The sequence below is a fragment of the Somniosus microcephalus genome, chromosome 16 (assembly GCF_052327205.1).
Source record: "Somniosus microcephalus isolate GS21.2 chromosome 16, FLI_Smic_1.0, whole genome shotgun sequence".
NCBI classification, from domain to species: Eukaryota; Metazoa; Chordata; class Chondrichthyes; order Squaliformes; family Somniosidae; genus Somniosus; species Somniosus microcephalus.
In genome coordinates, this window is record NC_141002.1 from 52,448,970 (window position 1) to 52,581,098 (window position 132,129).

A 132,129-nucleotide genomic window follows, 5' to 3' on the forward strand; every position below is an offset into this window, starting at 1 on the left:
AATGATGCTTGACAGGGGGGTTGCAAGTTTCCAATTTAATTTTGACTCATGGTTAGAATAATCTCTTTAAGTCTCATGCACTTTGTCTTAGCCCATTCCCACTTCCACATGGCCACAATATGCAATAATGTGAGCGTCATGAAATTGATTGCAGTTGAAACACCAATATTATAATGTAATGAAAAAATCAGGTATTGATTCTCTAATCATGCAGAATCTTAAATAGGAGTAATCACTAATCTGATTAGACAAACAAATCAAAACTCATTAAATGCATCGCAAAATAGAATGAACTGGGACAAGAGGAAGGAGTAAATTAGGGAGAGAAGAGTGCAAACCATCCAATTAAAGGCATGAAATTTCTACTTTTTCATTCACTCACTCAATGATCAACATATTACATGGTAATCTATCATGAATACAAGATTACTGCAGCATCTCTCGGAAAGGTGATTAACGATAAAAAGGTAAGATCTTATAGTTTGGCATTTATAGTAATAGTTTTATGAAATAGGAAAGACTTATGGTAGCAGCTGTGTGAACAGTATAAAAACACCATTGATTAGTGTTGTGTACATCAATTTAGGGTTAGCTTTGTTTTGGAAAATGTTGTACTCAAAACTGATATCACACTGATGAATGAAGACTTTCTACCGGATCCACTGTCAACATCGAGCACTCCTGGCTCAGGTATAGCGTGGGTTAACTGTACAGTAAGGCTCTTTCTATACTATTACAACACACACTTTTAGGTCAGGCATAGCATAGGTTAGATCTAGAGAAAACATTTCCGTCAGTAGGTTTTAAACTCCAACCTCAGAATACAACTAAATACATATTTTGGTTCTGTCTTCACAAAGGAGGACACAAATAATCTCCCAGAGATGCCGAGGAACATAGGGTCTGATGAAAGGGTGGAACTGAAAGAAATCAGTATTTGTAGGGAAATGGTGTTAGGAAAATTGATGGGACTGAAGGCCGATAAATCCCCAGGGCCTGATAATCTACATCCTAGGGTACTTAAGGAAGTGGCCCTAGAAATAGTAGATGCATTGCTGGTCATCTTCCAGAACTCGATAGACTCTGGAACAGTACCTATGGATTGGAAGGTAGCTAATGTTACCCCACTATTCAAAAAAGGTGATAGAGAAAAAGCGGGGAATTATAGACCGGTAAGCCTGACATCGGTAGTGGGGAAAATGCTAGAGTCCATTATAAAAGGTGTAATAGCAGAGCACTTGGAAAGCAGTGATGGGATCGGACAAAGTCAACATGGATTTACAAAAGGTAAATCATGCTTGACTAACCTACTGGAATTTTTTGAGGATGTAACTGGTAAAATAGATAAGGGAGAACCAGTGGATGTGGTATATTTGGACTTTCAGAAGGCTTTCGATAAGGTCCCGCATAAGAGATTAGCGTGCAAAATTAAGGCACATGGGATTGGGGGCAAGGTATTGACTTGGGTAGAGAACTGGTTGGCGGACAGAAAGCAAAGAGTTGGAATAAACGGGTCGTTCTCCGAGTGGCAGGCAGTGACTAGTGGGGTACCGCAAGGATCGGTCCTAGGACCCCAGCTGTTCACAATATATATTAATGATCTGGACGAGGGAATTGGATGTAATATCTTCAAATTTGCAGACGACACAAAGCTGGGTGGGAGGGTGTGCTGTGAGGAGGATGTCGTGAAACTCCAGTACGATTTGGACAGGTTGGGTGATTGGGCAGAAACATGGCAAATGCACTATAATGTGGGTAAATGTGAGGTTATCCACTTTGGTGGCAAAAACAGGAAGGCAGACTATTATTTGAATGGCAATAGATTGGGAGAAGGGGAAGTGCAAAGAGACCTGGGTGTTCTTGTGCACCAGTCGTTGAAGGTAAGCATGCAGGTGCAGCAGGCGGTTAAGAAGGCAAATGGTATGTTGGCCTTCGTAGCAAGAGGGTTCGAGTACAGGAACAAGGATGTCTTGCTGCAGTTGTACAGGGCCTTGGTGAGACCGCACCTTGAGTATTGTGTGCAGTTTTGGTCGCCTTATCTGAGGAAGGACATTCTTGCCATGGAGGGAGTGCAGCGAAGATTCGCCAGGCTGATACCTGGGATGGCAGGAATGACGTATGAGGAGAGATTGCGTCGATTGGGCTTATACTCACTGGAGTTTAGAAGATTGAGAGGGGATCTCATCGAAACCTATAAAATTCTGTCAGGCCTGGACAGACTAGATGCAGGAAGGATGTTTCTGATGGCTGGGGTGTCCAGAACCAGGGGTCATAGTCTAAGGATAAGGGGTAAGCCATTTAGGACTGAAATGAGGAGGAATTTCTTCCCCCAGAGAGTGGTGAACCTGTGGAATTCTCTGCCACAGAGGGCGGTGGAGGCCAGTTCATTAAATATATTCAAGAAGGAGTTGGATATATTTCTTAAGGCTAAAGGGATCAAGGGATATGGGGAGAAGGCAGGGACAGGGTACTAAATTTGGATGATCAGCCATGATCTCATTGAATGGCGGAGCAGGCTCAAGGGGCCAAATGGCCTACTCCTGCTCCTATCTTCTATGTTTCGATGTTTCTATGTTAAGAGAAGCCATATCAGCCATCCTTATGATCTTTCCGATTGACACTGTGATGTGATTATTTATCGCTAGGATTCTTACTGCTGGTGTTGAACTTTTGTTACTATGTTTGGATTTAATTCCTTGCTAGTTTCTAACGTCAATAATTTAACAGTTATTGTCAGTAATGTATGCTATCTTTACAATCTGGGCTTTTCCCCAATATTTGATCTGACGTTGGTAGCTAGATGACAGTTTTGTTAAGCAACCTGAGTCCTTTAGTAACTGAAACTTGCATCCTTATTCATGCTGTGTATGGTTAGCTCTTCCAGGTTTAACAATTAAACTCCAATCACAGTATATCATTCACTTGGGAATATATGGGATACCTACCACATTCTTGTATCACTTTTGAAGATGGAAAATAACATTTTGTCAAACTTAAACTACAGGCTAAAACTAATTACTGAAATTTATTTGCAGGTTAATTACTACACAGAAGCCTAAAGATACAGTAAGACACTGAAATAGCACAATACTGTACTTAAAAACCATTGATTCAGTTCACAAGGTAGTTCTGATTGTCTCTTCTCAGATAACACGCTAAAATAATCTTGAATGGTGAGTTATGTGGGAATAATTCCTCATGCGGCTCCTATTAGTCCTATCAGTTACTAGAGGTGAGATGAGACTCTGAGGTAGCCCTTGGATTTCATGGGGTCCTCTCTTTGATGTAAAAGCATACCCTTTGAATATGGTCTGTAACAAACACACATCACAGCAAACCGGGGAATGAGGCACATCTAGGTGCCGTTTGCACCTTCCCAGTTATGCTGGTTCTCAACATCCAGTAGAAGGAGGAATTACAATATGTATCTGCCCCATCACCCTGGGAGGGATACAAGTGACACTTACTTTGAGATCAGAAGGAATTCTCTAGCTGTGAGTTACAAACATACGGACATGCAAACAATGATGGACAGGAAGAAACCCTCTGGTCCATCCAGCCTGTCCCACACTATTGTGATGCCTTGTGTATCACAACATATAGGCCTAGAAATTCGGTTGGTAGCGCCGGCGCTGAGCGCCTAAAGAGACCTAGAATTGGGGCGATACCCTATGTTGGGGCATTCGCTATGAAGATAGCGACAACTCAGATATTGACTATACATTTTGCGCCTGCGCTAAGTGTTTGCGCGTGCCCGCGAGCGCAAGCAGATCATGACGTCATTTCAGTGTGCAACGCCTTTTAGGAGCGCCTGAGCGCATATTGGGTGGCGCCCTGAGCCTTAGCGCCCAGCGCTATTAGTGACAGTTCGAGGGAGGGCTAACAGGCCCTTCTCGGAGTAGGGGGGCGCTATTTAAAGGGGACAGCTCTAGTGCAGAATCTTCTGCCACTTGGCCTGCTCATTGCGATTGTTGCTAGAGAGAGTTGGCGAGCTAATGTGGAGCGGAGTTCTGGGAATTTAGCTTTACAGTACTTGGGACCTTCAAACCTGTCCGAAGCACTTGCAGCACTACACCTAAAAGCCTTTTGACCAACTGGCATCGGAATGAGAGCTTGTTTGGAGGGCGACGGCCTCATCGCCCAACACTGTGAAGGGGCAGAGAGACGGCGGGAGAGAGGGCCGGGATTGGCCAGAAGGAGGAGGGGCAATGGAGGTCAGCCAATCCGACGGGAAGCTGCGAGGGTCTTTAGGCAGCAGGTGACAAGCCTTGACATGTCGGAGGAGCAGTGTTTGGGAAGGCTCCGATTCTGGAGGGACATTGTTACTGATCTGTGCCACCTGCTTGGTCAGGATCTGCAGCCGCGTGAACGCTGCAGAACCTCTCTGTCCGTGATGGCTAAACTGACTGATGGCCTCCATTTTTATGCCAACGGATCCTTTCAGTCAGCCATTGGGGACATTGCGACTGTCGCTCAGGTTGCAGTCCACTGTTGCATCCAGCAAGTTACAGATGCCCTTTATAGGCGAAGGCGTCAATTCATTACCTTCCCTCGGACCCTGCACAAGTAGGCGGAGGGCGCGCAGGGTGTCGCTTCTATTGCGGACTTCCCCATGGTGCAGGGGGCGAGTGACAGCACACACGTGGCTTTGAGGGCGCCATGCCATCATCCTTAGGACTTCCGCAACCGCAAGGGGTTCCACTCCCTCAACATGCAGCTGGTCTGTGACCACCGCCAAATCATCATGGCAGTCACCGCGCATTTCCCAGGGTGCAGCCACGATGCCTTTATCCTGCGGTTGACCTCAGTTTGTTACCTTTTTGAGGGGCTGCCTCGAAGACGAGGCTGGCTTACTGGGGACAAGGGCTATCCTCTCTGGCCATGGCTGATGACAACACTCCGTGTGGCCGACACCCCAGCAGAAGAGCTGATTAGCAGCGGCCATCAGGCGACCAGGCACAGTAAACAGCACACTATTGGTGTTATCAAAAAGCGTTTCCAATGTCTGGAAGATTCGGGGGGATCCCTGCAGTACTCGCCGCAGCAAGTGGCACACATCGTCGTCGTCTGCTGCATGCTCCACAACTTGGCGAATTGACGCACCCAGCCAATTCCAGCTGTCCCTCAACGACCAGCAGAGCAGGCGGAGGAGGAGGAGTATGAGAAGGAGGAGGAGGAGGAGGAGGAAGAGCAGGTGGAGGAGGAGGAGGAGGAGGAGGAGGAGGAAGAGCAGGCGGAGGAGGAGGAGGAGGAGGAGGAGGAGGAGGAGGAAGAGCAGGCAGAGGAGGAGGAGGAGGAGGAGGAGGAAGAGCAGGCGGAGGAGGAGGAGGCGGAGGAGGAGGAGGAGGAGGAGGAGGAGGAAGAGCAGGCGGAGGAGGAGGAGTCGGAGGAGGATGAGGAGGAGGAGGAGGAGGAAGAGCAGGCGGAGGAGGAGGAGGAGGAGGAAGAGCAGGCGGAGGAGGAGGAGGAGGAAGATGGAAGGGCTGCTGAAAGTGGAAGGGCCATACGTCAGAGGCTCATCTGGACTCGTGTCGAGACCCCTGTGGCGGAATGATGAGAGTCTTAACTCATGCGCACTTTGGATGTTTGAGGGCCTCTGAATGCCAGCATCACTGAAACTAGTCACATGCACCATGCCACATTGAAACTTCTGTTTATTGGCACAAAAGTCTTTCATTACAGCTAAACAACGTAATGTCAACAGAAACCATAACTTTCAAAATAACTGTGAACTGTTCGGCAAAGCCGCAAAACTCAACAAACCTTCCACAAATATAACAACAGGTGAGGGTGTCCTTGAATTTGGACAAACAAACGTCTCAGCACCTCCCTCTACAACTGGCCCCTTGAGGGAGAACGACTTCTCTGACGCGCCCGGCCCCTTCCCTCCCTGCTGCTCCTACGTAATTGGACCCCAGTGGCGGCCTCAAGGCTGGGGGACGCATGCTGACTGTCTGGAAGCGCAGAAGCCCCTGAGGGACGGCCTGGCTGACCTCTGGGCTTGGAGGGTGCGGACGCAAGATGCTTGATGTGACCATGGCTGGAAGCAGTGTGGCCTGCAGGTGGTGGCAGCTGCAATGCAGGCATCCCAGCGCTGGCATGTGCAATGGTCTCCTGCCAAGAGAGGACACCTGCACCATGGTCGGACGACACACTGGCTATCTGAGGGGAGCGGCTCGGCTCATCCGCCACAATCACATGCTCCACTAATTCCTGGCCTTGTATGGGACTGGAAGGGCCCGGGGTGATCCTAACTGATGCAGAGAGGGTGGCTACAGTGAGAGATCGCGTTGCGTCAATCTGGCTGTGGAGGAGCCCAGCAAGTGACTGCGTGGCAACAGTGAGGACCTGTGTGCCAGGTGCCAGTGCTTCGGAGAAGGCCTGGACAGTTCTTCCCATTGCTTCGGACAAGGCAGGTGCCGACCGCTCCACTGCCTCGGACAAGCCCTGCACAGACCTTTCCAGGGATTGTCCGAAGCCCTGAACAGTCCTTTCCATAGCCGACTCAAAGCCGTGGACAGTCCTCTCCATTGTTGGGCCGAAGCCCTGGATAGTCCTGTCCATTGTGGCCCCGAAGCCCTGGATAGACCTGTCCATTGTTGCCCCGAACACCTGGAGAGTCCTGTCCATTGTTGCCCCAAAGCCCTGGAGAGTCCTCTCCACTGTTGCCCCGAAGTCCAACATACTCTTAGCCAATGAATCTATTGACTCAGGCATCTTCTCGACTGCAGCCATCAGCTCCGTGTGTCTGACCCGGGCCTGTTTGCTCATCTCAGCCAGGCGACGCACCTCATCTGCACTCTGTGCAGCAGTCATCACGACCTGCCTTGCCCTCCGGGGAGACGGTGGCCGAACTTGCCTATCCCCCGTGCGTTGCTGCATGCCGCTTGGTCCGGCAACTGGTTCATCCTCAGAGACCCCCCCTCCCCTCCAGGGGACTACTATCACCAGTCTGTAGATGTGGCAGCTCCCGGATTCTGCAACGGCTGGTCCGGATTCCTCCTGGCCCTCGCCTCCGGTGGCACTGGCACTGACAGCTTCAGCGCATTGAGCCCGAGTTGGTGCTGCTTCATCTGAAAGTGGGAGGTGGAAGAGTGGCTTTAGCAAAAGGACAGCTTTGCTGAAAGGCATGCCAGATTGCAGCAAGGCTCTGACATGGCTGCAGACTGAGGATGCATGCTGGCGGGGGGACCAAGTGGAAGGCAACAGGTGAAAAAGGTGAGAGTCTTACCCTCGCTGTCGGTAATGGGGTCGGCAGATGCAGTGGTCACAGGACCAGACAGACGTCCTCCAAGTATCTGGTGCACTCTCTCCTCCAGATCCGTGAGAGTGACCACTTGTGGAGGTCCGCCACCGGTTTGACGCTGCTCCTTTCGGATCATCGCCAGCTTGGACTGCAGGGGAAAGAAGGGGAAGTTCTGTAACATGATGCCTTGAGAGATCATTGCATGCCCCCCATGGTGCAAGAGCCCTTACATGAGGCCTTGAGAGACCATCGCATGCCCCCCATGGTGCAAGAGCCCTTACATGAGGCCTTGAGACATCATCGCATGCCCCCCATAGTGCAAGAGCCCTTACATGAGGCCTTGAGACATCATCGCATGCCCCCCATGGTGCAAGAGCCCTTACATGAGGCCTTGAGATATCTGTCCACGTGTGTGCCCAGAAAGGGCCATGGGTGCATGCTGACAGATGGCCATTGGGGCATCATTGCAGCAGGGTGCCCGAAGTCAGCTGCAGATGGAGGGAATCAGAAGTTTGCTAAACCATCACTCACCCTAACGATCCGTGTGAGGTCGTTGAATTTCTTCCTGCACTGAACAGGGGTCCTGGTCGCCATGCTGCTGGAGTTGACCCTCACAGCAACCTCCCTCCAAGATCGTCGGTAAGCCTTCTGATTCGGCCTCTTGCCATTATCCGGATACAGGACATCTCGATGGCGTTCAACTGCAGCCACCAAGTGGTCCAGAGCCTCAGTGCTGAAGCGCTTTGCTCTCTGTCTAACCTTCTCCATGCTGAACAAGTTTGTAACGCCAGACAAGGGCGAGCGCTGATTCTGAGGCCTACAGGGCGTTGGGTGTTGAAGCTCAGGCTGACTGACCCACCCCTTTAAGAGCCGGCCAGCGCCTGGAGGTCTCGTGGTTTCCCGTAATTGAGATCACCTGCGCTGCGCCCGTCCGCGTCGATATTGAGTAGCGCCTGAACTTTTGCGCCTTAAGAGCACCGTGCAATGGCTGAATTAGCGCCTCAATCCCCTTTGGGGGCGATGCAACCCAATATCTCGCCAGGCAGCGATAACTTTCGTCTGGCTATAAACTTAGCGCTCCGCCAGTTCTAACGCCTCAAGCGGGGCTATACCCAATTTCTAGGCCATAGACTTTCCACCCCACCCAAAACCATGCGATCTCCTTGGAGAGGCAAAAAACCCCAGATAAACGCCCAAGCCAATTTGGGGGGAAAAACAGCTGGGAAATTTCTCTCCGACATCCCAGGCGATCAAAGCTGGCCCTGATAATTCTATGCAGTATTTATCTTTTGTACAAGGTGATATCCGCCAGAAACAGGCCCAGCTCTCACTTGAAGGAATTTAGCGAAACGACGTCCATCGCATGAGCCAGTAACCTGTTCCACAGGGCCACTATTCCCTGGTTAGATGCCATGTACTGGCAATATAGCGATAAAACAAGGACATTCTCAAGCCATTATAGGAATGCCACCATATATTAAGGAACTGTGCTATGAGAATCTATTTTAAAATCAGGAATTATGATTAATGTCTAGTTTCTTTTTTTTTGTCTGTTTCTGCTTTTTTTACTCAGTGCTGAAGACATTGGGAGATAATAGCTGGAAGCTGAGGTAAGCAGGTTTGGGATTGGGGAGAAGTTAATAATGTGCAGATCATGGCTCAAAGGAGGACTTGGTTGAAATACTGAACTGGACAGGTTGTAAGGCCATTTCTTATGTCAGTGCTTTTATGCTCTAAACTGGCTGGAAGGACTTACTTACACTGACTGAATGAGGACACAACTGAAGCCACTAGGTTGATGCTGCGTCTGTTACAGATGTATATCCAGCTTCCTCATACTGTTAGTCTCAGTAACTCCATGGGTTAATAACTGTATTTGTTACTGAAGCTAATCCAGCTGCCTCATACTATCAATACTGTCTCTACTACTGTTAGGGTTGTCAAGTTAAACTAAAACCTGCCATAGCATGGCAGTGAAGAAGTCCCTGTGCTGTTGAATTTTCTGATGTGTTGCATCAGGTTTGAAATCTCTTCATGTCAGTTTGACTCCAGCCCAATTGTTTTTTGACATTTCCTTTGAAGGAAAGTATTTGTTAGAGCCCAGCAGGATTGAGTTTCACCCGTCCTCCTGTGGGGCTGAGATGTTAAAAATATACCTGGGCTTATTTGAGAAAATGTTTCTTCCTGCACCCCCACCCCTCCCCAAATGTAAATAAAACAGAAATTACACTTGTACTTATGATTTTTTTCTTTTCTTATTGCACTTTCAGTGAGAAGTGAAACGTTAAGGGCAAAGCATTCGATTCCAAAAAAGAACTGTGAGTTATTTGTGCTGCGAGTCTTCAACCTTTCTACGTGAAGTGGTTGAAAGTGCCTCGTGATGGGGGAGATGGAACAAGCTTCGCTGGAGATCAGTTTTCCCCAAGGCTTGAGGCAGGCACGACCAGAGGAAATGGCACAGCCTCCAGACAGCCAGGCTGGTAAAGGTGAACCCTTACCAGACAGAGGGAACTGGAAAGGAAAATTTGACTTCCTATTTTCCTGTGTGGGATATGCCATTGGACTTGGGAATGTCTGGAGATTCCCTTATCTCTGTGGCAAAAATGGTGGAGGTAGGACACACTACTGAACTCTACTGCAGAATTAACCCTTTAGTTTACATTGCCTCTCCTTGTTCTTCCTACCAAAATGTATTCCTACCAAAATTTACAGACAGGACTCCATTGTCATCCAATACAGATGAAATTGTGATCATACATCAGAGTTGCAATGTTTTTGTGACAGCACATTCACAAAGAATGTGAGTGTGACTGCTAGAGGGCCACTCTTCTGATACTCCACCCAGCTGATGCTGCAGCCTACACCCCTCCCACCCAGTTGAAGCTGGCATTGTTCACCCCCTCCCACTTGTTGGATCCTGGTATTTCCATTTTCCCCACCCAGTTACTGCTGGTACTGTTCATTTCATTCTCCCACATTGGCACTTTTCTCCATCATTGACCTCACAGTTCAAGCTGGCCCTTTCTCTATCAATTCAAATTGGCATTCTTCTCCTCCCCCAATTCAAGTTGCCACTCCTCTCTCTCCCCCCACCCCTCCCCCCAGTTCATTCATAGAATCATAGAATCATAGAATGGTTACAGCACAGAAGGAGGCCATTCGGCCTGTCGAGCCCATGCCGGCTCTCTGCAAGAGCAAAGCAGCTAGTCCCACTCCCCGCCCTTTCCCCGTAGCCCTGCAATTTGTTTTCCTTCCGGTACTTATCCAATTCCTTTTTGAAGGTCACTATTGAATCTGACTCCACTACCCTTTCAGGCAGTGAATTCCAGATTCTAACCACGCGCTGCGTAAAAACGTTTTTCCTCATGTCGCCTTTGGTTCTTCTGCCAATCACCTTAAATCTGTGTCCTCTGGTTCTCGACCCTTCTGCCAATGGGAACAGTTTCTCTCTATCTACTCTGTCTAGACCCCTCATGATTTTGAACACCTCTATCAAATCTCCTCTCAACCTTCTCTGCTTTAAGAACAACCCCAGCTTCTCCAGTCTATCCACATAACTGAAGTCCCTCATCCCTGGAACAATTCTTGTAAATCTTTTCTGTACCCTCGCTAAGGTCTTCACATCCTTCCTAAAGTGCAGTGCCCAGAATTGGACACAATACTCCAGTTGAGGCCGAACCAGTGTTTTATAAAGGTTCATCATAACTTCCTTGCTTTTGTACTCTATGCCTCTATTTATGAAGCCCAGGATCCCGTATGTTTTTTTAACCGCTTTCTCAACCTGCCCTGCCACCTTCAACGATTTGTGCACATATACTCCCAGGTCTCTCTGTTCATGCATTCCCTTTAGAATTGAACCCTTTAGTTTATATTGTCTCTCCTTGTTCTTCCTACCAGAATGTATCACTTCGCACTCTTCTGCACTCTCGCCATTCAGCACTCTCTTTCACCCCTCTCCTCACACAGGCACTTTATCTGCTCATAAATAACAACAGAAAATGCTGGAAAAACTCAGCAGGCCAGGCAACATCCGTGGAGAGAGAAATAGAGTCAACGTTTCAGGTCGAAACCCTTCGTCAGGACTGAAAAAACACAGGAAATGAAACAGATTAAAAGGCCAGTTTGGGGGCTGGGAAATGGGGATGAAAGAACAAAAGAGAAGTGAAGAGACACTAAGAGGTATTTAAAACGAGACGAGATGGTGATAGGACTAGTGGAGAGACAAAAGACGACTTTAGATTAGGTGTGAAATGCGCTGGCAGAATGACAGACAGCTGCCATGTGGGAGAGAAAAAAAGGGGGAAGGGCACAAAACAAAGGTGTGGATAAAAAATATATGTAAAAATGTAATAGGGGCCGAGGTTATGATCTGAAATTGTTGAACTCGATATCGAGTCCGGAAGGCTGTAAAGTGCCTAATCGGAAGATGAGGTGCTGTTCCTCGAGCTTACGCTGGGTTTCCGTGGAACAATGCAAGAGCCCGAGTACAGTGAGGTCTGAGTGGGAATGGGGCGGTGAATTAAAAAGAAAGGCGACCGGAAGCTCGGGGTCACCCTTACGGACTGAACGGAGGTGTTCCGCAAAGCGGTCGCCCAATCTGCGTTTGGTCTCCCCAATGTAGAGGAGACCACATCGTGAGCAGCGAATACAGTATACTAGATTGCAAGAATTACAAGTAAATCGCTGTTTCACTTGGAAGGGGTGTTTGGGGCCCTGGACAGTGGGAATGGAGGAGGTATAAGGGCAGGTGTTGCATCTCCTGCGCTTGCACGGGAAGGTGCCGGGCGAAGGGGAAGGGGTGCTGGGGGTGATAGAGGAGTGGACTAGGGTGTCTCGGAGGGAGCAGTCCCTACGGAATGCTGAAAGGGGAGGGGAGGGGAAGATGCGTTTGGTGGTGGGATCACGTTGGAGGTGGCGGAAATGGCGGAGGATGACCCGTCAAATGTGAAGGCTGGTGGGGTGAAAGGTGAGGACAAGGGGAACCCTATCGTGGTTCTGGGAGGGAGGGGCAAGGGTGAGGGCAGAAGTGCGGGAGATAGAATGGACATGGTCGAGGGCCGTGTCAATCACGGTAGAGGGGAATCTACTTTATCTGCTCCTTCAGTTCATGCTAACACTCTCACCCTCAGGTCACATTGGCACTATTCTCCTCCCCCCCCACCCCTTGGGTAATACCAGCACTCATTTACAAGACCCTCCCCACTCCTACCCCATTCTCACTGGCATTCATCTGCCTCTTCAATTTGTGCATGTTCTCTTCTCCTTTCTTCCCTCAATTAAAATGAGCACTCCTCCTTTCTCTCCCTGGGATCATGTTGGCACTCACCTCCCCCATTAGTTTATTTTGGCAGTATCCTCCCGCAGCTCACATTGGCACATTTCTTCCCCTCCTCCCTCAGTTCATGCTGCCACTCTTCACTCTTCTTCCAGTTCACACTTGCATTTTTGTTACCCTACCCCCGCTGCCCAGTTCATGCTAGCATGCTTCTTTCCTCTCTCCCATCAACTCGAACTGGCATTCTTCTCCCCATCTACTCTGTACATGCTGGCACTCTCCCCCCTCTCCTCCCTCTCCCATATTGGCACTCTCTGTTTCACACTGTAATTGTGGAGTGCCTATGGGCCACGTGACTTACCTAGTGGGGGTTGACCAGGGGAGGGGCAGGAAATTTGGTCCCTATATGTTCATCTGGGTTAAATGGTCGATGGAACTACTTTGAAAAAAAAATCACAGATGAGATTGATTGAAAGTAGAGAGGCTGCTTTTCTGTGGTTTTCTCCAGGATCATTACTAATCTATTATTCAATGAATCAGTATGGTTAACCTGTTTATTTGAACCAATGCAAAAAGCATGACATCTAATATCTGCAGTAGAAAAATTTAATGTGACATCTTACAGATTTATGCTGTGATAGATCCATTCAAGGCTTTTACTTGTAGATAAACATACACTAGACAATCTCCTGTGGCGTTACATACAAATAAAATGTTTTAAAAAATGTTGGCATCAAGTAGGCCTCAGCAGCAGATGGGTCTGACTGGGGTGCTTATAAATCTGGCTTGTTGCGGGGCGCACCTTTGAATTTAGTTAAAAGTTTGGTTGGAACTTGAATTTTCAATGGTTACAATTACTTCAACTTTCTGTTAGTGTGGAAGTGTAATTGCTGTCCTCTGTGTTTGTTGTTGTATGTGATCTGCAGATTTAATTGGTGCCTGCTAAACATGTGACCAATAATACACACATGCAGACCAAATGGAAAGCAACAATCTTAAATCATACAGATACAAAGCATTTTATTATATAGATAGATATGTTTTTCCAAATTTCAGTTCCTGTTTTATTGGAATAACATCCAACATATTATATTTCAGGTGCCTTCCTGATCCCATACTTTCTGACGCTGATACTTGCTGGGATCCCTTTGTTCCTCCTGGAAACAGCTCTTGGGCAGTACACATCTATTGGAGGCCTCGGCGTGTGGAAGCTAGCTCCTATGTTTAAGGGTTTGTATATTTGGGTGTGCAATTTGGAACTTGCTTTGAAAATCTATCAAATTTTATCACCTGGATTGTAGTTTTTTTCAAAATCTTTGGAATCATTGGTTTAAAGTTTGTTATTCTGGCACAGAATCAGTAATATTAGTAACATAGTGAAATAAGGGCTAAATATACAACATTGTAGCTGTGCTTTGAAAGAAAGGCTGGAGGACTGGTTTGTGCAATGGGTGAGATGCTGCTCTTTCACGTCGAACATACAAGTGCACTTTGCAAAATTGCAGGCTCACTACATTTGCAGTGTGCGAGGTACTTCACCACATACAAGGGTTCACAAAATCTACCCTATTATGTAAAATGTCCTTGGGGCAGGTCCAGCCCAGAATGAAGTGAATGTGAGTCAGTGTCACAAAACAGCCCATAGTTTGGTACAAATTCTCACTCTCAGGCCACATAGACACGCTGAGTGTGGGAAATGGAAATTTAACATTGGAGCAATAGAGGAGTTCTTTGGAGATTGGGGTTAACGTACATGGCTGGGCCATGGTGAAGGACATTTACTATGTGTCTAACCAGTGCAACATCTGTCTTAGAAGTGCTTTAGGGACTGTATGGAGAGCTTTACTCTTTGTCTAACTTGTATTACACTTGGAATAAAAGGTGTCTGACAGCCTGCACTGATTCCATGCTGGATACGGAAGCAGTGAAGCACAGTGAGAGGAAGAGATCTCAATTTTGCATCACTTCTGAGGGATAATTTCAAGATCCTGCATTTCTATTGGGGAATTACACTTGCAGGGAGGGCGAGTGAGAGAATCAGGGCTGTAGCGTTGTACCCCAATATCTGTCTTGTCTTCCCTTTGCATGGGAAGAAGTTGACCATGATTGTTTAGGGCCATGCAATGCTAGAATGTATTCTGCAACAATGTTGAACATCAAAAACATATATAAAAGTTAATAAAAAATTAGGTACCAGGGTTGCCTGTGACAATAGTATTTTTGCATAGCATTAAGTCTACATTGGACCACATTCAAGTCATTTTGCATTTCTGAAGGTGAAGAGATTCTCTCTGTATTAAACTGAGGGAGTGCTGTATTGTTGGAGGTGCTGTCTTTTGGATGAAATGTTAGATTAAGGACCAGTCTTCCCTCTCAGGTAAAAGATCCCATGGCACTATTTTAAGAAGAGCAGAGGAGTTCTCCTGGAATGCTGGCCAACATTTATCACTAACCAAACACCACCAAAAACACATTATCTGGTCATTTATCTAATTTCTGTTTGTGGGACCTTATTGTACGCAAAAGAAAAACTCAAGCTTTTGAGTGACCCGTGCATCAGAAGGGCCCACTGCTTTTTGTGTCAATATTGCCCAACATGGCAGTCCTAAAGTATGGCTCTCCAGACTGGTCGGCTCCACTTTTACAAAGCCCCCCAAGCCCCTCCCCTCCCCCTACCCCACCTCCGCCTCACCTTACTTTACAGCTGTAAGAAATCACACAACACCAGGTTATAGTCCAACAGCTTTATTTGAAATCACAAGCTTTCGGAGCGCTGCTCCTTCGTCAGGTGAAGTGGAGAGATGCATAAAAACACAGCTTATATAGTCAGAGAATAATGTCAGATGTTTACAGGTAATCTTTCTAACTGCCATTTATCACACCTCGGCAGGGAGATAATCACAGGTGTAAATGGTGTCCAAACAGGTCAGTCAGGAAAACATTACATCAGAGAACAGGACAGGAACTCCAACCAACGCTATACACCAGATACATCAACGACATTTTCTTCCTATGGACCCACGGCGAAGAATCACTGAAAAGACTGCACGATAACATCAACAAGTTCCATCCCACCATCAAACTCACCATGGACTACTCCTCAGAATCGGTTTCATTCTTGGACACACGAATCTCCATCAAAGACGGACACCTCAGCACTTCACTCTACCGCAAGCCCACGGACAACCTCAGGATGCTCCACTTCTCCAGCTTCCACCCTAACCACATTAAAGAAGCCATCCCCTATGGACAAGCCCTGCGAATACACAGGATCTGCTCAGACGAGGAGGAACGCGATGGACACCTACAGACACTGAAAGACGCCCTCGTAAGAACGGGATATGATGCTCGACTCGTCGATCGACAGTTCCGACGGGCCACAGCGAAAAATCGCATAGACCTCCTCAGAAGACAAACACGGGACACAACCAACAGAGTACCCTTCGTCGTCCAGTACTTCCCCGGAGCGGAGAAACTACGCCATGTTCTTCGCAGCTTTCAACATGTCATCGATGACGACGAACACCTCGCTAAGGCCATCCCCATGCCTCCACTACTCGCCTTCAAACAGCCGCCTAACCTCAAACAGACCATCGTTCGCAGCAAATTACCCAGCTTTCAGGAGAACAGCGACCACGACACCACACAACCCTGCCACAGCAACCTCTGCAAGACATGCCAGATCATCAACACAGATACCATCATCACGCGTGAGGACACCACCCACCAGGTACATGGTACATACTCATGTGACTCGGCCAACGTTGTCTACCTCATACGTTGCAGGAAAGGATGCCCCGGAGCATGGTACATCGGCGAGACCATGCAAACACTGCGACAACGGATGAACGGACACCGCGCAACAATCGCCAGGCAGGAGTGTTCCCTCCCAGTTGGGGAACACTTCAGCAGTCAAGGACATTCAGCCTCCGATCTTCGGGTAAGCATTCTCCAAGGCGGCCTTCGAGACACACGACAACGCAAAATCGTCGAGCAGAAACTGATAGCCAAGTTCCGCACCCATGAGGACGGCCTCAACCGAGATCTTGGGTTCATGTCACGCTACATGTAACCCCACCTGACGTAGGGTCATCCAGACTCGAGTCGTTGTTGGCTTGTTCTCTCCACACAGATGCGGCCGGACCTGCTGTGATTTCCAGCAAAAAAAATGTTTTTTGTCTGTTTTTTTGTTTTTCATACAGATCCCAGCATCTGCAACGTTTGACCCCTTGTGACCCCACCTCATTGTTCTCTGATGTAATGTTTTCCTGACTGACCTGTTTGGACACCATTTACACCTTTGATTGCTGTGATTATCTCTCTGCCGAGGTGTGATAAATGGCAGTTAGAAAGATTACCTGTAAACATCTGACATTATTCTCTGACTATATAAGCTGTGTTTTTATGCATCTCTCCACTTCACCTGACGAAGGAGCAGCGCTCCGAAAGCTTATGATTTCAAATAAAGCTGTTGGACTATAACCTGGTATTGTGTGATTTCTTACAGCTGTCCACCCCAGTCCAACACCGGCATCTCCACACCATGGTTACTTTACAGCCTTACTTTTAACAAAAGGATCCACACAAATATGACGGTTTTCACCTGTTTATGACTCACTAAGTGCTTCTTCCCTTGGACCTGAGCCAGGGTTAAATGACTTAATGACTTAGTTGCTTAAAAGCATGTATTCAATGTTTGGAAGCCTGCATTAACTATTCTCTTCCCAGTGTTTGGTTCAACAGCTGAACTTAATATTGTATGGGTATCCTCAGGCAGGTTACAGGGTATTCCCTTTATGAATCTCGAAGGCAACATTTCGGGCAACTTTACAAGGCACTGTTCCCACAGTGTTTATAAAGACAGCAGTGTAATTCCATATAATGCAAAATGTGTTATTCTGCTGCAAAGTGGAACAGTGTGCATTGAAAGCCATGAGGCCCATTCGTTGCTACATAAAAAACACCTTTAGGTCAACCAGAATTCAGTTGTTGTTTGGAGAGGAGACTGTAGATGGGAAAGTCCTTGTAAATTGCAGGCTCCAGATCTATGATTTGCTTTCTTTCTATTTCTTTGAAGATTGTGTTGTAGCCATAATGAATCGTGATGGTCTAGTTTGTGTTCTGACATATCATTTTTAATAAACTGATGGAGATATATGTCAATAGATTATAGATAGCATGTATTTTCCATAATAAACTGCACTCTGTTTCTTGACAGGGGTTGGGCTGGCTGCTGTCATCTTGTCCTTTTGGCTCAACAGTTACTATATTGTGGTCATAGCCTGGACTCTCTACTACCTCTTCAACTCTTTCACATCGGTGAGTCTCAGTACTTGGGTATCATCACCAGTAATTTCCGCCAGGGTTCTCCTGATCTCCTCTGTAACTTCGGTAGAAGATCCGTGGAAGCCTTGGAGAAACAGGGGTACCATTGCTGACCATTCCATACATTAACCTATACTGTGCCTGACCTAGGAGTGTTTTTAATAGTGCAGTTTACAGGAAACTTTGCTCTGTTTTCAACACGTGCTATTCTTGACCTGACTGTGGTTGATAAGATAGTGTAGAAGAAAGTTTACTCTTTGTAAAAACCTGTAATATATTTGATTCGAGAGTATTTGATGGAATATGTGGAGGAAGTTTTATTCTGTATCTGCCTTGTACTATACCTGCAGTAGGTGCAGTTAACTATTATAATGAGGCAGGAGGGGGTTATGCTGGACTTTCACCTCATTTTTTGTGGACTGCAACCATTCAGTAAGGCCCAGGCTAGTGGCAGACCTGCAGTTGGACTTCCCCTGAGCCCTTTGCATAGCCTAGAGGAGGGAAAATCCACCCTGGGTAGCCAGTGGAGTTGGGGGTGTTGGGAATGCTGAACATTTGCACAGGTGAGGATGCAGGATGCAATGTTGTAAATAAGGTTTAATTTGTCATGAATAGAGATAGATAAGTTGACTAGGAAGGTTTAAGAGAAGCTGAACTTCAAGATGCTAAAGGGGAAAAATTCGGTTGGTTAGCACCGCCCGTTAGCGCTTCTGGGGGCACTAACGGGGTGCTATTGACTTATTGCCCGAGCACGGCGATTTTAGCGCTGCCTGCGAAATTGAACTGGCAGTTTGCGGTGGCGCTAAACACTACCATCACGATCTCCTGCGCCTGGAGATCGTGACATCATTCAAGCGCGTAGTGCCCCGAACCGAAAATTGATTCTCGCATCGTGCCTCACCACCTGCCACTAGGAACGACAGGTAGAGGGGGACGATTTTCAGTCGGCTGGGAGCTGGGGGAACGCTATTTAAAGGCGTGCGCTTCCTGTTTTTTCCTGTTGGCAATCAATTCTGCATACGGAGGTTGAGAGAGGGAGAGAGGCGTTTGGAGAGATTTGACGGTTTCCTACTTGAAGGAGTTTTGGTCATCAGAAAGACTTATCAGGTTCCCATTTCTGTACCCTTTAGTACTACCACATTTAAAAGAGTTAATGGGGGCTGTATTGGCACGGGGCCGCGCCCTCCAGATTCACCGTCAGAGGCAGCGGAGGTGGAGAGAGAGAGTGGCAAACGTGGCCAGAGGGGGGAGTGCCAACAGGGCTCTGCACAGGAGACCTTACCTTCTCAAGGTATTCCGGGGGCAGTTCTCCTACATTCATCTGTCCAAGGAGCAGTGTTTCTGCAGGCTCCGATTCAGCAAGGAGGTGGTGACAGAGCTCAGCAATCTCCTGCAACCAGAGTTCCAGCCTCAGCGCAGGACCAGGACGTCTCTGTCGGTGGCAGTGAAGGTGACATTTGCTCTCAATTTGTACGCCAGCGGCTCCTTCCAGGCTTCAACGGTGGATATTGTTGTGTATGTACCTTTAAGAGAATAACTGGTCTCAGACTGCAGTACCGGCAGTGACCACCCCTGTATAAAAGGAGCTAGTGAGCCTCTGTTGTTTTCAGTGCCCGATTGACTTCAATCAGTAAAGACTTGTTATGTTCAACTCCTGCTGTCCGTGTCTCAATCATTCACGGACATAATACTGGCGACGAGCAGATACGAACTTACCTACAGTCTGCACCACCTCCTGGGATCCATTCCTACAGCGAAGTGAGCAGAGGTCGAGGCCAGAAAAAAAAGTAAGAAGCAGTAGAAATGGGCGTCGACCGTGGGCATCCGCCCCTGTGTTAGCGGAGTTGAAGATTGCTGGAGAAGCTGTCGAAAGTGGGGCCTGGTTCCTGTCGACGGTGCTTCAGCTAATCGGGCTGGTGGCAGGTAGTACACTGATCCTTCCTGGGCTGCGGCGGTCGCGAACTCGAGCGGGTGGCTTGCAACGGGGCCGAGCAGTGTTGTCGGGAAGAAGAGAGAGAGAGGGTGGAGCACACAGGGCGCAGCCGGTGCTATGAAGCCGGGATGCGTATAGACCCGAGAAGAGGGAGGCAAGAGTCCCACAGGGTTGTTCCACGACGGGAAAATAATTTAAAAAAAAGAAATATGAAACGCGCAAGAAACCGCGAGGAGCTGCAGGTTGCAATGGAAACCGCGGAAAGCAGTGCTAGCAACAGCGGGGAAGAAGGCAAAGCGCGGGAGGCGCCATCTTATTCAGGGGGAAGAAGGCAAAGCGCGGGAGGCGCCATTTTGTTAAATCGGGGAAGAAGGCAAAGCGCGGGAGGCGGCATTTTAGATTTGCAAGATGCCGAAGACTGGCTGTATCACTGCCTTTGATAATACAATAGAAGACTGGACCACGTATGTGGAAAGAGTCGAGGTATATTGCGAGGCAAACGAAATAGCTGATGAGAAAAAGGCATCGGTATTGTTAAACTTAATGGGTGCTAGAACGTACGGTCTATTGCGGGACCTGATTACTCCAGCCAAACCGAAGGCGAAGAGTTTTAACGAAATTGTTGCTGTCCTACAGGAACACCTAAACCCTGCACCGCTGTTGATAGCAGAAAGATTTAAATTCCACAGGAGAACTCAGCATAAAGATGAGAGCAATGCTGAGTACCTTACGGAACTACGCAAGCTATCAAAGCACTGCCAGTTCGGAGCAGGACTGGCAGATACCCTACGGGACAAATTTGTCTGTGGACTCCTGAGTGAAGGAACACAGAAGAAGTTACTCTCAGAGAAAGAGCTGACGCTAGATAAGGCTTTCAGCGTGGCAGTATCGTACGAAGCAGCAGCCAGGGGAGCTGCAGAAATTCAACAAAAGCCGCAGGAATACGACACCCACGAAATGACATGGGGATTTGCAAAATGTTATCGCTGCGGCAGAACTAACCATGACCAGAGGAACTGCTGGTCCAAAGACAAAATATGCAGGCAATGTGGAAAGATGGGACACATTGCACGAGTTTGCAGGTCTGGGAAGAAGACCAGCGACAACAAAAAGGCTACTAAGGAACCGTACAAGAAAGTACAAAAGATGACGGACAGTAGTTCCGAAGACCAGATGAGCGATAGTGAATCCGGGAACAGGAGACTAAGCTGTCTCAAACTTCACAATGTAATCGCAAAAGAGGATCACCGAACCATTTGGGTCACCCTCACGATAGCAGGGTCCCAAGTTAAAATGGAATTGGATACAGGATCAGCGCTAACCGTCATGAATCGACGAGACTACGAGCGGCTATTCTCACACATACCCTTGAGAGAGACATCCATCGTCTTGACGACGTATACGGGGCAAAAAGTATACCCCAGAGGAAAAATAAGGGTGCCTGTCGAATACAACGGCAAGAAAATACGGAAATTGTATCTCTACATACTGCAAAATGGTGGACCACCGTTACTGGGACGTGAATGGATCAGGAAGATAAGCTTAGATTGGCACTCCTTTCATGCAATGAGGGCGGACGGTAAAAAAGATGAAGACGTCACTCCTGGACGATTGTCAACAATCTTAGCTAACGCCAAAAAGGTATTTCAACAAGAACTGGGCACTCTTAAAGGTGTAACCGCCTCGATAAAAATAGCAGAGAATGCAAGTCCCAAGTTTTTCAAAGCAAGACCGGTACCATATGCAATTCGCCCAGCCGTCGAGGCAGAGCTGGAGAATCTGGAGAAGGCAGGCGTGTTGTCTAAGGTCGACTGGAGCGAGTGGGTGACTCCCATCGTTCCTGTCATGAAGAAAACGTTAAGCAATAAGTCTGAGGAGCCAAGGAAGGTTTGCATCTGTGGGGATTTCAAGGTGATGGTGAACCCAGTCCTTCACACAGTACAATATCCTCTTCCAAGGATAGAAGACATCTTCGCCTCACTGTCTGGAGGGAAGCGTTTTACAAAAATTGACCTAGCACAAGCATGTTTGCAGATGGAGGTTGAAGAATCCTTTAGGAAGTATCTCACGATTAACACTCACAAAGGTCTTTACCAGTATCATCGATTGGTATTCGGAGTAGGATCGGCTCCGGCGATATGGCAAAGAGCGATGGAACAAGTCCTGCAAGGGATTCCGGGGACTCAGTGTTACTTGGACGACATCCTTGTGACAGGTGAAGATGACAGTGAACACCTTAACAACCTAGAACAGGTGCTCACTAGACTACGGGAACATGGGCTACGAGCCAACCGCCCCAAGTGCGAGTTTTTTAAGAAACAGATATCGTATTGTGGCCACGTGATTGATGAAGAGGGGTTACATAAGTCCCCTGACAAAATTGAAGCGGTTGTTAAGGCCCCAGTGCCTGAAAATGTGTCGCAACTGAGGTCATTCCTCGGATTAGTGAATTACTACCATAAGATTTTCCCGAATTTGTCGACAATTCTGCACCCACTGAACGCCCTGCTACGAACGGGAGTAGCATGGAAATGGAGCAATGACTAAGCGAGCCTTTCAGAAGAGTAAGGACTTAATCACTTCAAGAGAAGTATTGGCTCACTACAACCCAGCACTGCCGATCAGACTGGCGTGTGATGCGTCTCCCTACGGCATTGGGGCGGTACTGTCACATAAATTCCTTGATGGTTTAGAGAGGCCGATAGCTTTTGCGTCACGCTCGTTAACTTCTGCCGAGCATAACTACGCCCAGATTGACAGAGAGGCCCTCAGCCTAGTGTGGGGGGTGAAGAAGTTCAATCACTACCTGCACGGTCAAAAATTTACTCTACTAACCGATCATCAACCTCTTGTCTCCATTTTCAACCCTCAGAAGGGCGTACTGATAATGACAGCGCAACGGCTGCAGAGGTGGTCCCTTTTCCTAGGGGCACACCAATATGACATCGAGTACAAAGGAAGTAAACAGCATGGGAATGCTGATGGATTGTCACGCCTACCGTTGCCGACGGTGGAAGAAGAAGACCTTGCAGTGGATCCAATGGAGTTATTCCACTCGACCATAGTCGAATGTCTCCCTGTGACGAATGCAAACATAGAAAAGGAAACACGGAATGACCCGACACTATCGCGGGTCTATGATTTAACGGTGAAGGGATGGCCAGCACATGGCGAACCACTGCTGCCAGCACTCTCGCCGAGAAGAGAACAGCTGTCAGTGTGCAGAGGAACCTTGATGTGTGGATCCAGAGTAGTAATTCCACCTAAGTTGACGGATAGAGTGCTCAATGAGCTTCATGAGGGTCATCTGGGTGGGGTAAAAATGAAGAACTTAGCCAGAGCGTTTGTGTGGTGGCCGGGAATCGATAGAGAAATCGAAGAGATGACTAAGAGCTGTGCAGGATGCCAGAAGGTCCAAAACGCCCCACCACAAGCTCCTCTACACCCATGGGAGTGGCCCCCATCTCCATGGCAAAGGGTGCACATTGATTTTGCTGGTCCCTTCATGGACTCGATGTTTTTAATTGCGATGGATGCACATTCAAAGTGGCCAGAGGTAATAAAAATGTCCTCAACCACCACGGAAAAAACTATCACAGTTTTACGAACCATATTCGCCAGGAATGGGCTGCCTGAACAGATTTGCTCTAACAATGGACCACAGTTTGTGTCTGAAGAGTTCCAGAGGTTCTTAAAGAACAATGGTGTTAAGCATTACACATCTGCCCCATATCATCCAGCCACTAATGGATTGGCCGAGAGGTTTGTCCAAACATTCAAGAAGGCTATCAAGGCAATGTGTAATGAAGATATACCCCTACAACACAAGGTGGACAACTTCTTGTTTGCCTACCGGAATGCGACACATGCGGTTACCAACCAAACTCCAGCCATGATGTTCTTCAATCGAAGACTACGATGCCGCTTGGATTTGGTTAAGCCAAACGTCCGAAGAGATGTGGAGAACAGGCAGTTTCAGAATATGAATGAAAGGCCGACCAGGAGTTTTAAGATAGGTCAACCAGTTTTGGCCCGGGACTACCGCACTGAGAAATGGCAGCCAGGAACGATTTGTACACGGCAAGGACCTCTCATGTATACCGTGGACGTTGGAGAGAGCATTGTAAGACGCCATGCTGACCAGATCCTAGAGTCACTGGAAAACGTCAACTCCACACCACGATCTGATACACCTGGCAATGAAATTGATGTACCAATTGCAGCTACCGCAGAACCGGTGATATTGGAAGCAGATGAACCAAACAACGACATTGATCCCGACTCAACATTGCCAGAAGAACCTGATACCCCAAAGAGGCGTTATCCAGACAGAATCAGGAAGCCTCCTCAAAGACTGAACTTATAATTGCTTAAACTTAACCAATGTATCTAGCAACCGTAATTGTGATTGTAATTAGTTATCATTTAGTTGTTAAATGAATGTTATGTACTGTTTATCTAAAAGGGGAGGAATTGTTGTGTATGTACCTTTAAGAGAATAACTGGTCTCAGACTGCAGTACCGGCAGTGACCACCCCTGTATAAAAGGCGCTAGTGAGCCTCTGTTGTTTTCAGTGCCCGATTGACTTCAATCACTAAAGACTTGTTTTGTTCAACCCCTGCTGTCCGTGTCTCAATCATTCATGGACATAATAGATATTGCGAATATCTCCCAGTTCGCTGTTCATTGCTGCATCTGGGAGGTCACAAATGCTCTCTGCAAAAGGAGAAGGGAGTACATCTCATTCCCCATGACCCGAGACAAACAGCGTGAACGCGCATGTGGCTTCGCTAGGATGGTGGGCTTCCCCATGGTTCAGGGCGCCATTGACTACACGCACGTGGCATTGCAGGCACCTAATGAAAATGCAGAGATTTTCCGCAACTGCAAAGGCTATCACTCTCTGAACGTGCAATTGGTGTGCGACCACAGGCAGCGCATCCTCACTGCCAATGCCCGCTATCCTGGCAGCATTCACAATGCATTCATCCTGAGCCAGACTGGTGTCCCAGAACTGGGGCAGCATGGTGGCATAGTGGTTAGCACTGTTGCCTCACAGCGCCAGAGACCCGGGTTCGAATCCGGCCTCGGGCGACTGTCTGTGTGGAGTTTGCACATTCTCCCCGTGTTTGCGTGGGTTTTCTGCGGGTGCTCCGGTTTCCTCCCACAGTCCAAAGATGTGCGGGTTAGGTTGATTGGCTATGATAAATTGACCCTTAGTGTTAGGGGGATTAAATACATGGGGTTACAGGGATAGGGTGGGATATGTGTTGGTGTAGGGGTTACGGGGATCGGGTGGGATATGTGTCGGTGCAGGCTCGATGGGCCGAAATGGCCTCTATCTGCACTGTGGGGTTTCTGTGATTCTGTGAACTGTTCCAACCACTGCATCAACCTCGTGGCTGGCTCTTCGGGGACAAGGGTTATCCACTCCCCACCTGGCTGATGACACCCCTCCGTAACCCCAACACTCCTGTTGAGCTCACATACAATGAGAGCCATAGCACCACCAGGAACATCATTGAGCAGATGATCGGCGTGCTGAAGCAATGGTTCCGGTGTCTTGACCACTCTGGAGGAGCCCTGCTGTACCCCCCCGATCATATATTGGTTTTCATTGTTGTGTGCTGCATGCTGCACAACCTGGCCATTCTGAGGACCCAGCCTTTGCCACCAGGGATTGGTGGACCACCTCAGGAGGAGGAAGAGGGAGAGGAGGATGAGGCGGAGGAGGAGGATGAAGAGGAGGAGCAGCAACAACAACGTGGGAGGGAGGCGCTTAATGTTGCTTTTGCAAGGGCTGTCCATGAACGCCTCATAACACAGCGCTTCCGATGAATGACAGAGAAGATGGCATTTGGGATCAACAACCACATCATTACAGCCATCCCGCAGCCCCTATTACCAGCCAAAGTTCCAATGAGAAACATGAGCAAATTTGTAACGTTTAAATAAATATTTTTATTCTTCTGAACAACTTTGTCTTATTAAGCACAACCAATGACAAACAGACACAATAATTTATTAACAAACACAACTGGTTCTTAGCACATTGAAATAATTCTTAACAGAGTGAACAATATATTTACAAACATATCCATCTTTGGTACAAACACTCCCCCCCCATTTGGTCGAAAAATTTTAGTTATTCGGTCTTCTTCAATGATCTCCCTCCCCTTCGCAATTCCCCCCTTCCCACCCTACTGCTTCTTCATAATGTGGCCCCAGTGGCTACAGCAATGCTGGTGGAAGGCTGCTGAATCTCAGATCCAGAGATTGCAGATGGCCTTGCAGGATGCCCTCGACCAGCCCTGGGCCTGCAGGGCCCGGCTGCGGACTGCACCAACTCTGCATGGGCAGCAGCAGTCTGGGCTGGCTGTGTTGCAGGCTGTGGCAAGTGCAATGGGGAAGTGGCAGTGGTGGGAGCAGGAATGCTGTCATCCTGAGAGAGGACAGCACCTTCCTGCTCGACCGACACACTGCCACTCCCCTGGGGAAGAACCTCAGCATCCGGAGCAATCTGCTCGAGCACAGGTTGCTGGCCTGCTGCGGCACCATCAGATCCCTGGTGAACAGTGGGCAACCCAGCTACGATGGCAGCAGTCAGCGCTTGCGTGGCATCAACCTGAGACTGCATCAGAGCAGTCTGACATTGGATGGCACCAACCAATGACTCGATTCCAGAACTAAGCCGTTGCGTTGCGTCGGCCTGTGCTGCAATAGATTCTGCCACCTCACCCATTACACGCGGCATGGGGTCTGGGTCCCCGCGGTCTCTCTGTAAGTCAACCATCCTCTGCAATGAGGCAAGGATGGGATCGAGGGTTTGTGCACAGATAACAGCTGTGCTGGCGGTGGACTCTTCCACTCTCCTAGCCAGTGCATTCATGCTCTCGGGCACCCTTACCATTGCAGCCATGAGCTCAGTATGCATGCTCATCACCTGAGTGTTCATCGCCGCGATATCGAGGTCCTCATCTGAGTCCTGTGCAGCAGAACTCGTGTACGCACTCACCCTCTGGGGAGATGGCCCCCGAGCTTCCCTTTCCCCATGGCATTGCTGCAGCCCACTGGGTCCCGGAGCTTCACCCACATCAGAGGCAATTCCTCTGCTCCCCTCCAGCGACCGCGTGGCTCCAGTATCCGATGTGTCGCCCTCGGGAGACGCAGGCAGTGAGTCTCCGGCTTGGTGTTCCTGATCCTCTCCGACGTCGCTACCACTGGGAGGCTGATGGACAGGCTGTTCAGATGGTGGCTCACTATCTGAAAGTGGGAAGGCACAAGAGTTGCTTTAACCTAAGCAGAGGGGGGCAGGAAGAGAACAAGGAATAGAGGCAGTATTCTTAGATGGAAAATAGGAAGGGCTCGTGTTGTGAGGGGGAAGTGGTATGAGAGAGGAGGGAGAGATGATGAACATACCGTTGCTGTCCCCAAGGGGGCCGACCTCTCCGACTGCCACAGCGCCCATGACATGGCTCGCGATTAGTCTGTGCACTCGTTCTTCCAGCTGTGTGAGGGGGTGCTGCTCTGCCTGACCTCCTCCCATGCGTTGTTGCTCCCTCCTGTTATGAGAAAGCTTGGCCTGCAAGAAAAAGGACAGCGTGTGAGTGATATGTTTGGCAGATGTGCCTACCATAGTTGAATAGCCGTTAATGTCTACAAGGTATGAGATGTGGAAGTGACTTTTAGTAGATGGACATAGTTGTTGGGTGAGTGTTGGCGATTTGGCAGTTTATACCATCTGTGCACAGAGTGAGGTTGAGATGGTGGGATGTAGAGGTATTTCAAGCATCTACTCACACTGACCACCCAAGTGAGGTTGTTGAACTTCTTGCGGCACTGTGTGTGAGTCCTTTGGACCAGGCTCCTGGACGATATGTAACGGGCCACCTCCCTCCACACCCTTGTGAACTCCCGGGGCAATGGCCTCCTGCCAGTGTCTGGGAACAGCACTGCCCATCGGCGTTCCACCGCCACAACCAGAGCCTCCAATGCCTGGTCGCTAAACTGGCGAATCTCTCCCTGGGCCTCTGAGCAGCCATGAAATTCGTGGTTCAAGATTTGCACCTCCTTGTAGGCCCAGGTCAAAAGCAGCAATGATCAGGATGTGGCTGTGTAGCATGATTGACCCTCCCCTTTAAAACTGGAAGGCGCCAGTCGGTCTGAGGACTAGGTATGAGCTTGAGTAGCGCACTGAGGTAGCACCTCGTTCCCCGTCATTAGCGCCCTAAGAGAAGTGTGTAGTGCTTGATTTAGTGCTCCAACCACCTCCAAGGGCGCAGGATGCGAATTTAGTGTTCGTCGACGCTAAATTTTGTGCCCGGCCAATGTTAGCGCACCAAAATGGTCGATTACCGAATTATTCCCCCTAAAGGTTTATGGCTTCAAAGCAGTAGGGAGAGTGGGCAATTGTGTGGAGATGGACAAAAGTGGTCTTGGTAAAGGAATGGATGTTGGAGAAAAAGCTCAGTTTGACATATAGCAGTACTCCAACTTTCCGCACCTCCAAACTTAGCCCAGGGTCTTAGCCTAGTGTGTTAGCCTGGGGTGTTAGTCTGGGGTGTTAGTCTGGGGTGTTATTCTGGGGTGTTAGTCTGGGGTGTTAGTTTGGGGTGTTAGTCTGGGGTGTTAGTCTGGGGTGTTAGTCTGGGGTGTTAGACTGGGGTGTTAGCCTGGGGTGTTAGCCTGATGTGTTAGTCTGGGGTTTTAGTCTGGGGTGTTAGTCTGGGGTGTTAATCTGGGGTGTTATTCTAGGGTGTTAGTCTGGGGTGTTAGTTTGGGGTGTTAGTCTGGGGTGTTAGTCTGGGGTGTTAGACTGGGGTGTTAGCCTGGGGTGTTAGCCTGGTGTGTTAGTCTGGGGTTTTAGTCTGGGGTGTTAGTCTGGGGTGTTACTCCGGGTTGTTAGTCTGGGGTTTTAGTCTGGGGTGTTAGTCTGGGGTGTTAGTCAGGGGTGTTACTCTGTTGTTAGTCTGGGGTTTTAGTCTGGGCTGTTAGTCTGGGGTGTTAGTCTGGGGTGTTAGCCTAGGGTGTTAGTCTGGGCTGTTAGTCTGGGGTGTTAGTCTGGGGTGTTAACCTAGGGTGTTAGTCTGGGGTGTTAGTCTGGGGTGTTAGTCTGGGGTGTTATTCTGGGGTGTTAGTCTGGGGTGTTAGTTTGGGGTGTTAGTCTGGGGTGTTAGTCTGGGGTGTTAGACTGGGGTGTTAGCCTGGGGTGTTAGCCTGGTGTGTTAGTCTGGGGTTTTAGTCTGGGGTGTTAGTCTGGGGTGTTAGTCTGGGGTGTTATTCTAGGGTGTTAGTCTGGGGTGTTAGTTTGGGGTGTTAGACTGGGGTGTTAGCCTGGGGTGTTAGCCTGGTGTGTTAGTCTGGGGTTTTAGTCTGGGGTGTTAGTCTGGGGTGTTACTCCGGGTTGTTAGTCTGGGGTTTTGGTCTGGGGTGTTAGTCTGGGGTGTTAGTCAGGGGTGTTACTCTGTTGTTAGTCTGGGGTTTTAGTCTGGGCTGTTAGTCTGGGGTGTTAGTCTGGGGTGTTAGCCTAGGGTGTTAGTCTGGGCTGTTAGTCTGGGGTGTTAGTCTGGGGTGTTAACCTAGGGTGTTAGTCTGGGGTGTTGGTCTGGGGTGTTCATCTGGGGTGTTAGTCTGCGGTGCTAGCCTGGGGTGTTAGCCTGGGGTGTTAGCCTGGGGTGTTAGTCTGGGGTGTTAGCCTAGGGTGTTAGTCTGGGGTGTTGGTCTGGGGTGTTGGTCTGGGGTGTTAGTCTGGGGTGTTAGGTTGGGGTGTTAGCCTAGGGTGTTAGTCTGGGGTGTTGGTCTGGGGTGTTAGGCTGGGGTGTTAGTCTGGGGTGTTAGTCTGGGGTGTTAGTCTGGGGTGTTTGTCTGATTTGTTAGCCTGGTGTGTTAGTCTGGGGTTTTAGTCTGAGGTGTTATTCTGCGGTGTTAGGCTAGGGTGTTAGCCTGAGGTGTTCGTCTGGGGTGTTAGTCTGGTGTGTTAGCCTGGGGTGTTAGTCTGGGGTGTTAGCCTGGGGTGTTAGCCTGGGGTGTTAGTCTGGTGTGTTAGTCTGAGGTGTTAGTCTGGGGTGTTAGACTGGGGTGTTCCTGGGGTGTTAGTCTGGGGTGTTAGGCTGGGGTGTTAGTCTGGGGTGTTAGTCTGGGGTGTTAGTCTGGGGTGTTAGCCTGCGGTGTTAGTCTGGGGAGTTTGTCTGATTTGTTAGCCTGGTGTGTTAGTCTGGGGTTTTGGTCTGAGGTGTTATTCTGCGGTGTTAGGCTAGGGTGTTAGCCTGAGGTGTTCGTCTGGGGTGTTAGTCTGATGTGTTAGCCTGGGGTGTTAGTCTGGGGTGTTAGCCTGGGGTGTTAGTCTGGTGTGTTAGCCTGGGGTGTTAGTCTGGGGTGTTAGCCTGGGGTGTTAGTCTGGTGTGTTAGTCTGAGGTGTTAGTCTGGGGTGTTAGACTGGGGTGTTAGCCTGGGGTGTTAGTCTGGGGTGTTAGTCTGGGGTGTTAGTCTCGGGTGTTAGTCTGGGGTATTAGCCTGGGATGTTAGTCTGGGGTGTTAGTCTCGGGTGTTAGCCTGAGGTGTTAGCCTGCGGTGTTAGTCTGGTGTGTTACTCTGGGATGTTAGTCTGAGGTTTTAATCTGGGGTGTTAACCTGGGAGGATATTCTGGGGTGTTAGTCTGGGGTGTTAGTCTGGGGTGTTAGCCTGAGGTGTTAGTCTGGGGTGTTAGTCTAGGGTGTTAGTCTAGGGTGTTAGCCTGAGGTGTTAGTCTGGGGAGTTTGTCTGGTTTGTTAGCCTGGTGTGTTAGTCTGGGGTTTTAGTCTGAGGTGTTACTCTGGGGTGTTAGTCTGGGGTGTTAGTCTGGGGTGTTAGCCTGAGGTGTTCGTCTGTGGTGTTAGCCTGGTGTGTTAGTCTGGGGTGTTAGTGTGAGGTATTAGTCTGTGGTGTTAGCCTGGGGTGTTAGTCTGGCGTGTTAGTCTGGTGTGTTAGCCTGGGGTGTTAGTCTGGGGTGTTAGCCTGGGGTGTTAGTCTGGTGTGTTAGCCTGGGGTGTTAGTTTGGGGTGTTAGCCTGGTGTGTTAGCCTGGGGTGTTCCTGGGGTGTTAGTCTGGGGTGTTAGTCTGGGGTGCTAGTCTGAGGTTTTAATCTGGCATGTTTGTCTGGGTGTTAGTCTGGGGTGTAAGTCTTGGGTGTTAGTCTGAGGTATTAACCTGGTGTGTTAGCCTGGGGTGTTAGTCTGGGGAGTTAGTCTGAGGTGTTATTCTGGGGTGTTAGTCTGGGGTGTTAGCCTGGGGTGTTAGTGTGAGGTGTTAGTCTGGGGTGTTAACCTGGGGTGTTAGTGTGAGGTGTTAGCCTGGTGTGTTAGTCTGGGATGTTAGCCTGGGGTGTTAGTCTGGGGTATTTGCCTGTGGTGTTAGCCTGGTGTGTTAGTCTGGGGTGTTCGTCTGGGGTGTTAGTCTGGGTGTTGGTCTGGGGTATTGGTCTGGGGTGTTGGTCTGGGGTGTTGGTCTGGGGTGTTGGTCTGGGGTGTTTGCCTGTGGTGTTAGCCTGGGGTGTTGGTCTGGGGTGTTAGTCTGGGGTGTTAGCCTGGGGTATTAGTCTGGGGTGTTAGCCTGGGGTGTTTGTCTGGGGTGTTAGCCTGGAATGTTAGTCTGGGGCGTTAGTCTGGTGTGTTATCCTGAGGTGTTAGTCTGGGGTGTTAGTCTGGGGTGTTAGTCTGGGGTGTTAGTTTGGGGTGTTAGCCTGGTGTGTTAGTCTGGTGTGTTAGTCTGGTGTGTTAGCCTGGGGTGTTAGTCTGGGGTGTTTGTCTGGGGTGTTCATCTGGGGTGTTAGTCTGGTGTGTTAGCCTGAGGTGTTAGCCTGAGGTGTAGTCTGGGGTGTTAGTCTGGGGTGTTAGCCTGGGGTGTCAGTCTGAGGTGTTAGTCTGTGGTGTTACTCCGGGATGTTAGTCTGGGGTTTTAGTATGAGGTGTTATTCTGGGGTGTTAGTCTGGCGTGTTAGCCTGGGGTGTTAGTCTGGGGTGTTACTCTGGCGTGTTAGCCTGGGGTGTTAGTCTGGGGTGTTAGCCTGAGGTGTTAGTCTTGGGTGTTAGTCTGGGGTGTTATTCTGGGGTGTTAGTCTGGGGTGTTAGTCTGGGGTGTTAGCCTGGGGTGTTAGTCTGGGGTGTTAGTCTGGGGTGTTAGCCTGGGGTGTTAGTCTGGGGTGTTAGTCTGGGGTGTTAGTCTGGGGTGTTAGTCTGAGGTTTTAATCTGGGGTGTTAGTCTGGTGTGTTAGTCTGGTGTGTTAGTCTGGGGTGTTATTCTGAGGTGTTTACCTGGTGTGTTAGCCTGGGGTGTTAGTCTGGGGTGTTCACCTGGGGTTTTAGCCTGGGCTGTAAGTCTCGGGTGTTAGCCTGGGGTGTTAGTCTGGGGTGTTAGTCTGAGGTGTTAGTTTGATATGTTAACCTGGGGTGTTAGTCTGTGGTGTTAGTCTGGGGTGTTAACCTGGGGGTGTTAGTCTGGGGTGTTATTCTGGGGTGTTAGCCTGGGGTGTTAGCCTGGGGTTTTAGTCTGCGGTTTTAGTCTGGGTGTTAGTCTGGGGTGTTAGTCTGGGGCGTTAGTCTGGGGTGTTAGCCTGAGGTGTTAGTCTGGGGTGTTAGTTTGCTGTGTTAGTCTGGGGTGTTAGTCTGGGGTGTTAGTCTCTGGGTGTTAGTCTGGGGTGTAACCCTGGGGTGTTAGTTTGGGGTGTTAGTCTGTGGTGCTAGCCTGGGATGTTAGCCTGAGGTGTTAGTCTGGGGTGTTAGTCTGGGGTGTTAGCCTGGGTTGTTTTTTTAAAATTCATTGATGGGATGTGGGCGTTGCTGGCTAGGCCTGCATTTTGTGCCCATCCCTAATTGCCCTTGAGAAGATGGTGGTAGCCGCCTTCTTGAACCACTGCAGTCCATATGGTGTAGGTACACCCACAATGCTGTTAGGAAGGGTGTTCCAGGATTTTGGCCCAGCGACAGTGAAGGAACGGCGATACAGGTCCAAGTCAGGATGGTGTATGGCTTGGAGTGGAACTTGTAGGTGGTGATGTTCCCATGCGTCTGCTGCCCTTGTCCTTCTAAGTGGTAGAGGTCGCGGGTTTGGAAGGTGCTGTTGAAGGAGCTTTGGCGAGTTGCTGCAGTGCATCTTGTAGATGGTACACACTGCAGCCACAGTGCGCCGGTGGTGGAGGGAGTGAATGTTGAAGGTGGTGGATGGAGTGCCAATCAAGCGGGCTGCTTTATCCTGAATGGTGTCGAGCTTCTTGTGTGTTGTTGGAGCTGCACTCATCCAGGCAAGTGGCGAGTATTCCATCACACTCCTGACTTGTGCCTTGTAGATAGTGGAAAGGCTTTGGGGAGTCAGGAGGTGAGACACTCGCCACAGAATTCCCAGCCTCTGGCCTGCTTTTGTAGCCACAGTATTTATATGGCTGGTCCAGTTCAGTTTCTGATCAATGGTAACCCCCAGGATGTTGATAGTGGGGGATTCAGCATTGGTAATGCCATTGAATGTCAAGGGGAGATGGTTAGAGTCTCGCTTGTTGGAGATGGTCATTGCCTGGGGTGTTAGTTTGGGGTGTTAGCCTGGGATGTTAGCCTGATGTGTTAGTCTCGGGTGTTAGTCTCGGGTGTTAGTCTGGGGTGTTAGTCTGGGGTGTTAGTCTGGGATGTTAGCCTGAGTTGTTAGTCTGAGGTGTTAGCCTGGGGTGTTAGCCTGAGTTGTTAGTCTGAGGTGTTAGTCTGAGGTGTTAGCCTGAGGTGTTAGCCTGAGGCGTTAGTCTGAGGTGTTAGCCTGAGGTGTTAGTCTGAGGCGTTAGTCTGAGGCGTTAGCCTGAGGTGTTAGCCTGGGGTGTTAGCCTGAGTTGTTAGTCTGAGGTGTTAGCCTGAGGTGTTAGTCTGAGGCGTTAGTCTGAGGTGTTAGCCTGAGGTGTTAGCCTGGGGTGTTAGCCTGAGTTGTTAGTCTGAGGTGTTAGTCTGAGATGTTAGCCTGGGGTGTTAGCCTGAGGTGCAGCCAGGGAGGTTGATGGTGTCAAGGCTGGAGCCACATAGGTACTGTCCCATTCAAGGAGAAATCTTTTGTTTTGCCGATGTTAAGTTGGTGGAAGTTTTGTCTCACCCATATCTTCATGTCAGATATGCAGTTCGAGAATGCAGCTACAGCTGTACGGTTGGTATAGGAGACGGAGTGGTAAAACTGGTGTTCACTGTACATGTAGAAGTTGACCTGTTGCTTCTGGAAAGATATTGTTGAGGGCATCATATAAATGATGAGGGTATCCAGGATGGAGCTCTGAAGTTACACTGGAGATGAATGCACTGATGCAGGGAACTGATAAATAGCAAACAAGAGAAGTTGGATTTTTTTGCTTCTTTTAAGTATATTGATTGAAGGATATATATTTTTTACTTCAGGAGCTTCCTTGGCAAAGCTGTGACAATGAATGGAACACGAACGCTTGTTTCTCTAACTACTCTCTGATCGTTACCACTAACATGACCAGCGCAGTGACAGAATTCTGGGAGTAAGTGATGCTCATTCTGTCTGTTGAATTGGAGTATATTAGGAACTATGATTTTCGAAGACAATTACTAGTGATAGACTTTGTTTAATTGTAATTATGTAAAATGTAAGACTTGCCAAATACATAAAGGATATTCACTGAATGCATGCTGGACACACTGCCCAAGATCTTCCAACCTCCATTGATTGGGACATATCTTGAAGGGGTGAGGTGTGGGACTTCTGTTTGTCATGGAGATCTGCCCTTGATCCTGGTCAACCTTCCAGCCTTGGATCATTAACATTTTGGAGGCAGGCTTTGGAGGGCTGCTGCAGCATGAGGATGCATGTAGGTGGCCTGCAAAAACAAAATAAATTAAAAAAATCTGTGGTTTCCTCTTTGACTGATGCTAGGCAAGGTTTTGCGAAAGCTCACACAAATCCAGGCACAAAAAAATGTCTGGGTCTCACTGCCACCAACACAACGCTAGATGCCTGCGCCTAAGAGGTATCCTTTGTGTCTAGCAGTTAAACCAAGCAAGTTGTGGGAAATATGTCAGAAGACACAGTTCCCTGACCTGGATTTAATTGTACCCTCTACTGCCAGGCCCGGGTAGTGGGAATTGAGAAAAGGCATGGATGTGGCAGAGCATGTTCTCGAGACAAATTTAGGCACCAATCTGCCCCAGATCCACCAAAAGATTGGTGGGGGCACAGCAGGAAATCTAGGCCAGTGTTTGTCCAACTCCTGAACCTGACCACGTGACAGGTGGAATTTAAATAGTTTGCCTCTCAACTTTACTTGTGGCTATAGTTCAATCAGCAAATACTCCGGCCTCGTACCAGCTCATTGCTCTCTTTCAGCCTGTAAATTTCTCCTTAAACCCAAAGGTGGTGTTTTGTTTTCAGAGCAAAGTGGGGATGGAACAAAAAGGTGACTGGTGGTTCAGTGGGCTGGAACACTGCTGTTTTTCATCTCCTGGTTCTGGATTCAAATTCAACCAAGACTAATAAAGGGGCCATCGTAAAACATGTCTGGGACAGGCTCAAATAGTTCCTACTGGGCTCAAGTTTACATCACAAATCTGTTCTCACATCAGTTCAAGTAGGCACTGAAGTGGTACCATTACTTAGTGATGCCCAAAGGAAGGCTGATGTGGAAAATGGAAAGTCACTATGGTGCAGGAGAGGATGCTATTTGGAGCTTTGGATAAAGCTACATTTTTGGGACAGTTTAGAGGTCCTGTTATTCTGCATCTGACTCATGTTTCACCTAACCTGGGAGTGCTTGATGCTGACACTCGTCATTTCATTTCACTGAAAAGAGCCTGATAAGAGTAGGAAATATCTGATACAAACCTACCAAAGGAGCCCTAGGCAGCAGCAGGCAGTGCCTGGAGTATTCCTGCTCCTCTGAGCCCCACAACAATTATTCCAAACTTGCTGGATCATCACCTGAATGTGGAATGGAATAGCGGGTCTGTGCCAATGCTGCCTCTACACACTCAGGTGTGGATCACAGGTACATCACAATGGGATGATGTGAGTGGACATAAATGCTTCCTGTGAGGAAGAGAACCTGGTGAGATGGTTACCCCTGGGCTGCTTCCATGTAACTCCTAGTGACTGTTTCAAAAACCGTATTGCCAGAGAACTTGGAGCAGTTGTTTGTCTGGCTGGAGATGGAGAGTTAGAGTAAGTCTTATATAACAAGAGAAAATAACGATGAAGAATTTGATGTCATTGAGTTGAAACATGAGAAGAGTCATTTGTGGATGGAACCATTGAGAATAAATGGAGATTAAGGAGATCCGTGCATTGCTCTGAGATAATGAATGCGCGGCACATGATATATTTTTATATATTTTCAGGCGAAACATGCACCAAATTACCAATGGTCTGGATGAGCCAGGGAGTATACGATGGCCTTTGGCTGGCACACTGGCCCTCTCCTGGATGTTGGTCTATTTCTCAATCTGGAAAGGAGTGGAATGGACAGGAAAGGTATGACCAAGAAATTCCTGCCTTATTTTCTGTTCAGAAAAATCAAGAGAAGGAAACAAAATGGTACTCATTTAGTCAAGCTGAGTTCAACCAATGGTTTGTTGATCTTGGAAAAAAAAACATTTTTAAAAAATTCATCTCTGATTTACGTCTTGTGCTGCTCGCAACAGAAGATTAATCTTTAAATCCTGGAGACTGCAGGACAATCCTGGAGGTTTGGCAATCCTACTTGTTGGCCAAGATGTAGGCTGGGATTTTGTGGGGGTCAGCGGGCACCATCAGTGGCGGGTTGGGTGGGAAAGTGTTTTTTTTTTCACAGCGAGTCGGGACCTTGCTGTGAACCCGCCGTCACGTGCCTTTCCCAATATCGGGTCTGTCAGCGGCGTGGGACACAATTCAGGTCATTAGTGACTTGTTTAGAGCCACTTAAGAATGATTTTCAGCTTACCTTTTGCATTTGACAGCGTGTGGACCACATCTGTCAAGCTGAGGCGGGGGTTCAGTGGCCATTGAATCAGCTGGTGAGATGACAGCTTCAAATGTATAGTAAAAGTTCCCACCTTACAGAGATTATCTTCCCTCAGCAACAAGCTCTTCCTCACTGCATTTCAACAACTTTTCACCAAGTCTTTACACAAGTCTCCATCCAGTGTGACCTCATTACCTCTCTCACCATTGACAGATCGCCTCTGCCATCTCTACTTCACCTGCCATCTATTCCATCAGCATGGGTGCCCTTTATAATCTCTCACCTTGGTCCTCAGAATCCCACAACGATCAGCCCCAACACCAGCAGCACCAGGCACAGCAGCAGCACCAACAACAACACCAACCTTCTCCGCAATCACCTGATGCTGCACAGGACAGAGGGCATCCGCACCCGACCACATTGCTGCCTGTGAGGCCAGAGATGGCCTCATCATGGCCAGATTTACTTAACTTTACGCTGTACACATGGCTGCCACATGATGCGCCAGGTTGGCACCACCCCACACCAACACCATAAAACATCCCTACAATGCCCAAGCCATTCCTTTCACACTCATCACCATTCACTGCAACTCACTAATCCACTTCCAAAGGTGCACACAAATCTGTCCAAGAATGCAAAGTGTTGAAAATAAAGGTTTCAATGTTTGACAGCACATTAACAGAAACTTTACATGAACATTGCATAAAACACCCAAGTGCCTACGCTTGTGTGTAGTTAGTTGGTATGATTGCACTAGGATGAGTGTGAGTGTGAGGGGTGGCTAGTGAGATGGGGATGTGATAATGTAGATTGAGAGGGATAGGTGGAGGTGCAAGGTAAGTTGGTGTGAGTAAGGATGTGCATGAGTAGGGTAGGGGAGGCAGAGTGATGGGGATGTGATGAGAGGCACAGCAGTATGAGGTTGTGTGTGGCTTTGTACTAACGTTTAGTGATATACTGAGATAATTGAAATGTTTGCGGCACTGCACCCAGGTCCTCTTGATCACATCTCTGCTTGTGACCTCCTCTGCAATGTGCAACCAGGCTGTGTTGATCTCCTGGGGAGGTCTCTTCTGCCCATGGGGACCTCACTGTGTGCTCTAACTCCCTCCATAAGCATATGGAGGGAGTCTTGGGAGAGCCTGGGTGCAGCCCTGTGCCTTTGTGCAGTGATTGTCAGTGTTTGCAACACCTCAATGCTGTAGAACACTGACAGCACAAATGTCAAATTAAATTTGGCCAGGTTCCCTTTAAGGAAACCGGCTGATGACACGTCATAAAATGACATCACCAGACCCACTTCCTCTAATTGGCTTGAGAAACGCGCTGGGCGGGCTTAACAAGCCCTATCAAGGGAAATTCATTTCACCGAGCGGAATGGAGCCAGCAGCGGGGTCGGGACCCGCCACCGACATCGCCCGCCACGGACCCACCGAGGTTAGCAAAATCCCGACCGTAGTCTCTGTTGCAGTAAATTCTGCCATGTGTTACATTCATGTGTCTGTTTCTGGGTTTTTTTCTGCTTTCTCCTTAACAGGTGGTATATTTTTCTGCCACTTATCCTTACGTCATGCTGATCATTTTATTCTTCCGTGGAGTGACTCTCCCAGGAGCAAAGGAAGGCATTCTGTTTTACCTTACTCCCAATTTCAACAAGCTCTCAAACTCTCAGGTGCGTACAATGTGGATTTGGAATGTAGCAATATATAGGTTCAATTTAGTAAATAGTAACATCGACTGTAACCATACAGTGACCATTTGTTGGATTTTCTGCTCAATTGTCCTTGGGAGCGAGGCAGAAATGTTAGAGTTTTCTCTTCTTTCTTGTGTTTTTTCTCCTTCCTAAGTTGGACAGAGTCCTGACAGTGCAAATTGCACTTTGTAGGGAGTGGATTGATGGGTTGTATGGCCTTCTTCTGTTCCATACATTGCTAGCCTATCAAATTTATGTTTGACGATAACTTCTATTTCCTATTTGAATCAGTGGATTTGTTGATTCACCCTCAGCTTCTACTACCTTCTAACAGAATCATAGGGGGAGAAATTCATTATAGCCCTGTTTGGGGTGCTAGCTTTTAAAAGTTGAAAAAATTAGCAGCAGGCACTAATGTTTCTCAACTTTAAAAAAATTCAGATTTGCGCTCCAGGATAGAAGTGGAGCACTAAATCAAGCACTCTACTGAGCGCAACAGGCAGCAGGCGGGGCTGTAGGTGGGCCGTGTTGCACAATGGGCCATGCAGTGCTGCTTCATTGGAAGGCTCCTTCCCTCCTTTTTAAGGGAAGGGCCATCACTGCAGACTCTGCAAGGGGAAACTTACCTGGTCCCCGACAGCAGCCCGATCCGGCCCGATCAGCCTGATGCACTGCAGCAGAGTGCCGGGCTGATCGATCGCTAGGGAAAGAAGGAAAAAAAACAGAAAACGAACATTTGATTACTTTTTTTCCTACCTCGGCCACCTCGCCTTTAATTATTGCCCCGCCTCTCAATGAATGCCTCCTGCAGCTGCCGGTGTGGTTTTGCCACCCGGCGAGCTTGCAGGAGGTGAAACCGAAGCTCAGGACCGGGGTGCTACCGGGGCGATGCGCACAGCGATGATGTCACGATCTCCGGGCGAAGGAGATCGGAGCCCAACGCCATACCGCCACTGCAAACCTCCCACCGAATTCAGCGGGAGGCGATATTCTCGCCACGCCCAGGCAGTAAGTGGTTAGCGTCCCATTATCACCCCTGGAGGCGATAACGGGAGGTGCAAAGGTACCCAATTTATCCCCCATAGAATCTTACAGCACAGAAGCAGGTCATTTAAAAAAATTCATTCACGGGATTTGGACGTCACCGGATTGCCCATCCTTAATTGCCCTCAAGAAGGAGGTGGTGAGCTGCCTTCTTGAATACAACTGCATGGCTTGCTAGGCCATTTCAGAGGCCAGTTAAGAGTCAACCACATTGCTGTGGGTCAGAAGTCACATATAGGCCAGACCGGGTAAGGATGCAGATTTCCTTCCCTAAAGGACATTAGTGAACCAGATGGGTTTTTACAACAATCCAGTAGTTTCATGGTCACCATTACTGATACTAGCTTTTTATTCCAGATTTATTTATTTAATTGAATTTAAATTCCCCAGCTGCCGTGGTGGGATTATGAACTCATGTCCTCAGGTCAGTAGTCCAAGCCTCTGGATTACTGGTCCAGTAACATAACCACTATGCTACTGTACCCATCCTTCTACACATGATTCATGGGAAAATACATTGAACACAGACTGACTGACAGAGGGTTTACGAGGTATGGAGAAATCATTAATCCATGAGTTCAAAACAGTCAAGCAGGTTATATGCATTCTGGCAGCTGGGTACAGAGCTTTGGTCAGACCCCACCTGGAGTACTGCGTTCAGTTTTGGGCAGTGCCCGTCAGGAAAGATACATTGGCCTTGGAGTGGGTATAGCACAGATTCACCAGAATGATATCAGAGCTTAAAAAGTTAAATTATGAGGACAGGTTGCATAAACTTGATTTGTTTCCACTTGTGGGAAAAGCCAAAACTAGGGGCCATCAATACAAGATAGTTATTAATAAGTCCAATAGGGAAATAAGGAGAAATTTATTTACTCTGAGTGTGGTTAGAATGTGGAACTTGCTACCACAGGAAATGGTTGAGGCAAATAGCTTAGATGCTTTCAAAAGGAAACTAGATGACTACATGACAGAAAAGGGAACAGAAAGATATGCTGAAAGGCGGAGATAAGTTTAGAAAGTTGAGGGGTGATCTAATCGAGGTGTTTAAAATGATAAACGGATTCAATAGAGTAGATACAAAAAAACTATTTTCTCTTATAGAGGAATCTAGAAGAAAGGGGCACATTTTTAAAATTAGAGGAACTCTCACCCAAAAGACTGTGGATACTGAGTCAATTGAAATTTTCAAGACTGAGTTTGGCAGATTTTTATTCGGTAAGGATATCAAGGGATATGGAGGAAAGGCAGTTTAATGGAGTTGAGGTACAAATCAGCCATGTTTTTCATAATTCACATTAATGATTTGGACTTAGGAACAAGTACCTTAATATCAACATTTACAGATGATACCAAACTGGGGGGTATAGCTAACACGGAGGAAGAATGCAACATAATACAAGATATTAGAAAACTTGCACACTGGGCAGCTAAGCGGCAAATGAACTTTAACATAGATAAATATGAGGTGATGCACTTTGGTATGAAAAATGAAAAAAACACCTAGGGGGAGAAATTCGGTGGAGCCGCAAACGGGGTGCCCAGCTCGCCTGGGTGCCGGAATTACCGCTGCGATCAGAGCAGTTGCGACCGCCGGAAATTCAGCTTCTGCGCCCCAAGAGGGACACGGGGCGCTGCTCGAGGTGCTCCGCGTCCCTCTTAGGGCGCTGAAACTGAATATCGCAGTGCAAGGTGCCGCAGCACCACACGCTGCGGCATGGCACGCTGCGGTACTGCAGGCCTTCCTCCCATTCTTAAGGGAGAGGGGCCTGCACCAGCGCGATCGGAGATCGCGAGTGCCGGCAAAAGAGCCCGGCACCGAGGAGAAGTGCCGGGCTCTCGGAAAACTGCCGGCACTGCCACGGGGGGAGATCAGGAGGCCGGGGACGGAGGTGCTGGCAGGCGGCTGCCGAAAAAAACGGCCGCCCCACACTGCCACCTTAATTTGCGCCACTCTCGCCACAGGCAGGCCCTGTGAACCGGGCGCGATTTGCGAACAGCGCTACAGAGGCGGGCGCTACCAAATATCGCGGTCGGGGCGGTAGCGGGGCGCTGCGCACACCAATGACGTCATCGGTGGCGGCGCAGTGCAACAGGCTAACGCCGCCATTAGCGCCCCAGCTAAATATCGCGGGAGGCGTAGCTAGTGGCGCTAAAGCCACTGAGTGCCCTCTTTAGGCACTAACTGGTGGCGCAGCCCACCGAATTTCTAACTCCTACACTTTAGAAGATAAGATATGAATGGAGTAGAAGAGCAAAGGGATCCAGGGATCCAGGTGAACAAATCATTAACAGCAGCATCGTAGGTCAGCAAAGCAATTAAGAATGCTAACAAAGCACAGGAAACTCTTTGATATCCGGCACCGATGGGACTGGGATGGTGCCAGTTGATTAAAAATTCCGGATGATGGAGAGGGTTATCTACCGAGGCTATTTTTAACAAACAAAAATAAAAAAGTCAAGAAATGTGCAGTATACAGTAATTGGGTACTCACCTACAGAATGTTGTGTTAAATGGATGGTGGAAGATGCTTGATTAAGTACAGTACTGCCAGTTGAGGGTAATCCATAACTCTTTAATTACTTAACAATGGCGGATCGGAAGAGACTACCGGCAGCGCGGGAGAGTCAAGACTCCTGTTATTGAGGTGTTCGGACTTCCAACAGTGCCAAGAAGCCGAGTAGTGGCAGTTTGGAGAACTACCCCCACTAACTAACTTGGCCACCGCGGGAGACTAGGACTCGGACTTGGCAACATTTCCAGTTATTGAGGTGTTGTTTTCGGAGTATGAATTTTGCTGGTTAATAGAGATTTACAGGTTAATAGAGACTACACGAGTTCAAACAGTTTGTTGAGATCGATACAGGAGAACCACGAAAACAGGTCTTAAGAAGATGGAGATTCCACGAGGACTGCTTGGGCAGTCACGTGGTTTGCGACATGACGTCATCGCGTTTACCCGTGTTTTCCCGCGCTCTTAAAGGGGCCACGCCCCGTACATACAAACACTATATACAAAACAAAGTAATGTCTAACACAATGGTACAGGCTTAGGCTGGTGTTAGAACATCGTAAAAGGGAATTATATACAGTTGCCCAGCGTTATTCAGTGGCTCCACCACACTATCCTCATTGCTGCTTTGGCTGAACAACGCTAGCTTAACATGGACCAGTGATTAAACCTGGAACTATCTGGGTCTGAATGATTCAGTTTGATGGTTTTAGGCACTCAATGCCAGCATCAAGCACTTTCAGGTCAGGTACAGATGGGATAGATGCAGGGTAGAGCTCCCTCTGTACTATTCATCAAGCACTTCAGGTACAGATCAGATGGATGGTAAAGCTCCCTCTACTTTGCTGCAACAATGGATGAAGATTTCCTCTGTGCATGAGATGTAGTGCAACCATAAACCTGTTCTTTATAAATGTGCTTACAATTTTGTTACACCTAGCACCCAAAGTAAATATTCTCCTAATGTGCCTAAACTGCCCCTTCAAAAGGTGCCACTTTAGGTTTGAACTGGTCGGCGCATGCGCTGTGCAGACTCCAATTAGTTCCATTGGCAATTGAGCCAAAGAGATCTAGAAAAGGCAAGTTTGGACTAATTTTTGTGGGCCTCGGAGGAGCAGGAGTTCTCCTCCAGGCACTGTCTGCTGCTGCACAGGGCTCCCATCCACTTCCTGATCGCAACTCCAGCTGCCGCCCCCACCCCACCCCATCTCTGAACCTACCTTACTGGTGGCTGGGGCGGCCCGATATTGGTAGGCCGCACTCCTGTTTGGTGCCCTGCAGCTCGCCGGCAGAGGCAGAGGCCTCAAAACTGCTACCGTCTTTTCAATTTGAGTGCGGGCAACCGGTTGGATCTGCTAATCTGATTCCCGAAATTTACAATCAACCCTAATGTGAGTCATGGTCTTAGCTGTATTATAATTAGTGAAATATTACCTTGAGTTATATTTTTGGTTGGCCTGGTTGGGATAAGTTTAGGTCTATTTTGTTTTAGGGAGTTGTTTTTGTTTAACCAGTGATCTACATTTAATTATTAACTATAATGGATGTTTACTCCTTTTGGGCAGGTCTGGCTTGATGCAGCTACACAGATCTTCTTCTCCTATGGACTGGGTCTGGGGTCACTTATTGCTTTGGGCAGTTACAATAAATTTCACAACAATATTTACAGGTAAAACATTTACATTATTTTAGTTGAGCGATGAACGGAGGAACTGCAATTCTTCCAATTGGAATACTTTCCAATTTCCAACCTTTGATGGAACTGAGCCTCACAATACTATGGTCTGATATGGTAGTGACATCCTTCTACATTGTTATGGAGTCCATAGAATCATAGAATGGTTACAGCACAGAAGGAGGCCATTCGGCCCGTCAAGCCCGTGCCAGCTCTCTGCAAGAGCACTTCAGCTAGTCCCACTCCCCCACCCTTTTTCCATAGCCCTGCAAAATATTTTCCTTCAGGTACTTATCCAATTCCCTTTTGAAAGCCATGATTGAATCTGCCTCCACCACCCTTTCAGGCAGTGAATTCCAGATCGTAACCACTCGCTGCATAAAAACGTATTCCCTCATGTCGCCTTTGGTTCTTCTGCCAATCACCTTAAATCTGTGTCCTCTGGTTCTCGACCCTTCCGCCAATGGGAACAGTTTCTCTCTATCTACTCTGCCTAGGTCCCTCATGATTTTAAACACCTCTATCAAATCTCCTCTCAATCTTCTCTGCTCTAAGGAGAACAACCCCAGCTTCTCCAGTTTATCCACGTAACTGAAGTCCCTCAGCCCTGGAACCATTCTTGTAAATGTTTTCTGCACCCTCTCTAAAGCCTTCACATTCTTCCTAAAGTGCGGTGACCAGAATTGGACACAATGCTCCAGTTGAGGCTGAACCAGTGTTTTATAAAGGTTCATCATAACTTCCTTGCTTTTGTAATCTATGCCTCTATTCATGAAGCCCAGGATCCTGTATGCTTTTTTTAACCACTTTCTCAATCCGCCCTGCCACCTTCAGTGATTTGTGCACATATACCCCCAGGTCTCTCTGTTCATGCACCCTCTTTAGAAGTGTACCCTTTAGTTTATATTGCCTCTCCTCATTCTTCCTACCAAAATGTATAATTTTGCACTTTTCTGTGTTAAATTTCATCTGCCACGTGTCCGCCCATTCTACCAGCCTGTCTATGTCCTCTTGAAGTCTATCACTATCCTCTTCACTGTTCACTATACTTCCAAGTTTTGTGTCATCTGCAAATATTGAAATTGTGCCCTGTACACCCACGTCCAAGTCATTAATATATATCAAGAAAAGCTGGAAGCTGGGTCCTAGTACCAACCCCTTCCTCCAGTCCGATAAACAATCATTTACCATTACTCTCTGTTTTTGGAAGTCCATGTACACCACATCAACCGCATTGCCCTCATCAACCCTCTCTGTTACCTCATCAAAAAACTCAATCAAATTAGTTAAACACGATTTGCCTTCAACAAATCCATGCTGGCTTTCCTTAATAAATCCACACTTGTCCAAGTGACTGTTAATTTTGTCCCGGATTATTGTTTCTAAAAGCTTCCCCATTACCGAGGTTAAACTGACCGGCCTGTAGTTGCTGGGTTTATCCTTACACCCTTTTTTGAACAAGGGTGTAACATTTGCAATTGTCCAGTCCTCTGGCACCACCCCCGTTTCTAAGGAGGATTGGAAGATTATGGCCTATGCCTCCACAATTTCCACCTTTATTTCCCTCAGCGTCCTAGCATGCATCCTGGTGACTTATCTACTTTAAGTACAGCCAGCCTTTCTAGTACCTCCTCTTTATCAATTTTTCTCCCATCCAGTATCTCAATTACCTCCTCTTTCACTATGACTTTGGCAGCATCTTCTTCCTTGGTAAAGACAGATGCAAAATACTCATTTAGTACCTCAGCCATGCCCTCTGCCTCCATGCGTAGTTCTCTATTTCAGTCCCTAATCGGCCCCACCCCTCCTCTGTTAGAATTCTTAAGGATTCGAACTAGATACCAATTAGCTACAGTGAATTTTTTATTAGTGCACACAGCAGACGGCAGTAATTTACAGTTCTGAATGGTTATTACCCATTCAGTCGCTGGACAGAGTAGCATGCATCATCTTCTTCTTTAGCTAGATAGGTGTTAGCCTCCAGCCAGCAGTACGCCTACCTACACAAGCTCGACATCCCTCGTGGATCTTCGACCCCTGTGCTTGACTGTTCACAAACCCTCTTTTATCCTCCAAAGTTCTGATCATATAACTTAAAAAGTCCAATTCTGTTTGTCCACATAATGTTTAAACTATTGTTTTTAAATTGCTTATCAAGCAATTTCCACACATCTTGAGTTCAGTTGCAGCAGACTTTTTTAACTGTTCATTATCTTTGCACAGATATTAGTTTTAGTCAATAACAGTATGCATTCAAGGTCAAAGCTCATTCTCGCACAAAAATACTGCTCGTTCAGCAAATAGCTATTAACTCTTTAAATTCTTACACCTCTTACTATTTATATGCCTATAGAAGACTTTTGGATTCCCTTTTATGTTAGCTGCCAATCTATTCTCATACTCTCTCTTTGCCCCTCTTATTTCCTATTTCACTTTCCTATGAACTTTCTATATTCAGCCTGGTTCTCACTTGTATTCTCAACCTGATATCTGTTATGTGCCCCTTTTTCTGCTTCATCTTACCCTCTTTTTCTTTTGTCATCCAGGGAGTTCTGGCTTTGGTTGTCCTACATTTCCCCCTCGTGGGAATGTACCTTGACTGTACCCAAACTATTTCCTCTTTAAAGGCAGCCCATTGTTTGATTATAGTTTTGTCTGCCAATCTTTGATTCCAATTTACCTGGCCCAGATCCATTCTCAACCACTGAAATTGGCCTACCTCCAATTAATTATTTTTGCTCTAGATTGCTCCCTGTCCTTTTCTATAGCTAGTCTAAACCTTATGATACTGTGATCACTGTTTCCTAAAGTTTCCCCTACTAACACTGGCTCTACTTGACCCACCTCATTTCCCAGAACCAGATCCAGCAATGCTTCCTTCCTAGTTGGACCGGAAACATACTGATCAAGAAAGTTCTGCTGAACACACTTCAGAAATTCTTCCCCCTCTCTGCCCTTTACACTATTGCTATCCCAGTCTATATTAGGATATTTGAAGTCCCCCAGTATCACTACTCTATAGTTCCTGCACCTCTCTGTAATTTCCCTGCAAATTTGCTCCTCTATATCCTTCCCACCAGTTGGCAGCCTAGAGAATACACCTAATAGTGTAATGGCACCTCTATTATTTCTCAACTCTAACCAAATAGATGATGTCATCGCTGTGCGCAGCACCCGCTCACGCCCTGCTCGAGCCCTGCTCGTGATCTTTGGTAGCTCCCCCAGACTTACTGCCGGATGCCAAGTCCGACAGGGTCAGGGGGGCCTATCTGTGGCCGGGGTGGTGCTAAGGTGTTGCTGGCCGCCTGCCAGCACCTGCCCCCGTTGCCATCCCCGGCCTCCTGAGCAGCCCCCCACCCCCCGTGGAGTGCCAGCTGCGCTCCAGGAGCCTGGCACTTCTCTTGAGTGCTGGGCTCTTTTGCCAGCACTCCGATCCCGGTGGCCCAGCTGGGCCCCGGGTCGCGTTGCCTTTAAGAAGGGGAGGAAGGCCTGCAGTTCCGCGGCATGTAGCGCCGCGATATTCACTCGCAGCACCCCAAGAGGGAGACAGGGTGCTTCCAGTAGCACCCCGTTTCCCTCTTGGGGCACTACCGGTGAATTTCAGCCACGGGGACGCTAATTTTTTTGGGGTGCTAAAAGTAGCGCCTTGGCGAAGTTAGCACCCCAAAGTGGGCGTGAATCAATCCCCCCCCCACCCCACTTATATCCAGGAATATTTAGTACCCAAGCCTGCCCTTTCTTGAGCCAGGTCTCTGTTAACGCCGCATCATATTCCCATGTGCCTATTTGCGCCTGCACCAATGTTATTTACCACACACATGCACTGTAAACCTATCTTAGATCTTCTTGTATTCTCTCTAAGTCTGACCCCACCTAGTACTGTACTATTTCTTATTCTAGTGCTACTTATCTCTCCCAATCCTTTGTGCACCTTGTTTATCCTTTCTAATGCTACATCCTGGTGCCCATCTCCCTGCCAAATTAGTTTAAACCCTCCCCAACAGATACAACAAAATGGCCAGGCTGACATAAATAAGGCTTTCAATCTCTGCCATGACAGTCATCGAGTGAATGCCTAATTAATCAATTGTTATGACACTTGATGCAGTTTATTCCTATTTGGGTCTGGGATTCCAGTAATTGCACTGAAAACCAAAAATGCCTTGCACTAGCCATTGACATAAACTTTACAGCACATTATTTACCCTGATTTTGAAGTGGCAAGTGATGGCCTTCCTGCAGATTAGAAGCAGCAAGTGACAATCTTCATAGTGGAAATGATGATTCCATGCTCCCAGCAGATAGTTACGCACACACGCACACACACAGGGCTACAGCATTGTCATCCCCATTTTCTGACCAGCACTCCCTGTGACAGTACCTCCCCACTGGGAGCATGATTGTGGAATTACTCTTACATAATTCTTTTATGAAATTATATTTAAATCGTCTATCATCTGATTCCCTTTTATATTTTAATATCCTATTACTTTGTAAAAAAAAATCTTCCCCTTCCCTCTGTTAGAGAGAAAGTTGTTGAGAGTCTGGTTTGTTTCTTAAAGCGGAACTTCACTGGCAGGATGAGTGCAAAGAATGACATGTACTCACCCTGACATAATGCTTCAGTGTAAGGTTCAGTGCACTGAATGATATGTACAGCCCTCGACGTCAATCCTTTCGTTTAAGTATAAATGTAAGTGCAAGGAATAAATATTTTGATCAGCCATCTCCAGAACTTTCACAAGGCTGACATCTAAATAGTTTAGTTGACAACTCCAATTGTATTCACATGAGAAAGAACTGGAGGGGGGGGGGAGGGAGGGAATCAGTGTTTATTTTCCTTTGTTACAGTATTTATAAAGGCAATAAAATATTTTACAGTTTCTGTCACTTCACATTTTCATGAGCCTCCCCTAAGACAGTTTAATGCGCCTTCTGGCAGCTTGGCTCAAGAACAGTAGAGCCCATTGCCAGGGAACAGGTCTCCTACGTGTTCATTGGAACACAGGACAGCGTGTGGGCCAGAGAGCTTGAAAAGGAATGAGAGAGAAAGAATGAAAAATAACAGAAAGTTATTAAGATGAAAATATATCGGGGTCTTTTCCAAATTCACAGATGTTTGAAAATTAGGTCCCTAGCAGTCACATCTTAAACAAGATTAATAGCCTTTGAACAAGAGATAAAATTAATTCTATGTGCCTGCTTTATCTTCCAGGGATTGCCTCATAGTCTGCAGTATAAACTCCTGTACCAGCATATTTGCTGGATTAGTCATCTTCTCAGTCATTGGATTCATGTCTCACATCACAAATAAACCAATAAACGAACTTGCCTCATCAGGTAAGATCAGAGTCTTTTATTCTATGATCCTTGATGATCCTTGTGTCTCTCTATAAATAATGTAAGGGCCAAACCCAATATTTGAACAACAGATGAGATTTGCAGACATTTTCTAATATGTGGCCTTTTGACGTTGGGCTTGTATCATTGGGCTGCTTCCACGCTCCATCCATCAAATAGATTACAGAAAAGTCTTTGATAGGTTATGTAGAACTTCCAGCTTGACCATTGCTGCCTATGTCTTTGCTCAAATCCACTTAGTTGCCTCAGGTTGGTTTGGGTGTCTGTACACAGTAACCTCCCAATTGTACTAGGGCCCTAAGCTAATAACCATAGTTGAAAATCAATGAGATACGCTAATTGAACAGATATGAGCATGTGAGCAGCCTGGTAGCACACACCATTAGAGCACGAGCAGGTTATGCCAGGGAAATCCTACATTACAACAGTGACTACACTACAAAAGTACTTCATTGGCTATAACGTCTGGTGGTCGTGAAAGGCGCTGTATAAATCCAAATCTTTCTTTCTTTTAATGGCAGTAGGTGAACTTATACCTTCAGTTAGTAAAACTGATCACTGTGCAGTCCTTGTTAAGACAAAATCTCATCTGCACCATTAGGACAGCCTCCATTGTGTAGTGTGATACTATCACCATCCTAAGTGGGACAGACTAAAGACACATCTAGTAGCCCAGAAATGGGTATCCAAGAAACCCATCAGCAGTGGCAAAATTGTATACCACCACAATATGTAACCTCACACATCCTTCACTCTTTGATCACCATGGAATCTCGCCAGATCTCTCTTCTGCTGTTGGGGAATTTAAATTCAGTTAATTAAATAAATCTGGAATAAAAAGCTAGTATCAGTAATGGTGGCCATGAAACTATCGGATTGTCGTAAAAACCCATCTGGTTCAGTAATGTCCTTTAGGGAAGGAAATCTGCCGTCCTTACTTGGTCTGGCCTATGCGTGACTCCAGACCCACAGCAATGTGGTTGACTCTTAACTGCCCTCTGAAATGGCCTAGCAAGCCACTCAGTTGTAACAAACCACTACAGAAAACAATAATAAGAATAAAACCGGATGAACCACCCGGCATTGACCTCGGCACCAACTTCAGACACGACAACGGCACACCCAGCCCTGTTGACCATGAAAAGTTCTCCTCACTAACATCTGGAGACTTGTGTCAAAATTGGGAGAGCTGTCCCACAGACTAGTCAAGCAACCGCCTGACATAGTCATGCTAACAGAATCATATTTTTCAGCAAATGTCCCAAACTCCTCCATCACCATCCCTGGGTATGCCCTGTTTCACCGGCAAGGCAGACCCAACAGAGGTGGCGGTACAGTAGTATAAAGTCAGGAGGGAGTGGCCCTGGGAGTCCTCAACATTGACTCTAGACCCCATGAAGTCTCATGGCTTTAGGTTAAGCACGTGCAAGGAAACCTCCTGCTGATTACCACCTACCACCCTCCCTCAGCTGATGAATCAGTACTCCTCCATGTTGAATACCACTTGGAAGAAGCACTGAGGGTAGCAAGGGCACAGAATACTCTGGGTGGGGAACTTCAATGTCCATCGCCAAGAGTGGTTCGGTAGCACCACTACTGACTGAGCTGGCCAAGTCCTGAAGGACATAGTTGCCAGTCTGGGCCTGAGACAGGTGGTGAGAGAACCAACACCAGGGAAAAACCTACTTGACCTCGTCTTCACCAATCTACTTATCGCAGATGCATCTGTCCATGACAGCATTGGTAGCAGTGACCACCGCACAGTCATTGTGGAGACGAAGACCTGTCTTCGCACTGAGGACACCCTCCATCGTGTTGTGTGGCACTACCACTGTGCTAAATGGGATAGAATCAGAACACATCTAGCAGCTCAAAACTGGGCATCCATGAGATGCTGTGGCCATCAGCAGCAGCAGAATTGTACTCCACCACAATCTGTAACCTCATGGCTCAGCATATCCCTCAGTCTACCATTACCATTAAGCCAGGGGATCAACCCTGGTTCATTGAGGAGTATAGAAGAGCATGCCAGGAGCAGCACCAGTCATACCTAAAAATGAGGTGCCAACCTGGGGAAGCTGCAAAACAGGACTACGTGCATGCTAAACAGCGAAAGCAGCATGCTATAGACAGAGCTAAGCGATCCCACAATCAATGGATCAGATCAAAGCTCTGCAGTCCTGTCACATTCAGTCATGAATGCTGGTGGACAATTAAACAACTAACAGGAGGAGGAGGAATATCCCCATTCTCAGTGATGGTAGAGACCAGCACGCCAGTGCAAAAGACAAGGCTGAAGCGTTTACAACCATCTTCAGCCAGAAGTGCCGAGTGGATGATCCATATCGGCCTCCTCCTGAGGTCCCCACCATCACAGAAGCCAGTCTTCAGACAATTCAATTCACTCCACATGATATCAAGAAATGGCTGAGCGCACTGGATAAAGCAAAGGCTGGGGGCCCCGACAACATCCTGGCTATCGTGCTGAAGTCTTGTGCTCCAGGACTAGCCGTACCTCTAGCCAAGCTGTTCCAGTACAGCTACAACACTGGCATCAATCCGACAATGTGGAAAACTGCCCAGGTATGTCCTGTCCACAAAAAGCAGGACAAATCCAATCCGGCCAGTTACTGCCCAATCAGTCTACTCTCAATCATCAGCAAAGTGATGGAACGTGTCATTGACAGTGCTATCAAGTGGCACTTACTCACCAGTAACCTGCTCACTGATGCACAGTTTGGGTTCCGCCAGGACCACTCGGCTCCAGATCTCATTACAGCTTTGGTCCAAACATGGACAAAAGAGCTGAGTTCCAGAGGTGAGATGAGAGTGACTGACCTTGACACCAAGGCAGCATTTGACCAAGTGTGGCATCAAGGAGCCCTAGTAAAACTGAAGTCAATGGGAATCAGGGGGAAACCTCTCCACTGGCTGGAGTCATAGCACAAGGAAGATGGTTGTAATTGTTGGAGGTCAATTATCTCAGCCCCAGGACATCGCTACAGGAGTTCCTCAGGGCAGTGTCCTAGGCCCAATCATCTTCAGCTCCTTCTTCAAAGATCGCCCTCCATCATAAGGTCAGAAGTGGGGATGTTCGCTGATGATTGCAGTGTGTTCAGTTTCATTTGCAACTCCCCAGATAATGAAGCAGTCCATGCCCGCATGCAGCAAGATCTGGACAACATTCATGCTTGGGCTGATAAGTGGCAGGTAACATTCGCACCACACAAGTGCCAGGCAATGACTATCTCCAACTAGAAAGAGTCTAACCACCGCCCCTTGACATTCAACATCATTACCATCGTCAAATCCCCCACCATCAACATTATTGGGGTCACCATTGACCAGAAACTTAACTGGACCAGCCACAGAAATACTGTGGCTACAAGAGCAGGTCAGGGGCTGGGTATTCTGCGGTGAGTGTCTCACCTCCTGACTCACCAAAGCCTTTCCATCATCTACAAGGCACAAGTCAGGAGTGTGATGGAATACTCTCCACTTGCCTGGATGAGTGCAGCTCCAACAACACTCAAGAAGCTCGACACCATCCAGGACAAAGCAGTCACCTTGATCGGCACCTCATCCACCTCCTTAAATATTCATTCCCTCTACCACCGGCGCACCATGGCTGCAGTGTGTACCATCTACATGATGCACTGCAGCAAGTCGCCAAGGCTTCTTCGACAGTACCTCCCAAATGCACAAGCTCTACCACTTGGAAGGACAAGGGCAGCAGGCACATGGGAACACCATCACATGCAAATTTCCCTCCAAGTTACATACCATCCTGACTTGGAAATATACGGACTGCAGCTGTTCAGGAAATTGGCTCACCACCACCTTCTCAAGGGCAATTAGGGATGGGCAATAAATGCTGGCCTTGCCAGCGATGCCCACATCCCAGGAATGAATTTAAAAAAAAGGACCAGTATGATGCTACTCCGAAAACCCCACCAGTGCAGGTGCTGCTGATGTGTTCATACAGGTGCGGGCAACCTGCCCCAGCCATGCAGATGAGCTCATCCCAGGATTTGGGAGAGAGTCTCTGGCCTGGAACTGAGACAAGCAGGGTTTCTGCTCCAACTTGTGCTAATTTTGCTGTAATTTCAGAACTTTATCGTGTGTTTTCAGTGGAATGGATCAATTTTAATGAGTCTTTTTGTAGTATTAGAGCTGAAGAATATCAGTTGAAATGACTTTGTGATTCCATGTCATTTATCACAGGTCCTGGGCTGGCATTTCTTGCCTACCCACAGGTTGTAACAGAGCTGCGTCCATCGTCACTATGGTCCATTCTCTTTTTCTCCATGTTACTAATGCTTGGTCTTGATTCACAGGTTAGTATTGAAACAAGAAGCAATTAAAATGATTAAAATTGATTTCTGATGTGATATCCTCTCAAGCATCCAAAGGAGCAAAAGATTATAATGAAGTTTATATTAAAATCATTTAAAAGTGATTTTTACCCATTCCTTTCTCCCTTCCTCTCCTGAAGGTGCCATTTCTTGCTGCTCTGGTGCCTTTATTCTAGTGTGAGAGCTTAGACAGTGAGCCATTTGATCCTGGGGTGCATGACAGTTAAACAAGTTCCTTACCTAGCATTCACACACATCCATTTTCCTGCAGGAGTGACTAGATAATGATCAAGAGTGGGAACACTGGCTATCTTTGCCCCTTCCAGGCCAAGGAGTCCTTTTTGTAAATTAGACATCGAGGAAGGGCAGTGAAGGGAAATCTCATGATGTGCGTGGAGTGCACTATGTGGACTATAATGACTCTTCAGTGTATTCAAGGGCAGCACATTTGCATTGTTTGACAGAAATTGAGTCTCTGGAGCCTAGAATCTCTGCGTGTGCAGCAATTCGCCACATTCAACAGCAATTGGGTACGGTAGCGTAATGGCTCTGTTACTATTTGACACTGAGTTGAACTTCCAACCCCATGTCCTCTCCATCACCAGGACCTCTGTAACATCGCCCGACTCCATCCCTGGCTCATCTCATCTGCTGTTGAAACCCTCATCCATGCCTTTGTTAACTCTCGACTTGACTATTATGATTCTCTCTTGGCCGGCCTCCCACCTTCCACCCTCTACAACCTTGAGTTCATTCAAAATTCTGCTGCCCGTATCCTAACTCCCATCAAGTCCCATTCACCCATCACCCCCGTGCTCGCTGGTTTAGAGTCATAGAGTCATAGAGTCATAGAGTTTTTCAGCACAGAAAGAGGCCCTTCGGCCCATCGTGTCTGCGCCGCCCATCCCTCCCTGTCCAGTCTAATCCCATTTTCCAGCATTTGGTCCATAGCCTTGTATGCAATGGCATTTCAAGTGCTCATCCAAATGCTTCTTGAATGTTGTGAGGGTTCCTGCCTCTACCACCCTTTCAGGCAGTGAGTTCCAGCTTCCAACCACCCTCTGGGTGAAAAAGTTCCTCCTCAAATCCCCCCTAAATCTCCTGCCCCTTACCCTGAATCTGTGCCCCCTTGTTATTGACCCCCCTACTAAGGGGAAAAGTTCCTCTTTATCTACCCTATCTATGCCCCTCATCATTTTGTACACCTCAATCAGGTCCCCCCTCAGCCTTCTTTGCTCCAAGGAAAACAACCCCAGCCTGTCCAGTCTCTCTTCATAGCTGAGGCGCTCCATCCCAGGTAACATCCTGGTGAATCTTCTCTGCACCCTCTCCAAAGCAATCACATCCTTCCTATAGTGAGGCGACCAGAACTGCACACAGTACTCCAGCTGTGGCCTCACCAGCGTTTTGTACAGCTCCATCATAACCTCCCTGCTCTTATATTCTATGCCTCTGCTAATGAAGGCAAGTATCCCATAAGCCTTTTTAACCACCTTATCTACCTGTTCCGCTGCCTTCAGGGAATTATGTACATGTACACCAAGGTCCCTCTGACCCTCTGTACTTCCTAGGGTCCTACCACTCATTGTGTATTCCCTTGCCTTATTTGTCCATCCATGGTCCGGCAATGCCTCGATCTTAAAATTCTCAACCTTTTTTACAAATCTCTCTGTGGCTTCACCTCTTCCTATCTTTGTAACCTCCTCCAGCCCTACAACCCTCTGAGATCTCTGTGCTCCTCCAATTCTGGCCTCTTGCGCTTCACCATTGGTGGCTGTGTCTTCAACTGCCTAGGCTCTAAGCTCTGGAATTCTCTCCATAAACCTCTTTGCTTCTCTATCTCTCTCTCCTCCTTTAAGACGCTCCTGAACACCTACCTCTTTGACCAAGCTTTTGGTCTCCTGTCCTAATAGCTTTTTATGTAGCTCGGTGTCAAATTTTGCTTGATAATCACACCTGTGAAGCGCCTTGGGACATTTTACTACATTAAAGGCACTATATAAATGCAAGTTGTTGTCGTCGTTGTTGTTACTGGACTAATAATCCAGAGATGTGAGTACAACTCCCACCATGGCAGTTTGTGAATTTGAATTCAGTTTAAATAAAAAAGCAAAATAAATCTCGAATAAAAAGCTGTTATCAGTAAAAGTGTCGGACTGTCATAAAAATCCAACTGTTTCACTAATATCCTTTAGGGAAGGGAACCTGCCATCCTTACCCGATCTGGCCTATATGTGACTCCAGTTCCACACCAATGTGGTTGACTCTTAACTGCCCTCTGAAATGGCCATAGTAATCCACTCAGTTTTATCAAACTGGACGGACCACTCAGCTTCGAACTAGGCATCAGATTCAGACACAACGAAGGCACAAAGCCCTCCTTACTAACATCTGCAGACTGGTGTCAAAGTTGGAAGAGCTGTGCCACAGAATAGTCAAACAACAGCCTGACATAGTCAGACTCACAGAATCATACCTTTCAGCCAACGTCCCAGACTCCTCCATCACCATCCTTGGGTACGTCCTGTCCCACTTGCAGAGGTGGGGGGCACTGTCGTATACAGTTGGGTGGGAGCAGTTCTGGAAGTTCTCAACATTGACTCCAGACCCCATGAAGTCTCATGACTTTAGATGAAACATGGGCACGGAAACCTCCTGCTGATTACCACCTACCACCTTATCTCAGCTGATGAATCAGTACTCCTCCATGTTGAGCACCAACTGGAGGAAGCACTGGGGAAAACAAAGGCACAGAATGTACTCTGGGTGGAGGACTTCAATGTCCTTCAGGCCTCGGCCAGCTCGGTAGTATCGCCATTGACCGAGCAGGCCAAAGCCTGAGGAACATTGCTGCTAGACTGGGCTTGTGGCAGGTGATGAAAGAACCAACACGAGGGAATAACCTACATGACCTCATCCTCACCAATCTATCTATCGCATATAGATCTGTCTATGACAGTATTGTTGGAAGTGACCACTGCACATCCACGTCCTTGTGGAGACCATGTTCCATCTTCACAATGAGAACATCTTTCAACATGTCGTGTGGCATTACTGCCGTGTTAAACAAAATAGATTAAGAACAGATCTAATAGCTCAAAACTGAGCATCCATGAGGCGCTATGGGCCATCATCAGCAGCAGAATTGTATTCCACCACAATCTGTAATCTCATGGCCCGACATATCCCTCACACCTCCATCACCATCAAGCAAAGCGACCAACCCTGGTTCAATGAAGAGTGTAGAAGAATATGCCAGGAGCAGCACCAGGTATACCTCAAAATGAGGTGCCAATCTGGTGAAGATACAACACAGGACTTCATACATGCTAAACAGCAGAAAAAGCATGCTATAGACAGAGCCAAGTGATCCAACAACCAACGGATCTGATCAAAGCTCTGCAGTACTGCCACATCTAGTCACGAATGGTGATGGAGAATTAAGCAACTAATGGGAGATGGAGGCTCCCTGAACATCCCCTTCCTCAATGAAGGTGGAGCCAGCACGAGTGCGAAAGACAAGGCTGAAGCATTTGCAACAAGGATATCATGAGCCATGGCTACAGAGGGTAGCAAGTTGGAGAAGAGTATTACAAGTAATTACTCCATGTGCTGGTACATGTGACCTGAGGCCTGAGCCAGATTCGGCATAGGACCTCATTTGAATGGAAGTGATGCTGAGCTGGCTGGTAGGAAGGTCTGGGAAGAAGTGGGGAAGGAAAGCCAAACTGAGGGAGGCGAGCTCAGCTGGGCTCAGCTGGGTCCAGCTGAGGCCTGCAAAAAGGCCCTAAACCTTTAATTGCTCTTTCTGGCTCCAGAAAAATATAACTTTGTAAAGGTATCAAGAGATTTTTGTAAATTCGTTAATGAGATGTGGGTGTCATTGGCAAGGCCAGCATTTATTGCCCATCCCTAGTTGCCCTTGAGAAGGTGGTGGTGAGCCGCCTTCTTGAACCGCTGCAGTCCGTGTGGTGAAGGTACTCCCACAGTGCTGTTAAGTAGGGAGTTCCAGGATTTTGACCCAGCAACGATGAAGAATTGTGATAGACTTCTAAGTCAGGATGGTGTGTGACTTGGAGGTGGTGGTGTTCCCATGCACCTGCTGCCCTTGTCCTTCTAGGTGGAAAAGGTCGTGGGTTCGGGAGGTGCTGCTGTAGAAGCCTTGGCAAGTTGCTGCAGTGCATCTTGTAGATGGCACACACTGCAGACATGGTACGCCAGTGGTGGAGGGAGCGAATGTTTAAGGTGGTAGATGGGGTGCCAATCTAGTGGGCTGCTTTGTCCTGGATGGTGTCGAGCTTCTTGAGCGTTGTTGGAGCAGCACTCATCCAACAAGTGGAGAGTATTCCTTTACACTCCTTACTTGTGACTTGTAGAGGGTGGAAAGGCTTTGGAGAGTCAGGAGGTGAGACACTTGCCACAGAATACCTAGCCTCTAACCTGCTCTTGTTGCCACAGTATTTATGTGGCTGGTCCAGTTAAGTTTCTGGTCAATGGTGACCCCCAGGATGTTGATGGTGGGGGATTCGGCAATGGTAATGCTGTTGAATGTCAAGGGAAGGTGGTTAGACTCTCATTTGTTGGAGATAGTTATTGCCTGGCACATGTGTAGCGCGAATGTTACCTGCCACTTATCAGCCCAAGCCTGAATGCGTCCAGGTCGTGTTGCATGTGGGCATGGACTGCTTCATTATCTGAGGAGTTGTGAATGGTGCTGAACACTGTGCAGTCATCAGCGAACATCCCCATTTCTGACCTTATGATGGAGGGAAGGTCATGGATGAAGCAGCTGAAGATGGTTGGGCCTAGGACACTGCCCTGAGGAATGCCTGTAGTGATGTCCTGGGGCTGTGATGATTGACCTTCAACCACCACAACCATCTTCCTTTGTGCTAGGTATGACTCCAGCCAGTGGAGAGTTTTCCCCCCGATTCCCATTGACTTCGGTTTTACTACGGCTCCTTGATGCCACACTCTGGCAAATACTGCCTTGATGTCAAGGACAGTCATTCTCACCTCACCTCTGGAATTCAGCTCCTTTGTCCATGTTTGGACCAAGGCTGTAATGAGGTCGGGAGCCGAGTGGTCTTGGCAGAACAAAAACTGGGCATCAGTGAGCAGGTTATTGGTGAGTAAATAGCTGCTTGATAGCACTGTCGATGGCACCTTCCATCACTTTGCTGATGATTGGGAGTAGACTGATGGGGCGATAATTGGCCGGATTGGATTTGTCCTGCTTTTTGTGGACAGGACATACATGGGCAGTTTTCCACATTGTCGGATAGATGCCAGTGTTGTAGCTGTACTGGAACAGCTTGGCTAGAGGCGCAGCTAGTTCTGGAGCACAAGTCTTCAGCATGATAGCCGGAATATTGTTGGGGCCCATAGCCTTTGTTGTATCCAGTGCGAACAGCCGTTTCTTGATATCACATGGAGTGAATCGAATTGGCTGAAGACTGGCTTCTGTGATGGTGGGAACCTCAGGAGTAGTCTGATCTGGATCATCCACTTGGCACTTCTGGCTGAAGATGGTTGCAATCGCTTCAGCCTTGTCTTTTGTACTCACGTGCTAGGCTCCACCATCATTGAGGATGGAGATATTCATGGAGCCTCCTCCTCCTGTTAGTTGTTTAATGGTCCACCACCATTCGTGATTGGATGTGGCAGGACTGCAGAGCTTTGATCTGATCTGTTAGCCCTGTCTATAGCATGCTGCCTCCGCTTTTTAGCATGCATGTAGTCCTGTGTTGCAGCTTCCCCAGGTTGGCACCTCATTTTTAGGTACGCCTGTTCCTGGTATGCTCTTCTACACTCCTTACTGAACCAGGGTTGGTCCCCTGGATTGATGGTAATGGTAGAGTGAGGGATATGCCAGGCCATGAGGTTACAGATTGTGGTGGAATACAATTCTGCTGCTGCTGATGGCCCACAGCGCCTCATGGATGCCTAGTTTTGAACTGCTAGATCTATCCCATTTAGCACAGTGGTAGTGCCACACAACACGATGGTGGGTGTCCTCAGTGTGAAGATGGGACTTCGTCTTCACAATGACTGTGCGGTGCTCACTGCTACCAATACTCTCATAGACAGATGCATCTGCGACAGGTAGATTGGTGAAGACGAGGTCAAGTAGGTTTTTCCCCTTGTGTTGGTTCTTTCACCACCTGTCATTCAGGACTCACCCAGCTCGGTCAGTAGTGGTGCTACCGAGCCACTCTTGGTGATGGACATTGAAGTCCCCCACCCAGAGTACATTCTGTGCCCTTACTACCCTCAGTGCTTCTTCCAAGTGGTGTTCAACATGGAGGAGTACTGATTCATCAGCTGAGGGAGGGCAGTAGGTGGTAATCAACAGGAGGTTTCCTTGCCCATGCTTGACCTGAAGCCATGAGACTTCATGGGGTCCGGAGTCAATGTTGAGGACTCCCAGGGCCACTCCTTCCCGACTGTATGTCACTGTGCCACCACCCCTGGTGGGTCTGTCCTGCCGGTGTGACAGGACATAACCAGCGATGGTGATGGAGGAGTTCCCGGAAAGGTATGATTCTGTGAGTATGATGTTAGGCTGTTGCTTGACTAGTCTGTGGGACAGCTCACCCAATTTTGGCACAAGTCCCCAGATGTTGGTGAGGAGGACTTTGCAGAGGTCGACTGGGACTGGATATGGCCGTTGCTGTGTCTGTAGTCTGTGCTAAGGTCGATGCCGGGTGGTCTGTCCGGTGTCATTCTAGTGATTTTTTACAACTGAGTGCAGTTAAGCGTCAACCACATATAGGTCAGACCAGGTAAGGACGGCAGATTTCCTTCTCTAAAGGACATTAGTGAACCAGATGGGTTTTTACGACAATCTGATAGTTTCATCGTTACCATTACTGATACTAGCTTTTTATTCCAGATTTATTTAATTGAATTTAAATTTCCCAGCTGCCGTGGTGAGATTTGAATTCAAGTTTCTAGCTCATTAGTCCAGGCCTCTGGATTACTAGCCCAGTGACATTACCATTATGCTACCGTTCCCTTAGTGGCCTCCAGTTGTCCCTTTAAGGACCGCTATTTAGGTAGCTCAAGACCTTAGTACAACTAGAGGGAACTTGCATGGTCGTGAGTTGAATTTCTCTCTCCTGGACTCTGGGAAAGCCAGCAATTCTACAGAATTGTGTTACCCTCTCACATGGTCAGTGGTGAAAGTGATAAAGTTGTTGGCCCTGTTGAATGATGCAGCAGTGACCCCCCTTGATACATCGCAGAAAATGCGTTATAATATAGGAATGAACCTGATGCATGTAACTTGAAATCAAGGTGACATTGATGGCCACTGGCAGTGCTATGTGGATTTTAGATCTGGTGTGCAGGTCGTCCTGAAGGAGCTAGCACACTTCTGTCACAGCCTCCTCGATAATCATTCAGTACTTCTTAGGTACGCCTCATCTCTCATTCCCAAGTAACTGCTCTAGTATGGTAGTCCTGCTGTATTACGTACTGATGGGCTTGAGCATTCCTGTTCCTTGTTGCCACCTGACTTCACAGCATCCAAGTCCCGCCCTTACTGGTTCTCCTCTGCCAATTGTAGTTCTAGTATATAATACTCTTCAAACAGAAAGCTCAAAGTTTCACCTGAAGCATGCAACTTCACCTTTAATAAGAACAATAACCATGTACATGCTCTGGTGACTGGACAAAACCATTGCACTGGCTTTTTGTTCCCTTAGACTACTTAGATCCATATGCACTTGTGAAAATTAAATACAGGAATCTCAAAGGACCAACTCCCGATCTTAGAATCCGGAAGTGACAATGGTTTTACTTCTCTTAAACCTATTGTGCTCATTCCCTCTATATTTCTCACTCTGTTTCTATTCTAAATCTAATTACTTCCTTTCAGTTCTGCACAGTGGAAGGCTTCATCACTGCCTTGGTGGACGAATACCCTCATAGACTGCGAGCTCATAAAAAGGTGTTCATTGCAGTGGTGTGCATCCTTTCATACATCATTGGATTATGTAACATTACTCAGGTACATTTGAAGTAAAATCCTTAGACGTGTCTCATTTATACTGTACTCTGCAGAATATAGACAGGATATATGTCAACACTTGAGATATTGCTCCAACTACAGCTCATGAGTGATTGGTCAAAAGTAAGTTCACAGCTCAATTTTTTTCAGGGGTCTATTTCATGCTCATCAATGTAAGATATGTGACTGCTGGCGAATGCAGTATTTCTTTTTCCACTTTTTGAACCTTGTGTCAGCATTAAGGCAATTATAGCTTGGGTTAGATGCAGCGTAAGATGATTTATCTCATGTGCCTTAACTGTGACCTCAAAAGATGTCTCTCTACTACAATGGTTTGGCATTTTGATTTTGGCCTCTGTGAGTGAGTTTGCCAATTTTGTGCCAAGAAGTGCTGAATTATCAACAGTTTTGGGCTGTAGACTAGGATCTAGTTGAATGTGTTCAAGCCATTTTACTCACAGTCCCTGGCAATCAGCAGAGATAAAATAATTTAATTACAATGATCGGGGTAGATTCAAAACTGTCATCTATAATACAACCCAAGTCTTCTCAATCCTCTATGAGAATCCTGAATACATTCTGTATAATATAACTCAGATCTCATAGATTCTCATTTAGTATCATTTATTTTCTTTTTTCAGTTCAATGCTTGAAATATGATAAAAATGCATATTTTTTTTGCAATCTTTACACTGGGTAGCACACTATCCTGCAGTAGGACTCTTACCTTTATTTCCATTCATGACAAAGTCAGCCAGGATATCAGAGAAGGTCACTCGCATAACCAGGGACAGATCACTGAAGTAAAAGATCCAAAGACAGAGGGAGATTTTATTCCCTTTCCAGTTGGTCTCTCCATGCCACACACCATCCATGGCAGTTGGGTGGCCTACTCCCAAGTTTCTGCAACTCCGCTCTGAAAGATTTGTGTAGAAGTTATAAAGTAATGGCCTGAGAATGACTTTTAGATTGATTTTCTCTTCCTACCTGTGAGAAAGTGATTGGCTGGTGCTTTGTGCTTAGCTACAGTGAAATCAGAACTCGGAGCAGAGAATTCGTGGCACAAAACCTCATTCCACCACTATGTTGTTCTGTATGTTAAAATTCCCACACTGCCTCACTGGGAAAATAGAAGTGGGCAGTGGGTTACTGGAGTTGTTGCTGTGTAAAATGGATCAATAGATTACCACAGATGTAACACTATAACTGCTGTTGGCGAACTATATTCGTGAGTTATTATTGTTCCTGGGTGAGCTGGGACAGTTGGCTTGTATCGCAGCTGCTGGATGAGGTAGGTTAGTGGGTTACCATACCTGCTGAAAAAGTAGGCTAGTGGGTTTTCACCACTTTGGGTCAATGGGTTTTTACTGTTGCTAGATGAACTAGGTTAATGGGTTGAAGAGGTTTTTTGTGCACTTTTCTAACTGTTGGACTTGCTGTCCCAAAGAACGAATACATTAATGCCTGTTGCATTTTAGTATAGTTACAGTTGCCCTATACTCTGAGCTGTTCTGAGAAGCTATTTTCTAACTGCATTTGTAATTTATATTTTACACTGTGCCTTTCTAAACTTTGTTTCTGTTTCTGAATATAGGGTGGTCTCTACATGTTCAGCTTGTTTGACTATTATTCTGCTAGTGGGATGACCCTTCTCTTTCTGGTATTCTTTGAGACTATCGCAATATCCTGGTTTTATGGTTAGTGACTGTTTTGAATATTATTTTATTTTCTACTTATTAGGAAACAGGGTCGAGTCAGATATATATATGTAGTGACCCCTGTTAATCTCCCATTGCAGTCAGCTATGGAAGAGACAACACCGTAATATTAGACCTAGATCTAGACGTCAGCATAAATGGCCCTCCTCAGAGCCTACGGTTTTGGAGCTATGATGATGATTATTAAAATACTAGATCCAAATAGAAGTAGTGAGGTACTTACATTTTTAATCACCTGCTAACAGTTGCACCACGGAATGGCAAGACATAGCTTTTGATTCCTCACAGGGCCTCAGCTGTGTTATGAAGGGGAAGCACTCAGCAGAAAGGAATTTCTTCTCTAAAACCTAGAGGGGGAGAAATTTGCCTCCTTTGCGCCTCCCATTAGCACCTCCGGGGGCGATAAGGGAGGCGCAAATAGGTTTGCGACCAGGCGCGGCAAATTGTGCGACGCCCGTGAAATTCCCTGCCGCTTTTGCGCTGGAGCTAAGACTTACCGCCTCAGTCCCTCGCGCCCCAGTGATCATGACATCATTCGGTGCGCAGCACCTCGTTATCACCCCCTGCAGCATCGCCGGGCATCAACAGCGGATGGCCACTTGGGGAGCGGTAATTAAAAGCAGTGGTGGTCAGGTAGGCCAAAATGTTATTATCACCCCAGTATGATGTTTTTTGAATTTTTTTCCATTCCGCGATTTATCAGCCCTGCACTCTCTTAGAGTGCTTGGAGCTGCTCTTCACGGATCGTAGGTGCCGTCGCCAACCATTCCCAGCCTTATCTTGAAATGACCTCAGCATTGGCCCTTCCCTTTAAGGGAGGGAAGGAGCCTGTGAATCCGACAGCACTACATGGGACATCGTGCAGTGTTGTGCCGCTACTGCCCCTCTTGCTCCATTTAGCGCTCCAAGGGAAATGGTAATGCTTGAGTGTTTCACTTCCCTCCTGGAGCACTAAACCCGAAGTTCACGTCCGATTCAATTGTGTAAGCACCTGGTGATACTTCTACGCTCCTGCAAAAGTTATCACCCCAAACGGGGCGCTACGCAATTTCTAGCTCAAAGAGTCATTCTTAGACTGTTGTTGTGTGCCACCCAGTGGTGAATATAGACCAGCATTGCCCGAAGCCTGGGAGAAGGCTCCCTGCCTGGTGTCCCAGGAGGAGTCTGGTGATCTAGAAAAGGTTAGGAGGGGAAATCAATCTTCAGCTTTTCTCTTCTGAATCTCTAATTTATCTTTCCTTTCTTATCACTAAACCAGTAAAATTTGTACCACAATGACACTCCTTGCTTGACTAAATTATGTAGGCGATGAATTCAGAGGTAAAGTCATACTGGCACGTGGTTTCATTTGGTTAGAAATCAGAGCAGAGGTTTTTTTTTTGCAGATAGTAGGAACATAGAGATAAGCCTACCGAGGGAGAACTATCACTCAGCAAGGTTTCCTCTACTTTCTGTCACTGGAACTTGCTGTCGGTGTAATGCATTGTAGCAGTAGCAATTAAGCAGCAGGGGACTGCAATTTCTGGGGTTCTCAATTTTGCTTACTTTCTACCTACTGGTTGTAAAATTACTGTGGCTTTTTGTTACTAGACAGCGGCTTTCATGCACAGTCTCCGCAGTAAGGTTATTTATAATGCACATGCAGTCATTATTAACTCCTGAGGAGGATGCATATTCATTTGATGTCTTAACGCATTGCTCCCATGTTGCCCTAACCTGAAATGGGCATTAAAGGTCACCTAGTTCCTACATTGGGAATCCTATTTTAGATGGTGCAGTGGTGATGACACTGAGCTAGATCTTGCATCCCCAATCATTCTCAAAGCACTGTCCTCCTGGGAGAGTGCCACTAGTAAGTTTCAGTTAATCCACCTAACTAAAATTATTTTCAGGCATTTACACTTGTATTTTGCAGCAGCAATATCAGAAAGTTTGTATGGTTTCCAATACATTTGCTCACCTAACTAGTCACCGTACTCTGCTAGGACTGGATCTTTATGTTAATGATGGCGTCAAAGTCATTTGACATTCTGGAGCATGCTGATCCATTCCACAGCAACATCCAATCTCTATCTACCAAACTGCAAAGCATTGTAGCTATTGGCAGTTGTGAAGGAGTCTGTATACAGTGTGCATAACCAATCTCCTAGCCATTATGCAGTACACACACAAAAAATACAAATTTCTGATTCAAAATCCAAATGGTCATCTTCACTGTTTCCACTGTGGCCTGCGGTTATGTACTATGACCAGAATGCAGCACCATTATTTATAATGCTATCGGGTTACTTTCTGGCAAGTTCAGCTAGCAATGATCCCTGGCGGACACACTTTTACCAATCAGTGTGAAACACTTCACTGCGACATAATTAGATTTTCAAATAAAAGTAGTATGTGTAAATTGAAATTCACTGGAAGTATTTGGCTATAAAAGGCTATAATTTTTGATATTGTTTTGCACAGGTGTTAACAAGTTCTATGAAAATATTGAGGAAATGATTGGGTACAAGCCATGCATATGGTGGAAGCTTTGTTGGGTATACTTTACCCCCATTGTGGTTCTGGTAAGACAAAGACCTCTCTGGTAATGTTATGAAGTTGTTGAGAGCATTTCACTGACAAGAGCGCATGAAAGCTTTTCTTATGTGATGTTTTTGGTCTCTGGAGCAGTGTGATAACACAGGTATACATACGAACATACGAATTAGGAGCAGGAGTCGGCCACTCGGCCCGTCGAGCCCATTCAATAAGATCATGGCTGATCCGATTACTCCACATTCCCACCTAGCCCCAATAATTTTTCACCCCCTTGCTTACCAAGAATCTATCTACCTCTGCCTTAAAAATATTCAAAGACTCTGCTTCTACTGCCCTCTGAGGAAGAGAGTTCCAAAGACTCACGACCCTCTGTGAGAAAAAATTTCTCCTCATCTCTGTCTTAAATGGGCGACCCCTTATTTTTAAACAGTGACCCCTAGTTCTAGATTCTCCCACAAGAGGAAACATCCTCTCCACATCGACCCTGTCCAGACCCCTCAGGATCTTATATGTTTCAATCAAGTCACCTCTTACTGTTCTAAACTCCAGCGGATACAAGCCTAGCCTGTCCAACCTTTCCTCGTAAGACAACCCGCCCATTCCAGGTACTGTATTAGTCTAGTAAACCTTCTCTGAACTGCTTCCAATGCACTTACATCTTCCTTAAATAAGGAGACCAATACTGTACACAGTACTCCAGATGTGGTCTCACCAATGCCCTGTATAACTGAAGCATAATCTCCCTACTTTTGTATTCAATTCCCCTCACAATAAACAATAACATTCTATTAGCTTTCCTAATTACTTGCTGTACCTGCATAGTAACCTTTTGCGATTCATGCACTAGGACACCCAGATCCCTCTGCACCTCAGAGCTCTGCAATCTCTCACCATTTAGATAATATGCTTCTTTTTTATTCTTCCTTCCAAAATGGACAACTTCACATTTTCCCACATTATACTCCATTTGCCAGATCTTTGCCCACTCACTTAACCTATCTATATTCCTTTGTAGCCTCCTTATGCCTCTTCACAATTTACTTTCCTACCTATCTTTGTGTCATCAGCAAATTTAGCAACTATACCTTCGGTCCCTTCATCCAAGTCATTTATATAAATTGTAAAAAGTTGAGGCCCCAGCACTGATCCTTGTGGCACACCACTCGTTACATCTTGCCAATCAGAAAATGACCCATTTATGCCTACTCTCTGTTTCCTGTTAGCTAGCCAATATGTTACCCCCTACACCATGAGCTTTTATTTTCTGCAATAACCTTTGATGTGGCACCTTATCAAATGCCTTCTGGAAATCTAAGTACAGTACATCCACTGGTTCCCCTTTATCCACAGCGCATGTTACTTCCTCAAAGAACTCCAATAAATTGGTTAAACATGATTTCCCTTGTTGACTCTGCCTGATTACTTTGAACTTTTCTAAGTGCCCTGCTATAATGTCTTTAATAATAGCTTCTAACATCTTCCCTATGTCAGATGTTAAGCTAACTGGCCAGTAGTTTCCTGCTTCCTGTCTCCCTCCCTTTTTGAATAAAGGAGTTACATTCGCTATTTTCCAATCTAAAGGAACCTTCCCCGAATCTAGGGAATTTCGGAAAATTAAAACCAACACATCAACTATCTCACTAGCCACTTATTTTAAGACCCTAGGATGAAGTCCATCAGGACCGGGGACTTGTTAGCCCGCAGCTCCAACAATTTGCTCAGTACCGCTTCCCTGGTGATTATAATTTTCTTGAGTTCCTCCCTCCCTTCCATTTCCTGATTTACAGCTATTTCTGGGATGTTACTTGTATCCTCTATAGTGAAGACCGATGCAAAATATCTGTTCAATTCAACTGCCATCTCCTTATTTTCCATTAATTCCCCAGAATCACTTTTATAGGACCAACGCTCACTTTGTTAACTCTTTTCTTTTTAAAATGTCTATAGAAACTCTTACTATCTGTTTTTATATTTCTAGCTAGCTTTCTATTGTACTCTAATTTTTCTCTCATTAATCGTTTAGTCATTCTTTGCTGTTTTTTATATTCTGTTCAATCTTCTGACCTGCCACCCATCTTTGCGCAATTATATGCTTTTTCTTTAAGTTTAATACTATCTTTAACTTTTTTAGTTAACCACGGATGGTGGGTTCTCCCCTTGGAATTTTTCTTTCTTGTTGGAATGTATATATTCTGTGTATTTTGAAATATCCCCTTAAATGTCTGCCACTGCAACTCTATTGACCTATCCCTTAACCTAATTTGCCAGTTCACTTTAGCTAGCTCTGCTTTAATGCCCTCATAATTGCCCTTATTTAAGTTTAAAATACTAGTCTTGGACCCACTCTTCTCTCTCTCTCAAACTGAATGTAAAATTCAATCATATTATGATCGCTGCTACCTAGGGGCGCCTTCACTATGAGGTCATTAATTAATCCTATCTCGTTGCACAATACCAGGTCTAGTATAGCCTGCTCTCTACTACAGACATCGGTCCCACAGACCACAATAGACCCAACCTGCATACCACCAACTACATAAAACCATGAGGACAGAAAAATAGTAAAAGCCTGTTTATTGTAAATCTTTTCTTCTCATTTCTTTCTGCTCTAGCTCTTTCCTATTTTAATTCTTTCTGAATCTAATTCTAATTCTCCCTCTCTGAACCAATTCTTTTGTTTTTCTCATTTTCTTTGAATTCATTATCCCTCTCTTCCTTGAGTTATTTCTCTCTTGTTACTAATTTTATTTCCTACATTCCCTCCTGGATAATTAACATGTACATTCCTGCTTCTTTCTGTCCTGGCCACTGTAATGTTCTGGTCCCATTTCTTTTCACAAAAAAAAATAATGCCCACTAATAGCACAGCAGGCAAAATACATCCCCTGTTCCTGATCAGGAAGATCCCCATTAAATCCCTGATCTGTCCTGAGTTAGCTGATTTCAGCACACGTTTTGATATTGGCCTCAGTGTCCCTGGGTTCGAGAGGAGAAAAGTCATGCTGTGTTCCCACCCCTGATCATTATTTAGTGCCCTCTACAGGACAGTACATGTTTGGTCGGAAGAAGAAGAAAAACCCAGACCTGGCTGTAAAATCCCCCATGATTGAATCCCCCATCATAGCCTCATGCAGGAAGAATGGCTACTTAGATGAGCTCCAGGAGACTGTGCTGATCGAACCGTACCCCAGGATGTCAGTGACTTCAAGACAGGAAGGGAAAATTGGGAAAAAGACAAGTTTAATAAACCACTCAATGTGACTGTGATGTCCTTAACAGAATATAGTTTAACCACTTGTTAACAAACTGCTATTGAAACAACCTATCCCTCTTCAGTCTAGGACAGTCAGGCAAGTTGTCCAAATTTCAGGACTTCAATATGGGATTCAAAGTGAAGAAAATGTTGGTGCAGTAACAACAATCTGCCTGCAGATGGCTTTAACATGCTTAGTAAATTTTACAATTTGTTTTGTAAAATTTATTGGCAGGGCATCAATACTGCACTAACTTCTATTTTTCATGAAATTGTCACAGGATCCTGGGGGTCCTGTTCCCTATGTGAACTCACAACTGTCTAACTAATTTAGACACCCAGACAGACTTGTTAACAGTCTCCAATAGTCAATTATGCTTAGTGCATGATACAGAGAGCTTCTTCCTTGCTTTACTTGTGCACTCATTGAACAATGGGCATCACTGGAACATCTCTGAAGATCTTCTACATCCTGATGCAGCTTTTCCTTACAACACAAGCAATATCCCCACTCCCACTTTAGAAAATATAAAAATGACTAGCAAGCTACTTACCTTAAAATGCCAGTGAACCGTGATATATTAGCGCGCTGCTAATGTTGTAAATATCCAATCAGTGCCCATACATCATCCTAATACTGTTTTTTGTGGCTGTGTTTTAGGGAGTATTTCTCTTCAGTGCTGTTGAAATGACACCGCTGACTCTTGGGGATTACGTCTACCCTAAATGGGGACAGGTGATTGGCTGGTTGATGGCACTCTCCTCCATGGTATTTATCCCAGGATATATTGTCTACATGTTTATTACCACAAAAGGAACCTTCATACAGGTACGAAACCCTCAACACCTGGAATTCAGTCTCTGAGCACTGGACTTCATGCCTACCTTGCACTGGTGAAATCATGCACATTATTAAAGGGAGCTCAAGTCCGCAGCTTCTTAATTCGATTAATGTGTCAGCTGTGGCTCAGTGGGTAGCACACTCGCCCTTGAGTCAGAAGGTTGTGGGTTTAAGTCCCACTTCAGGGACTTCAGCACACAAAGCTAGGCTAACACTCCAGTGCAATGCTGAGGGAGTGCTGCACTGTCGGAGGTGCCGTCTTTTGGATGAGACGTTAAACCAAAGTCCCGTCTGCTCTCTCAGGTGGACGTAAAAGATCCCATGGCACTATTTCGAAGAAGAGCAGGGGAGTTATTCCAGGTGTCCTGGCCAATATTTATCCCTCAACGAACATAACAAAAACAACAGATTATCTGGTCGTGATCACGTTGCTGTTTGTGGGAGCTTGCTGTGTGCAAATTGGCTGTCACGTTTCCCACATTACAACAGTGACTACACTTCAAAAATACTTAATTGGCTGTAAAGCGTTTTGAGACGTCTGGTGGTTGTGAAAGGCGCTATATAAATGCAAGTGTTTCTTTTTTTAAGTTGAGAGCTACATACGAAACCTGATTGGTGCTGAGGGCCCATAGTTATTGAAGGGGTAGGGGGGGAAGTAACTCAAGCATTATACTGATCATACCAGATCTATGATGTTCTAGTAATCATTCTAATTGTTATTTATGTTTATACAAATATATATGTATTACTTGAGGCCGAATGAGATGTTTGACAATTAACGGCTGCATCAGTGATCCTGTGTGCTAGGAGAGCAGGTGAGCAATCGGTTCAAAGGGATTGCTACACAGGAGCCCTTTCTGGATTGATCTTTCTGGATTGCAACCCAGTGTGCTTCTGCATTTAGTACGCTGAAGTGCTTGCATTCATTTTGTGTGCTGGCCCCATTATAGAAACATAGAAACATAGAAGATAGGAGCAGGAGTAGGCCATTCGGCCCCTCGAGCCTGTTCTGCCATTTAATGAGATCATGGCTGATCCTCCAAATTCAGTACCCTGTCCCTGCTTTCTCCCCATATCCCTTGACCCCTTTAGCCTTAAGAAATATATCTAACTCCTACTTGAATATATTTAACTAGCTGGGGAGCCCCGCGTTGCGAGGGCAATTTTGGGGCGCGAGGGCAATTTTGGGGCGCTTGGTCTCCCTGCCCCTGTGTGTCCCTCCTCTCCCTGTCATGTCCTCTCCCTGTCCTATCCCTCCCTCCCCTCCCCTCCTCTCCCTCCCCTCCCCTGTCTCCCTCCCTCCCTCCCCTCGCCCACCCCCGCTCCCCCACTCCCCTCTGTCCCTCTCTCCGGCCCCTCCCCCTGCCTAGCGCCTGAGGTCCGGAGCTGAGGTCCCCCGCGTATGGCGTGGCTGATGGACGGCCGCTGTGGGTGGGCGGGCGGCGCATGCGCGGTCAGTGGGCAATTTTGGGGCGCTTGGTCTCCCTGCCCCTGTGTGTCCCCCCTCTCCCTGTCATGTCCTCTCCCTGTCATGTCCTCTCCCTGTCCTATCCCTCCCTCCCCTCCCTCCCCTCCCCTCCCCTCCTCTCCCTCCCCTCCCCTCCTCTCCCTCCCCTCCCCTCCTCTCCCTCCCCTCCTCTCCCCTCCCCTCCCCTCCCCTCCTCTCCCTCCCCTCCCCTCTGTCCCTCTCTCTGGCCCCTCCCCCTGCCTAGCGCCTGAGGTCCGGAGCTGAGGTCCCCCGCGTATCGCGCGGCTGATGGACGGCCGCTGTGGGCGGGCGGGCGGGCGGCGCATGCGCGGTCAGTGCGGGCGGCACGAGCGCCCCGCGATTTCCCGAGGCTCGCCCCCCCCCCGCGATTTCCCGAGGCTCTTTCCCCCCCCCGCGATTTCCCGAGGCTCCCCCCCCGCGATTTCCCGAGGCTCCCCCCCCCGCGATTTCCCGAGGCTCTCCCCCCCCCGCGATTTCCCGAGGCTCTCCCCCCCCGCGATTTCCCGAGGCTCTCCCCCCGCCCCGCGATTTCCCGAGGCTCTCCCCCCCCCCCGCGATTTCCCGAGGCTCTCCCCCCCCCGCGATTTCCCGAGGCTCTCCCCCCCCCGCGATTTCCCGAGGCTCTCCCCCCCCTATTAAATTGTTATTTAATTCCCTAACACATCATTAAAATATTTACCTTAGTTCCCTAACACACAGAAAGTGTGGGGGAAAAAATTGTGAAAAATCAAGATGGCGGCCACTCACCTCGGTTCAGAAGGATAAGGCCCGCCCACACACGCACCGATTGGTCGACCGGTCAGGTCACCGAAGCGTAGGATTGGTCAATCGTCGAGTCACTCGACACTCAACTGTAGGAAGGAACCCGCCGTCCGATTGGTGGACCTCGACGTCACACGGTCGCTAATGAGATGCTAATGAGCGGAATGCTGAACGTTTTTGGGATACCGCTGGCGGGATTTCTGTCCGGCCGAAACGTAAATACGCCTATGACCGGTCCGGAATCGCAAGCTTTCTTTTGAGGCAACGCGCGCGTCGGTACGCTCTGTAACTTTCAAACGTATAGAGAACGGACAGACAGACATCAGGACAGACAGACATCAGGACAGACATCGGGACAGACAGAAGAGCCGCTTTATATATATAGATAAGTTGGCCTCAACTGCCTTCTGTGGTAGAGAATTCCACAGGTTCACCACTCTCTGGGTGACGAAATTCCTCCTCATCTCTGTCCTAAATGGCTTACCCCTTCTCCTTAGACTGTGACCCCTGGTTCTGGACTCCCCCGCCATCGGGAACATCCTTCCTGCATCTAGTCTGTCTAGTCCTGTTAGATTTTTTAAAGTTTCAATGAGATCCCCTCTCATTCTTCTAAACTCTAGCGAATATAAGCCTAATCGACCCAATCTCTCTCCATACATCATTCCTGCCATCCCAGGTATCTGTCTGGTGAATCTTCACTGCATTCCCTCCATGGCAAGAACATCCTTCCTCAGATAAGGCGACCAAAACTGCACACAATACTCAAGGTGTGGTCTCACCAAGGCCCTGTACAACTGCAGCAAGACATCCTTGCTCCTGTACGCGAATCCTCTCGCTATGAAGGCCGACATACCGTTTGCCTTCATTCAGATAATAATCTGCCTTCCTGTTTTTGCCACCAAAGTGGATAACCTCGCACTTAGCCACATTATACTGCATCTGCCATGCATCTGCCCAATCATCCAACCTATCCAAATCATACTGGAGTTTCTCTGCATCCTCCTCGCAGCACACACATGCCCACCCAGCTTTGTGTCATCTGCAAACTTGGAGATATTACATCTAGTTCCCTCGTCTAGATCATTAATATACATTGTGAATAGCTGGGGTCCTAGCACCGATCCCTGCGGTACTCCACTAGTCACTGCCTGCCACTCGGAAAAAGACCCGTTTATTCCAACTCTTTGCTTCCTGTCTGCCAACCAGTTCTCTATTCAAGTCAGTACCTTACCCCCACTCCCATGTGCTTTAACTTTGCACGCCAATCTCTTATGCGGGACCTTATCAAAAGTCTTCTGAAAGTTCAAATACACCACATCCACTGGTTCTCCCATATCTATTCTACCTGTTATAACTTCAAAAAATTCCAGTAGATTAGTGAAGCTTGATTTACCTTTTGTAAATCCATGTTGACTTTGTCCGATCCTGTCACTGTTTTCCAAGTGCTCTGCTATTACATCTTTTATAATGGACTCTAGCATTTTCCTCACTACTGATGTCAGGCTTACCGGTCTATAATTCCCCGCTTTTTCTCTCTCCCACCTTTTTTAAATAGTGGGGTTACATTAGCTACCCTCCAATCCATGGGAACTATTCCAGAGTCTATAGAATTTTGGAAGATGACCAGCAATGCATCTACTATTTCTAGGGCCACTTCCTTAAGTACCCTAGGATGTAGATTATCAAGCCCTGGGGGTTTATCGTCCTTCAATCACGTCAATTTCCCTAACATCATTTCCCTACAAATACTGATTTCATTCAATTCCTCCCTCTCATTAGACCCTATGTTCCCCGAAATCCCTGGAAGGTTATTTGTGTCCTCCTTTGTGAAGACAGAACCAAAGTATGTATTTAATTGGTCAGCCATTTCTTTGTTCCCCGTTATAAATTCCCCTGATTCTGACTGCAAGGGACCTACGCTTGACTTCACCAATCTTTTTTATAGTGCCAGGTTTTATGCAAAGCTTTTAAAGGAACACAATTCAGTGATGTTTGTGTAGGTGTAAACTCTTTTACCTTGTACATTTATTTGGAATGGAAACAATGGAAGTTTCATGAAGCCTTAAATTACCTCTGAATGTTATTTTTGTAATGTTCACAGCCCTTTTTAGTATTGTGCTTTTCTAAATAATTTTGCATATTTCTGAAATGTTATTAATATTATGGCTGGAATTTTCTTTACCTGGATGGTGCTCAATGTTGAAACAGACTCCTCCATTCTCTGAACATTTGCAAACATCGCACTCGCAAAACCTGTCAGACCCTCCTGCACTTCTTCCTGCACCTCTAGGATCGCCCTCTTTCTGGATGGCCCCCGAGGCTCAGCTTCTGCATGCAGCTGGGAGTGTCCTGCGCCCTCCAGCAAGGACTCTCCACTGCTGTCCCTGTCTCCATCATCTACTCTTGCTCACTTGTGAGTTGTGAGACACCAGGTGACAACCTATCTGGCGTGGGACCCACCCAGGTGTGCGTATCTGCGCTGGTGCTGGGTGCGCTTATGTCTGGTGACAGTGCACCCGCAGAGGCTGGAGGCTCCTCTGAGGAGTCGTCTTCCTCTTTCTCCTGGACAGTGGGTCAGGTTGGGGCCTCTTGATGGACCTATGGGAGAGTAAAGAGATATGTCATATAAAGAATGGGTACAGATACCATTCTTCTCTTAGGCAGTCCCTTGGAACCGAGGATGACTTGCTTCCACATTAAAAATGAGCTTGCAGGTGACTGATTAGTCCAATGCGGGACCTACAGTCTGTCACAGGTGGGGCAGACGTGGTTGAAAGGGCAGGTGGGTGGGGTGCTTGGGTTGACGTGCGCTCCTTGCGCTGCCTGCGCTTGGCTTCTGATTGCTCCCGGCGAAGAGACTCGAGGTGTTCGGCGCCTTCCCGGATGCTTCTCCTTCACTTTGTGCGGTCTTGGGCCAGGGATTCCCAGGTGTCGGTGGGGATGTTACACTTTTTCAAGGAGGCTTTGAGGGTGTCCTTGAAGCGTTTCCTCTGCCCACCTGGGGCTCGCTTGCCATGCCGGAGCTCCGAGTAGAGTGCTTGTTTTGGGAGTCTCGTATCGGGCATGCGGACAATGTGACCCGTCCATCGGAGCTGATTGAGCGTGGTCAGAGCTTCGATGCTGGGGATGTTGGCCTGAGCAAGAACACTGACGTTGGTGCGCCTACCCTGCCAATGGATTTGCAGGATCTTGCGGAGGCAGCGTTGTTGGTACCTCTCCAGTGCTTTGAGGTGCCTGCTGTACATGGTCCATGTCTCTGAGGCATACAGCAGGGCAGGTATCACTGCTGTCCTGTAGGCCATGAGCTTAGTGCCAGGTTTGAGGTCCTGGTCTTCAAACACTCTCTTCCTCAGGTGACCAAAGGCTGCACTGGCACACTGAAGGCAGTGTTGGACCTCGTCGTCGACAGTAGGCTCCCGAGGTATGGAAAGTGGTCCACGTTGTCCAAGGCCTTGTCGTGGATTTTGATAATCGGGTGGCAGCACTGTGTGGTGGGGGCAGGTTGGTAGAGGACCTTAGTCTTACGGATGTTAAGTGTAAAGCCCATGCCCTCGTATGCTTCAGTGAAGGTGTTTATGATGGTTTGGAGTTCGACATTCGAGTGAGCGCAGACGCAAGCATCGTCTGCATACTGTAATTCAACGACAGAGGATGGGACGACCTTGGATCTGGACTGGAGGTGACGGAGGTTAAACAATTTGCCATTTGTTCTGTAAATTAGCTCCACTCCAGTAGGGAGCTTACTGAGGGTGAGATAGAGCATTGCAGCAAGGAAGGTTGAGAAGAGCGTTGGTGCGATGACACAGTCTTGCTTGACCCCGGTTCGTACGTGGATTGGGTCTGTGGTGAAACCGTTGGTCAGGATCACGGCTTGCATGTCGTCGTGAAGCAGGCGGAGGATAGTGACAAACTTTTGATGGCAGCCAAATTTGAGGAGGACACGCCATAATCCCTCACGGTTGACAGTGTCGAAGGCCTTTGTGAGATCAAAGAAGGCCATGTACAGTGGTTGGTGCTGTTCCCTGCATTTCTCTTGTAATTGACGTGCGGTGAAGATCATATCCATTGTGCCCCTTAGTGGGCGGAATCCACATTGCGACTCTGGGAGGAGCTCTTTGGCCACTGGGAGAAGGCGATTGAGGAGGATTCTTGTGATGACTTTCCCTGTGGCAGACAGCAGGGAAACTCCTCTGTAATTACCGTAATCGGACTTGTCACCTTTCTTGAAGATGGTCACAATTACGGCATCTCTGAGATCCCCTGGCATGCTCTCCTCCTTCCAGATAAGAGAAATGAGTTCATGAATTTGCACCAGTAGTGCTTCTCTGCCATGCTTTAGTGCCTCGGCGGGGATTCCATCTGCTCCTGAGGCCTTGTTGTTCTTCAGTTGTCGGATGGCCTTTTCAACCTCATGCCAGGCTGGGGTTGTGCTGAGATGGTGGCGGGTAGCATGCTGTGGGATGGAGTTGAGGACACTCGTGTCGAAGACAGAGTCGTGGTTAAGGAGATCTTCGAAGTGCTCCTTCCAGCGGGCACTGACTGCTTCCCTGACCGCAAGGACGTCCGCATCACCCGCGCCATGACAGGAGCTGATGACTGCTGGACAGACCACCGCCTAATCTGCTCTATCATCTCCATCAACGTAGCCCCAAAACAGCAGCGGCAACAGAAACAATGCCGCAGGAAAATTAACGCTGGAGCACTCAAAGACCCCGCTAAGAAAGCCCTATTCAGCCTGCGCCTCACAAACAACCTGTTGACTCCCAAATTTGCAGAGACACAGAGTGCCCACAGCGTCTGGTCTGCACTCAAGGCCTCCATAATCAACACCTATGAAGGGACGCTCGTTCACTCAACCAGGAAACACCAAGACTGGTTCGACGAGAATGACCAGGAGATCCAGGAGCTAATAAGCCGCAAGCGCAAGGCATTTCTGATCTGGAAACAGCAACAGAACTCGAGAGCAAGAAAGCAGCTCTACAGAAGCCTGAAGGCCGAGGTCCAACAAAAAACTTGCGACCTAAAGAACAGATGGTGGGTGGAGAAAGCGCAGGAGATCCAGCAGCTAGCCGACAACCACGACGTGCGTGGATTCTTTAGCGCAGTCAAGACCATCTACGGCCCAAGCACCCAAGGACCTTCCCCACTGCGGGCCAAGAACGGAGAGGTACTCATCAAGGAGATACCATTATGCATATGATGACCATGCACTGGCTGCTGACATCAGTCTCATATAAGTGACTGATGCGTACCATGTAGCTGTATGATATGTAATTTTGTCATCAGGTTGCTGAGATGTCCCCCTCTCTCTGTCTCCCACTTCCAGCTGCTTGGCAACTCCAGATATTTCTAAAGCAGCCTCTTCTGCTGTTGTAAGGTTTGCAAATGATGGAGGGCCACCGCCGGTTCTCTCCCTCTCTCTCTTATTGTGGGCTCTCTTTTCGTGCAAAGAGGGAAAGAAGCGAAGGTTGAGTGAGCGTGATGGAATGAGTGTAAGGAATGGATGGGTTATATCTTTAGAGGGTGCCAAAGCCAAGTGGCCTCCTTGTGTGTTGTTAGTTGGTATGATTGCATTAGGATGAGGGTGAATGTGAGGGGTGGTTAGTCAGATGGGGGTGTGATAATGTAGATAGAGAGAGAGGGATGGGTGGATGTGCAAGGTATGTTGGTGTGAGTAAGGATGTGCAGGAGTAGGGTAGGGAAGGCAGAGTGATGGGGATGTGATGAGAGGCACAGCAGGATGAAGTTGAGTGTGGCTTTGTACTAACGTTTCCTGATCTAATGAGATCATTGAAATGTTTGCAGCACTGCACCCAGGTCCTCCTGACCACATCCCTGCTTATGACCTCCTCTGCAATCTCCAATCAGGCAGTTTTGGTCTCTTGGGGAAGTCTCTTCTGCCCATTGGAAGGGAAGAGGACCTCCCTGCGTGCTCTGACTCCCTCCATAAGCATATGGAACAGAACAGAACCTGGCTGCAGCTCTCTGCCTTTGTGCAGTCATTGTCAGTGTTTGCAGCACTCCAATGCTGTAGTGTACTGACACCACTATGTTACATTAACCTTCAAATCTAATGTGGCCATGGCCCCTTTAAAGATCCCAGCTGAAAATGCGTCATGAATGACATCACCAGACCTGCACCTCTTAATTGGGCCGGGTAATGTGCAAAGCGGGCTTAATAGGCCCTATTAACATAAAGTAATTCTGTGAAGTGGGAAGGAGCCAGCAATGGAGTCGCGACCCGCCACATTAATGATTTAGATATGAATGTAGGAGGTATGATCAGTAAGTTCGCAGATGACACGAAAATTGGTGGAGTGGTAAATAGCAAGGAGGGAAGCCTCAGGCTACAGGACGATATAGACAGGATGGTTAGATGGGCAGAACAGTGGCAAATGGAATTTAACCCTGAAAAGTGTGAGGTGATGCATTTTGGGAGGACAAACAAGGCAAGGGAATACACAATGAATGGTAGGACCCTAGGAAGGACAGAGGATCAGAGGGACCTTGGTGTGCATGTACATAGATCCCTGAAGGCAGCAGGACAGGTAGATAAGGTGGTTAAAAAGGCATATGGGATACTTGCCTTCATTAGCCGAGGCATAGAATATAAGAGCAGGGAGATTATGATGGAGCTGTACAAAACGCTAGTTAGGCCACAGCTGGAATACTGTGTGCAGTTCTGGTCACCACACTATAGGAAAGATGTGATTGCATTGGAGAGGGTGCAGAGGAGATTCACCAGGATGTTACCTGGGCTGGAGCTCTGCAGCTATGAAAAGAGATTGTACAAGCTGGGGTTGATTTCCTTAGAGCAGAGAAGGCTGAGGGGGGACCTGATTGAGGTGTACAAAATTATGAGGGGTATAGATAGGGTAGATAGAAAGGAACTTTTCCCCTTAGTAGAGGGGTCAATAACCAGGGGGCATAGTTTCAAGGTAAGGGGCAGGAGGTTTAGAGGGGATTTGAGGAAAAACGTTTTTACCCAGAGGGTGATTGGAATCTGGAACTCACTGCCTGAAAGGGTGGTAGAGGCAGGAACCCTCACAATATTCAAAAAGCATTTAGATGAGCACTTGAAACGCCATAGCATACAAGGCTACGGACCAAGTGCTAGAAAATGGGATTAGAATAGACAGGGCTTGATGGCCGGTGCGGACACGATGGACCGAAGGGCCTCTTTCTGTGCTGTATAACTCTATGGGGGAAAAATTTGGTTGGTTTGCACCTCCTGTTAGCGCCTTAAGAGGGCGCTAATGGGGCGCAAAGCAACTAGTGCCTGTGCGCGGTGATGTTTGCGCTGCTCACGAAATTAACTAGACATTTTGCGGTGGCGCTACACACTACTGCCACGATCTCCTGTGCCGGCAGATCGTGACGTCAATCGAGAGTGCAATGCCCCAGTAGCGCCCTGGACCGGAAATTGAGTGACGCCCCCTGTCTTACCGCCTGCCGCTAACAACGACAGGTTGAGGGGAGCGTTTTGCAGTCGGCAAGGGACTGGGGGGAGCGCTATTTAAAGGTGACTGCTTCCTGCCTTTTTTGTCGGCGAAATTTTTGCACCACGCATTCTGAGTGAGAGAGAAAGACTGCAGGAGATATTCAAAGCTGTGTTAACGAGTTTTGGGCACTGAGCAGCACTCTGCAGGTTCTTTCTGATTTGATCTTCCTTACATCGATTTGGAAGAGAATATGGGGGCTGTACTCTGAGCTCTTTCCCTGGGCCTCTCCATTGTTCTTTCCAACAGATTTGATGTACAGGTCTCTCCAGGCCGAGATTCAAGGCTGCAATGAGTAGGGTGTGGATGGAGAGCAAGATCGACCCTCCCCTTTTAGAACTAGCCGGCGCCAGTGTGTCTGTGTTCCATTGCTGACTGAAATCACATGAGCTTCGCCAGCGCTCTGAGGTAGCGCCTCACTCCTCGGCCTTTGCGCCTTAAGACAGGTGTGTAGCGCCTGATTTAGCGCTCCAATCACCTCCAGGGGCGATAAAAGCCAAGTTTGCTGTCAGACGCTAATCTTTGTGCCCGGCCGATAATTGCGCCCCAAATGGGGCGATACTGAATTTCTCCCCTATGGCTTTCTATGGAGAATAGCTGGCTGTCTATGGAGAATAGATGGCAGAGGCTCATACACCTCCTCTCTAGGAGGAATGTCAGCGTAGACGTGGGTCCTCATGGCCCCACTGATGTGCAGCAAGGTGCTCTCCAGCTCCTTGGCAGCAGGGAACTGATTGGGCTGCCTGTATTCTGCTGAAGCCACAGGGTGAGCATCTCGTAGAAGCACGCGGAAGAGAAAGTTGACACACAGGTAGATTCACAAGGGTGGCCACTTGGGTGTTTTATCCAATGTTTATGTAAAGTTTCCGTTAATGTGCTGTCAAACATAAAAATCTTTATTTTCACCACTTTCCGCTCTTGGACAGATTTGTGTGCACCTTTGGAAGTGGCTTAGTGAGTTGCAGTGAATGGTGAGACATAGGCCTAGAAATTCAGGTTGGGTGCTTCCCGCGGGTGCAAGCCCCCGATCTGCACTTACCTTGCGCGCCGGCCGTTGAGCTGTGGGACCCCGTGGAATTCTGATCTGGGGCCTGGTCCAGCTGCCGGTGCGCAGTGCTTGCGTATCCCAGGGGCGCAGTTAGTTCGATGTGTCCCCTGGGATCACATGGGCCATGGGCAGCCAATCGGAGCAGGGAATGCTCCATTCATAAGTCTGACAGGAAGTGCTGTCAAGACTTATAAATACTACAGCCCCAAAATAGCACTAAATCTTCAAATAAAATTTTTTTAAAATCACATTTTAAAAATAAACTATAAATTACATGAAATAACTATTTTAAACAATAATTTAAATTTTTGAAAAAAATAATTTTATATTCTAATGGGGCTAAAAATAAACTTACCTTGCTTTAAAGTATTTAAAAATAATAAACCTGTGGAAAAAATGTTTTAGTTTTAATTAATTCACCACTTACCTTGTAAAAAGCAGGCCTTACGCCTGCTTTTTATATTTCTAACTTCTGCAGGCTTACCTTCCTGGGAAAACCTGTAAAAAAAAACAAAGTTCGATGCGCACGCGCAGCCTCCCCCGCGCACGCGTTCGACCTCTGAACCTCTTCGTTCAGAGGAACGGAAGTGCCGGTTTCCCGCGCATGCGCAGTGCATGCAGGAAACCGGCACTTCCATCGGGCCTACGGGTGAGTACCCCGTGCGTACTCACCCGTGGAGACCCGAATTTCTGGGCCATTATGGTACATGTGGTGATTGTGAAAGGAATGGCTTGGTCATTGCAGGGATGCTTTATGGTGTTGGTATGGGGTGGTGCCAACCTGGCGCATAATGTGGCAGCCATATGGGTGTACAATGTGAAGTTAACTAAATGTGGCCAAGATGTGGCCATCCCATGCCTTCCGGGCAGCAATGCGTTCAGGTGTTGATGCCCTCTGTCCTGTGCAGCATCAGGTGAATGCAGCAAAGGTTGGTGGTGTTGTTGATGTTGCTGGTGTGCCTGGTGCTGCTAGTGTTGGGGCTGATCGTGGTGGGATTCTGAGGACCAAGATGAGACAGTATAAAGGGCACCCATGTTGATGGAATAGATGGCAGTTTATGTAGAGATGACAGAAGTGATCTGTCAATGGTAAGAGAGGTTCTGCCAATGAGGTGACACTGGATGGAAACTTTGGTGGAAAGGCTTGCAGCTTTCAGAGTCTGTGCTGGAAATGCAGTGAGAACATAACATAAGAACATAAGAAATAGGAGCAGGAGTAGGCCAATCGGCCCCTCGAGCCTGCTCCACCATTCAATAAGATCATGGCTGATCTGATCCTAACCTCAAATCTTCTATCACTCTCCATCCCACCCGAACCCATATGATCTCCCGGGAGAGGCGAAAAACCAGATAAAAAATCCAATGGCCAATTTGGGAGAAAAAATCTGGGAAATTCCTCTCCGACCTATCTAGGCGATCGAAACTCGTCCAGGAGATCACTCTGTCCCTATATTTTCTACAGTACTTACCTTCTGTAAAGGCGATCTCCACCCCAGCCAGGAACAGGAATAAAACCATCTCCTGAAATCTAACACAGAATTAGAACACAAGAAGTAGGAGCAGAACCAGGCTACATGGCCCGTGGGCCCACTCCACTACCCACAGGGCCATGACCATTCCGAACCTGGACTCATGTCCAATTTCCTGCCCGCTCCCCGTAACCCTTAATTCCCTTTACTTCTAGGAAACTATCTATTTCTGTTTTAAATTTATTTAATGATGTAGCTTCCACAGCTTTCTGGGGCAGCAAATTCCACAAACCTACCACCCTCTGAGTGAAGAAGTTTCTCCTCATCTCAGTTTTGAAAGAGCAGCCCCTTATTCTAAGATTATGCCCCCTAGTTCTAGTTTCACCCATCATTGGGAACATCCTCACCACATCCACCCGATCAAGCCCCTTCACAATCTTATATGTTTCAATAAGATCGCCTCTCATTCTTCTGAACTCCAATGAGTAGAGTCCCAATCTACTCAACCTCTCCTCATATGACCACCCCCTCATCCCCGGGATTATCCGAGTGAACCTTCTTTGTACTGACTCGAGAGCAAGTATGTCTTTTCTTAAGTATGGACACCAAAACTGTATGCAGTATTCCAGGTGCGGTCTCACCAATACCTTGTATAACTGCAGCAATACCTCCCTGTTTTTATATTCTATCCCCCTAGCAATAAAAGCCAACATTCCATTGGCCTTCTTGATCACTTGCTGCACCTGCATACTAACTTTTTGAGTTTCGTGCACCAGGACCCCCAGATCCCTTTGTACTACAGTACTTTCCAGTTTCTTGCCATTAAGATAATAACTTGCTCTATGATTTTTCCTGCCAAAGTGCATAACCTCACACTTTCCAGTATTGTATTCCATCTGCCAAATCTCTGCCCACTTACTTAGCCTGTCTATGTCACTTTGCAGGTTTTTTATGTCCTCCTCACTCACTACTTTCCCTCCCATCTTTGTATCATCTGCAAACTTTGATATGTTACACTCGGTCCCCTCCTCCAAATCGTTAATATAGATTGTAAAGAGTTGGGGACCCAGCACTGACCCCTACGGAACACCACTAGTTACTGATTGCCAGTCTGAGAATTAACCATTTATCCCAACTCTCTGCTCTTTGTTAGAGAGCCAATCCTCCACCCACGCCAGAATATTACCCCCAATCCCGTGACTTTTTATCTTGAGCAATAATCTTTTGTGTGGCACCTTGTCAAATGCCTTTTGGAAGTCTAAATACACTACGTCCACTGATTCTCCTTTATCCACCCCGTATGTTACTTCCTCAAAGAACTCCAGCAAATTTGTCAAACATGACTTCCCCTTCATGAAACCATGCTGAGTTTGTCCTATTAAATTATGTTTATCCAAATGTCCCGTTACTGTCTCCTTAATAATGGACTCTAACATTTTACCAACCACAAATGTTAGGCTAACAGGTCTATAGTTTCCAGCCTTCTGCCTACTACCCTTTTTAAATAAGGGTGTTACATTAGCAGTTTTCCAATCTGCCGGGACCTTTGCTGAGTCCAGGGAGTTTTGGAAAATTATTACCAATGCATCCACAATCCCTACCGCCACTTCCCTCAAGGCCCTAGGATGTAAGCCATCAGGTCCAGGGGATTTATCTGGCTTGAATCCCATTATTTTACCAAGTACCACTTCCTTAGTGATTTTAATCGTATTTAGCTCCTCTCCCCCTAGAGCCCCCTGTTTGTCCAGTGTTGGGATATTCTTAGTGTCCTCTACCGTAAAGACTGATACAAAATATTTGTTCAGCGTCTTTGCCATCTCCATGTTTCCCACCATTAATTTCCCGGTCTCATCCTCTAAGGGACCAACATTTACTTTAGCCATCCTTTTTCTTTTTATATAACTATCGAAACTTTTGCTATCTGTTTTTATATTTTTTGCTAATTTACTTTCATAATCTATCTTCCCTTTCTTAATCAATCTTTTATTTATTTTTTGCTGTCTTTTAAAGACTTCTCAATCTTCTATCCTCCCACTAGATTTGGCTACCTTATATGCCCTTGTTTTTAGTCGGATACTATCCTTAATTACTTTATTTAGCCACGGATGGCTATCTTTTCTTATACACCCTTTTTTCCTCAGTGGAATATATTTTTTTTGGAAGTTGTAAAATAACTCCTTAAATGTACACCACTGATCATGTACCGCCTTACCCTTTAATCTATTTTCCCAGTCCACTCTAATCAATTCCGCTCTCACATCTTCATAGTCTCCTTTATTCAAGCTCAGCACACTTGTTTGAGATCCAACCTTCTCACCCTCTACTTGAATATGGAATTCAACCATGTTATGGTCACTCATTCCAAGGGGATCCTTTACTAGGACATTTTTAATTAATCCTGTCTCATTACACAGGACCAAATCTAAGGTTGCTTGCCCCCTGGTCAGTTCAGTTACATACTGCTCAAGAAACCCATCCCTAATACACTCAATGAACTCATCCTCAAGGCTGCTCTGCCTAATTTGATTTGTCCAGTTAATATGATAGTTAAAATCCCCCATAATTATAGCTGTTCCCTTATTACTAGCCTCAACTATTTCCTGATTAATACTCCGTCCAACAGAGTTGCAACTGTTCGGAGGCCTATAGACTACGCCCACTCGTGTTTTTTCCCCCTTATTATTCCTTATCTCCACCCAAACTGTTTCACTATCCCGCTTCTTTGACCCAATATCATTTCTCTGTATTATAGTGATTCCTTCCTTTATTAACATAACCACCCCACCTCCCCTCCCTTCCTGCCTGTCCTTCCTGATTGTTAAATAACCTGGTATGTTTAATTCCCAGTCATGGTCACCCTGCAGCCATGTTTCTGTAATGGCCACAATATCATACCCATATGTAGTTATTTGTGCCGTTAACTCATTCATTTTGTTACGAATGCTACGTGCATTCAGATAAAGAACTTTCAAATATGTTTTGTGACACTTAGTTCCTGTTTTTCCCCCTTTTACTACTTTACCTTTTACTCCATACCTTCTGTCCCTTCCTGACACGTTCTGTTTTTTAATTTCCCCACTGCTACCTAAGCCTATGACCTTCTCCATTGTCATTTCTGTTATTTGCTCTCTAGAAAACTCCCCCCCACTAATTAGTTTAAAGCCCTCTCTACAGCCCTAGTTATATGATTCGCCAGGACTCTAGTCCCAGCACTGGCCAAGTGGAGTCTGTCCCAATGGAACAGCTCATTCCTGTCCCAGTACTGGTGCCAGTGTCCCAAGAAGCAAAACCCATTTCTCCCACACCAGTCTTTGAGCCACGCATTTAACTCTTTAATTTTATTTATCCTAGCCAAATTCGCTTGTGGTTCAGGTAATAACCCAGAGATTATTACCCTTGAGGTTCTGTTTTTTAATTTGACCCCTAGCTGCTCATACTCCTTTAACAGAACCTTCTTCATTGTCCTATCTACGTCATTTGTACCAACATGGACCACGACAACTGGATCCTCCCCTTCCCACTCCAAGTTTCTTTCCAGCCCAGAAGAGATGTCCTTAACCCTGGCACCTGGCAGGCAACACAGCCTTCGGGACTCCCGCTCTTGACTGCAGAGAACCCTATCTATCCCCCTAATGATACTATCCCCTACCACTACAACATTTCTTTTTACTCCCTCCACTTGAATGGCCCCCTGTACCACGGTGCTGTGGCCAGGCTGCTCATCCTCCCTGCAGTCCCCGCTCCCGCCCTCAGAGGGAGTAAGAACCTCGATCCTGCTTGACAAGAGCAAGGGCTGCGGCTCCTTCAACACTACATCCTGGATCCCTGTACCTGCCGCACTCATAGTCACACCGTCATGTCCCTGACCACGGCCTACATCTGCAGTAATTAATTTCATAGGTGTGACCACCTCCTGAAACATAGAGTCCAGGAACTTCTCCCCCTCCCTGATGTGTTGTAGTGTCTGAAGCTCGGTCTCAAGCTCTTTAACATGGAGCTTGAGTTCCTCTAGCAGCAAACACTTATCGCAAATGTAATCACCGTGAGCCTCAATGGGGTCCACCAGCTCCCACATTTCACAACAGTGACACATCACCTGTTCACCCATATCTGTGTAATTAATTAAATTTCTTATTATTAGTTATGAAGACCCTCTGCCCCGATATAGATGATAATATTACAGCACTATTTAATAGGACTTACCAACTTAAAGGTATAGAAGAGAAGGAAGAGGACCTACCAACCAGCTGATCACCAACCTCCCTCATGAATGTTGTCTGGGGGACCTGTCTGGTTGAATTGTCTCGCTGCTGCACTTCCGCAGTGTTGGAATAGCCTGAGAGTGGGAAGCAAAACAGAGCAAAAAGCACCCCCTCACCTCCCACTTGCCCGAACTCTCCCACTTACCAAACTCTACTTACACTCAATGCGACCGCACTCAGCGCTACCGCACTAAGCCTGCCCCTTTTTATACCCGGATTCTACTTCCGGTTTAAACTCCCCAACAGCTTAATTTACTCTAAAAAAAATTAAACTTACTTTAAATAATTCACTTTTTTACTCACTAAAATTCAGTAAATGCACTTAAAAGACTTTTTCTGCCACTTACCAAAGTCTGCTTAAACTCAATGCGACTTGCACTCAGCCTGCCGCACTAAGCCCGCCCCTTTTTATACCCGGATTCTACTTCCGGTTTAAACTCCCCAACAGCTTAATTTACTCTAAAAAATTAAACTTACTTCAAATAATTCACTTTTTTACTCACTAATATTCAGTAAATGCACTTAAAAGACTTTTTCTGCCACTTACCAAAGTCTGCAACAGCGTCTGCCTGAGGAAAGTGACTAGCTGTCAGGTGAGAGCTTTTATAGTACATTTCATGCTGTCAAATATTCAGCTGGCACAATGGCATATAATGGTGAATGGAGGTGAACCATTAAACAACTAACGGGAGAAGGAGACTCCATGAATATCCCCATCCTAAATGATGGTGGAGCCCAGCACATGAGTGCAAAAGACAAGGCTGAAGCGTTTGCAACCACCTTCAGCCAGAAGTGCCGAGTGGATGATCCCTATCAGCCTCCTCCTGAGGTCCCCACAATCACAGATGCCAGTCTTCAGCCAATTCGATTTACTCCACGTGATATCAAGAAATGGCTGAGTGCACTGGATACAGCAAGGGCTATGGGCCCTGACAACATCCTGACTGTCGTGCTGAAGACTTGTGCTCTAGAACTAGCCGCGCCTCTAGCCAAGCTGTTTCAGTACAGCTACAATATTGGCATCTATCCAACAATGTGGAAAATTGCCCAGGGATGTCCTGTCCACAAAAAGCAGGACAAATCCAACCCGGCCAATTACCGCCCGATCAGTCTACTCTCAATCATCAGCAAAGTGATGGAAGGTGTCATCGACAGTGCTATCAAGCGACACTTACTCACTAATAACCTGCTCAGTTTGGGTTCTGCCAAGACCACTCGGCTCCTGACCTCATTACAGCCTTGGTCCAAACATGGACAAAGGAGCTGAATTACAGAGGTGAGGTGAGAGTGTCTGCCCTAGACATCAAGGCAGCATTTGACCGAGTGTGTCATCAAGGAGCCCTAGTAAAACTGAAGTCAATGGGAATCAGGGCGAAAACTCTCCACTGGCAGGAGTCATACCTAGAATAAAGGAAGATGGTGTGGTGATAGTTACCCTCCGCCCCAGTAGGGGGCGACGGAGAGTAAACAGAGAAAGGAAATGAATAAAGAAGCCTCGTGTTGATGGCTGAAGGAATACATCCCGTGTCTGTGTGTTGAGCACATTACATGGTGACAGAAGTGGCAAGTACCCGAAATACCCATGTTAAAGACTGTCTGCGTCAATGGAACTAACTTTCCCGGTGAAACCAGTCAGCTCCCGGTGAGTGAAAGTTTACGATACGGGTGTAGCATAGTAGCTAGTTAAGCCAGGACGGAGATAAACAAGAGAGACTGAAAAAAAAAAGTGTACTTACCCCACGTTGCTTACTATCGTGGTCACTCAAAGTCCTGCATTCTTTCAGATTTCTCCCCCTTCCGAATTTGATTTTACACGGCCGGAAGAGTGGCCGTTGTGGCTCAGCAGATTTGAATGCTTCAGACAGGCTTCAGGCCTTGATAAACAGTCACAGGAAAAACAGGTCAACACGCTATTATATTCCATGGGAGCGGAGGCTGAAGCGATCGTCCGGTGCAGGAATATTACGGCTGATCAACTGAAAAGCTATGACACAGTTAAAACGGAGTTGTCTAATCATTTCATCCCGCGGAGGAATTTGATATTCGAACGCGCAAGATTCCATAGGCGCGTGCAGGAGAGAGGGGAATCGGGTGATAGCTTCATCAAAGCGCTATATGAGCTCATAGAACACTGTGAATATGGAGCTATGCGGGACGAACTAATTCGTGACAGATTGGTTGTTGGACTAAGGGATCTTAAACTCCCTGAAAAATTACAGATGGATCCAGACCTCACAGTTGACAAAGCAAAAACACAGGTTTTCCAAAGTGAAGCAATAAAGAAACAGCAATCGATGCTTCAGAAAGATAGTAATGAGGAGGAGGAGTCCATTGAAACCATAAGTTGCCCCCCAACAATCAGCCCCCCAAAAACATTTTTCTACCAAATCAAGACAAACTGACGCACATGAATATGTACAGAGGCCTCGCACTGGAACCCAAACTGGAACACATTTCCAACCACAAAAGCAGAGTTGCAGATGGTGTGGCCGGAGTACACACAATAGACAAATCTGTCCAGCCAAAGATGTTAGCTGCAGGAATTGCCAGAAAAAGGGACAATTTGCTGCAGTTTGCCGATCCACACCTGCGGTTGCTGAAATATCAGAGGACGACGGCAATGAGATAGCGTTCCTGGGGTCAATTGGAGATGGGCAGGACCAGTCGTGGACCATCACCCTAAGCCTGTGTGGTCACATGACTGAATTCAAAATCGATAGAGGGGCTGATGTCACTGTCATCCCGGAGTGCCTCTACAAATCCTGACAAAGTTAAGACCCTCGCACACATGGCCGCGCCAAGGAATGTATCTGAAATACGCCTTCATGGGCCTGGTCAATCATTTGGGCAAATACATACCCCATCTAGCCAATAAAACCAAGCCACTCCGGGATCTCCTCAACAGGCAGACCTCATGGTATTGGGGACCCCAGCAGTCCTAAGCTTTCACTGAGATAAAGACGGAGCTAACCACCCCGCCAGGCCTTGCACTGTATGACCCCAATGCACTCACTAAAGTGTCAGCTGATGCCTCATCATTTGGCTTGGGTGCAGTCCTTTTACAAAAGAGACCTGACACTGACTGGTGCCCTGTAGCCTATGCTTCACGAGCCCTTTCAAAAACAGAGCAGCGCTATGCGCAGATTGAAAAAGAGGCCCTGGCCATTACATGGGTGTGTGAGCGCTATAGAGACTTTCTAATAGGCATGACATTCCAGGTTGAAACAGATCACAAGCCCCTCCTTACACTATTGGGATCTAAAAACCTGGACGAGTTGTCCCCCCGCATTCAGCACTTTCGGATGCGACTCATGCACTTTCACTTCACTATATCACATGTGCCAGGGAAGAGCCTAGCAACTGCCGACGTCCTCTCCAGGGCTCCCTACCAGCCGCCGGTGGATGATTCCCCTGAGGTGCAGTGCATAGAAAATTATGTACACTCAATACTCACTGCACTGCCCATTACCGAGAAACGCCTGGCTGCACTTCGTCAAGAACAGGAAATGGATGAACTACTTCATCAGGTCTTCGCACACTGCCGCGAGGGCTGGCCAGATCATGCGAAACTTGACAACGCTCTTAGACCTTACGCGGCCATTTCAGGTGACCTCACTATTGCACAAGGATTGCTACTACAAGGGTGCCGGTTGGTCATTCCAGCATCAATGCAGAAAGACATTCTGGACAAACTGCATGATGGCCATCAAGGGATCACAAAATGCAGAGCACGAGCCAGGTGTTCTGTCTGGTGGCCTGGATTAAGCGGTCAACTACAACGTAAAGTACAACAATGCCCAAGCTGCGCCCAAATGAGACAACAACCACCAGAACCATTGATTCCAGATGACACCCCTGAGGGCCCATGGCAGAAGGTTGGGGCTGATCTATTTCATTTGGATAACTCAACTTACCTGGTAATGTTTGACTACTTCTCTAAGTTCATTGAAGTTATCAAGCTCCTCTCCACCACCTCACATGCAGTCGTTGAATGTATGAAATCCTGCTTTGCCCGCCTAGGGGTCCCCCTGCTGGTCCAAACAGGTAATGGCCCCCAATTTGCCTCGGACACCTTTCGCTCATTTGCCAACAGCTGGGACTTCACCCATGTCACATCCAGTCTTCTGTATCCTCAAAGCAATGGGGCTGCCGAGCGCGCTGTCCAGACAGCCAAACAGCTTTTAAAAAAGTCACCTGACCCATACCGGGCACTCCTTGCATACCGCTCCACACCTCTTTCTAACGGATTCAGCCCTGCTGAGTTGCTACAAGGCAGAAAACTTTGTACAACCATGCCAACTATGCCATCACTCCTGACCCCAGGCTGGCCCGACCTCCAGAATTTTACAGACAAGGACAAACAATCTAAACTAAGACAACAGGCCAACTTTAACAGTCGCCACAGAGCTAAGCCCTTGTGTCCACTCCTTCCAGGTGACTATGTGTGGATACGTGACTCCCGCAAAAGAGGCATTGTGCAAGGACAGGCCAACACCCCAAGATCGTATCTGGTTGATATCCAGGGCCAGATTGTTCGCAGGAACCGCAGACACCTCGCACTTACCCAGCAGCCCCCAGACGCTGCTGATGAGCCTTCCATTCCCGATGACTACAATGGGGATGCGGGTCCTGGAACTCCTCCACCCACAGGGGATACCCCACCTCCGTCTCCTCCACCCACAGGGGATACCCTGCCTCCATCGGGTTCCAGACGATACCCTGAAAGGGTCCGCAATCCTCCTTCATACCTCCAGGACTTTGCAACATGAATAGCTTAAGAACCAAGACACCTCATTGGGTCAGAATAATACCCGAGGTACTTGGTGGAGGGTTCAGGCAGTCACCTTGTCCCTCCAAGCTTACTCTGCTTGCATTATTCGTGTTTCTCTAAAAACAAAACAAAAAAAAGAGATAAATTGTGCATTAGAGATGTTATGTTTGTTAGAGTTTGTTATTTCTTAAGCACAGTAAAAAAGTAATGATTTGAAACAAGGTCATTTGAAATGTTAATAGTAAAGGAATAGTATTCAAAGTCTGTTTAGAAAGGGAGATGTGGTGATAGTTACCCTCTGCCCCGGTAGGGGGCGACAGAGAGTAAACAGAGAAAGGAAATGAATAAAGAAGCCTCGTGTTGATGGCTGAAGGAATACACCCCGTGTCCGTGTGTTGAACACATTACAGATGGTTGTGGTGGTTGGTGGTCAATTATCACAGCCCCAGGACATTGCTGCAGAAGTTCCGCAGGGCAGTGTCCTAGGTCCAACCATCTTCAGCTGCTTCATCGATGACCTTCCCTCCAACATAAGTTCGAAAATGGGGATGTTCACTGATGACTGCACTGTGTTCAGTGCCATTCACAACTCCTCAGATAATGAAGCAGTCTATGCCCGCGTGCAACAAGACCTGGACGATGTTCAGGCTTGGGCTGATAAGTCTCAGGTAACATTCGCGCCACGGAAGTGCCAGGCAATGATACTATCTCCAACAAGCGAGAGTCTAACCACCGCCCCTTGACATTCAACGGCATTACCATCGCCGAATCCCCCACCATCAACATCCTGGGGGTCACAATTGACCAGAAACTCAACTGGGCCAGCCACATAAATACTGTGGCAACAAGAGCAGGTCAGAGGCTAGGTATTCTGCAGCGATTGTCTCACCTCCTGACTCCCCAAAGCCTTTCCACCATCTACAAGACACAAGTAATGAGTGTGATGGAATACTCTCCACTTGCCTGGATGAGTGCAGCTCCAACAACACTCAAAAAGCTCGACACCATCCAGGACAAAGCAGCCCGCTTGATTGGCACCCCATCCACCACCTTAAACATTCACTCCCTCCACCACCGGTGTACCGTGGCTGCAGTGTGTACCATCTATAAGATGCACTGCAGCAACTCGCCAAGGCTTCTTCGGCAGCACCTCCCAAACCCGAGACCTCTACCACCTAGAAGGACAAGGGCAGCAGGTGCAGGGGAACACCACTACCTCCAAGTTCCTCTCCAAGTCACACACCATCCTGACTTAGAAGTATATCACCATTCATTCATCGTCGCTGGGTCAAAATCCTGGAACTCCCTCCTTAACAGCACTGTGGGAGTACCTTCACCATGCGGACTGCGACAGTTCAAGAAGGCGGCTCACCAGCACCTTCTCAAGGGCAAGCAGTGATGGACAATAAATGTTGGCCTTGCCAGCGATGCCCAGATCCCATGAAGAAATAAAAAAAAAAGGCATATAAATAGTAAATGGGTAGTAAGAGGATGGGTGGGGCCGATTAGGGACCAAAAAGGAGATGCATGCATGGAAGCAGAGGGCATAGCTGAGGTACTAAATGAGTACTTTGCATCTGTTTTCACCAAGGAAGAAGATGTAGTGAAGGAGGAGGTAAAGGAGATACTGGATGGGATAAGATAAAGATGAGGTATTAGAAAGGCTGGCTGTACTTAAAGTAAATAAGTCACCAAGACCGGATGGGATGCATCCTAGGACGCTGTGTGAAGTGAAAGTAGAAATCATGGAGGTACTGGCCATAATTTTCCAATCCTCCTTAGAAACGGGAGTGGTGCCAGAGAACTGGACAATTGCAAATGTTACACCCATGTTCAAAAAAGGGTAAAGATAAACCCAGCAACTACAGGCTGGTCAGTTTAACCTCGGTAGTGGGGAAGCTTTTAGAAACAATAATCAGGGACAAAATTAACAGTCACTTGGGCTACAGGGAAAGGGCGGGGGAGTGGGACTAGCTGAGGTGCTCTTGCAGAGAGCCGGCACGGGCTCGACGGGCTGAATGGCTTTCTTCTGTGCTGTAACGATTCTATGATTCTATGAATGGTCACTCAACTCCCGCCTCAGGTTGACAGACATGGCTCCCGAGCAGTGTGGTTCCCATGGCCATCCATGTAAATTTAAAATATAGGGGGAAAAAGGCGCTTAACTGTCTAAAAACAAGGTTATAATGATTTGAATTATGTCGCCCGCCTCTGCCGGTCGGTTCACTGTCGCACCGGCAAACACACCCGAGGGAAAGGTGCGTGGGGGCGAGATGATGGCGGGTTCCCAACCTGCTCCTAAAAATATCAACTTTACCACCTGACCCAGCACCGATCGCACCCGCAACCACCACTGAAAATTACGGCCTTAGTTTCTGCAAAAAAAAGGGAGAGTTTTTTTCTTACTCATTATGGTTAAGTTTTTTTTAAAGCACCTCAAATACAGTATTTCATGATTGAGGTGGGACAAGATGAAAGAAAGCATACCAAGGAGATCAGCAGGCCCCACATATCTGGAGGTCTTGGTAAACCTACATACCAATGACTGAGGACAATTGCTCCGGGACATCAGAGCAGAGTTCTCCCATCTGCAGCTGAGACACCTGCAGCTGACTTACAGCCTATGGGATGACAGTTCTAGTTTTTGGCAAAGTCACCACTAGCTTTAACTGTATGCCTATGGCTCATACCTGGCTAGCACTGAAATATCAGCCAATATACTGCCCAAACATGTAACAAATAAGTGATTGAAGCATTGGTCAGCATGGCCAGCACCCTCACCTCCTTTCACACTCATTAGCATGACACAGCTGCCCAATATCATCACACTGCTGCTTTTTCCAAAGTGCAAGAGGTTACTGATGGTCGTCATGTCCCCCTAACCTGAAGCCCATCTTTGTGTTACAATGGTTCGATACGTGAAACCTTTAGAAAATGTGAGCATTGCAAGGTTTTCAAATGTACATGGCATCTTCACACTGTTTCCTACTGAGGCCTGGGTATGTATGAGATGTAATGAAAGAGTTTAGATTTATGACAGGGCTTGATGTGGGCTGGCTCCTTTTTGAGAGGAACTGTCACTCCTGGATCACTCTATAGGGGGAGTCTCACTCTCCATAAATTTAAATACTTAAAACATGTTTAAATATTGAAACCAAAATTTGGTCAATGGGTTGAATCAGTTTTGTGTCTGTTTATGTATAAGGATAATGGTACTCTCTGTCAGTATGTACTGACCTCAACACTGAAGGATTAACAATTGTGGCTTCATTACAACAAGTTAATGGGAAAATCACTTGTTTTGAGTCCTTATAATATCCTCTGGCTTAATGTATGTCTTATTTTACCAGTACACAATGGCTGAAATGTTCTTTTTTGACTTTGATTTCTTTTGGTAACATCTTGTCTTTCTCTCCTCACTGTAGCGTTTGCAAGTGATGACACGGCCCAGGCAAGAGGTCATAATTCAAAACAATGGGCTGAAATCCAACCAGTTGCTAAACAGAAGCTACGCTGATGATTCTGTTTAGTTGTCTACTTTTGTAAAGACAAATTCCCCCCTTTTGCTTTTTGCACAGCAATCCACAGGCGCAAATGGATTGCACAGTTAGATTAGAGCTTGGCCTATTGAACTGGTTTCTAGTCATCAGTTATAAAAAAGGTATTTTCTTTTTGATAACTCCTGCCGGATTAAAAATAAACATCACTTTTCGCACAGTACAATGTCATCATGAATAGAACTACCTTCCTCTTTCCTGTTACTATTGTCAATCTGCCCAATAAAGGTGCTCTACATTGTGAGACTTCTTGTTCTCACCTGTCCCAGAAATGATTACTACCACCAAAGGACTTGGGCTGGTCAGAAAAGACCCTGTGATTTTCCATCTAATGTGACCCTTCTGTAGGTTCTATTAACATTAGTTAAGAACAGTTAGATTATCTAATGCCAGTCCCAGTATCTGGACTTGGGTATCTCCTCAGTGCCTCATTTTACAGCAAGAGTCCCATCCTCAGTGGAAGGAATGAGCTGCTTGGTACACTGATGTGAGTTTTCCCCTTTAAAACGAAACCCTGAAAACAAATATTCAGGAAAATAATTTGTCGGCTGACTGATATGATCATTTCTGTTAAATGTCTTGGGCATGAACATTTTTAGGTATTTAGATTACTGCTGTCACAAGAAGTAAATAAATAAATTCAAAAAGAAAATACTGCAGATGCTGGCAATGCTGCCTGACCTCCTGCGTGTCTCCAGCATTTTCTGTAAATATATAAATGAATGTAGTAGAAGTTGACATACACCACATGCTGTCATAGACAAAAGCTCACGCCAACTGTTTCCTGTCGTGCGATTCCCAGGAATCTGTGGCAGTGGCAGGGAAGGCTAATTGCCTACAGACCAATAAAATAAAACAGAAAAGCTGCAAATGCTGTAAAGAAAACACAGCAGGTCAGTCAGCACCTGAGAGCGTTGTATTGATAGAGGTGCTGCCTTGTCTCTGGTGGTCCAGGTGAATTTTAAAGATCCAATTGAACTATTCAAAGGAAAGGAGAAACTTCTCTTGATATCCTGGTCAACAATCTTCCTGTAATCAATACCAGCAAAAACAGATTAATTGGTTATTTATCTCACTTACTGCTGTGTACAAATCAGCTGTCACATTTGCTTACAAAATAACAACACAGCAAAAGTAATGAATTGGCTGTGAACTGCTTTCAGATATCCTGAGGATGGGAAAGGCATTATATAAATGCAAATTCTATCTTTCTTTCTCTTACTTCCACGTCTGTGAACAGTACTCAGTCCATGTAGCTTAATGTATGAGAGTCAATGATCCATCCACATAACTTGCTGTATGGAGGTCTAGTGGCCCCTTCACATGGCCTCTTGTATGAGGGTCAGTGATTGCATATTTGGGTTATTCACCTTTTCATCTGAATTTAAACATGTAAAGGGATGGTAAATAAATTAATCTGTACTCATTAGCATGGTAGACTGAGATCAGTGTTTTCTTTCTCTGCATGCCTTTTGGAACTGAACTGCAATGCAAGACTTGAAAGTTTAGAACTTGGCAGTAAACTGTGAAAGGAAATCATGATTTTCCGACATCAAATAGCAAGTTATTTTCCAGTTAAGGGATCACGTGAATCAAAATAAATCAGAAAATGATGACATAGAACAAGGAGCTCCTGACTGCAGATCAATAACAAAACTGGAAATTTGATGATGGAAACGAGATAGTTGGACAAAGTTGCCCTTAAGAACTTACTTGAAGATAATGGAAAATGAGTACTGAACTCACCCTTACACTTATAAATAGGCACATAAATAGGCAGTCAAACAACAGGGGTGTTAATGTAGAGATTGTAGAGTTTTACTTGACTCACTTTGGATGTCAGGGAGAAATTTTCCAGAACGTGGATAAGTGGAGAGAGACAACGATAGAGCAAACTGCACATCTAGTGGGAGTTACGGGCTCAATGAGCTGAATGCTTTACCTTGTTCCAACCTTTATTGCATTCACATGTAGTGTGAGTCATAGAAGACCCCACATTTTATGGGGAGAGTTACCTGGACACTTTGATCCTGGAGGCAGTCCCACCCCTTAGGTTAGGTAGTGGTACAGGTCTGGTCAGTGGTCAGGGACAGGAGGGTGTGACTGCAACTCAGGCAGTTTAAGGGGACCCCAGGTGAAGTGCTGGAGGAGCCTCAGCCTTTGCCCTTGTCTAACAGGTATGAGTTTCTTGCTGCCTGTGTGGATGAGGGAAAAGCCTGCAGGATGGATGAACCAGCTGACCATGGCACCATGGTGCAGGAGACCACTCAAGTGGGGGGAGTGAAAGGGAATGTAGTTGTGGTAGGGGACAGTATAGTCAGGGGGATAGATACTGTTCTCAGCAGCCGCGACTGAGATTTCCAAAGGTTGTGTTGCCTGCCTGGTGCCAGGGTTAAAGACATCTCCTCGCGGCTGGAGAAGAACTTGGAGTGGAGGGGGAGGATCCATTTGTCGTGGTTCATGTAGGAACTAACGACATAGGTAGAACTAGGAATGAGGTTCTGCTGAAGGAGTTTGAGGAGCTAGAATCCAAATTAAAAAGCAGAACCTCATAGGTAATAATCTCTGGATTGTTACCTGAGTCACACGCAAATTGGTATAGGGCAAACAGATTAGAGGTTTAAATGCTTGGCTCAAAGAGTGGCGTTGGAGGAAGGGGTTTCAGTTCATGGGGCACTGGCACCAGTACTGGGGAAACAGGGAGCTGTTCCGTTGGGATGGGCTCCACTTGAACCGGGCTGGGACCAGTGTCCTGATGAACCGAATAACTAGGGCAGTAGATAGGGCTTTAAACTAATGAAGGGGGGTGGGAGGATTCAGGAAAGAGTAAATTTTAAAGCAGCGAAAGAAATGTCAAGGCTCTAGAGCAGAGTAGAGTTTTGGATAAAAATAAGCAGAGTGGGTCAGGAAGGGACAGAGGGAGTAACAAAGGTAATAAGGCATCAGTGACTAAAGTGAAATCAGGGAAAAAAAGAAATAAGTCAAAGCTAAAGACATTGGCCCCGATTTTCTGCCAGCCGTCGGGCGGCTTTTCAGGCGGCCGGGGGCCGAAAATCGGCGAAAAAGCGGGTCGCGACCCCACACGCCTAATTCCCCGCCCCATCCGACTTTAGGACCGCCGTTTCTTCGCGACCCGCTTCAGTCCCGCCCGCCACTGGCGGGACTGGCCGTCGGAACACTAATGAGCAATTATTACCTTGTTTAAGTTGATTTTCAGGGGCCGTTGTGATTTTGGGTCTTTCCCCACATCAAACACGCCTGCGGGGAGCCCCGCTGATGAAACCTGGGGTGAAGCTTGCCGGCTTGCTTGCTATCAGCTGCAGGTCATTCGGAAAAGCTGCGATTTAAAGGGACAGCACTTGTATGTTGAAGGACCTTGTTGCTGCAGGCTTGGGGCTACTTCTTCAAGGCTTAGGCACAGCTGTGGAAGGTTGGAGCCTCACACACTTCTCCAATGTGATCTCCTGGGAAGCCCCTCTCGTCACCCTCACTCAGCGCTTCCTCAGCGAAGGCATCTACGAGAAGCATGGGACGGCTTTTTTTCCTTCCCTTCTTGCCATTAGAGGATCTCCAGCAGCAGAGGCGGCAGCAGCAGAACCAGGAACAGCATGATGAGCACCAGGCTGCTGCTCACTCACCTGAATCTGCACAGGCCAGAAGGGGCCAGCGCTTGGAAGTGGCTTGAGAGCACCTTGCTGCGCTTTAGGGGGCCATGGGGACCCGTTTCTGCACTGGCAGTCCTACTCAGAAGGACTTCCATGAAGATCTGGTTTCTCTGTTCAATAGATGGCCAATGCTCCTCAAGAGATGTCATTCTCTTATGAGCACTCACCATGTTTTCCGTACCCTGGCGAGTTATCTCCTCCATGGAGGTTGCCAACCTTTCCATGGTGATGCATTCATGCGCCAATGACTCTACAAAGGCTCTGCTCATGGTCGCTATGGACTCCTCCATTCGCTCCACACTCGCAGCGACCCTGGAGACAAAACCTGCCAGAGACTCCTGCATCTGTGCATGGAGATCCATCACCTCTTCTCTTGCGGATGGATCCAGAGGCAGAGGTTCGACATGCAGCGCAGCTGAGCTGAGCTGGCAGAGTCCTGCGCCCTCCGACGAGGACTCTCCACTGCTGTCCCTGTCTCCAGAATCTGCTGAGGCTCACTTGTGAGCTGTGAAACACCAGGTGACAACACTACTCTATGTCCCGAAGGTCCCCCTGAGGTGTGAGTGTCTGCGCTGGTGCTGGGTGCACTTACTACTGCTGACGCTGCGCCCTCAGAGGTTGGAGCTTCCTCTGAGGAGCCTGGCTGCACAGCCTCTTCCTCCTCCACAGTGAGGACAGGGGCTCTGGATGGTACTGTGGGGGAGTAAAGGAAGGAGTTAGAGATGTAATGCCAAGGTTCTTCTGGTGACTCCCAGCGAGTTGACATCTGCTGACAGCTGCATCCATGCAGCATTGGTCTCAGTGGGAGGCCTCTTCCTCCCTGACCTAGGGAAGAGGACCTCCCTGTGGGCCCTAACCCCATCCAATAATGCCTGCAGTGAAGCCTCGTCGAATTTGGAGGCAGCTCGGGGTCTGGCACTGGCCACAGCTGCTGTAGGCTCCTCTGCCATCCTGTATGGTTTGTTTGGAAGCCTTCAGAGGATGCAGTGCTTGCTGTGGACCTTGAAAGCACCACGAATAATGACATCATACTGTGGGGCTTTCTGACTAGAAATGGACAATTAGCAAGGCTGCCCACATGCTGGAAATTAATTGGCCACTTGAGGGAAAATTGCGTGGAGCTGGCTGACACATTTTTTGTGTGTCAGAACCCCACATTCGGGGAATCCGACCATTTCCCACACAAGCCACAAAATCGGGCCCATTATATCTGAATGCGTGAAGCATTCACGACAAAATAGATGAATTAATAGCGCAGATAGAAATGAACAGGTTTGATCTAATAGCCATTACGGAGACGTGGTTGCAAAGTGGCCACGGTTGGGAACTAAATATTCAAGGATTCTTAACTTTTAGAAGAGATAGGCAAAATGGAAAAGGAGGAGGGGTAGCCCTGATAATAAAGGTTGGGATAAAGACAGTAGAGAGAAAGGATCTTAGCTTCGAATATCAAGAAGTAGAATCAGTTTGGGTGGAGCTAAGAAACAGCAAGAGGCAAAAAACACTGGTGGGAGTTGGTTATAGGCCCCCAAACAGTATAAATCAGGAAATTAGAGGCGCATGTAACAAGGATAATACAGTAGTCATGGGGGACTTTAATCTACATATAGACTGGGCAAAGCAAATTTGCAGTCATAGTGGACGAATTAATGGAATGTATACAAGATAGTTTTTTCGATCAATATGTTGATGAACCAACTAGGGAACAGGCTATTTTAGATCTAGTATTACACAATGAAAATGGCTTAATTAATAACCTTGTAGTAAAGGGGCCGTTAGGGAAGAGTGACCATAATATAATGGCCCAGAAATTCGGGTCTCCACGGGTGAGTACGCACGGGGTACTCACCCGTAGGCCCAATGGAAGTGCCGGTTTCCTGCATGCACTGTGCATGTGCGGGAAACCGGCACTTCCGTTCCCCTGAAAGCAGGGGTTAAGAGGTCAAATGCGTGCGCGGGAGAGGCTGTGCGTGCGCATCGAACTTGCGTTTTTCTTACAGGTTTTCCCGGGAGGGTAAGTCTCCAGAATTTATTCATTTAAAAAGCAGGCGTAAGGCCTGCTTTTTACAAGGTAAGTGGTGAATTAATTAAAATTAAAACATTTTTTCCACAGGTTTATTATTTTTAACTACTTTAAAGCAAGGTAAGTTTATTTTTAGCCCCGTTAGAAAATAAAACTATTTTTTTCAAAAATGTAAATTATTGTTTAAAAGTTTCATGTAATTTATAGTTTATTAAAAAATGTGATTTAAAAAAAATTTATTTGAAGATTTAGTGATGTTTTGGGGCCCATAGTATTTATAAGTTTTGACAGCTCTTCCTGTCAAACTTATGAATGAAGCATTCCCTGCTCCGATTGGCTCCCCATGGCCCACGTGATCCCAGGGGACGCATCGAACTAACTGCGCCCCTGGGATACACAAGCACTGCGCGCCAGCAGCTGGACCAGGCCCCGGATTGGAATCCCATGGGGGCCCACAGCTCAACGGCCGGCGCGCAAGGTAAGTGCAGGTCGGGGGCTTGCACCCGCGGGAAGCCTCCAACCCGAATTTCTGGGCCAATAGAATTTTATATTAAGTTTGAAAGTGATTTAGTTAAATCCAAAACTAGGGTCTTAAATCTAAACAAAGCAAACTACATACATATGAGGAGCGAGTTGGCTAAGGTAGATTGGGAAGGTACATTAAAAGGTATAATGGTAGACAAGCAATGGCTAGCATTTAAAGAATTAATACATAATTTACAACAAATATACATTCCTTTAAGGCATAAAAACCCCACAGGAAAAGTGGTCCAACCGTGGCTAACAAGAGAAGTTAAAGATAGTATTACATCAAAGGAAGAGGCTTATAATTCAGCAAAGGTGGACCAAGAAATTGATAAAGAAAGGGAAATTAGAATATGAGAGTAAACTAGCGAGAGACATAAAAACAGACTGTAAAAGCTTCTATAGGTATGTAAAAAGGAAAAGATTAGCGAAAGTAAATGTGGGTCCCTTACAGGCTGAGACAGGAGAAATTATAATGGGGAATAAGGAAATGGCAGAGAAATTAAACAAATACTTAGTGTCCATCTTCATGGAAGAAGACGCAAAAAACCTTCCGGAAATAGTGGAGAACCAAGGGTCTAGCGAGAATGAGGAACTGACTGTAAGAAATTAATATTACTAAAAAAATAGTACTAGAGAAATTAATGGCACTGAAAGCCAATAAATCCCCAGGACCTGATGGCCTATATCCTAGGGTTTTGAAAGAGGGGGCTATAGAGATAGTGGATGCATTGGTTGTCATCTTCCAAAATTCCATTGATTCTACAACGGTTCCCGCGGATTGGAAGGTAGCAAATGTAACCCCACTATATAAGAAAGGAGGGAAAGAGAAAACTGGGAACTACAGACCAGTTAGCCTGACATCAGTAGTAGGGAAAATGCTAGAATCTATAATTAAGGACGTTGTAACAGGGCACTTAGAAAATAATAATAGGATTGGGCAGAGTCAACACAGATTTATGAAAGGGAAATCGTGTTTGACGAATGTTAGTTTTTTGAGGTTGTAACTAGCAGAATAGATAAGGGGGAACCAGTGGATGTGGTGTATTTGGATTTTCAGAAGGCATTCGATAAGGTGCCACACAAGAGGTTATTAAACAAAATTAGGGCTCATGGGATTGGGGTAATATACTAGCATGGATTGAGGATTGGTTAACGGACAGAAAACAGAGAGTAGGAATAAACGGGTCATTTTTGGGTTGGCAGGCTGTAACTAGTGAGGTACCGCAAGGATCAGTGCTTGGTCCTCAGCTATTCACAATCTACATCAATGATTTGGATGAGGGGACCAAATGTAATATATCCAAGTTTGCTGATGATACAAAGCTGGGTGGGAATGTAAGTTGTGAGGAGGATGCAAAGAGGCTTCAGGGGGATATAGACAGGCTAAGTGAGTGGGCAAGAACATGGCAAATGGAATATAATGTGGAGAAATGTGAAGTTATCCACTTTGGTAGGAAAAATAGAAAAGCAGAGTATTTTTTAAATGGTGAGAGATTGGGAAATGTTGGTGTTCAGAGGGACCTGGGTGTCCTTGTACACGAATATTGTGTACAATTTTGGTCTCCTTACCTCAGGAAGGATATATTTGCCATAGAAGGAGTGCAACGAAGATTCACCAGACTGGTTCCTGGGATGGGGGGATTGTCCTATGAGGAGAGGTTGCGTAGACTAGGCCTATATTCTCTAGAGTTAAGAAGAATTAGAGGTGATCTCATTGAAACATACAAGATTCTTACAGGACTTGACAGGGTAGATACAAGGAGGATGTTTCCCCTGGCTGAGGAGTCTAGAACCAGGGGTCACAGTCTCAGAATAAGGGGTCGGCCACTTAGGACTGAGATGAAGAGAAATTTCTTCACTCAGAGGGTGGTGAATCTTTGGAATTTTCAACCCCATAAGGCTGTGGAGGTTCAGTCATTGAGTATATTCAAGACAGAGATCGATAGATTTTTGGATATTAAGGGAATCAAGGGATATGGGGATAGTGCAGGAAAGTGGAGATGAGGTAGAAGATCAGCCATGATCTTATTGAATGGTGGAGCAGGTTTGAGGGGCCAAATGGCCTACTCCTGTTCCTATTTCTTATGTTCTTATGCTCTTATTTATTCCGTGCTGAATTAGTTGAGCTTGGCCAGGACAACAGTGGAAGTGTTTTAGTTGGTCTCAGGTTCCCTGAGCTGGGGAAGGGAAAATGTGGCAGGTTCCTGATCACAATCCAGTGACCTACTGCTGAAAGGGGCATGAGTGGTCATTGGGTGAGGATAGGATTGGGCTTGTTGGGACACTTCCTACATTCAAATAAGCTAGGCCCTGGCATTAGGTACAGACTGCATCTGGATATATGAAAATATTAACATTTAGTTTTGTATTTCAAAGCATTTTGAACTTCAAATCATTTATGAATTGAGGGAGGCCTTCAAAGAGGAGATGGTTCGGGTACAGAGTAGACACCTAGAGCTCCCTGGATGACTAAAGATGTAGAGGTTAAAATGAGACAGAAAAAGGAGGCTTATGACAATTGTAAGCTTCACAATACAGTAGAGACCCAAGCTGGATATAGAAAGTATGGAGGAGATTTAAAAAAGGGAATAAGAGGGGCAAAGAGAGAGTATGAAAATACATTAGCAGGTAACATAAAAGGGAATGCAAATGTCCTTTATAAATATATAAATAGGAAAAGGGTACTCAAAGAAAGGGTGGCGCTGATTAGGAATGAAAAAAGAGATTTTCTTGTGGAGGCAGAGGGCATGGCTGAGGTACTAAATGAGTACTTCCCATCTGTCTTCACTGGAGAAGAGGATGCTGCCAATGTAATAGTAAAGGAGGAGGCAGTAGTGATATTAGATATGATAAAAATAGATAAAGAGGATGTACTTAAAAGGTTGACCATCTTCAAAGTAGAAAAGTCACCCAATCCGGATGGAATGCATCCTAGGTTACTGAAGGAAGTAAGGGTGGAAATTGCAGAGGTTCTGGGCACAATCTTCCAATCCTCCTTGGATATGGGGCTGGTGCAAGAGGACTGGAGGATTGCATATGTTACACCCCTATTTAAGAAAGGGGAGTGGGAAAAACCCAGCAACTACAGGCCAGTCAGCCTAACGTCAGTGGTGGGGAAACTTTCAGAGACAATAATCCGGGACAAAATCAATTAGAATTTGGAAAAGTATGGGCTAATAACTAAAAGTCAGCATGGATTTGTTAAAGGCAAATCGTGTTTGAATAATTTGATGAAGTAACGGAGAGGACTGATGAAGGGAGTATGGTTGATGTGTATATTGACTTACAAAAGGCATTTGACAAAGTACCACATAATAGACTTGTTAGCAGAATTAAAGCCCATGGGATTAAAGGGACAGTGGCAGCATGGATACAAAATTGGCAAAGGGACAGAAAGCAGAGAGTAATGGTGAATGGTTGTTTTTCAGACTGGAGGCAAGTGTACAATGGTGTCTCGCAGGGGTCGGTGTAGGGCCCACTGCTATTTTTGATATATATTAATGACCTGGACTTGGGTATACAGGGCATAATTTCAAAATTTGCAGATGATATGAAACTTGGAAATGTAGTTAACAACGAGGAGGATAGTAACAGACTTCAGGAGGACATAGACAGACTGGTGAAATGGGCAGACACATGGCAGATGAAACTTAACATAGAGAAATGTGAAGTGATACATTTTGGTAGGAAGAATGAGGAGAGGCAATATAAACTAAGTAGTGCAATTTTAAAGAGGATGCAGGAACAGAGAGACCTGTCTCTGGGGATGTAAGTACTCAAATCTTAGAATCCAGCAGCACAAGTTGAGAAGGCTTATGGGATCCTTGGCTTTATTAATAGAGGAATAGAGTACAAAAGCAAGGCTTTTAGGACACAGTAAGAGTACGTCATTCGGCCCCTCGAGCCTGCTCCGCCATTCAATGAGATCATGGCTGATCATCCAAATTCAGTACCCTGTCCCTGCCTTCTCCCCATATCCCTTGATCCCTTTAGCCTTAAGAAATATATCTAACTCCTTCTTGAATATATTTAATGAATTGGCCTCAACTGCCTTCTGTGGTAGAGAATTCCACAGGTTCACCACTCTCTGGGTGAAGAAATTCCTCCTCATCTCTGTCCTAAATGGCTTACCCCTTATCCTTAGACTGTGACCCCTGGTTCTGGACTCCCCAACCATCGGGAACATCCTTCCTGCATCTAGTCTGTAAAGTCCTGTTAGAATTTTATAAGTTTCAATGAGATCCCCTCTCATTCTTCTAAACTCCAGCGAGTATAAGTCCAATCGACCCAATCTCTCCTCATACGTCATTCCTACCATCCCAGGTATCAGTCTGGTGAATCTTCGCTGCACTCCCTCCATGGCAAGAACATCCTTCCTCAGATAAGGCGATCAAAACTGCACACAATACTCAAGGTGTGGTCTCACCAAGCCCTGTACAACTGCAGTAAGACATCCTTGTTCCTGTACTCGAATCCTCTTGCTACGAAGGCCAACATACATTTGCCTTCTTAACCGCCTGCATGCTTACCTTCAGCGACTGGTGCACAAGGACACCCAGGTCTTGTTGCACTTCCCCTTCTCCCAATCTATTGCCATTCAGATAATAATCTGCCTTCCTGTTTTTGCCACCAAAGTGGATAACCTTGCATTTATCCACATTATACTGCATCTGCCATACATCTGCCCAATCACCCTACCTGTTCAAATCATACTGGAGTTTCTCGGCATCCTCCTCACAGCACACACACCCACCCAGATTTGTGTCATCTGCAAACTTGGAGATATTACATCTAGTTCCCTCGTCTAGATCATTAATATATATTGTGAATAGCTGGGGTCCTCGCACCGATCCCTGCGGTACCCCACTAGTCACTGCCTGCCACTCAGAAAAAGAGTTGTTTATTCCAACTCTTTACTTCCTGTCTGCCAGCCAGTTTTCTATCCAAGTCAGTACCTTGCCCCCAATCCCATGTGCTTTAACTTTACACACTAATCTCTTATGCGGGACCTTATCGAAAGCCTTCTGAAAGTCCAAATACACCACATCCACTGGTTCTCCCTTATCTATTCTATCAGTTACATCCTCAAAAAATTCCAGTAGATTAGTCAAGCATGATTTACCTTTTGTAAATCCATGTTGACTTTGTCCGATCCTGTCACTGTTTCCAAGTGCTCAGCTATTACATCTTTTATAATGGACTCTAGCATTTTCCCCACTACCGATGTCAGGCTTACCGGTCTATAATTCCCCGCTTTTTCTCTACCACCTTTTTTGAATAGTGGGGTAACATTAGCTACCCTCCAATCCATGGGTACTGTTCCAGAGTCTATCGAGTTCTGGAAGATGACCAGCAATGCATCTACTATTTCTAGGGCCACTTCCTTAAGTACCCTAGGATGTAGATTATCAGACCCTGGGGATTTATCAGCCTTCAATCCCGTCAATTTCCTTAACACCATTTCCCTACAAATACTGATTTCATTCAGTTCCTCCCTCTCATTAGACCCTTTGTTCCCCAACATCTCTGGGAGGTTATTTGTGTCCTCCTTTGTGAAGACAGAACCAAAGTATGTATTTAATTGGTCTGCCTTTTCTTTGTTCTCCTGATTCTGACTGCAAGGGACCTACGCTTGACTTCACCAATCTTTTTCTCTTCACATATCTATAGAAGCTTTCACAGTCAGTTTTTATGTTCCCTGCAAGCTTACTCTCATACTTTATTTTCCCCCTCTTAATTAATCCCTTTGTCCTCCTTTGCTGAATCCTAAACTGCTCCCAATCCTCAGGTTTGCTGCTTTTTCTGGCCAATTTATATGTCCTCTCCCTGGATCTTATGCTATCCATAATTTCCTTTGTTAGACACAGTTGAGTCACCTTTTTTGTTTTATTTTTATGCCAAACAGGGATGAACAAATTCTGTAGTTCATCCATGCGATCTTTAAATGTTTGCCATTGCCTATCCACCGTCAACCCTTTAAGTAACATTCCCCAATCCATCCTACGCAACTCGCACCTCATACCATTGTAGTTTCCTTTATTTAAATTCAGGACCCTAGTCTCTGAGTCAAATACTTCACTCTCCATCTTAATGAAGAATTCTATCATATTATGATTGCTCTGCCCCAAGGGACCTCCAACAACAAGATTGCTAATTAATCCTTTCTCATTACATAATACCCAGTTTAAAATGGCCTGATCTCTAGTTGGTTCCTCGACATATTGGTCCAGGAAGCCATCCCGTATACACTCCAGGAATTCCTCCTCCACAGTATTGTTACTAATTTGGTTAGCCCAATCTATATGTAGATTAAAGTCACCCATGATAACTGCTGTGCCTTTATTGCATGCGTCCCTAATTTCCCGTTTAATGCCATCCCCAACCTCAGCATTACTGTTTGGGGGCCTGTATACAACTCCCACGAATGTTTTCTGCCCCTTGGTATTTCTCAGCTCTACCCATACAGATTCCACATCATCAGAGCTAATATCCTTCCTTACTATTGTGTTAATCTCCTCTTTAACCAGCAATGCTACCCCACCTCCTTTTCCTTTTTGCCTGTCTTTCCTGAATATTGAATACCCCTCGATGTTGAGTTCCCAGCCTTGGTCACCCTGGAGCCATGTTTCCGTAATCCCAATCATATCATATCCATTTACATCTATTTGCGCAGCCAATTCATCCACCTTATTACGAATGCTCCTCGCATTAAGACACAAAGGCCTAGAAATTCGGTGGCACCCCATTTGGGGCGCCAGTCTCGCCAGGGCACCGGAAGTACTGACCCGGAAGGGGTCGCGAGCGCCCACCGGAAATTCAGTTTGAGCTACTCGAGGCGCCCCGCACCCGTCTTGGGGCGCTGCAACTGAAGTTCGCAGCGCAACGTGCCGCAGTGCCTTCTTAAAGGGGACGGGCCTGCTGCAGCGCGATCTAAGATCGCGAGTGCTGGCAAAAGAGCCCGGCACCGAGGAGAAGCGCTGGGCTCTTGGGAGACAGCCGGCACAACACGGTGGGGGGGGGGGGGCTCAGGAGGCCAGGGACGGCTGCGCGAAGAGGTGCTGGCAGGCGGCCAGCAAAAAAAATGGCCGCCCCGCACCTCAGCGCTTCTACCGCCGCAGGTAGGCCCCCCCTGAACCGGTCACAAATTGCGACCGGCGTTACAGCAGGGAGCGCTACCAAAATTTGTGATCGGGGCGGTAGCGGGGCGCTGCGCACACCGATGACGTCATTGGTGGTGGCGCAGCGCTAACGGCTAGAGCCGCCATTAGCGCCCCGCTCAATTTCGCTTGAGGCGTGACCAGTGGCACTAAACCCACTAAGTGCCCTCTTTGGGCGCTAACTGGTGGCGCAGCCCACCGAATTTCTAGGCCTAAGCCTTCAGGCTTGCTTTTTTAACACTCTTAGACCTTTTAGAACTATTATTTACTGTGGCCATGTTTGATTTAAACTCTTGACTTCTCTGCCTGCCACTTTTGCTTTTCTCCTTCCTGTCTTTTGCTTCTATCCTTGTTTACCATTCTTCTGTCTCCCTGTACAGGTTCCCAACCCCCTGCCATTTTAGTTTAAACGCTCCCCAACAGCACTAGCAAGCACTCCCCCTAGGACATCAGTCCCGGTCCTGCCCAGGCGCAAACCGTCCAGTTTGTACTCATCCCACCTCCCCCAGAACTGGTTCCAATGTCCCAGGAACTTGAATCCCTCCCCCTTACACCATTCCTCTAGCCATGTATTCATCTGAAATATTCTTCTATTTATACTCTGACTAGCATGTAGCACTGGTAGCAATCCTGAGATTACTACTTTTGAGGTCCTATTTTTTAATTTACCTCCTAACTCCCTATATTCAGCTTTTAGGACCTCATCTCGTTTTTACCTATATCGTTGGTACCTATATGCACTACGACAACTGGCTACTCACCCTCCCCCTCCAGAATGCTCTGCAGCCGCTCCGAGACATCCTTTACCCTTGCACCAGGGAGGCAACATACCATCCCGGAGTCTTGTTTGCGGCCGCAGAAACGCCTATCTATTCCCCTTACAATAGAATCCCCTATCACGATAGCTCTCCCACTCTTTTTCCTCCTGTCCTGTGTAGCAGAACTACCCATGGTGCCAGGAAGTTGGCTGCAGCTGTCTTCCCCCAATAAGCCATCCCCCCCAACAATATCCAAAGTGGTATATCTGTTTGAGAGGGGGATGGCCACAGGGGACCCCTGCACTACCTGCCTGCGCCTACTACTCTGCCTGGTGGTCACCCATTCCCTTCCTACCTGTGCAGCCTTTACCTGCGGTGTGACCAACTCCCTAAATATGCTATCCACGACGTCCTCAGCATCACGAATGCTCCAGTATGTATCCATTTGCAGCTCCAGCGCTGCAATGCGGTCTGCCAGTAGCTGCAGCTGGATACACTTCCTGCACACATGGTCATCAGGGACACAGGAAGTGTCCCTGATTTCCCACATAGTGCAGGAGGAGCATACCACGGCACCGAGCTGTCCTGCCATGACTTACCCTTCAATTAATTTAAATTAACTTAAATCAAATCTATACCACCAATTACACTACAGTTAAATGATATACTCAAAGGCCCTTGGTTACTAGCACTAGAAACTATGGGCTAGATTTTCAGTTGCTTGCGCCAGCAGTTAGCGCCTTAAGAGAAGTGATTTCCGGGCGCTATGCGTGTAGCGCCCGGGCGCAGCGCAGTTTGCGCCCCGCCCCAAATTAAGTTGCCCGTTAGCGCCGGCGCAAAGTTTAGCGCCCGCCCGGATGCGCGCGCAGAAAATGACGTCACATCCTCGTGCAACGCCCTTTGGCCGCCCCGATTGCAAACTTCAGTCGGACCGCCCCATTGTGCGGCGGGCGGCCGGAGCGTTTGGAAAAAGGAACGCAACACAACCAGCGCGGGCCCCGGGGGGCGCTAATTAAAGGGAACGTCCTCTCCAGTATAAAGGCCATCCTTTTTTCAGAAAACAGTCTTGTGCAACGCATTTCTGGAGACACAACAAGGAGGATAGCTAACTGGTTTCAAGCAGCAAGAGCCAGGTATTTTTGGACTCAGGCAACAGCGCTGCAAGTGGCCATTTGGAAATTAGAGTGTTTGCCAGGATTTGATGGGGGTTGCATGGGGTGCCAACGCGGAGCTGCAGCTCCATGTCCATAGGGCTCGCAGACGCATTGTGAGAGGGGCAGCCCTGGCTAGAGGCAGAGGGGGCTACAGGCGTCGGCCACGTAGGCCTTACCCAGTCAGGCTATACCGCCAGCAGCGCTCCTACCTAAACATGAGTGCCGCGCGATGTGTTAAAAGGCTCCGATTCCGAAAGGGGGTGATTGCAGAGATCTGCCACCTGCTTCGCCGAGATCTGCAGCCAAAGCTCAGGTGCAGGACGTCTCTGTCGGTGGAAGTGAAGGTGACAGTGGCATTGAACTTCTATGCCACCGGCTCCTTCCAATACGCTGCTGGGGACATAGCAAACATCTCCCAGTACGGCGCGCATCGCTGCATCCGCCAGGTGACCGAAGCACTGTTCAGAAGGAGAAGCCAATTCATCTCCTTCCCCATGGCCCTGGAGAGCCAGCATCAGCGCGCATTGGGATTTTCCAGACTCGGGGAATTCCCCTTGGTCCAGGGCGCCATTGACTGTACGCATGTGGCTTTGCGGGCCCCTCTGGAGCATGGCGAGCAGTATCGCAACAGGAAGGGCTACCATTCTCTGAATGCGCAGCTGGTCTGTGACCACAAGCAGCGCATCATGGCAGTCAATGCCAGCTTCCCAGGCAGCAGCCACGATGCCTTTATCCTGCGGCAGAGTACTGTGCATGACATGTTCCAGGCACAGCCTCCCCCAAGAGGATGGCTACTCGGGGACAAAGGCTATCCTTTGTGCACCTGGCCCATGACCCCGCTCCACGCGCCCAGGACCGCTGCTGAAGAGGCCTACAACGAGAGCCATCAAACCACCCGCAACATCATCGAGCTAACTATTGGGGTCCTCAAGCAGCGGTTCCGCTGCCTTGATCGCTCCGGAGGAGCTCTCCAGTATTCGCCGGACCGGGTCTCCCAATTTGTGGTGGTTTGCTGCATGCTACACAACCTGGCTATCCGCAGGACTCAGGCACTGCCACCTGACGTTGGACCAGCACCTCAGGAGGAGGAGCAGGAGGAGCATGAGGAGGAGGAGGAGGAGGAGGAGGAGGAGCAGGAGTACGTTCCCAGGAGGGAGCGACCAGGGCCAAGGGCCGCACGACGCCACCTTATCAGACGGTACTTCTAAGCCCCCTGTCAGGGAATGGCCAGGGGCCATGAGGGAAGATGAATGCAGCCGCTCCGCAAGCCCTCAGCCGGCGAAGCCAACAAACACTAAGAAGAACAACCATGGAGACTGCATGAATAAAGATAATTTTTTATTGCACAAAAATGAAAAGCCCTTCCCACATGAATCCCCAAAAACAATAAACGGGCCCCACAAAAAGCCCAACAAACGACTCACTCGCACAAACTGGGGAGGAGCCACTCCACCTTTATTGAAACCGGGCCTCAACGTCGGCCTAACGCAAAAAAAAAGCCCTCCAAAAGCACAACCATGGGCAAAATAAAGATGGCCACCGCCATATTAAAGGAATGCTGGCCACACCCTCTACTGAGTGGCCCGCGAGGGCGAGACCTTGGCCAGCATTTTGCCTCCCCTGCCCTGCCTGCTGCTCCTTCGCAAGCTCTGCCCAGTGGCTGCTGCGAGGCTGGGGGAAGGCGCCTGAGGCTCAGATGCCCTTCCGCCAGATGCCACTGGGGGGCGGCCTACACGGCGTTTGGGCCTCGAGGGGCCATCTGCTGAGTGGCGCACCTGAGCCTGGCCACCATCAGCTGCAGCCGCTTGCCCTTGACGCCCCAGTGGGGGAATGGCGGCGACGGATGGCGCAATGTGGGCCAGCTGGCGTCTGGGATGCGCTGGCTGGTGCTGTGGCGCGGTGGCACTCGGCCGGGCCCGCACTGCAGGATCCGCAGCAATCAGCCGACGGGCGGCTTGCTGGGATGGTCCAGCGCGGCGCCTGCCCTGGCGATGCCTGCCTGAGACAGCGCGTGTGGCAGCAGTGAGTGGCCCTGTGGCCCTGGTGTGCGCGCGCATCACATCCGCCAGGGTCTTGACGGCATCAGTCAGCATGCGGCCAGTCACGGCAGTTGCTGCCCCGAACTCGCGCACACTGGTCGCCAGCGACTCGATGGCCTCAGGCATGCGCCCCACCACGCTCATGAGCTCCGTGTGGCGCCGGTCCGAGTCGTCGGCCATCTTATCCAGCTTCCGCACCTCCTCCGAAGTGAAGGTGTCCGGACTGGAGTCGCGACTCTCCCGCTGGGGAGGAGGGGGCCGAACTAGGGGACCCTTGCCGCGTTGGTGACGGCGAGTGTGCCGAGCAGCAGCACTCCCCTCTGATCCTTCCCCCCTTTGGGGAAAGGCCGCGGGCCACGCGCACGGCTGCTGGGTGGCTGGACGCCACTGGTCCCAGAAGCTGCATTGCCCTGCGACAGTTCCTCCAGGCACTCGTCCAGTGAGGAGGTGTCAAGCATTTCCTCCTCTCCTGCGGGACGTGACTGTTCCCCCGAAGGTCCGGCTTGCTCCTCCTCCTCCTCCTGGTCGGAGGTGCTGTCACTGGCAGCCTCAGGGTCCTGGCCGTCACCAGCTGAAAGCAGGAATGCACAAGAGTAGCTTCAGAGTGAGGAGACGGCGTCAGCGAGGGTGTTAGGACTGGTGGGATTCAGCGCATTGGTGGGACAGTGGCAAAGGAGGTAGCTCGGATGGGCCAGTGCGACGCGAGAGGGCCAAAAGGCGAGGTCCTTACCATTGCCGGGCAGTGGAGGGTCGGATACACCGCACGCTGTGGGGACAATCACACGGGCTCCCATGAGCACACACACGCGCTCCTCCAGCCGAGTGAGCTTCTGCAGCTTGGCGCGGCCACCCCTGGCACGGGCCTGGCGATTAAACGCTACTTTAGCCTGCAAGAGAAAGGACGGGCTGTAAGTGCGCAGTGAAGCCCTGATGTAGTGTGCACTGCCTCCCATGGTGGAATAGCTTGGACAGAGTGAAGCCCTGATGTAGTGTGCACTGCCTCCCATGGTGGAATAGCTTGGACAGAGTGAAGCCCTGATGCACTGTGCACTGCCTCCCATGGTGGAATAGCTTGGACAGAGTGAAGCCCTGATGCACTGTGCACTGCCTCCCATGGTGGAATAGCTTGGACAGAGTGAAGCCCTGATGCACTGTGCACTGCCTCCCATGGTGGAATAGCTTGGCCAAAGTGTAGAGTGCCGAATGGCCATTTGATGCTCATGACTGTCCCAATGCTGCTGGCTGAGGGCTGGCCAATAGGACTTTCAGGTCCCTTTGCCCATCATGTCAGGTGTACATGCAAGAATGAGGAGGAGACTGGAAAGGCTACTCACCCTCACAATCCTGGTCAGATCGTTGTATTTCTTACGGCATTGTACGTGGGTCCTGGGGGCCTCGCCGGTGAACGTCACCCTCTGGGCGATCTGCTTCCAGGCTTTGGTGTAGTCATGGTGGGTTGGATTCCTCCCACTCTCTGGTAACAAGATCTTGCGCCTCACCTCCAGAGCTGTGACCATTATGTCCAGATCACCCTCTGAGAAGCGCAGGGCACGCTGACGGGCCTTCTCTGGCGTTGCCATGACTCCCTGGGGCTGAGCAGTAGTGTTGAGGACTCTTTGCAAGGCTGCAGTGTGCAGGGCGTGGCAGCAGACCAATTCGTTCCTTCCCCCTTTAAGAGCTGGTCGGCACCACGGGGTCTGCTGTCAGTGCAAAAATGACCGCACCCGTGCTGCGCCCCGCCTGGGCGCTATCCCTCTGGACCGCCGGCTTAGCGCCTAAAGGTAGGAGTGCAACGCCTCTTTTAGCGCTCCACCACTCTCTTAGGGCGAAGCCACTGAATTTCCGGCAACGGGGCGCTACTTTGGGGCGGGCGCTAACTTCGGGCGGGCGCTAAGGTTAGCGCCCCAAAACTGTCTATACTGAAAATCTAGCCCTATAACCACAAAAAAATTAAGACCTTCTAAACTTTATAAACTATGGCCTAGAAATTCGGTTGGTTGCACCACACATTAGCGCCTTAAGAGGGCGCTATGTGGGTCGCAAGCCAACTGGCGCCCGGTTGCGGCACTGCCCACACCTCCCGCTAAATTCCGCGGGACGTTAGTGGTGGCGCTAACTGTTAGCACTGTGCCACTGCCGATGACGTCATCGGTGTGCGCAGCGCCCCACTGACGCCCCGGACGTGATATTCGGCAGCGCCCCCTGATTTACCGCCGGACGCTATGTCCGACAGGTTCAGGGGGGCCTACCTGCGGCCGGGAAGCGCAAATTAAAGGTGAGGTGCGGGGCGGCCATTTTTGTTGTTGGCCGCCTGCCAGCACCTGCCTGTGATCCCGTCCCCAGCCTCCTGAACCCCCCCCCCTCCGTGGAGTGCCGGCTGCACTCCAAGAGCCTGGCACTTCTCTTCGGTGCCGGGCTCTTTTGCCTGCACTCCCGATCCTCGGGGGCCCAGCTGGGCCCCAGATCGCGCTGCACAAGGCCCCTCCCCTTTAAGAAGGGGAGGAAGGCCTGCAATACTGCAGCGCGATGTTCCGCAGCGTGTGGTGCTGCAGCACATTGCACCACGATATGCACTCGCAGTGCCCCAAGAGGGATGCAGGGCGCCTCCAGTAGCGCCGCGCTTCCCTTTGGGGCGCAACCACTCAATTTCCGGTGCGGGGCACGAATGTTTCCGGGGCGCTACTTTTAGCGCCCTGGTGAGGCTGGTGCCCCAAACGGGGCTATACTCAATTTCTCCCCCTATGAACCTTAACTATCAAACTATAGAGTAGTATAAATACTCCCTGGCCGTACCCACCCAATCAGCTGCTCCCTCCTGCTCGCATCACGTTTTGAATCATGACGTGGCTCTGGAACGCTGCCGCCGGTCTGAGATTGGTAAGCCTCTGTAAAGAAAGCCCGCGAAAGTGAGTTTAAATACTCACTGGGTCTCCGGTCTCACTGCTCCTGACACCAGCCTCTGCAAAGAAAGCCCCATATCCCCATATCCATTGATTCCCTTAATAGCCAAAAATCTATTGATCTCTGTCTTGAATACATTCAATGACTGAGCATCTGAAGCCCTCTGGGGTAGAGAATTCCAAAGATTCACAATGCTTTGAGTGAAGAAATTTCTTCTCATCTCAGATTACCAGAATGGTACCAGGGATGAGAGACTTCAGTTATGTGGGTAGACTGGAGAAGCTGGGATTGTTCTCCTTAGAGCAGAGAAGGTTAAGAAGAAATTGGATAGAGGTGTTCAAAATCATGAACCGTTTTGATAAAGTAAATAAGGAGAAACTGTTTCCAGTGGCAGAAGGGTCGGTAACCAGAGGACACAGATTTATGGTGATTGGCAAAAGAACCAGTGATGAGATGAGGTAACATTTTTTTACACAGCGACTCTATCAAATACATTTTCTCATTGTTCAGTATAGGCAAAGACTCAAACATCTCCAAGAGAAACATATCAATTAATGATTCTTACCAACACTTTCCTGACTTTCAATAGAATTTACATTGATACCAAATTGAAAATTCTTTCATGAATCATGTGTTTTATGTTACTCAGGGATGCACTCGCACATCTTTTCCTAACCCCTGTTCGAATTCCTGCAATTCACTCATATTCACGTAGGAAAATTGATTTTTGAAATATTCCCATTATATTACCATTTCATCGCATTCAGGAGCCCTGGAGAAACTTTAATATCCAATACAATATGATGATTAACATTTAACAAAAGTTCCCAAATCAATCCAAGTTATCAACACACTTTGCTCATTCTACTTAAGCTCTTATTGGACTTTTCCCCCCCAAAATATACCAGAGTGCAATTCAGTTAACAAGATGAGGGATGTTAGTTACCTTTAACCCAACAGTTTGTCTCCCCCAGAAAATTATTTTTTTTACACACAGTTTGGATGGAACCATGTAGACTGGGCCTTTTCAAAAACAAAATTTGATTATCCCTTTAAATTTCAGATTAATTTCCGTTCCCGTGTGATTGAACAGCATCTCTTATCAATTCATCTAATCAATTTTAATTTCACAAAGAAAAGTATATCCAGGCTCGTGATTTTACAAAAGAAAACAAAAGCAACTGTAATGTATACAACATTGAAGGGACTACTTTGTTTTGCGGATGTACATCCTTAGTTGCGAGCGTATATAACAGACGCGTATCGATTTGTACAGTCAGTGCCGAAGTTCCAGTTAACCAGTAAAGATCACTTGAAGTTAGTCTCAGTCTCTGCTGCTTTATTATTTTATGTAGTTGTGTATAGCGGTACAAACACAACAGTAACAATTGTGTTTTGATGCAAGTCGTTTATCTTCCTCCTCGAGCAATGTGTCTCGGAAGATAACAATTGGAAAGGCAAATTCAATTTTTTGTCACCACGCTGCGACATTCAAAATCCATCGCTGTCTGCAGATAAGAACTTAAACTCTGAACAATACTGTAGCTCCCACTGCCCAAAATGTCTACAAAACACACAGCTGCTTGTGAAAGAGTTAACTTCCTTTTTTCATTTCAAAAGTAGACAAACCCACACATCATCAATCAATGTCAGCTTGTGTTACACAACTTCTTGCAGCTTTCAAATACATTTTAAAACCTTGCCCGATACCATACACACAGCAATAGCATTTCCCCCTTTTCTCTCTTCTGGTCATACATTCCAGTATCACTAACATGAATAAAAATCACCTCAAAGCATTGAGTACTGAAATTGGTCATTAATTTAAAAAAAATACCAATTATTGATGTGAATGACTCATGTTCAGAACCAGAGGCGTTCACACAATTTACAACAACAATAATTTCACCGTAGCCAGAATAAAAGTCTGGTTTTCACAGACTGCAGGAAGATATCAATGGACTGGTCAGGTGGGCAGAACAGTGGCAAATGGAATTCAATCCGGACAAGTGCAAGGTAATGCATTTGGGGAGGGCTAACAAGGCAAGAGAATACACAATAAATGGTAGGACACTGAGAAGTGCAGAGGAACAGAGGGACCTTGGAGTGCATGTCCACAGATCCCTGAAGGTGGCAGGGCAAGTAGATAAGGTGGTTAAGAAGGCATACAGGATACTTGCCTTTATTAGCCGAGGCATAGAATATAAGAGCAAGGAGGTTATCCTTGAACTGTATAAAACGCGAGTTAGGCCTCAGCTAGAGTACTGCGTGCAGTTCTGGTCACCACATTACAGGAAGGGTGTGATTGCGCTAGAGAGGGTACAGAGGAGATTTACGCGGATGTTGCCTGGACTGGAGAATTTTAACTATGAGAAAAGATTGAAGAGGCTGGGTCTGTTTTCTTTGGAACAGAGGAGGCTGTGCGGAGACCTAATTGAGGTGTATAAAATTATGAGGGGCCTAGATAGAGTGGATAGGAAGGAACTATTTCCCTTAGCAGAAGGGTCAATAACCAGGGGGCACAGATATAAAGTAATTGGTCAGAAGTTTAGAGGGGATTTGAGGATAATTTTTTCACCCAGAAGGTGGTGGGGGTCTGGAACTTACTGCCTGAAAGGGTGGTAGATGCAGAGACTCTCATTGCATTTAAAAAGTACTTGGTTTTGCACTTGAAATGCCATAATCAACAGGGCTACGGACCAATAGCTGGAAAGTGGGATTAGGGTGCATACCTCTTTGTCGGCCAGCACGGATAAGATGGGCCGAATGGCCTCCTTCTGTGCTGTAAATTTCTATGATTCTATGAATTTGAGAGGTAAGTTAACCTCAATAATTCCAATTTAATTCAGACCAATATCTTAAACTCAACATATACTCCAGTCTGAAAAAGAGGGAGGAGCCACAGCCGCAGTAACATTTACACATGGTTTTTAAAAAGACATTAACATTCACAATGAAACATTGGGACCAAGCAGGGAGAGATGAGAAAAGACCACCCATCTTTTGATAAGATAACTTAAAAGCCCAGAACTAGCTTGTATCTGATGTCAAGTGTGGTATGATACTGGGATACCGATGTGTGTGCAAATGTGATATGTTGCTTGTGAGGCAACTAGCATGCGGAAATGCATGGTGAAGATGCACTGAAGAACGGGTCTCAGACATGCTCAGTTACTTGACAACAGCACGACATGAAATGGTTAATGTGGCTCAGGGGAGTGAGACAACTCAAGGCACTGATATACTCCATAGCAAAACTGACATTTTTAATGAAACAATATAGAGTTAAATGTACTGGTACCTATCAGAGGGATTGAAATTAAAGTAAAGAGGGACATAGAATTTGGATTTCTAAAATTCAGGATGGAGATCACAATGGAATTGGAATAACTGAAAGCTAGTGGGAAATTATACTTAGCAAGAACATCCACAAGATGCATAATGGTAAGGAGAGCTGGAGAACCTGTAAAGTCTATGATTATTTGTTAATATGATAAACTGTAGTGTTCAATTAGTCAGCAGTACACATGCCACCAAATTTGTATCAGCCCAAACATAACATCTACTAGAGCTTAGAGCTTGCTGCATTAATTAAGAAATAATTGTGTAATAATGGTCAGAAAAGATCCCTCCCCCTCAAGGTGGGGAACTGTGAGATTATAAAATGTATTAAGCTTTGCGAGCATCTCTTTTTGTAAATTGCAATTACTACTGAAAGATATAGGGGGAAAAATTGGGTTGGTTTGTGCCTCTTGTTAGTGCCCCCAGGGGCAATATCGGGGTACAAATCCCCTAGCACCCGGGCGCGATGCCGTTAGCATCTCCCGCGAAATTCAGCGGGAGGTTAGCGGTGGCAGTAGCTGGTAGCGCCCCATGACATCATAGCCATGCGCAGCGCCTCGCTTGCGCCCCAGCCGCAATATTCCCTTGCGCCCCCTGACCTATTGCCGGATGATATGTCCGACAGGATCAGGGGGCATTTTTGCAGCAGTGGCGGCGCTACTTAAAGAGCAAGTGTCGGGCGGCCATTTTTACTTTGGCCAACTACCAGCACCTGCCCCCTTTCCCTCTTTCATGTGGGGTGCCGGCTGCGATCGCTCAGCCCGGCACTCCTCTTGAGTGCCGGGCTGTTTTCATGGCACCCCACTCCCCGGTGCGTGCAGTGCTAGGCCCCTCCCTTTAATCAGGGAGGAGGCCTGCAATGACGCGGCGCTACGTGCCGACGCGCGTGGCGTTGTTGCATGTAGCACCACAAACTTCAGTCATAGAACCCCAAGAAGGAAGTGGAGCACTTTCCAGTAGCACCCCACCTCCTGCTTGGGGCGCTACTACTGAATTTATGCGGAGGGTTGCTAACTTTTTCGGGGCGCTAAAATTTTCCCCCCATAATTGTTAATATTTACCAGATTCTGTAAGATTCAGCTAAACTTTTGCAGAAGTGGGCATGAGGTTCAGCTAGGCTTTTGCAGAATTAAGCATTAAATCTACCAACTACATCCTGTTATTGCGAAGCTGTGTCATGGGTCAAGATGAGATAACAGCTACACAATTAAACATGCAAAGACAACGTAAGAGAAACCCTTTGGATTACGCAAATATGGGACTGTTCATGAGAAGAGCGAATGTTTGAAGCTCTTCTAACAAATACCTCAGCTATGGATGTCATGCTACAGTTGGATGAGACAAGTCAGTTGGTCTGGGCAAAGAGGGGTATAAGGAGACTGTTTAGCCTGAGATACACAGATGTAGAGAGACACACTTGCAGTGGTGGATCCTTAAAGAAAGAAAGAAGGAAAGACTTGCATTTATATAGCGCCTTTCATGACCACTGGACATCTCAAAGCGCTTTACAACCAATGAGGAACTTTTGGAATTTAGTCCCTGTTGTAATATGGGAAACGCGACAGCCAATTTGCGCACAACAAGCTCCCACAAACAGAAATGGGATAATGACCAGATAATCTGTTTTTTTTGTTACGTTGGTTGTGGGATAAATATTGGCCAGGACACCGGGGATAACTCACCTGCTCTTCTTCGAAATAGTGCCATGGGATCTTTTATATCCACCTGAGAGAGCAGACGGGGCTTCGGTTTAACGTCTCATCCAAAAGACGGCACCTCCGACAGTGCAGTGCTCCACTGGAGTGTCAGCCTAGATTCAGAGAGACTCGAAGAGAGCCTACTAATTTAATTTGCCTAAATTCAAACCTGAAACCTTTTGGCCTGAAGTCTAGCTATCACAAACTGAGTCACTTGGCCTTTGAAGAGCAGATGCCTAGATTTATGTGCTCAAGTCACTTGAACCCACAACCTTCTGACCCAGAGGCGAGGGTGCTACCCACTGAGCCACAGCGGGCCATCTGAGCCTAACACCCCTCAAGTATTCTAGCCTGAGGAATGGATCAATGCTGGTGAATGCCTAACGCCCCTCTCAGCTAGAAGAACAACGGATTAGACGAGAACAAGGAGACGTTGTACGCTTTTCTGTCCAGTGACTGAACGGGTAATATCGTTTAGAGTTGTAAATTACTGTCATGAAATACTAGTCTTTTGGCTGTATTGGTTTCTACTGTAGTTACCAATAAACACCTACTGTTACCAATATGGAGTCAAGTTTGAATCTTTAAGTTTGAGGAAAAACCCTCTTACATCGGCATAGGCAAGATGAGCTGAATGGCCCCATTCTGTGCTGTATCATTCTATGATTCTAGGATGTAGTAGTATAATGAATGTTGTAATAAGGGGGGATTACATTACCAGCTGATGGGGAGACTAGATAAGGTAATGGGTAATGGGGCAATTAATAAAACTGCCTGATTGGGCCTTAATTACATCTGCTGCAGGTTAAGCTGGGAAATTAAATAGAACAGGATGTCTATATTCCTCATACAAAAGCAAAATACTGCTGATGTTGGAAATCTGAAATAAAAACAGAAAATGCTGGAAATACTCAGCAGGTCAGGCAGCATCTGTGGAGAGAGAAACAGAGTTAACATTTCAGGTCGATGACCCTTCGTCAGAATTGCTGAAGGGTCTGACGAAGGGTCATCGACCTGAAACATTAACTTTGTTTCTCTCTCCACAGATGCTGCCTGACCTGCTGAGTATTTCCAGCATTTTCTGTTTTTATGTCTATATTCCTCTACTGTTGATGTGACACCAAAAGTGCCTCCTACTGAGACAGAGTTCCTCCTAGTTCCCTGGAGCCCTAAAGGTAGAGATGCTGATAAGTTTGGGCTCTTCTGCATCTGTGGGGCACAGTCTGCGCAGACTGAGTCCAAGATTATCTGTATTGAGCTATCCATCCTCCTGAGAAAATCCAGCATGATTTGTGGTGCCACTGGTGGCTAGTTCTTTGATATTTCAAAGCCAGATGTTGAGGGAGACAGTTCACTGACAGGATGCCGCAGTAAGCTTTTGAAAAGAAATACAGGTCTAAAAATAATTTGAAACAGCAAGAGTTAGTGTGAGAAGCCATGTGTTACTGTTGTGAGTAATGAGCAAGTTCTTTAGAAAAAGGACGTTCCTAGGAAAAGTGGGCTGTATTTGAATTGGTCTCTTCTCAGTAGCCTATACTTGATGTGTGTGTGTGTGTGTGTGTGTGTCTGCCTCTATGTTAATGGTATCCTGTCGATCCCTGTTGTGGAGTCTGTTTATATGGGGTGGAGATCTGAGATAAGTCTACAACACATTTCCACCTAGCAAGGTTCCAAGCTGGGAGAGCCGCCTTGCAAATTGGCCCTAATGTATATCCATAATGTTTCAATTAAACCTACAGCCACGACAATAATTTAAAAAGATACCTTATCCCTGTGACATTGTAACAGTGATACATGCAGAATGTTTTGTCAATCACTCTCAATTCAATCAATCAATTCAATTTTATTTGTCATATATGCAGCAGACGTGTGTACTGCACAATGAAATGTTGATTTTTACGAGTCCTCCCAACATTGGAATAAATATGGCATAGCAATGATAAAAATACTAATAGAAATACAGTAACAATAAATAAAACAACAGTAATAAAATAATAATAAATTATTCATTCATGAGTCTTATGGCCTGAGGGTAGAAGCTGTTTTGAAACCTGCTGGTACGAGGCCGTATGCTTCGATATCTCTTACCGGACAGGAGCAGGGCGAAGAGGTTGTGGCTGGGGTGGCTCGCGTCTTTAATGATTCTCAGGGCCTTCCCCCGGCACCTCTCAGGGTAGATATCCTGCACAGTAGGTAGTTTAATTCCTATAGTATGTTGTGCAGCTTTCACCACCATCTGTAGAGCCTTGCGGTCTGTGGCGGTGCAGTTGCCATACCAGGTAGTGATACAGCCAGACAGGATACTCTCGATGGTGCACCGGTAGAAGTTGGTGAGAATCTGGGGGGCCATTCCTACTCTCTTGCTATATTTTTGATAAAACTATATTAATATAATTTTACTTCCTTCACTGTTCTTGGTCCATCCAATGTTTTGTGCATCATGTTAGTGACCTGCTCCCAGGTTGGTGCCAAATTGCTTTTAGGTGACATGTTGGTGATGTTCCTGGGCTCCAAACAGAACCTCCTTTCGAGAACTAAGAAAACTGCTTTGTCATGAAGTGCAGGCATGCATCATCCAATGGAAGACAATACTAGAGTGTCAACTGCATCACAACTGCAAAACATTTATTAAAAATGTACCAATCATGGATTAATCCATAATGGCTGTTTTAGAGTGATCAGTCTCGTTACTTGTGCTAAGAAATGGTATGATTTTACCCAAGGGGTCTTATTTCCACTGCAGAAAATGAGGGTGAAAAATGTAATTTATTTTTAAACTCCACACTCAAAAATAACAAATCCATATGTGATTGCTGCTGCTTGTGTTGAGCTCCAGGCTGTGTGGCATGTCACATGTGTTTCCAATGAATTGGCATATTGATGGGTTGACTTCATGATCTGCACGTGTCATGATGGAGAATGTGCTTCTTATTAAAAGCCCTCAACACTGATTGTCACATTGTTATTACAGATTGCTGTCTGGTCTAAATGTCAACTACATTACAACAATCGTGGTCAAGTTTTCTTCCTTCCTCTCCTGAAGGTGGTGACTTATTCTGAGATACATTTCCATGGGAACTGGTAGCCTTCTGACACCTCACATTTATCAGTCTAAAAATGAACGTACGCAGATTGTCCACTCATGGAGGGGAGCACAGCTGAGCCTGATCCTGTCCTAACCCAACATTCATATGCAAGCACTTTTCCAGCAGAAGTCACTGAATAGCAATCAGGAGGTGGAACCCTGACTGATTAGTTTTATTTTCCCATCCCTAGCCCATGGATGCTGAGGCCAATGTAGAGCTCCCAGCATTTTGGCTGAGATGAATGAGTTAATTAAACATAGCCCAGTGACCAAAGCTGAAACCGTCAGAATTTGGACAGCTCAATACTGCACCAAACAGTGGACTTACCCACTGAGGCATTACAGTGTAATCTAATTTGCAAAGGGGTTTGTTTCACTCGGCTAAGCCTATGGGGATCGTTACATGGATTCTTTCACTTGGGGGCCTGGCCTCCCACCCCATTTCCTGCCCACCGGCCACATTTACCACCATTCCAGTGGAATGTAATAGTAGGCTTGGGGTAGCTGGAGTAATACCCCAAAAATGCAGTAGAGACTTCCTCTGACATCAATTTTGCCCCGGCTGATTTACCTGTGGACCTCGGTCAACCTACAAGACAGCAGCTCCTGCCATTTTTGGGCCACTTCTACCCTTTAAGGTCTCTTGCCACCTCTTGTAGTGCTGCACTGATGTCCCCACTGTAGAACCACTGACATTTTCTTCATGGCACTGATGGGTTCTTTCTTAACAGTGTGAGCCCGCCGTGTGTGGGTAATGAATTCCGACCCAAGGAAATGGGTTAAGGTTGTGGTGATGTCAGGGGAGCACAAGAATTTAGTGCAGTGGTCACCTGCTCCCGTCCCATTTCCCTATTGCTGCTCCCCAGAACTGCATGCTGGAATTTGGCGGTAATTCCCCCAAAGGTCAACAATGGAGAGAGAGGCTCTCGTTATGCCCACACTCACTTATCTGTGGGTCTCAGTCTCTGGGAAGTAATGGTAATGGGACAGGAAGGAGGGAAAATTGGATGGAAGGCCAATCTCCACCCTCCTGCGAGCATTTACTAAGGGTGGTCCTACCTTTACAGCTGGCATGTAATTGTGGCTGCAACAGTGAGCATAGCTCCTGCAGGGCTTCAGGACTGAAGGGTAGTCCCCCATGGCATAACTCCAGAGAGAGATTCAGAAAGAACCTCCGAGATCTGTAAACTCTGTCGACAGGGTATCTGCGAGAAAGCAAGGACCGTTGTTGATGTTGCCTTATTGGATGGACTTCTTGTGCAGCCACGTACTACTCTCCCTCCTCTACTATATCCATCATATATATTAGAAATAATATGAGCCCCATTGGAAATCACAGTTTGCTGTCTTCAGAGATTACATACCAAAGTATCTTGGCTGGCAATCCTTTCCAGGAGGACCTGGATTTGAAGCTTGAGAATTCAGATGAAAAGGGCCAAAAGAATTTTTCCAGAAAGATGCAAGTAAAGTAAAGCAAAGAAAAAGTCTTTCCCACCACCAAGCTGCTGCAAGTTCCTTTAAGACTTCACAAGCTCCTCCACCAATTGGTCCTGGCAGGCGAGCCTGCTTTTTATAAATGCAGGAAGTTACACAACACCAGGTTATAGTCCAACAGCTTTATTTGAAATCACAAGCTTTCGGAGCGCTGCTCCTTCTTCAGGTGAAGTGGAGAAATGCATAAAGACACAGCTTATATAGTCAGAGAATCATGTCAGATGTTTACAGGTAACCTTTCCAACTGCCATTTATCACACCCCACCTGATGCAGGGTCATCCAGACTCGAGTCGACATTGGCTTGTTCTCTCTACACAGATGCGGCCGGACCTGCTGTGATTTCCAGCCAAAAAAAATGTTTCTTGTCTGTTTTTTTGTTTTTCATACAGACCCCAGCATCTGTAATATTTGACCCCCTGTGACCCCACCTCATTGTTCTTTGATGTAATGTTTCCCTGACTGACCTGTTTGGACACCATTCACACCTTTGACTGCTGTGATTATCTCTCTGCCGAGGTGTGATAAATGGCAGTTGGAAAGGTTACCTGTAAACATCTGACATGATTCTCTGACTATATAAGCTGTGTCTTTATGCATTTCTCCACTTCACCTGAAGAAGGAGCAGCGCTCCGAAAGCTTGTGATTTCAAATAAAGCTGTTGGACTATAACCTGGTGTTGTGTAACTTCCTACATTTGTCCACCCCAGTCCAACTCCGGCATCTCCACACCATGGCTTTTATAAATGCATCTAAGTGGTCACAACAAAAATGACGGGTGATGTCATCCTATCTTAAATCTATCATTTAGATGCTTGCAGTTCTGATTGGGCAGCTGCTTTTTCTTGCCGCACTCACCTCTGAGCCAATTTAGGATTCGGTTTGTGCAGGACAGAAACCCAGCACTGCTGGGCCCCGCCTTAAGTAGCTGCCTCCCTCTCTCGTCCATTTTTCCAGAGCCCAGGAATTTCAGGGTCATATCATTTAGCATATTATTCCTTATTAATGTAAAACTATACAAATAATAAGTATATGAGAATCGCATGGAGTTATCTATGTAAACCAAATATATTCAGGGTGAAATCCGCTGGATTTTAACCTGTATAGAAATGGTCTGGCAAGGGAAATGGGGCAGGAGGCTTTCAGAAATCTTCAATTATAGATCTCCAGCCTGTTCTATGGCAGGAACTCATCACTTCTGGTAATTGATGCACCTCAACTCAACAGGTGTAATTTACCATTGTTAATGTGACAGACCTTGACAGGTTGGATGTGTATGTTTGATTTATATACTCGGTTCAGACAGATTACAGGTGTTACAACCACCCTGGTTAACGTGTATCATTAAACAATGGCCACGCAGTGTCATGGCTGACTGGAATAGTGGCATCGACATGGGATATAAAAGGCTAGAAAGGAAAGAATTCTTGGAAAAGCTTGGTTCCTGCTGGCAATTGATAGGTGTACTATAAAGAGGGGACATGTTTATAAATGCTATCAGTAATGTCATATCACCATTACAGCTGTGTCTTCACCCAAGAAACAGAACACATCAGAACTCTCTATAAAGCTCACAAAGCAGTTCTTCAACAAATTAGAAAATCGCGCTGCACAATCTTCCCTGCAATTCATAGAATCATAGAATCATACAGCGCCAAAGGAGACCATTTAGCCCATCGTGCCTGGGTCGGCTTTTTAAAAGAGCTAGCCAATTAGATCCACTTCCCTGCTCTTTCCCTGTAGCCCTGCAATTTTTTTTCCTTTTCAAGCATATATGCAATTCCCTTTCAAAAGTTACTATTGAATTTGCTTCCCTTTCAGGCAGTGCATTCCAACTTGCACTGTAAAAAAAATTCTCCTCATCTCCCCTCTGGTTCTTTTACCAATTATCTTAAATCTTTGCTTCATTTTATGTGGGCTAATGATGGATGAGCTGATCATTGCTACTCTTCAGGCCACACGTATTTCAGACTCATCTGTGTTCATTCTAGTGGCCAATACATCTCTGATCAGCTGCTCCGCCATAATGTAGCTGAACTTCGGAAGCAAACATGTGATTAGTGCTAGCTTTTCCAATTTATAACAACTATCCAAAACACAACCACAAACCCAGGGTAAACTCAATTTCTAGCCACACAAATATCATATTCAAATGGCACTCAAAAATCAACAGAGTGAGATGCAGAATAAATATAGTCTGGTTCACTTCAATTAAATTCAAAAGGATTTTTTATTACCCACAGGTTCATAGAAATGTGGAGCAAACTTTCAGATAAACTATCCAGTGCTGCATCAATCAATACCATTTTAAAAAGCTGGCTAGCTTACCCAAATTGCTCAGTTGATAAAGGTAATGTGTAACTGTGCCACACATACCAGAAGGTCCCAGGTTCCACTACTGGGCTGAACTGAGTAAACTAATCTCTGCCCTGGTGACTCCTCATAGGATGTGAAGTGTTTACAGTTGGGGATGCCCCCTCTGGTGCCAATTGCTCCTGCAAGAAGATTGAGTAAAGTTTGTGAACATTCACAGTTAAGGAGTGTATCATGTGACATGGGGGAGCTGAGGTAAGAAATGTGGTGGTATCATCATGTTAATGTGGAGGAAGGGAATCTAGGGTTATGTATGCAAGTAATTGCTGTTACGGGAGATACGTAGCCATACTGTAAGATCCTGAGTTAATGCCCCCATTAACTAGAGTGCACTTTGAAGGGTTAGTTGTACAGCTGTTATTTTTAGATGCTGAAGTGCATGCTGGTGCCCTAGGTTCCCAAGGAAGAAAAGGGAGAGTGGCTGGTGTGTTACTTTGCCTTCCCTGGTCAGATCATTGCACTTTTTCTGGCACTGGTCTGCAATCCAGGAGATGCTGGTGCCACCTCCCTCCACATAGCATCAGTGATCTTTTTGGAAAGTTCCCTGCCATGGACACCCAGTACTTTGTCTCTCCTCCGTTCTATTTGCAATTTGGACTCTGAAATTGTGGCATCTTCTTCTATTCCTCTGTATCATGCCCTGCTGCCTTCTTTGCCTATCTCACCAGATTCTCCTGTGTTTGTCATTCTTGTAAAATGGCACAAAATAAGTCAATAGACATTAAGCCAAGTTGGCTGATGTCAACTCATTGAGCCAAGCACTTCTCTTCTTACCTGTTGTTCCTTCCAGCCTGCTGCAGTCTTTAGCCAGAACCAGCTCTTAGTGACTGCACTCTAATTTCCATGCACCCCAGCACATTTCTCCTGTTTTACATGGATTTTATGTCAATCATTACTCCAATGGATATGCAAACCTCTGAGGCATACAGCAGGGTGGGTATCACTGCTGCCCTGTAGACCATGAGCTTAGTGCCGGGTTTGAGGTCCTGGTCTTCAAACACTCTCTTCCTCAGGAGACCGAAGGCTGCACTGGCACACTGAAGGCGGTGTTGGACTTCGTCGGAAAGTGGTCCACGTTGTCCAAGGCCTTGTCATGGATTTTGATAATCGGGGGGGCAGTACTGTGTGGCGGGGGCAGGTTGGTAGAGGACCTTTGTCTTACGGATGTTTAGTGTAAGGCCCATGCTCTCGTATGCTTCGGTGAAGGTGTTTACGATGGTTTGGAGTTCGACCTCCAAGTGAGCGCAGACGCAAGCATCGTCTGCACACTGTAATTCGATGAAAGAGGATGGGACGACCTTGGATCTGGACTGGAGGTGACGGAGGTTGAACGGTTTCCCGTTTGTACTGTAAATTAGCTCCACTCCAGTGGGGAGCTTACTGAGGGTGAGATGGAGCATTGCAGCAAGGAAGATCGAGAAGAGCATTGGTGCGATGACACAGCCTTGCTTGACCCCGAACACCTCGAGTCTCTTCGCTGGGAGCAAGCAGAAGCCAAGCACAGGCAGCGCAAGGAGCGCACGTCAACCCAAGCACCCCACCTATCCGTCCCTTCAACCACCGTCTGCCCCACCTGCGACAGAGACTGTAGGTCCCACATTGGACTTATCAGTCACCTGCGAGCTCATTTTTAATGTGGAAGCAAGTCATCCTCGGTTCCGAGGGACTGCCTAAGAAGAAGAAGAAGGATATGCAAATGAACTAAGCTACAATTTCTGGTATAAATATCAGACCATCGTCAGGCACAACTCATTTTCCATTGGTGTAAAAACAGTGCAAAGCTGTCCGTGAAATTTGAGCAGCATGAATTTGTAGACATACAAATCAAAAGTGACTTGAAAGCACTCTGTTCTGGATCTTATTGTTTTCAAGATAGCAAGAATGACCCCGTTAAATAGAAACAAGGACCATTTACTGGGAAGTTACTTGCTTTAATCAGATATTCGTTTATTTTGAAAGTTGTCATACTAATAACACTCTTTGCAGCTCAACATCCCAGGTGCACTGTTACATATTGGTCTAGCACTTGGATGTCCAAAATATGGCCAGTGAGCTCCAGCTCTGTGGCCCATAAAACCCTCCCAACTTAGTAAGCTCAGACCTGAAAATTTCTCAGTACTGCTCCCTGATTGATGGATAAATCCTAAATCTGAACATCAAGATCTGTGAATGTCATTGATTTAAACTATCTATGTTGCCTTTGAGGCTCCATGCTACATACCTAAGTGGCCCAAAATGAATACTTGGCATCTGTCTTCACAAAGGAAGCAGATGATTTGAAGGTTACACTAAAAGAGGAGAGGGAAGTTATAGACAGGATAGTAATAGATAGAGAAGATGTACTGAAAAGATTAGCATTACTGAAAGTTGGCAAGTCACCTGGTCTGAATGGAATACATCTTAGATTGGTGAAAGAAGCAAAGGTAAAAAGAGCAGAGGCATTGGTCACAATCTTTCACTCCTCATTAGATACAGAAGTAGTGCCGGAGGACTGGAGGGTTACTAATGTTGTAACACTATTCAAGAAAGGGTAGAGGGATAAGCCAGGAAACTACAGGCCAGTCAGCCTAACATCAGTGGTGGGGAAGTAATTGGAAACCATTATCATGGACAAAATAAATTTTCATTTGGAAAGGGATGAGTTAATCAAGGAGCACCAGCATGGATTTGTTAAAGGCAAATTGTGTCTGACTAACCTGATTGAGTTCTTTGATGAGGTAATGGAGAAGGTTGATCAAGGTAGTGCAGTAGATGCTGTATATATATGGACTTTCGAAAGGCTTTCAACAAAGTGCCTCACTGGAGGCTTGTTAAGAAGCTGGAAACCTATGGAATTAAGGGGAAATGGCAATATGGATATGAAATTGGCTCAGTGACAGGAAGCAAAGGCTGGTGGTGGATGGATATTTTCCAGACTGGGAGGTGGTTTGCAGTGGTGTTCCTCAAGGGTCAGTTTTGGGTCCATTACTCTGCAATTTTTATAAACAATCTAGACTCGGATGTAGGGAGCAGCATTATAAAGTTTGATGATGATATGAAACTTGGCAACTTAAAAGATAGTGATGAGGATAGTCGTAGACCTCAGGATGACATAGATAGGATGGTGACGTGAGCAGAAGCATGGCAGATGGAGTTCAATGCAGTGAAGTGTGAAGTGATGCACTTTGGGAGGACTGATATGGAAAGACAGTGTACTATAAATGGCACAATTTTGAAAAATGCAGATGAGCAGAGAGACCTTGATGCCCATATACACAAATCCTTAAAGGTGGCAGGGCAAGTTGATAAGGTGATTAAAAGTGCATATGGGTTGTTTGGATTTATAAATAGAGAACTAGAATATAAAAGCAAAGAGATCATGCTAGAACTTTACAAATCACTGGTTAGGCCTCAGCGGTAGTATTGTGGACAATTTTGAGCACCACACTTCAGGAAAGATGTAAAGGCCTTAGAAAGGGTACAGAGGAGATTTACCAGGGATGAGGGACTTCAGTTATGAGGAGAGTTTGGAAAAGTTAGGAATGTTCTCTTGGAGCAGATAAGGTTACGAGGTGACCTCATGGAGGTTTTCAAGATGATGAGAGTAAATAGAGAAAAACTATTCCCTCTGGCAAATGGGTCAATAATCAGAGGTCATGGATTTAAAATCATTGCGAAAAGATCTAGAGGGGAGATGAAGAGAATTATTTTTCATTCAGAGAGTTGTTGGGATCTGAAACGCTCTTCCTGAACAGGTGGTGGAAACTGATTCCATAAATAGTTTTAAAAGGGAGTTGGACAGGTACTTGAGGATGAGAAACTTACAAGGTTACAGACAAAAAGCAGGGATGTGGGACTAAGAGTGGCTGATCTTTCAAAGAGCCAGCGCAGGCACAGCGGACCAAGTGGCCCTCCTTCTGTGCTGTAAGTTTCTATGATTCTATGATAGAGACAGAATGGACACACTTTGTTCATGGCTTCTTTTTTTTAACACAGTGGAATGTTTTACGTGGCTTATTTGAGCTATAGCTTAAGTCATGACATGTTCATGTCCTACTACACTCCCCATTTGTATGTCATACGTCCAGTCATTGTACTTCAGCTTTCAGAGAAAAACAAGTGAATTGTAGAATTAATGAATCCCAAAACACTAAAATAATTCCAAAGTATTATATAATAAAAAATAATGTAACCGTAAAGCAAGTGCTTTGGCCATAGGCTTTTATTCAGGGCTACCTTTCAGTTGTACATTGTTTTTTGATTTGTCAGTTTTGCTGAAGCTGTTAATCAGCTTTTACCATTTTTCTAGGTTGACTTGTTTGGTCGCTGCATTTATCCCTGATCCTTTGAGGATTACCCTGAATTTATTAATGACATTGCCGGTTATGTTGGATGTGGTGATGCGTTAGGATTTATCAAATGTTGTCTTGGGATGTGTTCACTACTCTTGGATGTACTGGATGTTGGTATTTAAGAATGCTTTGATTTGTTAATATGTCAATATGGTTGCCTCGGATTTACAGGAACCAAGATTATTTTTCAAAAATTCCTAGAAGCATAGAATTCTTGGCATCTTGATATGTTCATTCTTGCCATCTCAGAGTTGAAGTTTGCAAAACTTTACATTGTCCAATGCAATTGGATATCTCTGCCTTCAGGCGTATAGACTTGTCATCCAGACTACTTCTCATTACTGTCAGCTTTTGTGTGGTTGAATTGTGTGAGAAAACAAGATGTGCTGAGGAACTGTGCTCATTCCAATGGATTTCTGGGACCTTCTGGCTGATTTCAAATAAAGTTTTCTTGTGATGCTGCTTGTTCCCAGAATGTAGTCTGTAACTTAAATCTTCAAAATGTTCCCTTCTTTTCTTAAGCCACTAACTCTCTGTGGGATCAGAAGTAGGGATCCTGGCTAATTTCTTTCCCCCTCCCTAGCCCAGGTCAATTGTAATGTTGGCTGAGATCAGCTAACTCAGCAAAGACTTAAGCCTAGATATTCGATCATGTAGTGCCCACTTTTCGGGTGATAAGCTGGCACTAAACGGGCATGCGGCGTACACGCTTATTCCGTGGCGGGAGAGCGCCGTATGCCAAATTGGTTAGGCCGACCCAGAGTTATCGAGGGTGCACGCCTGAAACTAGCATTAAGTACATTCAATTCAATTTTTCAATTCAATTCAAATGCTTTATTGGCATGAAAGTTTACAGGGAACCATATTGCCAAAGCTTACATAACAAAAAGTACAGTTTTCCAACATTCTGTAGGTGTCAAACAATTTTGACCTTCGTTGGGTACATAAAATATTAGTTTAAACAATATTAATTTAAAGTCGTTG

At 46.9% G+C, this 132,129-nt stretch overlaps 1 protein-coding gene across 2 annotated transcripts; it reads left to right on the forward strand.

The window, feature by feature from the left end:
* The first annotated feature begins 310 nt into the window (after window positions 1–310).
* On the forward strand, window positions 311–96,538 carry LOC147106176 (sodium- and chloride-dependent GABA transporter 1-like). Of its 2 annotated transcripts, XM_086009031.1 has the most exons (16): window positions 311–467; window positions 8,820–8,856; window positions 9,517–9,858; window positions 13,620–13,751; window positions 17,740–17,840; window positions 34,175–34,284; window positions 36,134–36,266; window positions 38,276–38,410; window positions 43,554–43,657; window positions 48,879–49,003; window positions 53,249–53,361; window positions 61,262–61,393; window positions 62,988–63,090; window positions 65,575–65,675; window positions 69,564–69,731; window positions 94,469–96,538. In XM_086009031.1, exons 3-16 carry the CDS (start codon window positions 9,627–9,629, stop codon window positions 94,571–94,573), a joined length of 1,794 nt encoding a protein of 597 aa, XP_085865157.1. In that variant the 5' UTR covers window positions 311–467; window positions 8,820–8,856; window positions 9,517–9,626; the 3' UTR covers window positions 94,574–96,538. The 2 variants fall into 2 exon arrangements, with proteins under 2 accessions (XP_085865157.1, XP_085865158.1); XM_086009032.1 differs by lacking the exon at window positions 8,820–8,856.
* Window positions 96,539–132,129: the final 35,591 nt, after the last annotated feature.

Coding starts and splice junctions, on each gene's coding strand:
- LOC147106176 (XM_086009031.1), top strand. CDS start 9,627: ATGGGGGAGATGGAACAAGCTTCGCTGGAGATCAGTTTTCCCCAAGGC. Junction 34,285..36,133: donor GCAGTGACAGAATTCTGGGA/GTAAGTGATGCT, acceptor ATATATTTTCAG/GCGAAACATGCACCAAATTA. Junction 69,732..94,468: donor CAAAAGGAACCTTCATACAG/GTACGAAACCCT, acceptor TCCTCACTGTAG/CGTTTGCAAGTGATGACACG.